This window comes from Phoenix dactylifera, chromosome 1 (assembly GCF_051530095.1).
Source record: "Phoenix dactylifera cultivar Ajwa chromosome 1, Ajwa_hap1_PhDact_Kaust_v1.1, whole genome shotgun sequence".
In the NCBI taxonomy this organism is placed as follows: domain Eukaryota; kingdom Viridiplantae; phylum Streptophyta; class Magnoliopsida; order Arecales; family Arecaceae; genus Phoenix; species Phoenix dactylifera.
Window position 1 is genome coordinate 45331934 of NC_143190.1, and position 140417 is coordinate 45472350.

At 39.6% G+C, this 140417-nt stretch overlaps 14 protein-coding genes and 1 long non-coding RNA gene across 32 annotated transcripts in view; 9 read left to right on the plus strand and 6 right to left on the minus strand.

Moving 5' to 3' along the window:
* Positions 1 to 1450: 1450 nt before the first annotated feature.
* On the plus strand, positions 1451 to 1963 carry LOC120110643 (uncharacterized). The gene has a single exon (XM_039126221.3). The coding sequence runs from the start codon at positions 1451 to 1453 to the stop codon at positions 1961 to 1963; it is 513 nt and encodes a 170-aa protein (XP_038982149.3).
* Positions 1964 to 3892: 1929 nt separating this feature from the next.
* LOC103708156 (Transducin/WD40 repeat-like superfamily protein) lies at positions 3893 to 14061 on the minus strand. 3 transcript variants are annotated; one of them, XM_008792952.6, is made up of 12 exons: positions 13939 to 14061; positions 13760 to 13843; positions 11542 to 11642; positions 10158 to 10264; positions 9989 to 10055; positions 9784 to 9883; positions 9514 to 9630; positions 9300 to 9437; positions 7234 to 7315; positions 5570 to 5619; positions 4848 to 5043; positions 3893 to 4245 (listed from the first exon to the last, which is right to left on the minus strand). In XM_008792952.6, the coding sequence occupies exons 2-11, from the start codon at positions 13829 to 13831 to the stop codon at positions 4882 to 4884; spliced, it is 996 nt and encodes a 331-aa protein (XP_008791174.1). In that variant the 5' UTR covers positions 13832 to 13843; positions 13939 to 14061; the 3' UTR covers positions 3893 to 4245; positions 4848 to 4881. The 3 variants fall into 3 exon arrangements, with proteins under 3 accessions (XP_008791174.1, XP_008791177.1, XP_026660839.1); XM_008792955.6 differs by having other exon boundaries at positions 3893 to 4369; XM_026805038.4 differs by having other exon boundaries at positions 4176 to 4312.
* A 1472-nt stretch (positions 14062 to 15533) lies between these two features.
* On the plus strand, positions 15534 to 18978 carry LOC103708158 (ATP synthase subunit delta, chloroplastic-like). The gene is made up of 2 exons (XM_008792956.6): positions 15534 to 15922; positions 17902 to 18978. The coding sequence occupies exon 2, from the start codon at positions 17902 to 17904 to the stop codon at positions 18652 to 18654; it is 753 nt and encodes a 250-aa protein (XP_008791178.3). The 5' UTR covers positions 15534 to 15922; the 3' UTR covers positions 18655 to 18978.
* Positions 18979 to 19104: 126 nt separating this feature from the next.
* On the minus strand, positions 19105 to 21088 carry LOC149768693 (uncharacterized). The gene is made up of 2 exons (XM_089925284.1): positions 20246 to 21088; positions 19105 to 19137 (listed from the first exon to the last, which is right to left on the minus strand). Exons 1-2 carry the CDS (start codon positions 21086 to 21088, stop codon positions 19105 to 19107), a joined length of 876 nt encoding a protein of 291 aa, XP_089781410.1.
* A 3926-nt stretch (positions 21089 to 25014) lies between these two features.
* On the minus strand, positions 25015 to 25836 carry LOC149768694 (uncharacterized). Its single transcript, XM_089925321.1, has one exon. The coding sequence runs from the start codon at positions 25834 to 25836 to the stop codon at positions 25015 to 25017; it is 822 nt and encodes a 273-aa protein (XP_089781447.1).
* A 1727-nt stretch (positions 25837 to 27563) lies between these two features.
* On the plus strand, positions 27564 to 30554 carry LOC103708159 (BNR/Asp-box repeat family protein). The gene is made up of 9 exons (XM_008792957.6): positions 27564 to 27955; positions 28049 to 28199; positions 28303 to 28389; positions 28488 to 28615; positions 28695 to 28791; positions 28886 to 28963; positions 29037 to 29262; positions 29354 to 29577; positions 30216 to 30554. Exons 1-9 carry the CDS (start codon positions 27732 to 27734, stop codon positions 30288 to 30290), a joined length of 1290 nt encoding a protein of 429 aa, XP_008791179.4. The 5' UTR covers positions 27564 to 27731; the 3' UTR covers positions 30291 to 30554.
* Positions 30216 to 40752, plus strand: LOC103708160 (AP-1 complex subunit mu-2). Of its 2 annotated transcripts, none has more exons than XM_008792958.6 (11): positions 30216 to 32545; positions 32864 to 33010; positions 33166 to 33228; positions 33358 to 33534; positions 33623 to 33726; positions 39234 to 39341; positions 39437 to 39533; positions 39664 to 39761; positions 39842 to 39983; positions 40091 to 40213; positions 40295 to 40752. In XM_008792958.6, exons 1-11 carry the CDS (start codon positions 32417 to 32419, stop codon positions 40391 to 40393), a joined length of 1287 nt encoding a protein of 428 aa, XP_008791180.2. In that variant the 5' UTR covers positions 30216 to 32416; the 3' UTR covers positions 40394 to 40752. The 2 variants fall into 2 exon arrangements, with proteins under 2 accessions (XP_008791180.2, XP_088559362.1); XM_088703236.2 differs by having other exon boundaries at positions 32036 to 32545; positions 32795 to 33010.
* Positions 40753 to 45865: 5113 nt separating this feature from the next.
* Positions 45866 to 61491, plus strand: LOC103708202 (NAD(P)-binding Rossmann-fold superfamily protein). Of its 6 annotated transcripts, none has more exons than XM_089924359.1 (9): positions 45866 to 46200; positions 51511 to 52885; positions 56809 to 57040; positions 57122 to 57201; positions 59579 to 59732; positions 59845 to 59923; positions 60032 to 60119; positions 60972 to 61018; positions 61136 to 61491. In XM_089924359.1, exons 2-9 carry the CDS (start codon positions 52774 to 52776, stop codon positions 61316 to 61318), a joined length of 975 nt encoding a protein of 324 aa, XP_089780485.1. In that variant the 5' UTR covers positions 45866 to 46200; positions 51511 to 52773; the 3' UTR covers positions 61319 to 61491. The 6 variants fall into 6 exon arrangements, 5 of the variants coding, with proteins under 5 accessions (XP_089780485.1, XP_088559376.2, XP_088559377.2 ...); XM_088703250.2 differs by lacking the exon at positions 45866 to 46200 and having other exon boundaries at positions 51515 to 51761; positions 52428 to 52885; XM_088703251.2 differs by lacking the exon at positions 45866 to 46200 and having other exon boundaries at positions 51515 to 51681; positions 52428 to 52885.
* Positions 61492 to 63225: 1734 nt separating this feature from the next.
* Positions 63226 to 73740, plus strand: LOC103708161 (2-oxoglutarate (2OG) and Fe(II)-dependent oxygenase superfamily protein). 2 transcript variants are annotated; one of them, XM_039125730.3, is made up of 11 exons: positions 63226 to 63663; positions 64935 to 65105; positions 69020 to 69182; positions 69372 to 69489; positions 70583 to 70652; positions 70724 to 70804; positions 71724 to 71780; positions 71872 to 71983; positions 72073 to 72773; positions 72865 to 72986; positions 73202 to 73740. In XM_039125730.3, exons 1-9 carry the CDS (start codon positions 63451 to 63453, stop codon positions 72630 to 72632), a joined length of 1545 nt encoding a protein of 514 aa, XP_038981658.1. In that variant the 5' UTR covers positions 63226 to 63450; the 3' UTR covers positions 72633 to 72773; positions 72865 to 72986; positions 73202 to 73740. The 2 variants fall into 2 exon arrangements, with proteins under 2 accessions (XP_038981658.1, XP_008791181.2); XM_008792959.6 differs by lacking the exon at positions 73202 to 73740 and having other exon boundaries at positions 72865 to 73135.
* A 420-nt stretch (positions 73741 to 74160) lies between these two features.
* On the minus strand, positions 74161 to 79479 carry LOC103708162 (NEP-interacting protein, putative (DUF239)). Its single transcript, XM_008792960.6, has 7 exons — positions 78770 to 79479; positions 78579 to 78665; positions 78253 to 78468; positions 77441 to 77605; positions 76725 to 76778; positions 76437 to 76583; positions 74161 to 74806 (listed from the first exon to the last, which is right to left on the minus strand). Exons 1-7 carry the CDS (start codon positions 78968 to 78970, stop codon positions 74429 to 74431), a joined length of 1248 nt encoding a protein of 415 aa, XP_008791182.4. The 5' UTR covers positions 78971 to 79479; the 3' UTR covers positions 74161 to 74428.
* Positions 79480 to 82837: 3358 nt separating this feature from the next.
* LOC103699958 (uncharacterized) lies at positions 82838 to 83929 on the minus strand. Its single transcript, XM_008781944.6, has one exon. It carries the CDS (start codon positions 83814 to 83816, stop codon positions 83247 to 83249), a length of 570 nt encoding a protein of 189 aa, XP_008780166.1. The 5' UTR covers positions 83817 to 83929; the 3' UTR covers positions 82838 to 83246.
* Positions 83930 to 91917: 7988 nt separating this feature from the next.
* Positions 91918 to 94815, plus strand: LOC103708203 (high-affinity nitrate transporter 2.3). Its single transcript, XM_008793026.6, has 2 exons — positions 91918 to 93762; positions 94109 to 94815. The coding sequence occupies exons 1-2, from the start codon at positions 92591 to 92593 to the stop codon at positions 94476 to 94478; spliced, it is 1542 nt and encodes a 513-aa protein (XP_008791248.2). The 5' UTR covers positions 91918 to 92590; the 3' UTR covers positions 94479 to 94815.
* A 4899-nt stretch (positions 94816 to 99714) lies between these two features.
* Positions 99715 to 107000, plus strand: LOC148715331 (uncharacterized). Its single transcript, XR_015968305.2, has 2 exons — positions 99715 to 99856; positions 106765 to 107000. It is a non-coding gene; the product is annotated as an uncharacterized LOC148715331 (long non-coding RNA).
* A 6103-nt stretch (positions 107001 to 113103) lies between these two features.
* On the plus strand, positions 113104 to 123941 carry LOC103708163 (cysteine-rich receptor-like protein kinase 2). The gene is made up of 7 exons (XM_008792961.6): positions 113104 to 115441; positions 117196 to 117324; positions 117424 to 117560; positions 117659 to 117869; positions 119605 to 119839; positions 120107 to 120257; positions 123434 to 123941. The coding sequence occupies exons 1-7, from the start codon at positions 114691 to 114693 to the stop codon at positions 123755 to 123757; spliced, it is 1938 nt and encodes a 645-aa protein (XP_008791183.3). The 5' UTR covers positions 113104 to 114690; the 3' UTR covers positions 123758 to 123941.
* Positions 123942 to 126228: 2287 nt separating this feature from the next.
* LOC103708165 (protein MICRORCHIDIA 6) overlaps positions 126229 to 140417 on the minus strand; it is a 26604-nt gene continuing 12415 nt past the window's right edge. For 5 of the 9 annotated variants that reach the window (XM_017843081.5, XM_026805040.4, XM_088703327.2 and 2 more), the window contains 10 exons: positions 138697 to 138798; positions 138470 to 138616; positions 137203 to 137295; positions 134027 to 134078; positions 133783 to 133894; positions 129927 to 130189; positions 129742 to 129842; positions 127882 to 127958; positions 127472 to 127514; positions 126229 to 126803 (listed from right to left, as the gene is read on the minus strand). In XM_017843081.5, the coding sequence (XP_017698570.4) occupies positions 126705 to 126803; positions 127472 to 127514; positions 127882 to 127958; positions 129742 to 129842; positions 129927 to 130189; positions 133783 to 133894; positions 134027 to 134078; positions 137203 to 137295; positions 138470 to 138616; positions 138697 to 138798 (1089 nt within the window). In that variant the 3' untranslated portion in view covers positions 126229 to 126704. The remainder of the gene's footprint in view (positions 126804 to 127471; positions 127515 to 127881; positions 127959 to 129741; positions 129843 to 129926; positions 130190 to 133782; positions 133895 to 134026; positions 134079 to 137202; positions 137296 to 138469; positions 138617 to 138696; positions 138799 to 140417) is intronic. The other 4 variants (XM_008792962.6, XM_088703310.2, XM_088703332.2 and 1 more) reach the window with 1 other exon arrangement.

The following is a 140417-nucleotide window of genomic DNA, read 5'->3' on the forward strand; positions in this document are numbered from 1 at the left end:
ATCATCTGTCAGGAGCAGGGTGCTTTTGTGAGTGGTAGGAGTATTTTCGATAATATAATGGTGGCCCAAGAGATGATGTGGGATCTTCGACGGGCCTCGAGGCGGCGAAGCCTGATGGCCGTAAAGCTGGATATGGAACGTGCTTACGACAGAATCAGGTGGAGCTTTCTTAGGCTAGCCTTGGAGAGTATGGGGTTCCATGAGACATGGATTGGGTGGGTTCTGGGGTGTATTCGAGGACCGAGGTTCTCTATCTTGGTCAATGGCTCTCCATCCCCGTTTTTCAGGTCTACTATGGGGCTCCGGCAGGGATGCCCTTTATCTCCGTATTTGTTTATCATTTGTTCTGATGTCCTGTCTCGGGCGCTGCGGGCTGCGTGCGCCGCCGGTGAGCTGGGGGCTTATGTCCCAGCTCCAGAGGCCCAGCCGATATCACATTTGCTTTTTGCCGATGACTGCCTCCTCCTGACTCGGGCTCGCGTAGCGGACGCTCAGGCTATCAGAAGGGTTTTGGCCGCCTACTGCACTATATCCGGTCAGAGAGTGAATGGCCAGAAATCCTCTATCTCCTTCAGCCCCAGCACGTCACTTGGGGTTCGACGGGAGATTCGGAGGATTCTGGAGATGCCCGAGCAGGACGGGACCTGGACCTATCTGGGTGTTCCGATCTCGGGTATGAGATTGCGAGTTTCCGAGTGCACCGGGTTGGTGCAGCGGGTTCAGAGCAGACTAGAGGGTTGGCGGGCAGCGTCCCTGTCTATGATAGGCAGAGTCACGCTGATTCGTTCTGTTCTGGGCTCCATGCCCATCTATCTTATGGCAAATACGGTGGTGCCAAAATCTGTCCTACTGAAGATTGAGCGACTTCTTCGGGGCTTCCTATGGGGCTCGCATGGAGGGGGTCGTGGGGTGCACCTGGTGGCATGGGAGCAGATCTGCCTTCCCCTCAGGGAGGGTGGTCTAGGGGTGGTGTCTCTCCTGGAGAGACGAGAGCTGCTCCTTGCCCGACAGGCTTCCCGTTTCATCTTGGAGCCGCAGGGGTTTTGGAGTCGGATTATGACTATCCGGTATGGGGGGGGCAGGCCTAGAGGGTTGGGCCTGAGGAGGGCGGAGATGCTCCTTTTTATGGCATGAGATAGCGAGGTACTTGCCATTGGTGTCGAGTCATACTCGATGGCTGATAGGCGATGGACGTAGCATCGATGTAGCCGGGGACCCATGGGTCGATGGCCTTCCTCTGCGGCTTTGGCCGACTACGGTTAGTGTCGAGGCTGGGGAGGGTCTACATGTCTGTGATCTCATGACCCCCGGGGTGGCTAGCTGGGATGAGGTTCAGTTGGCCCGATTCTTCGGGCAGTATTTGGCGGAGCGGGTCCGCTCACTCCCCTTACCACGGAGTGGCGGACCAGATGTACGTGTGTGGAGTTCCTCTACCAGATCCAGGGTCAGGATGGGCGATCTCTCCCGCATCCTTAGGCGGGAGTACGAGCCTGGCCCGGATTGTGCCTGGATCTGGCGATTGGGGCTACACCCGAGGGTAGCGTTGTTCCTCTGGAAGGTGGTCTGGGACCGCCTTCCTACTAGGGCTGTACTTGGAGGTCGAGGTGTGAGGATCCCATTGGTGTGTGGGGTTTGTGGTGTGGCCGAGACGGTGGATCATGCTCTGTTTCGGTGCACATGGGCTAGGGCCACTTGGCGTCTGGCAGGGGTCCCACAGGTCGTATGGCGAGGTAGGGACCCGTTCTTACAGGCCATGCGCCAGGGCTTGGAGTCCCCGCTGCTTCGCCAGGGGGCTGTTCGAGCGAGCTGCACTGCCTTCCAGATCTGGTTGGCTAGGAATGCTCGTACCTTCGACGAACGTCGTATGTCGCCGCGATTTGTGGTCGAGCGTGCCCGCGTTCAGGCGGCTGAGTTGGGTTACACCATCCCTGTTGGAGGGACTTTGATAGCTCGGGACACCTAGGGTTCCCACTTTGCTTCGGCAGTTTCCCGTACGGTGTTTTTCACCTGGGAGCCCCCACCCCCGAGTTTCCTCAAGGTCAACTTTGATGGGTCTGTTTTGGATGGTGGCATGCGGGGAGGCGCGGGCTTTGTTATTCGGGACCCGTCTGCCAGGGTTGTGGCTGCCGGTGGCAGTCAGTTATTTGACACTTCGATTCCGAGTGCGGAGCTGAGTGCAGCCTGGGCGGGCCTTCGCCATGCACGGTATGTCTTACAGGCTAGGTCCGTCATCCTGGAGGGTGACTCGGCCACCGTCATCAGTTGGATCCAGGGGGGTCCAAGGGGTGGCGGTAATGATCATCCCTTGCTCCGTGACATTTGGGCTACGGCGGGGGATGGATGGGCTTTTCAGGCCAAACATATTTATCGTGAAGGGAATGGTGCCGCGGATTGGGTAGCTGCGTACGTAGCTCGACACTCCGGAGGCACCTTGTGAATTGGTGATGGGGAGTTGCCCTTGGCACTCCGAGGTATCCTATTTTTTGACCTTATTGGGTGTATCCGATCCCGTCAGGTATGATTCACCCGCATTAGCAAAAAAAAAAAAAAAAAAAAAAAAAAAAAAACATGGCATGTGATTGCTTGATTGTTCACCATCAAACGGCCCTAGAAAATATTTCATCCGATTACATAGATGAGATTTCTATCAGGTTGAGCTGATCAGGTATGCAGCAGGTGATAACAACAGTTCACTCCATGAGCATTTCCATGATCCGCTGTCCAAATGTTAGCAAAGCAACTTATGTAGATGCATGAATTGCGATAGAATATTGTTTGTCATTTGCTATGTTGTCAATGTGATTTCTTTTTTTTGTCGAAAGAAAAAAGACTCAAAATATGGCACTAAATATAATACGATAATAAGTGAAAATAATGGACATGAAAAATTTTCTTGCAGTAGTTAATTTTAGCTTCATGATTTTGAGGCTTGCAAAAGATTTAATTGCACAACTAAGCATACTATAAAACCACAAAATGTTATGATTTTCTAGTAATATCTGAATAAGACACCGAAAGTGATTTTATTTCTGTTCTTAATATGTTTTTTTTACCACTTATCCAACTTGATCTAACCATGGATGCAAAGTATAACGTAAATTGCAAGCAAGACATCAGCCTTGCTCTTGGAATGCAAGAGCACTGATTGCACTGGATGCTGCAAGGGGTATTCAGTACATACGTTCATTGCCATATAGAAACTAATAACATCTTGCTGGATAATGGACTGAGAACAAAGGTCAGTCTTCTGAGTTTTTTTAGCTATTCCCTATACTTTTATGTATTTAACAAACTTGAAAAGATTAGCATCATATATTCTCTTTTGGTGCTGCCCGCATAGCACCTTTTGGACTATAGTAAGAATCAAGTACATAAGGTATCTACAACTTACTATTTTGTCATGAGATAATAAGCTCAAGGGCAGTGCTTACTGTTACAAGGTGCAGATTTTGGGGTGGCAAAGTTTGTGGAACGCTGTGGAGAAGAAAACCAAACAGCAACTTGTTTGGTCTCGATTCCTGGCTACCTGACACCAGAGAAAGTACAGATCATGCAATTATTTTTTTGGGGGAATAAGTTGGTTTCTTTCATCGACTCTTTTGGTTGCCTGCGGATGACATTTTATAGCTTTGGACAAGTCGGTCCGCGAGCTCCAGATGACCACAAATAACTATGTTATCTCTTTTGTAGTTCTTGCAGAGCTAATAACAGGTCATCATGCTCTTGTTCAAGATCACAAGGAACCCAACAAGATGAAATCGCTGATCTCGATTGTAAATTGCTTTCTATGATCCAAAATACAGCTGATTTATAGCGCCATTAAAATTCGGAATTTCCTCCAGTTTTCGAGATTATGTAGTAGTCAGAGTAATTGGTCATAACAAAATCAGCATTTCCGAACAAATGGAAGAAGATTATATTAACATCAACAGTTTGTATCTCTATCAAAATATGATCAGAAGAAAGGAAGTTTCCGAGAGGATGATCCAAAGAGTGCTTGGAGGCAGCTACAGATCAGAATCCCGATGACACTTGCCCTATAGAAGTATACAAGGTTAGCCTTCCATGGCCATGTCTTATTCTCATGAGCAATTACATGCAAATAAGCCTACACAAACAAATGAAGCATGCGCTGATCTGCTTGTATTTGCTTCCTCCTCATTGCCGATGAAACCACTGTTATGTCACCCATTTTAGATGGCAGATATCTCCATGTGGTGCTTGAGATATGACCCACTGAACCGTCTGGAAATAAGGAAGATAACAGGAGCTGGGTCAGAACCTCATGGCCTCTATTGAGTGGGTAGCATTACTGGGAGGAAACAGCCAAGTCTTCAGTAGCGTCTTGGAAGATAAGACTATATCTCAACTAGAAACGTAAATGAAATTATTCTCCTTCCCACTACAGAAGCAGGTAATAAAATGACATTGTAATGGAGTACATCAAACAGGCATTCTGGAGACAGATACCATCAATTTTAACCTTACCAGTAGTACAGCTTTTAAAGGATGCAGTATCCCACAAGAGGTAGCAAAATTTAGTGGCTATGACTGTTATATCTTCAGGAGCATGAGATTGATGTAAAGTAAATGTTGAGGGGAATGAAACAGACAATGCACACTCAAAACCAACAAGAAAACCTTTGACTGGAATTTTGAATTGAATGCAAGAGAAGTTGCAGCACAAACGTTAATTCCAATTAACCAATGCAAAAGGAAAAAAAAATCAGACCAAAAAGAATAGAGGAGGAGTTGTTTTTTGTTTCAACAATGGAGTTTACACAAAATTTCGTGAGTTTAACCAGAAGCATCAACAAACAATTGCTTTAAAGTAGGTTAAACAATACCTATTCTTAAGCAGCTTAAAGATGGTGAACTCAATCATTCACCATGTCCCGCTTCAGCTGTGCTGGGCTCTTCATTCGACTTAGATTGGTTGGGTATCCAGAAAGTAAGGACTGTTGACGCAGTTGCAAACATGGCACGACGCGGAGCCCACTTTAAGCAAGTCACAACACCAATGTAACTGTTCCAGCAGGCTACCTGTGAAGGAATCCTTGTTGTCAAGAGGAACTTGCATCCAAATAGAAGGTTTGTTATAAAAAGCAGCAGATAACCACTCATACTTCTGCTGCCAAATTATTATCCGTATAATCATAGCTTCTATTGTTCCCAAGCACTTCTTGAAAGTTGAAACAAAGTAGAATGATTCCCTTGAAAGTTGATCTAGTATCTTTTCCTATTTTTCTGGAATGAGAAAGATGAGCATTTCTAGACAAAGAACCCCACCACCTTAATTTATAAACAACCACAGCCGAAACTATCATTTATGAGATGGCTTTTGCTGTTTTCTGTTATGAAGCAGGTTACGTAATTTGGTCGATGTAGTAAAACTGATCACGAGACACATTTCAAGATATTAGACCATACATAAACTGACATTAAGGACATCAGTGGGAACAGATGAGGGAAGACATCTTGTTAGCTAATTGTTATATCGATGGAATTGCTTCTGGGCCTCTGGCCTTTGACAGACCAAAAAAAACTGAAAATGGAAAAAATGATATACCTCATTTCGCTTGTTGATGTTCCAAGCATGCAAGGTTCCATCTCCAGAGCCTATATGATGTACACTGATGTTAGAGTCAACACTTATGCTTGAAATAATTAAACTTCCCAATAGAAGTAATTTAGATATGGCACTAGTCTAACTATTCAATGACAATATGCTAATCAAATGTTGGAGCAGAACATAGCATTAAGAATTTGTTTCACAACAATGATATTTTTTTAAAAAAAGAAAATCCACATTATATGCAAAGCAGCTTGTCTGCAGATACATGACCAAAACTGAGCTTGCATTTGTGTGTACAGCATTAAACCAAAATGCATTGACGCTGCATACTCCATGGTGTGAGACCTGTACAGCCGCATAGAGACCAAGCATGCAGTAGATGGTAGATGCACTACACTATAAGCACCTGCAGATAAAACTCTGCTACATATGCATATATTGCAGTATAACATGGCACAGGCGATGCAACTGAGGAGATGTAGAGAATGGAGTTTCAGGAATATTCAACTACGAAAATCTAATGCTAAAATACTCTTAAAAAATAGATGGGCTATTTCTATTTCTCTCTCCAACAATGGCAAGCTCACTTCAAATTCACCCATCATTCTTCACATAGATACGTCCAAACATACACATTGATGTTTGTATAAGAGGTCTGCTGACCCCAAACTTCGCTCAGCCCAACCAATTCCCACCCCTATTTACTTAATGTCGGATAGCCTCATGTATAGGTCTAAATATGTATGGTTTATCTATTCATCTTGCCATTTTCTGTCCATTTCCTTGCAAGGGTCATAAGAATGACTCATGGCTTGGATGATAGAACTAATATGCCTTCTTAGGAAAGACACCTTTATAAGACAAAATATGTATGAGACCTATAGCTATATCATAGTATATGCATGTAGAGGCTTGATGCGCTATTAGATAGAGAAAGAATGTCCAAAAGGTTGAAAGAGGCATTTTCTATGATTGAAAAAGGTGAAAAAGAATGATAAGACAGTTAAAGATCGATATGAAGAGTAAACAAGAGAAAATGTAGAGAATGGAACAAATAACGGAAGGGACAAATAATTGAGAAAAAATAGGAGTTTTTATTGATAAAAAAAGAGAATCTCAACAGTTGATTTGTATCAACAAAGGTGAAATATGACTCTCGATTGTTGGAAGCACTGTAGGAACCAAAAAGGAAAGAGAACTAAAACCCACATACTGACAGTCCTCAAATCATCTATATGAAGTTGGTTTTACAAATCTATGTATGATCAATCAATAACCTCACTAGAACCTATATAAATGGAAGGAAGTTGATGTGGCAATTTAAGCGATAAAAAAGGAAAAAGAATAAAGGAGAACATTAAAAAAGATTTTAGTTACCGAGACAGCTGTTAAGGTTTTTATTATTAAATCAGGCCAATATGTATATATTAAACTAAGGTCATTTGTTTGTAGCACATGTTAACAAAAGCTACAAGGTGCCAGAGAAATGGACTCTAGTTGAGGAATTGATGAACAATCTTGCTGTTGGAAACATATTTTAACCATCATGGTGCCTTTAAAGGTGTAGCTACATTTTCATCCACATATATAATAAAAAGCCAAAAAGCATATATCAATTTACATTAAGGTAAACTAAAATGGAATACATATGATTTCACCTGACACTACATATTGCCCATCTGGAGTAAAGGTAGCCTCAGATGTTAAATTAGGTGATGGTTCCAGACTAAATCCACAACGCTGCATAGAAAGATGAAGTGACAATTTCAATTTGTCAATCCTTAGTATTGCCTCAAACATATCATTAAAAAAGAAATAGCAACGATTTATAGCTAATATGTGTGACTGGTTAAACAACTCGTACTTTGATAAACACCTCGTAACTGGGTGGAAGAAGACTACGTCGGTCATAAGCAAAAGAATAGATCCGGTTTTACCCAAGTTGCAAAGTCACAAATGTGAGAATTGAATTTGAATGCCTATACAAAAGTCTAATTTGGCACACAGCGCACGCGTGCGCACACAGAGACATAGGAATAAATTACATTTTCATTAATCTCTTTTTGTAACGTTGAATAAAGAAATAGAAAAAGTTACTTGCTCGGCAAAAATAGTAAAAGCTATTATTTCCTATGGTGTTTCACCTTGTACGTAAAATTAACAAAGTGCATTATTGTTAAGTGCTATACTCAGTGATCAATATATTCATATTTCAAAATGTCACCCTTTATCTCAAATGTTTCAATAAATTGACTTGTTTGATGTGTGCACTAAAGACAACAACACTAGCCAATTGATAATGTTTACATGTATCCAAGAAGCGGTAACAAGTACAAATCATGAAATATAGAATGTTTATTTTCTAATGATATTAGCATTAAGAATGATGAAAAAGACACCAGCAATGTAGGTAGCATGTTATTTTTTAAATGTTTCAAGAAAACCAATAGTTTATTGTTGTCTGGCTTACAAGTCTTCTTATCAAAATACATTCCACATCCAAACTCCAAATTAGCTCAAGGAAACAAGATACATGAAAATTCATAATTCTTTTTTTAACCATCCAGCATTAGTCAGCCTCAAGAACAAGACTAACTCCAGATGTTATTATGGTGGGATAAAAGCCATATTGAACTCATAATTGTAAGAGTCCACCAACAGTTAGAATCTGCTATTAAAGAGTATAATAAATCCATGAAGTGTCTGATATATTTCCAACTCTTAGATATGTCTTGAATTTTTTAAACTAGAAGCAATAAAGATAACAACATATGCACTGTGGAGAATAGATGTTTGTATTCAGTGTGAAGATTCCAGATTAAACGAATAGAATGAGGAAACAAATCTCAACTCTTTAAGCCGAAAGCAACCTTGTTATGTAGATATTGCATCTAATATGAAGATGGCCACGCCCCGTTGAGAATAACAAATAAATTTGGTTTCTAAAGGAGGCTGTCTTTGTCACAAGGAGGGCCATTTTTTTTTCAAAAAAAAAGGATTCAAGTTATAGAAAGGATTAGGAAAGAATGTCTAAACAGAGAATATTGCTCTAAAAGGGAATTAGCAGAGAATTAGGATTCATAAAGCAAACACATAATAGGAGAGGCTGGTGTTTCGGATACTAGTATCAGGCACAAGTGACATTCATTTAACTGAGGCTATAGCATGGCTAAGCAGCATAAGTTTAAGGGTAAAAAGAGTTTTAAGCTTCTTGATACATAGGCTGAGACAAATTGGCTTTCTACTCCGTTAAGGGGAGTGGGTAGAATTCAAGTTTCAAGAGGGTATAAAATGTGATAACAGCACTACAATCTTCCTGAAAAGATAACTTTCATGTAATAAAGGTTATTCACAAAGTTACAAATTTGTAAATGATTTAACGTCATTCAAAATTCAATAAACAAAGGGTTATTTAAAGTTCTTGTAGAGATGCAAAATTTTGCTAACAGAAAATTTAATACAATTGTAAATCAAAGGAAAAAAAGATTTTCATCGACATAAGGCTTTGCGACGTCATTTATACATCCACCCACAAGCCACTTATGACTTTTAAATAGAAACAATTTAAAAGGAAAAATCTCAGGATGAAGAACTGATACTAGTGGATGTGGTAAGCATCAAAATTAGAAGGTTCTATTTCACTTTAAGGATCAAATGTTGTCATGCCAGATTTTAATAATTTTGATTAATGGATAATGTATGAAAATCCCAGTGGTAAACCAACCTTCTCTCCTCCATAGGCATCTAGAACATAGATATTGTTATTTGTTGTTGTCAAGAGCATGGACTTGCCATCATTGCTGAACTTGATATCACAAACCTCTGCAGTATCTCCACCAACCAGAAAGGTGTCAAATGGACCCTGAGATTTGGAGAGAATGTTATACGTAATCATTCCAGATAAATTACACGAACTCATGGTTACTTTGGATAAAGACCTTGTCATAAGAACGGGAATCAAACAACTTAATAGCACCCCCCTCCATTGCAACTGCAAAAACAAGGCCTTGTTGATCATAAGCAACAGTGGGCCTACCACGTAACCGCAGAATCCCCTGAAGGTTAAACAGTAACCATGAATTGCATTCAGACAATCTGAATAGTATGTTTTGACCTAGATTAAGTCTGTTTCAAAGAATCATCTGTTGCTAATCCCTTATGCACTTATTTCAAAACCCTAAGATGCACAGCAAGAAGCACACTTCAACCTGGCAAGCATTTACACGAAGATCCCATAATCTTACGCTATGGTCAAGCGACCCAGACATGAAACTGTCATTGATAGGAGACATGCAGAGTGAAACAACTCTGAAATCAAAATGGAAGAGCTTATTTAGCAATTAGAGAAATAAGGTGGATGATAAGAATCCAAATTTCAACTGCATGATTACCAAATGGCAACAGAATCACCACCTCTCTTTGTGCCCTTTAAAGTAGCGTAGGCAACGATTATCATACATAGAAAGGTACCTCAAAGATTCTGTTTAAGAAAAGAGTATTAGAGGGGAAAAAACCTGCCTGCTCCTATGGGGAGATGTCCAATGGAAATCAAATCATAGTGCAACATAAAGAAAAGCAGCACCTGTAGATTCCAAATCATATCTTGAAGAGCATAAAATGGAACTCGGATGATGTGTAAAGCAAACTCGATCAGCGCCATGCTTCTTATGATATGTTGTCTTCAGCAACCTGAATATAAAAATCAACTCTGACTTATTAATACAAAAATTACAAAGAAAATCACATTATTTTTTCTAGGTTCTGGTTTGACAAAATAAGAATAGCTTTTATATCTCTGGGCTGTGTCTCATCTATTGGTAAAAGAGCAAAGATATAGCTACCATAAAAAAGTCAAAAATGGAACCCTTCCCATGAAGGGATAATAAAATCCACTTATAGAGTAACATAAGAGAAACCCTGCCTGTAAAAGAATGAGACACTTGATTCGTTGTATAAAGTTTCTAGATCTCATACCTGAAGAACAATAAGAAACAAGATGAAAAACACTACACGGAGAGCACGATACTACGAATAACAGAGATACATGACAGATGCTAACAATCAATGAACACTGATCCCTGAACCCTCTCCCCCCAAGCCCCCCATGTGCACATCTGCATAGGGAAAGAGCTAAAGTACAATTTGGCCCGTGTGAGGGTCACCTATTCATAAAATATGACTATCTCATCCAGTGGTTACAAGCAGACATGGACTTTCCTGCATGTGCATTTTTCTAATGTCAATCAGCCTGATCCATGTATGAGATGGTGATGGATGTGAAGAAAGGAGGATAGGTAATCATCTTGCCACCAGAAGTGGACATCTCAGATGTGATAAATAATTCTAAAAGGAGCATTGGATATATATGAAAGTGGAGGCAAAGTCAACTAATCTTGAGATTTGTCCCTTGATCAACTTGTCACACCCTAACATAAATTAGTCAATGTCAAAACTTCACACAAAAAAAACACCGAATAATATGTCATTGTACCCATCAAGAGAATGAGTACACAAATAGTGCCCTCCGCACGTCTAGCTTTCTCGTAGTTTAGACTTCCATATATTTGTATCCTGAATTGGCCCACAAGCAAGGTAATTTCGATTGTACTTATGGATTAGGACCATAAGGTGCCCTGATTTTGGTCAAGTGAAATATGAACTAGCTACTTAAAAATAACGAAAGAAGTTTGACACTATATAGGAGGATTCCGTCCACCTAAAATTGAATGCTCTTATTGGATAATCTACTTATCCTACAAAACCACCCTTGGACCCTCCCACAGAAAGCACAAGCATGAACAAGTTGAAGCATAAACCATAAGAAATTTGGTTGTGATGTATCGGACTTATAATCAACACCAAAATAATGTATTGTACAATAAAGAAAATGCCATGACTACCATATTACCACTATAACAAACTTAATCTCAATATATGCATAAAATCACAGGGTAAAGTATACTCACGTAGCATTTGTGATATTATAAAGGCGTATAGAATCATCCTCACATGAGGTGATAAGCAGATCTTCTGTACGATGAAAATCAAGAGAACTTATTTTCCCTACCTGTAACAAGTTGACATGAGACCAACAAGATATAACACCCAAATCATGTAACTGAACATTATGTAGCGAAAGAAGATAAAAGCCATGCTTCAAGACCATTAACTATACAAATGGGTAACTGAGACTTGGATAAGTGTCATTGCATCCATTACACATTTCAAAAAGAAATTTAGTGCAAGTGTGATCCAAACAAAACCAATTTATATAGTTGATTGGTTTCACACCGGGTTTAGTGTCTCGTATTTGTATTCGCGCCTTGCCCGCGTTCAAGGGCGCCTCTGCTTCAATTTGTGATGAAAGGTCGACTAGTTCTGGATTGGGGAAGGGAAGTCCACACAATGCAAGGCTACTCGTGGATGTGGAAATCACACGTGTGTTAACCTCCTTATGTTCAGGAGGTATCGAGGAAAGACAGAAATATGGGTTAATCAACAGTTCCCAACAGAGATAGATTTTGTGTACTTGTTTTGCCACATTGCTCTTTCTTCCTTTGATTTCTTGAACATCTAAGCCAGCAGCTGGGGCTAGAACAAGGAAGTTTGACAGCTTTGACTCTTGGCAAGCAAGCCAACCAGACCAACTTCTTTTGCAATGGAATAGGAGAAAGGGGAGTGTGGCGGGCGGGCACCTTGCGCACAGGCGTCACAATAGAAATATAGAATGCTATCATTCACTTTCCAACTCCCATCTATGGGGAGAGGATATTCTTCTAATGCAGATAACATGAATGCAGATGGTTCATAGAATAATAAAGATGAGGTATAGGTTTGATGTAAGATGGGATAATACACCTTTGAGATCAAGGTTTTAAAATCCAGCTTTACTTTTGGTTTCAGTCCCTGGGTAGAGTTTCATCAGTTTCAATAGTTTCAGCAGTTTTGCATCAAGTTTCAGAGTTTTGGTCCAAAAAACAAATCCCTAAATGTTAGAAAATTTTATAAAGTAACAATCAAAGTAAGTTATTTCACATCATTCTATTGTCTTTGAGTTATCTAGGATTAGAATTTATATAGCTTGGGCAAGTTTATTGTGCTCAGAGTTCATCTACAAAGGGTACAGTTTTCCAATCAAGGCATGGTCCATAAAATTATGAATATTTCCTAATACTGGCTTGCAATGTTGAGTTAATTCTGACTAGTGTTGTTGAGTTTCTAGGAAAGGCAACTTTAGGAAAGCGCAGGGTGCCCCAACCAAAATGCAAGACTAGTTCAAGAGAGGGAAACCTACCTAATTGGTTGTACAAGTCTATAAGAGAACTTACCGACCTAGAAAGCCTCCTCTATGGTTGGAATCGTCTTAGCATGAAGAAGGGAAGACAAGCACTAATATACTAGACCAAGATTTGCTACCTCGGTACCGAAACTCGTACCGGTGTCATACTAGCACATGTCAGTATAATACGAAATTGTTTTGGTGACCGAGTGCTAGTACACCATCCGAATTGGGTACCGGTACCGAATCGGTATGGTACGGTACGCCCCATACAGACCAGTTCGGACCAATATGGTATACTATGTACCAGGTTGTATCCATCTCTTAGGAAGAAGGTGTAAGCCAATGAACCAAAATAACAGACTCCCCGGTAATAACAATGGCATGTATAAGCCACAACTGATAACTAACTCTAAGCACATCCACCGACCCATTTTCCTTGCAAAGCACCTTAATTCAGAATCAACATAAAGTAAAGAAGAACAAATTTGAAGAGAATTAAACACTAGACATGACACCGTGGTTTTTGTAGCTCAATAGGCCCTATCTTCTTATCAGTGGCCACCACCATCAAACAAAACAACCAGATGGTTCCTTAGCAAGGACCCTTTTCACCTTTCCCCCATATGGACAAGCTCCGACCATGAGGAGCTGAAAAAAGATGAATAAAATATGTCCTTAAACAGATAGCGTCAAGCACATGATAACGTCAAGCCATCGAAGGAACAAATCCCTTCAATCTCATCATACTAGAATTAGGGTAAACAGTGTAACTAATCATATATAAAAGAATGACAATCGTGCAATTTCCTCAGGTACATAAATATCCAAATTAACCTAAAAATTTCATCAAGAAGGAAACAACAATGTATAAACATATGTATTGATCGGAAATCAATACTCACATAGTCATTGAAGATGGCACCGACTGCCATGCTGTGGACGGTCTCATCGTCGAGTTGTGCGATCGCCGACATCACCTTTGCTTTCTGTGCAAGAAAATATGAAGAAAGGGCGAGAGTTCTTGATCAGAAACCATAAAACAAAAGAATATGAACGACTAATTGGAGGTGAACAGGATCACCGGTCTGGTATAGCTGCTGCGACGCTCGGTTTCGGGAGCGAGGGGGAGGTGCGGGGAGGCGAGGAAGAAGGTAGGTGGAGTTTGAGCTGGAGACGCCTCGGAGAACCAGTTGGCCCGACCGATTTGGTTGGGTTTTTGTGCAGACCCTGCATAGAAGCTGCTGGCCCGAGCCCGGTCCGGTTGAGAGAACCCTGGCAGCCCCCGCCCCACCCGAGAAAAAAAACCTAGAACTGTGGAGAGTGCACCCAAGGCGCATCCGCGAAAGATAGATTAGGGCGACTCGGCTGCGATGATCGACTGGATCCGGGATCAGAGGTGTACAGGCGAGGGCAGGCTTCTATTTTTCGATATACGTAGACTACTGGAGGAGTATGGCTCCCAACAGGCCACGCATATCTACAAGAAAGCAAATGATGCAGCATACTGAGTTACTTTCCATGCGGCTCACCATTCTAGAGGGTTTATATGGATGACTCGTGACACTGTGCCGACTCTGTTATCTGATTGTATTGGCTGCATTCACATGCGTAGCGTGTGAGCTGCCGTTGCACCAAAAAAAAAAAAAAGCTAGATCGAGAAGAGGGGTTGGGTAGAGAAAATTGAAGGTTGGTTATAACTAATAAGTAGTATAATAAACAAATATATTCCACATAATGATTAATATTTTGATAATCTTATTTTGGGTCCACTCATTGTATTTAGGATTATATCCTAACCTCGCGTGATAGATCTCATTTAATATTAAGATGATCATAATTTCAACATTGTTATAAGATGAAATATTTTAGAATAGAATTTGCAGGGAGCTAAATTACAAGAAAATGATGCATGAAGAGCATTTCATTAATCGAATGCATATTTGTCGCGGTTGTTTTCTTTTCTCTACAAATTAGTAAATACTATAAAGAGAGTGATGTTGAATATAATATTTGCACAAATATTCGCTATTTCTTGCTCTCACTTTCTTTTTTTTTAAAAAATAATTTTTTATTTCAAAAAACTATGGCAATTTTACAAAAAAAAATGAAAAATAGAAGGGTATTGTCAAATACGCCATTCAGTCTGGCTGGCCCTAATTTTTGTTAGAGACCAAGCTATGATTATTAATAATTACAAAATATACTTTTGGACTAAGTTATATTTTTGAAGGTATAAAACTTGAGTGAAAGTATAAATAGATCTTAATTATTTCAACTCCGACTTCTCAATGATGTCATTCGTGACATATGCCTCTATTGCTTGTGAGAATTCTATATATAATCGGTATCTACAACAATTTGATCAGACATCCATGTCTTTCAACAAATTTGCCTTTGTCTGATTTTTTTGATAACTTCAATCATTACACAAGAAGAATGCAACTTGGATGATCCCCATAGGTTAAGGTCATGACTCACACATATTCCTCTTTCTAAGTTACCTAATTTGAATTTGACTCAAACCTAATTTGAAGCTTGACCAGCCTGACTTCATAAATCTTGATACACGTGTTTCGGAGTTTGGATTAGGTTAGGTGGATCCGACTGGGTCAAACCAGACCATGCTCGGGTTGAATAGATGAGTTCAATAGATAGAAACGGAGTCCATTAACCCAAGCATCCCGTTGCGGGTGCAGCTTGAGTGGTTTCCGAGGCAATCCATACTTTATCCCAGGCTTATCCATGGAATATCGAGAGGATGTGATGTGATGGAGATCGTTCGAGGGGCCGGAGACGAGTGGATCTCATATCAGAGGTGAAGATGGGGATTCTGCGGCTGTCATCGCCTCCTGCTCCTCCACGACGCGAGAGCTCCCTATATATTATGTATCCACGCAATCCTCCATTATCCATTCCCCAATACAAGATAGAACAAAATTTTTATTCCCTCCCCTTCCTTCCACCTTGTTGCTCGTTCAGAGAAACGCTGAGGCCTCTTCTCTCGTCCTTTGTTTCCTCAACTCGACTCAGCTCAAGTGGAGGACGTTTCTTCTTCCGCTTTACAGGTCTCTCTCTTATTCTTCTTCTTACGAACTGATCGTTCTCCTCGTAATTATTCCTGCCCGGGATATTTTGGTAGCTCGTGAAATATGTAGTGAGAGGAAACCATCCCACCTTCCAGAAAGATGGAAAAGATGGGATCTAGAGCGAGTTTGTGAACATCATATTACCGTAATGCTTTTTGTACCAGGTTCTGTCATGATATAATAATTTGTTCCTCCAAGAATAGAAGATGGATTAATGAGTGTTTATTCTCAAAATCATCAGTACCAGTTGCATGGAGAGATATCATAATATCTTGCAAGCTTTTCTTTTTTTCCACAACAGAGGAATGTTTTCGCTCAAAATAGACAACCTCAGGCAATGAATTTCCAAGCCACCAGCATGTTTGTTTGCATGGAGGAAGATCTAGTCGTTCTTTCTTCAGATTCTTAACTCCAGAATCATGCCAACAAGTTTACATGATCTTACCGCGTCTCATAGCAGTAGTTAAAATGCACTACTCCTCTGCCCTGCTTGCCTCTGTGTGCATGAGACATCTCATCGAAACTCCTCGATGTTCCTGTGAAAGCCACCAAATATGGGATTCTTCCATGATTCAATCTGATTGTTTTCCATAGTTATGCCACCAAATAAGTTTGATAAGAAGCTGCGCATTTTCTGCTGTGAGCTATCTCTAATTAACCAACTGTGAGAGATGCTGAATAGAAGTATAAGAAACAGATGGGCCATGATTATAGATTTGCATTTGATGACTTCTATGGCGTTATGGAGTGTTCGTTCTCAAAATGAATACTACCATGGAAGACTAGCACAATAACTTGAAGGAGCTGTTTTCTTAGGAGAGGCACTCAACTTCGCATGCTGATGAAACTTGAATGCTCTGCATTCAAATTAGGCAACCTCAGGCAATGAATTGCCTAGCTAACAGCATATCATTTTATGTAGAGGACGAGCTTTTTCTGGTCCAAATTCTCAGCTCTGTGATCTTGAAACAGATCCAACTAGTTCAACAAGTCCTCCCAAGTTCTAAACCAGTCCAATAAATCAGGATCCGTACATTCTTAAGATGCACGCTTGTCCACCGTGCTTGCGTCTGTGTGGGTTAGCTTGAATTCAATTCCATATCCACACCAAGATCAGGCCCGTTGGCTCCATAGAACCTGAGATTTTTCAGCATTCTTGTTACAAGGAGAAGGCTAATCTGAAAATTTTAGTCAGAATTCTTGGTACTTGCCTTGGAGAAATGCAGGTGTCAGCTCTGCCTTTCAAAGCTCTACACTGTTGTCTTTCTATGTGCCAATTCACACTTTTGGCTCATTGATGATTAAACTTTCATTCTACATGACCTGCAATTTCATGTAAAATTGCATATAGATCGTTGTCTGCATTATCTGAAAAAATCAGAAACGAAATAATCACGCAAAAAAAAAACTATTTGGGGGGTTTTCAATTTTTTTCTGAAATTTAATTTAGTGTAATCATGTCATCGAACATTTAAATTTGTTCAATTTGGACCCTGGCTACAAATTTAAAGAGGAATTCATAGCAATCAGACGGAATTCATAGCCAGAGTCCGAGTTGAACGAATGTAAAAGATTAATGACCTAATTGTACTAAATTAAAATTCAAGAGAAAATTAAAAAAATTCCAAATAATTCATGTTTTTTTGTATGATTCTTCCAAATCAAAAATTAGGCAACAAGGGGAGCTTAATGTCATCAGTTTGCCGAGTCAAATAAATTCATCATTAATTCGGGCTTCAGTCGTGTTGTTTTGTCTTCATATCACTGACCCAAAATTTTCAAACATTAATCCTTTTCAGGTTTAACGAATCATATCTTCATACTTCATCATAGCATTATAAAATCATGGGATGCAAACTTGTATATTTTTCGATAAAATTGCATTGCTCGACTTCGTGTCTCCTTGGATGCCATTTGATACGTTCAATGAGATGATCGACACTTTTAAAATCTTGCAGATGAGCATCTTAAATCAGTCTGCCGGTCCCTGTGGGCAGCCATTGTTCCCTTCCAAAGGTACTGATACCCAAGATGTGTGTCGACATCTTCCAATGGCCATGCCGCTGCATGGAACTCGTTCCTTGAAGGCACCCCAGCTGAGCTCATCGAAGAGAACCTCAATAACCATTGCAAGCAGAGACTCCTCAGTAGGGGAATCTTTTAGTGGAGCAACCAATGCTACTATTGAGAATGAGAGTCAGAATGGCATGCCGGAATGGTTTAGTAATGACCATCAATCGAAGCCCATGGATCATCCTGCGACGATCGAGCGTAACGACGGATGCAGGACAGCAGTACGTGATGTGGAATTCCAGCCCTTCTCTCTGAACTTCTTGCATGCTTTTATGGATAATGAGAAGTTGGATGCGATAAAAGATGTCATGGGAGAGGCTGCAGGCAGCATCTCTTCGCAGCCAAGCGGCGTGCTCGCCATTGTTGTTTCCTCTGCTGTGAAGCTGGACGGCAGACAGATCGATCTCATAGCTAAGAAGATGCAGAGACTGACAGGCTTTCCAAACTTGAGAATGGAGAACATCATCGATCCATCATTAATAGCTGGCTTCGTCATTAGCTATGGTGATGACGACTCCCATGTCATTGACCTCAGCGTTAAAGGTCAGTTGGCTGCGCTTGCGGCGCGCGTCGAATCTTCTGATCAGAGAATTGCCAGCCATGGCCAGAATTGGAGTCTCTTGAAGAGCAAGCGCTGAAGTGCATATCGAGAAGCATGCTGATTCTATACCGGTTAGCTCTGAAATTTTGGCATCAGAGACTGGATGTCATCAGGATATTAACTCACTTCAGTAAGAATAATAGTCTGGCTGTGTTTGTTTGTTGACTATACTTGCTGTTGCTGACAGTAAATAACTTCAGTGCTGGGAGGAAATATCACTGCAAGTCCTCACAAAACATCCTTTCTGTTTTATTTTGCGATGTAACAAATAAATCACTATTGTACTTTTATATGAGCTTTGTAAAAAAAATCTTGGTAAGAGAGCTTGCCCACATTAACGCTTTCTTGAATTGCACCTTTATCATCTCGTCTAACAAGTTGCAAGCAACCTTCTTGGTTTTATCTTTTAACCAGATAGATGGTTGGCACAAGATCTCTAAACCATGTTCATTGAGTGAATTGAAGAAGCAATCACCATAAGACATGGCTAAAGGAATCCATGTTGGCTTTCAATTAGATCCTAAAACATCAGAAAAATCAGCGCTTAATACCACTCACCATTGAAAAAGACAGCTAGGCTCCCACTTTTACTTTGTATAGAAACTGTTTTAAGGAAGAAGAAAAAAAGATCAAAGCATCTGTCTTAGACAATCACAAAGATAAAATATATGAAATTTTTTTATCTTAAATTAATGGCACCGTGTTATGATGGCTACTTACATCAATATAAATATTTGATCCACAAATTATAGTGTACATGAATGGACAAAATGTGTGTGCACTGTCATGGATGGCACAATCTTACAACTTAATAGTAGTTTTTTTTTTTGGTGCTGAAACAGATGATTCATACAGTTTTAGTACGGATATATCCAATAAAGCCAGAAAACAACATATTTCTAGAGGGCTCTAGGCAACTCTCTCTCTTTCCAACCTTCAGGAGCACCCTTGGAGTGAGTAGCCACATACAAGACCACTCAGTCTGCGGCCCATTTTGAAGCGGCATTGTGAACCTTGATAGGCGAAAGCTGAGTGAGATTTCTGAGTGTAGCGTTGCTCAGCATCAGTAGCTCTTTTTTTTTTTTTTTTTGCTAAAGCGGGCGATTCATATATAGCGGGTACGAATACACCCTATAAAGTCAGAATACAAAATGTCCCGAAGAGCTCTGGGCATATCTCTCTCCCCAGCCCATAGGGTACCGCCCGAGTGGCATGCTACATACGATGCCACCCAGTCGGCCGCCCCATTAGCCTCCCGATACACATGCCTAGCCTGTAATATCACCCTCTCCCTCGCCAACATCCAGATGTCACGAAGTAAGGGATGGGCACCACCATGACTACTCGGATCCCTACGGATCCAGCTAACCACCGTAGCAGAGTCACCCTCGAGCAGGATCAGGCTCGCGTGGAGCACCCGCCGCGCGTAGGACAGACCCATCCAGGCCGCGCATAGCTCTGCCCCTGGAACTGAAGTATCAAAAATCTGACAGCCCCCTGCTGCCATCGCATCAGCCCGGGCCCCTGACAGTAAATCCGGCCCCTCCCCTCCTGCCACCGTCCAAGACAAAGCCATCAAAATTGACCTTGAGGAAACTCGGATGTGGGGGCTCCCAGGTAAAAAATACCCTATGCGGAGCTGCCGAAGCAATGTGGGAGCCCCAGGTGTCCCGAGCTATCAAAGGTCTGTGAGCAGACTCTACATGGATCATCTCATCAGCTTGGGCACAAGCCCGCTCCATCACAAAATGCTGGGAAAGCCTCCGCTCCCCAAACACCCGGGCGTTCCTGGCCAGCCATATCTGATATGCTGTACAAGACGCCCTAATGGCTGATCTCCTCATCTGGGGATCACCAGCCCAATGCCGAACTACCTCCAGGAAAATAACCCTCCCACTCCAGGCGTCCCCCTGGATCTCAGTCAAACTCCAGACGCCTCTCGCCCTCGCGCAGTGGAAGAGTACATGATCCACTGACTCGGCCACCCCGCAATCCAGACATAAGGGGGACAGGTTCATACCTCGTCTGCTCAAAACTAAGCATGTCGGCAACCGCTCCCAAGCCACCTTCCAGAGGAAGAGGGCCACCCTCTGGTGTAGTCCGAACCTCCACACCCAACCACAGTCTAGGCCCGACTGTAACCCCAGCTGAAGAACCCGGGAAACCTCGCTGATCCTAGCAGTAGCTCGACAGGTAGTGCTCCAAACTCTGACATCTAGACCTGTAGAACCCGGAAGGAGGATCGCCCGTACCCGCTCCGCAAGATGCTCCCCAAATAACTGTCCCAGCCTATCACCATCCCACTCTGCCTCCCCTGGCCTGAACAAGTCAGAGACCCGTAGTCCTGCCCCTGCCTCCACACTGATCGCTGTCGGCCATAGTCTCAGTGGAAGTGCATCCACCCAAGGGTCCTCCAACACATCGATGCTCCGTCCGTCACCGATCAGCCACCTCGAATGCGCTAGAGCCATAGGCACATACCTCCCGATCTCTCGCCACATGAAAGATCTCCTCCGAGGAGCTATCACCAGCCCCTCGGGTTCCGCTCGGCCATACCTGGCAGTCATAACCTGGCTCCAGTGACCATGCGGCTCCAAAACAAACTGTACCGCCCTCCGTGCCAAAAGAGCCTCGCGCCGCACTGACAGTGATTGCACCCCCAGCCCACCCTCACTCAGTGGCTGACACACTCTCTCCCAGGCAAGCAGGTGTATCCCATGCCCCCCCATAGGAGCCCCAAAGAAAGCTCCGCATAAGCCGCTCTATCCTCTCCAACACGGACTTCGGCACCGCTGTGTGAGCCATCAGATAAATAGGCATGGAGCACAGAACTGACCTGATCAATATCAATCTCCCCATCATAGACAGTGACGATGCTCTCCACCCCTCTAGTCTGCTCCGCACCCTCTCCAATAAGGTAGCGCACTCTGCCACCCGTAGTCTCCTCCCTGTGATGGGGACCCCTAGGTAAACCAGGGTCCCCAACTGCTCCTGCATCCCCAACATCATCCTGATCTCCCGTCGCACCCTCCCCTCAGTACTGGGACTGAATAGGATAGCGGACTTTTGTAGATTGACCCTCTGCCCGGACATGGCACAATACTCTGTCAGCACTCCCTGAAGGGCTCTGGCATCCCTCGCCCCCGCTCTAGCAATTAAGAGGCAGTCGTCTGCAAATAACAAATGAGAAATAGGTCGGGCACCCGGGGCTGGACAATAAGGCACCAGCTCCCGGTTCCCACAAGCAGCATGCAAGGAGCGGGAAAGCACATCAGAACAAATGATAAATAAGAACGGGGACAGAGGACATCCCTGGCGAAGTCCCATAGTAGCACGGAAGAATGGCGATGGCGTGCCATTGATCAAAATGGAGAAGCTCGGCCCCTGCACACAACCTAGGATCCAGTCAATCCAAGTCTGGTGGAACCCAAAGCTCTGTAATGCCCGTCGTAGAAAGTCCCACCGGATCTGATCATAGGCTCGCTCCATATCTATTTTAACTGCCATCAAACTTCGACTCCTTGAGGCTCGCTGCAGATCACCCATCATCTCCTGAGCAAGCAAAATGTTGTCCGAGATACTCCTCCCTCCCACAAAGGCTCCCTGCTTCTGACTGATGATCCTAGGCATCAAATGCTTCATTCTCCCCACCATGATTCTCGCCACCACCTTGTACAGGGTAGTGCACAAACTAATAGGTCTGTAGTGACTCGGCTCCGAGGCGTCCAGACGCTTCGGTATCAATGTAATGAAAGTTGCCTTCCAATCATCTGTCATCCTCGCTCGACCGAAAAACAGCTGTACTGCCTCCACCACTGTCCTCCTAACAACGCACCAATATCTGCGATAGAAGAAGGGTGGAAATCCATCAGGCCCGGGGGCCTTATCCTCTGCAAGACTCCAAACCGCCTCCTGCACCTCCATATCTGACACTGGCCGCACCAAAGCTGTATTCTCCGCCTCTCCTACTATGGTCTCTGGCCGGGGGAGCAAACCCATCTCATATACACCACCATCATCCGTCCACCTGGATCTGAAGAACTCAAACAGAGCATGTCTAACTGCCGAATCCTCCTCCACTCGGTGGCCCTCCCCGACCCTCAAGGATCGGATCGTATTCCTCTGCCTTCTGATTACTGTCGATCGGTGGAAAAATGTAGTATTCCGGTTGCCATCCTTGACCCACTGGATCCTGGACTTTTGTCTCCAAAAAATCTCCTGCTGGTGCAACAAAGAATGGTGGGAGGCTAGTGATCGCCGCAGATCTACCATATCGGCCTCCGTGAGCTCCTCTCCTCGATCCTCCCGCCCCTGGGCGTCCAGTATCACTGCCTCCACCTCCTCTAACCTCCGAAAAATATTGCCGACGACCTCTCGGTTCCATCGACGAAGGCGCCATTTGGTGAGCTCCAACTTCCGTGACACCCTCTGCATAGCATCTCCCCGAACTGACACACTCCACGCCTCCCTGACTACATCCCAAGACTGGGGATAGGACAACCACAGCTTCTCAAAGCGAAAGGGGCTGTGGTGGACAGATCCCGAAACTGTAGCTATCAAAAGAGGGCAGTGATCAGAAGCAATCCGAGCTAGATGACTGACCTGGTAGGCTGGGAATCGCTGGATCCAGTCTGCTGATGCAATGGCTCTATCAATCCGCTCCCACACTCTAGCTTGCCCAAGTTGATTGTTGCACCAAGTGAAACGGGGTCCAGAAAAACCGAGGTCCACCAGCCCATTTCTCCCCAAGAACTCCCAAAACTCCCTCCTATCCACCGAGTGAGAATAGGCTCTGCCTCCTCTTTTCTCATCAGGGCTTAAGATGCAGTTAAAATCACCTACCACCATAGTCGGTACTCCCTGGGTCAGCAAACTAGTCAGCTCCCCCCAAAGTATCCTTCTTGCCCGGTAGTCGGTACTAGCATAAACCCCACATAACACCCACGGGGGTTCATTTGGTTCTGAGATGACCATCACCACCTGCTGAGAGCAATTGCAAAAAACATCCACAGAAGCCATACCTCGCTTCCACAACAACAGGATACCTCCCGATAAACCCCGAGACTCCACTGCAAAAGATTCCCAATCACCTCCCAACCGTCGCTGCACACGACGTAATCCATCTCCGGACACCCGTGTTTCACAAAGAAAGCAAATTTCAGGATTATGAAGCTGAACTAACCTCTTGAACGAGGAGGAAAAGGATGGTTTGGCCGCCCCCCTATAATTCCATGCTAGCACCTTCATTTAAAATTTTCAGATGAGGTTGTGCCCACTCTCCCCGGGCTATTCACTCCTAGTGCCAGATTGATTTCCCCTACTACTGGCGCAATATCACTTCCTTGGATTGAAGCTCTCAACAAATCAACCACCCTCCCATGTTCTAGAATTGGAGATCCCTGTTTTGAGCCCCCTGCCACACCCCTCCTCACCACTTCACCGACTGTCTGGGGGGAGAAAGACGCCGAAGAAGACATGCCCAGCTCCTCCACCGCACCACTCCGCCCAGCTGTTCAAGCTACAGGGGCAGCCGGAGCCGGTGGCCTGCCCGTCGACGCACCATCAGAGTGCCTCGGGATGCCCACCGTCACTATCGAGTCTCCATCCGGTCTCCTTCCCACGGCCGAATTCTGCCCTTCTCCTGCGATCACAGGCACTAGGGCCCTCACCGTCCCACTAGGCCGCATCTCCCGGCTCGCCAAGGCACCACCACCATCCAGGGAGGAGGTAGCAAGCGACACCTGGGCACCAACTCTAGAGTCAGCCGCTGCCGCCACCGCCGACGGGTCCGTTCCGCTCGCCAGGGCACCATCGTCCGCCGGTGAAGACTCCAAACCACCGCCACCTGCATCACCGGCTGATCTCTGTCGAGTAGGGGGCCTCGCCGGCGGTAGGGAGGCGCTTCGGAAGTGCCTCCTCCCTTCCTCCCGCCGGCGTCTCTCCAAGCCATCGAAGGAGGAGGAGATGATGCTCTGGCCAGGTTCTGGGCCGGCCCACGCCCGATTTTCCCCGCCCCCAGCAGCAGGCTTGATTTAGCTGGGCTCCTGGCCCGCTTCATCGGGCTAAGGCCCTGGCCCCGAACCGGCTCAAGGGCCACTTGGTGGACCGGCCTTCCCAGGCCTAGGTTCTGGCCCAACGGCCCGGTTGACTCGGCCACCATGCCGATTTGGATGGGTTCACCGCTCACGGCCACCGAGTCACCGGCCGCCCCCTTCCCCGGCGATCTCCGCCTAGCCAGCTTAGTTGGCTTCTGCCATCCTTCGGTATCCAACGGCGACTCAGGAGAACTCGGCACCACACGGGGAGAACTCGGCCCAGACTCAGAACCCGGGTGAGTCCGTGATGCCTCGCCCTTTGACTCGGTCATCTTCTTCACCGGCTTAACCGTCCTTGGCTGTCAGATTCTGGTAGTCGGCAACCACGGCCCAAAAGGGGGTCGGCTCACCGTCTCAACCCCCTCCATCGACTCCGGTGGCGAGGCATGCTGAGCACTGCGGTCGCCCGGAGCTCTCGATACGCCCGGAGCTCCCGATACCACCGGATCTGGCTGATAGGGGCAGACGTCCACTCCATGACCAAGGCGAGCACATTGGTAGCAGAAGGCCGGTAGATTTTCGTAGCTGAACGTCTGCCAGTGCACATCAGTGCCTAACCGGACGAATGTCCCCGGTCGAATCGGCTCCCTCGCATCCAGCTCCACCTTGACTCGTGCGTACCCTAGCCTCCGGCCAAGATCCGTGGACTTGTCCAAGGTCGGGGGGTGGCCGACCTTTGCTGCAATGCTCAGGATCAAGCTTCGGGTCCCATACTCCATTGGCAGATTGGGAAGCCTGAGCCAGACCACAAGCCGACTGAGCTGCTGTTCTCCCGGAACAAAGTTCGGTCGCCACCATTCCAAAACCAGTAACTGGCCAGCCACCAGCCACGGTCCAGCCTCCATGACGGCTTCCCTTTCACTCTCCTTCCGGAAGCGGAAGGCAAAGGTTTCGTTCGACATTAGGAAAGCCTCAACGTCGTAATCAAGCCTCCCGACCCTCCGCAGCTCCCGGCGAATCCACTCCATTGGCACCCGGTGGCCCGCACTGCGCACGATCACCGCAGTGTCCCTCCACGCCGATCTAGCCAGCTCCCCCTCCTCCGACGGGATCTCCACCACATCTATGAAGCGTTGCTTCAGCGTCTCCAGTTCCACCTCTGAGATCCGATCCTGGGTCCACATCGGCGGCCTCGCCGTTCCTTTCGCCACCGCCGCCCACGTCCGGCCATTGCCAGCCACCTTCGGTTGAGGCCGCGCCGGTAAGTCACCCTGACTTGTAGCCTCCGTCGCCCCCCCCCCCCCCCCCCCCCCGGTGCAACCGATCCCATTGACGCCATCCGTGGAGCCCAGCTCAGGTTCTGGTTGCACAGAGATTGACGAGCGACCCCACTCCCACACCACCCTAGGCCCCCCCAGGTGTTCGGAGAAAGTCCCCACACTACCGCACGAAAAAAATCGCACCTGGGTGCGCATCCCAAGTCACTCACTCTCTCTCCTCACTCTCTCTCTCCCCTTCGTGACTCCCTCTGCTCTCACCAGACTCGATCGGCAATCTTGGTTCCCCATAAGTAGCTCTTCCCCCTTGATGTTTGTTAGTAGAAAGATACGCATTAGATTTTAACCAAAAATAGAAACGTAAGAACTAGTTGTTAATTCTGGCTGACTGATGCTTCTTACTGTCCCAGATGGATGGTCCAGGTTTCATTAACATCTGCAAGCTTTTAGTTCCCTACATTCTTCCATTTTTTCTTCATGAATACATAATCAACCTAGATCAACATCTGGAACTCTTAATAGCATTCTCATCCGGCAAGTTCTATAATCAACTTTTTTTTTAAAAAAATTCCAATTTAACATGAATCATCTCTTAAAGCTGCCGGTTTTTTTTACCATTCATTATAACTCTATGAGATCTACGACAATTAACGAGCAGAGCCACTTTTAGCAATCCGTTATCACTTTTCGAGAAACACTAGACTTTTTTTTTTGTCTTCTGCACCAGTACGATAGAAATGCGAAAAATAGAAACTAAATAGAAAGGTCCAGACAGGTCATGAAAAGCAATGGTTTGTCATAACATTAAGCAGAAATAATTTTTTTTTTTTTTGAGTATCCACCTTCCTGGTGACTCCTTGGTAGCGGATTTGAGTAATAAGGAAGATTTTCGAAGCAAATCTGAATCAAAGCAGGAGTTCCAAAAATAATAAAATTTTCAACATATTATAAGAGAAAAGAAGGCTGGAGCGGCAATGAAACGCCCTCACATAAACTTGTAATTTTATTAGGAGTCAATAATTTCAAAAGTTTGGAGCGGCCTAATTGAAGAAAAAAGCAAAAGAATAGGTGTGGCAACCTAAACTATTTCCATCTCGGAAATTTATCTGCTATCCAACTAAAACTAAATGCAAACAAATAAGCAAAATACAATAATTCGTACTCGTAATATATTTATATTATTTTTTTTTTGCATGAATACCCTTCTAAATATCAAATTTTGTATGAATATTATTTCAAAATTGATATTTGTATATATACTCTCGTAAAATATTTGTTTTGCTATTTTATTTTTTTTATCTTTATTTTTGCATTTGTACTGCTAAAAACTTAACGATTACAAATTAAAATAATTAAAATATTTTTAATGGGTAGATAAATATAGATTTTATTAATAATGTTAGAAGAATCGTTGGGTACAGAAATAAATATAAATTTTAAAAAAATATATATATAAATTTAAATTTTTAGGAAGGCATTCATGAAATATTTTTTTATATTAAAATAAAAATTTATCACAACCATCCATTTTCCTTCTGACCTTAGTCTCATGCCGCGGTTCGCTGTAGCGCAACACGTGACGGGCGGGCCCGGCGGCGCAAACAATTAGTAATAATACTTCGGTCCCCTGCGGTGTAGACTATAATAAGTAAACCCTGCAAGCGCAGCTGCCGCCGCCCGTCACCAGCACCGCTAATTTTTTTTTTCCCACCGCTAGATCTCACCTAATTTAACTTTGCAAGATCAAGATATGATATTGGCTTCTCTTTAGGTCGATAGTAGCACTCGATAGTGAGCGATCGATGTCCGTCGCCGCCCACTCCAACGGACGCAAGCAGGTGGGGAGGGTGGCGGTGGCGGCGTTGGGCATCGCAGGGCTGCTGTCCCTCTTCCTCTCCGCCTCATCCGGCCTGCAGCAGAGGCTGCTGCGCTGCCCCAAGGCCTGCTTCTTCTTCTCTGCGGCCTCCTCTTCCATCCCGACCGCCACCACCGCCGAGGACCCTCAACCTCGTCTCCTATTTCACAGGTACAGCGGAAATGAAATGCCCCCATGTAGTATCTGCTTGTTTCTGCTCGATAAATTGTCTCTGATAAACTGAGGTGGGCTGGGCGTCGACAGCCAAAGAAGAGGGGGACGGCGGATGGGGGAGAACATCGTCGATAACGACACCACCACGACCTCCTCCCGTTGGAAGATAGTGAAGGAGGAGTTCACCTTCCCCGCCGGCACCGCCCCTTTCAATAGTTGCCATGCTTCCACCATAGTCCAGGTTCCTCTCTCTCTCTCTCTCTCTCTCTCTCTCTCCTTTCTCTAGATGTGTGTGTCTGATTTGGTAATTGATCTGTTGGGGATTCTAATCTCTTCTTTGATAGGTCGGCAAGGATAATTTCTTGGCGGCCTACTTTGGGGGCACACGGGAAGGGGCTCCAGATGTCAAGATTTGGCTGCAGAGATACACTGTGAGTGATCCTCTCCACCATTTTTGTTGTCCCTCTTTCTTGCTGCTTGAGATCTCGCATGCTGCTCGTACTGAAGGAGATTAATTTCTACCGTGCAGGATGGATTCTGGCATCCTCCATCAGTTGTGGATGAAGAATCCGAGGTGCCCATGTGGAACCCTGTTCTGTTTCGGCTTCCCTCCAGCGAGCTGCTTCTCTTCTACAAAGTTGGCCAGGACGTTCAAAAGTAAGTATACCGCCATTGGATGCTTGTTTGGTGTGAAATAAGCAAACAAACACGTAAAACTCTTGCTGTCCAACCTTAGATGGAGTGGTTGCATGAAGCGCTCGCTCGATAGCGGCATTACTTGGTCGGACAGAGAACAGCTTCCACCTGGAATTCTTGGCCCGATCAAGAACAAGGCACGTCTACGTCTTATCGCTTCTCATATTTCAGAACAAAATACCACTGGATAAAGGAGCATTTCGTTTGCTGACGGCCAACTTTTGCATGCAGCCTCTCTTGCTGGACGGCGGCCGCCTGCTCTGTGGATCCTCTGTGGAAAGTTGGAACTCTTGGGGAGCTTGGTTGGAGGTGAACTCCCATATCAATGTCCTCTTAGATCTTGTCATTCTGCAGTGTGATTCTGACCTTGAAGTATGTTCAGGTTACGAAGGATGGTGGCCGGTCATGGAAGAAATATGGGCCTATCTACATTGAAGATGAAACCCTCGGTGTGATTCAGCCTGTCCCATACAAGACTGCCAAGGGGACACTGCGCATGCTGCTGCGGTCGTTTGAAACCGTAGGCTGGATTTGTATGTCCGAATCAGTTGATGGGGGCTTGACATGGAGCTATGCAACACCTACACAACTTCCTAATCCAAATTCAGGTCCATCTCTGAACTCTGCTTTGTTCTTCTCGGCCAGCATCATGTTCTCTAGGTTGGCTTGCATTGCATGATGGTTGTGATCGTAATGTAGGCATTGATGGAGTTAAGCTGAAGGATGGGCGGCTCTTACTAGTATATAATACCATTTCAAGAGGGGTGCTGAAGGTTGCCTCCTCCATTAATGATGGTGATACCTGGGATGAAATAATGACACTGGAGGAGAATGCGGAAATGGAATTTTCATATCCAGCAGTGATCCAGAGCACAGATGGCCTCATACATGTCACTTACACCTACAATAGGAAACAGATCAAGGTATCTCGTTTTGGAACCAACATTATTCTGTATCTTTGTCTAGATTTACTTTCATATTTGTTGGAGTATTTCAAAATTCCAAGCCTACATTTCTTTTCTCTTATGTACTTTCTTTTAGTCCCACATTGGAAAGAGATTAAACGCAAATAGTCTTTATATAGTCTTCAACCTTTTTAACTTGGTGAAGCAAAAAAAAAGTAAGTAGCCACGCGCGCACGAGCCCAAAGGAGGCCCAAGGCAATATTGGCATATCCGATTCGGAAACGGGTTAAGTGGGTGCTCTGCGCGGGGAGTTGGAATTGAGCTTGGCTTGTTTTTGCTGTTTGATTTAAATTTTATATAGTTTGTTTTGTTTTTGTCTCTTGGTAAACATCGTGTCCTTTAAAAAAATGCCTCTTCCTTCTCTTTTTAAACCCGCTGTTCACTAGTCACTGCATCTGCGAGTGTATGGTTGGAGTGACCCGGTTGTTGTATCCTGAAGGATAGGCCGCCATTACCTACTACACTGAGATTTATTCTCCAAGGGATGCGATCTATTCTTAAGGACAGCGACAACACGCCTCAATCGATAAGTTTTCTTACCATCTATTCTTTTCATAACAATGTTGACATAAAACCTCTTCTGAATTGGTTTGCAGCATGTCATCCTCCAGCCCAGATATCATGATTGTTCACGGCTACAATCTGAATGCATCTCTCCGTCCGATTCTTGACATTTTCTGAAGAATTAACCACTGACTCGGTCCCAGATTTCAACCAGCATGATATGCTACTAGAACTCAAAATAAATCATCAGATGGGGAGAAAAGGGGTACAGACGAGGCCATACACCATGGACAGCAGAAATTTGTTTAAAATGGAACTGAAGACGCAAGCAAGCGACACATGGTATTGCATGGTAGGGGCTTTGTGCTGTACAATGAACAAAAGTAATGTATTTTGTGAAGACAACCAATTTAAGTCATCTTGGGTTCTCATTCTCAGTTGTTTCTACTCTTCAATTTCTAAAAGAGAAGCATCCTTATGTATCAATAGCTGCTGCAGCATGAAGATGTAATTCTTCAAAAAATTATGAAGCTATTAAGCAGGTACAATATGTTAACTATTCTAAGCTGCAGTTTGTGAAGGGCAAAGAGACAAATGGTGCACCTTGTAATATGTCCTCTCCTGCTGGCCTTGGGATAAATTGTGGCAGGGCTTGTCACTGCAAAAATCCACCCTCCTTGTGGATAGCTATAGTGTTCCTGTCACAGGACCTGGTGAAATGGACAAATGAAAAGCATATACTTTTTTTAATGTTATCCTGGAAGAATACCGAATATTTTGCTGAAAAACATTGTCACATCCTCCTGCAAGCACTTTTATCTTTGTGCAAGCCTAGCCATGGCTGCATCTGTAACACTAGCACCTGTTTAATTTTTATTTTTTTGTTCAAGATATCAACTATTGTTTCATGTTTTGTTTTGTGACTTGCACAAACTCAATTACAGAATCCAAGTAACAGATTTGGTCCTTACAGTCCGATCTGCCGGTGGATCCAGCTTCATCGTTACTCTTTTGATTTTTTTTTTTTTTTTTTGGAGGGGGAAATAAAGCCAAGTGTGCTCAAATAGAAGTGTATCCATATTCCAAGTCTTCCAAGATAATGTCACAATGAATAAATAGAACAAAATTACACTATCAGATGACAGAAACACTACATCAGCAACAAGAAGATTTCATTATGTAAAAGAGAAAATTGATTCTATTTCAGCAATATGTCCCAAGACGCAACCATACCTAGCCATTAATGGTTTATAGGGTATTTTTTTTATTTTCTAACGAAATATATAAAAATATTGACTAAATTTTTGAAACTAATCACAGGAAAGAGCATAAGTGAAAGTAGAAGTGGAAGGTATCTAGATAGAGTATGCGACTTCCGTTTCATTATATGTACATAAACAATTTCTTACCATGTGCAACTTATAAATTTGTTGCCAAACATAATAGATTGGTTTATTATAGGGCTGCCAAAAATAACAATTGCCAAATCCGTAATTGTGGCCCAATGAACTTTTTGTTGGTGCATTTCATAGCATTTTTCATGCAATAACCCTAGAGAATTGCAGACAGATGAAGTACTGTACCCTTCCTTTTCTTAAAACAGAAAAAGAAAAGAAAAACAAAACAATTATTTATAGATTAAAGAACAGGTTTATGATTTCTTTGGCATCATTGTTATTTTTGTGCTGTTACTCCTCTACAAATTATTTGTTGTGCCCGAGCACAACTTGATTTCAATCTCGGATTGTTTATTTTTGGTGAATTAATCTCAGCTTGCTTGTCAACTGAGGAAGCACGAAGGAGCTTGACATCGTGTTGAGCCTTGGTTTCACGTATTTGCCATCATGACGTGGCATCCTTTGATTGGACCGTCCAGATCATAAGTCACCGCGTGCTCCGGTAGATCTCACCAGCTTTGCGATGTTCCATTTGGCGCACCAAGGCCGCGGGGTGCATCGAGCTTCCCCTATTCACTTCTCGCCCCCCTTCGGAAGGGCGAAATCGGTAGGAAAAGGGCTTTCGGACATTCTATCACGCCTTTGATCGGAGCGAGCTCTTAACCTTAACCAAATCTCTCTCGTTCCCCTTCTCCCTAGAGAAGCTCCCTCCCTGCCTCCTTTCCTCCCTTCCTCCTCGATATTTGAAGTAGAAGCAGCCAAAAAGGTGGGCTGGGCGAAGAAGAAGAAGAAGAAGAAGAATTGTTTTGAGGTCTATGGTGGAGAGATCTATGGGCATGGCGAGTGAGGTCCAAGAAGCGAGATCGACCCGGATCTGATCCCCAGAACCCTAATTCATGGCGGGAGCCGTCTCGGCGCTGTTCCTCCTCGACATCAAGGGCCGGGTCCTCGTGTGGCGGGACTACCGCGGGGACGTCTCCGCCCTCCAGGCCGAGCGCTTCTTCACCAAGCTCATCGAGAAAGAGGTAATCTCATCTCAACTCTTCTCTCTCTCTCTCTCTTTCTGGATCCGATCCGATTCCCCGGTGGTGCTTTTACCTTTAAATCTAGATCCGCACTTTTCTTTTCTTTTTTTGTTTGCCTCGTTTTATTTATCGGGTTTTTTTTGTTTTAAAAAAATTCGCCCGTCTATCTGATGAATAGATTCAGATTGGTTTTGCTATTTTTTGGTTTGGTAATGAAATTATAAAATACTGGATTGGTTTCCTATTTAGTCTAGATGGAGTAAGAAATGAAGGGTTTTGAGAAGTAGGATGATTGGGGGTCGGTATTCGTGATGGCAGGGGGATCCAGAGTCCCACTCTCCGGTGGCGTTCGACAAGGGAGTGACGTACATGTTCATACAGCACAACAATGTGTTCCTAATGACAGCGGCGAGGCAGAACTGCAATGCCGCCAGCATTCTTCTGTTTCTGCATCGCGTCGTTGATGTGAGTAGCCTCTGTGATTATTCTGATGCATTAGCTGTTATTTTCTTGAAAATAGAGATGGATGGAAGTAGATGGGGTCTGTTTTGCTTTAAAGTACTCCAATGATTTGTGTGGTTGGAATCTTGGTTTTGAGAAAAGAAGCATTGATTGTGCAGGTTTTTAAACATTACTTCGAAGAGTTGGAGGAGGAATCATTAAGAGATAATTTTGTTGTTGTGGTAAGTAGGCAAATTTTGAATTTCTGGTGCTGGTATCGGACTTAAACCTTAATGTATGAAAATTGCTAAAGAGGGCAATACTTTTTTTAAAAAAAAATAATTCACTGATGCTTTGTATGACTGATGCAGTATGAGTTACTTGATGAAATGATGGACTTTGGGTACCCACAGTACACAGAAGCTAAAATTCTTAGTGAGTTTATAAAGACAGATGCATACAGGATGGAAGTTACACAGAGGCCTCCAATGGCTGTGACAAATGCAGTGTCTTGGCGTAGTGAAGGGATACGGTACAAGAAAAATGAAGTAGGTTGCTTCTTACCAGTTTTTGGGTATGGTGAATTGATGATTAGATGCATGTACATTGTAAAGACATGAATTCTTGTTCTCTCAGGTGTTCTTGGATGTGGTAGAAAGTGTAAATATTCTTGTCAACAGCAATGGACAAATTATCCGCTCAGATGTAGTTGGGGCGTTGAAAATGAGAACATACTTGAGGTGCAATTCTTTTTTTTTTTTGCTTTCCCTCTTCCATATTAATCTACTCACTTACAGGCTCAGGAACTTGCTTTCCTAGTATTATTTTGAATTCTAAGTCTCTACCTTTTCATACCCCATGGTATCCTTCTAGGAATATAGTTGAAAATGCTTATTTATATCGCTGTTAATATCTAGCAGCATGGAACCAACATCCATATTCTTTTATGTTTAGCTCGATGAACTCTTAAAGGAATCGATATTATTTGTCATCAGAACCACTATTATATCCACAAGATATGAGCTGCAGGATTTTATTCTTTCTTTCTTTTTTAAGAAAAAGAGAAATAAGCTGTAGGAAGTTATGAATCTATGGTTTTGATAATCTGTCAATGAAGTATATAATCAAGCATTGAAGAAAAAGGATAAAAAGGGGAATAAAAAGCTAAGGATCTGTTAGAACAGGTGTTTATCAAGAATCATAAATGGACAATATAGAAATCTAGAAAATTGTAAAACCATGTAAAGCTATATGCTGATCGATGGCCATCAACTGTCTGAAGGATGCAGCATTATTTACATGGAGATATCCATCATCGTTTTCATCGTGTATTATCAAATGAAGAAAGAGAGATAGAGGCCTAACTTTGAAGAGGATCTAAAAATGACTCTCTACTTAGAGAAACTAACCTTTTTAGCAATGAATATCTTATTTTTTATGTTTGACAGTAACATATGAAAGAGAAACAAGATGTGTCCAGCATGAAGACGTAATTAAGCTAAGTTGGTTGTACTGAGAAAGCTTAGCTCCATCATGTAAAGCAACTATAACCAAGGAATTAGAGGCCATTAAGAGATTTTAGCTTTATCATTGCCAGAAGTAGGTCCAAGTTGTTTTGTGGTATATTTGTTGTCTTTTGCTGATGTCATGTTCTTATTTGTCATTAAAGCACGTGGCAAAGTTCTAAGTGCTCCTACATGTTTAAGTTTTCAAATATCATTTTAAGGTCTCTTTCATGAATTATGCTATCCAATGAAGCATATCATTTATTGGAAGGATCCAAAGAGGAAAAAAGGTTACATCACGTGAAATTTGGTGTGACTATCTAGCATGGGTGCATGTTTAAGTGCGAGATCCTCTAATTCTTGAGAATATCTTGCAAATTCATTCCCTACTGTCATCCCTGCACTCGTCTGATTGTTGGTTGCAAGTTCTTTGTGGTGTGAGACATAATTAATTTTGTGGCAAAATATTCGTTTTGATTTTTAGGATGTGACTTTCAAGCAAAGTTCAGGAATGCCATGAAAGCATAAAAATAATAAAGTTTCTGCCGTTGACAATTCAAAAATTATGTATGTAATGTAAACGACATCTGAAAAAGCTTCAAAAGAAAAATTGAAGTATCTTACTTTAATTTCTATGATTTATGATTATTAACCAAAAACCCTAAAGTTTGGGGTTTACAAGTTCTACTGTTCCTTTTAAGTACCTGGAACCACCATATGAGATATATTAGAAGTGTACTGAAAAGGAAATGCATATCTGTCATCGGACCCTTATTTCATCTGATTGTGGACATGATCTACTTAGGGTTTACCTGGGGTATTTATTAATATTTAGTTGTGTTAAATTTCTTGCAGTTTTCATTTGATGTTCAGGATGGTTTCAGCTAATCTTTAGATTCTCCTTTCTTTATCTATGTTGTAGTTGTATTTGGATTACTTCTTCAGATCTGAAAATGAAACAAATCTGTAGATAAAACTAATTCGTTGTTTTCATTCCATGTTTTTCTCCTTAGTTTTTTTCCCCATACGCAATGGCCTCATTTCACTTCTTCCCCAAATCTAATTGGAAAGAAAATCCATCATGAGATCTAATAGCCATGTAGTTACTTACCAAGTGGTGTTGAAACAAGTTTCTTAAATATGGCGTGGCTCAGATCTGGAAATGAGTCTTCTTTTACCTCTTCTTCTCTTCCACCCCTGCTTCTGATTTCTTTATTTCCCTTCTTTAACATCAGTTTTGATTTGGAAAAAGAATCTACTAGATTCAATTGCCACAACTCTCATCCTTCTTAAGCAATCAACGGAACAGAATGTATTTTGTATAATCTCCAAAAAGAACATAACAGCCAATTCTATTTGAAGTTGCTACTCGATTTGTAGTTACAGTTTCTTACTTCAGTCCCTGCCCCAACTATATAATTAATTGCAGCTTCAACAAATATTAGGTGATGCTTTTTCGTATGTCTTACAAAAGCCTCCTGAAAACCATATCAAATTTCCTTTTTTATAAATTTCTTTTATTCTTTAAATGTGATCATCACATCACTACATTTTCTACTTGTAGAAATTCATTCATAAACTTCAAGGCCTGTATGTTACAACCTATTCCACTCATCTATCTTTCTCAAAGTATTTTTGAGTGCATCTATCTTCTGCACTCGATATTGTAGTCACTTCAAAATGTGTGTGAAATGATATGTGAACTGTTGAGAGAAAATGAGTGGCAAAGAATGCCTTTAGGCACAAGAACTAGAAGCAATAATGAAAAGCATGCAAATATTTATGAAGTTTAAGCTTTATCCCTACCTTCTCCTAGGCATTAATATAAGGTGTAAGATCTGGAATTTCTTTCAGATTTGTAGACAATTTCTAACAGATCGAATTCTTAATCAGTTAAAGGAGAAATCACAGCCAATGGTGTTTGAAGAGAAAGAGTAGATTTATATTTTCTATCTGAACCATACAGGCCTCTTTGTTAAACCCTAAACAAGCCCCTAGTATTTTCCTAAGAGGGTTGAGTTCGTCTCCAGAACTATCTAGAAGAAAGAAAAGAAGTAACAAAGTCCTCTTTTATGAGACAGAGGGGAAAGGAGAGAATATGACTGCTAATTCTGGCTATAGAAGTTTGTTAACCCCCTCTTTGCTCGTAGATCATGAGCATCGTACAGGGGCCTTACATTTTAACCATCCTGCTAGTCTGTATAACAGCTGTATTGATGTGCATCCAACTGTTACATATCAGTACATATGTTTCATATTGAGCTCTTGCTATACCATTTTTGAAAAACTTTGTTTATATTTAAGCGACTTGAAACTCTTCCCCTATTAATTTACCATTTTAACTTTAAAGGATTTGAAGGACCGAACAACAGTTTGGACAAATGCTATTAAAATTTCTACTCCACATTTGAACGAAGGTTAGAAATTGTAGTTACCCAAGGTATGGTTATTAACATTACTACCAGTATGTGAGTTGCTCACTGATTGTTACCCTTTGGACCAAGGATTTAGGTCCTGATATGTCTCAGCATGTCCTATTGGGACTGTCCCATTTTGATGAGAGAGCAGTACATAGAATGCACCCGGAACATCGATTCTCTCATGGACTAAGATGTCTGAACCATCACGGTTGGCATTGGTCAGGACGGACCATAACTGTTGTGTCCAAACTCCAAACACTTGGCAGTCTGTCTTGGAACACTTTTTGTCTCTTCATTCCTGCTGTTAATGGTTGTTTTGGTCTATCTCGATCCATCCGGATACCATACCAACCTGAGACCTAACCAGGTGTTAGCAGTATCGGGACTAACTTGCTTTGCTTTGTGTCATATTTACAATTAGGTTATTGGTGCATAAATATATATATTCATATCTCGATGTAGTTTACTCATAAATTTTTAAGCTTACTACTGTTTTACAATGTAAACATATTTCCATCAGTATGATATCAGCTGGGTTCAAAAAAAGAATATTTAAATGTCTTTCATGGGCCCTGCTGATGTCAGGTAAAGTAAGATGCATGCTGCATCAGCTATCCCATGGGACTTATCTCACAAAGTGGTCCACCATCCACTAAGCATTTTCCTTGTTTTTATCTCCCTTACTCTAGTGAAATACCATTTTGTCAAAGAAACTAAGCTAAATCAAAAAACAATTTGACCACAGTTACAATATTTCTGTTAATTGAAAAAGGTTAGAATACCCATGTCTGGTGAATTTAATGTCAGATACCAATGCCGATGCTAGTTGGTCCATTTTAAAATTAAATTGAGGCATTATTGTTATAGTTGGAAACCTAGCACTGAAGGTCAGTGCTGATGGCCTTCACATTGTCTCCAATTTCTTCTAAGCTGGATTCTACATGTAAATGAGTGAATTAAGCAAAAATTGGAACTGCCTTTTTGTTGATATTACATCTTGAATGAACTTAGGTGGCAATTTTGACTGGTAAGTGATTGACATGCTTGGCAATTAAAGTTTTCTAATTTACCTATAAACTACCATTTTTTTGGATACTATGGGCAATTATGGACATATTTCCATTTTATCAGTTTTTTCAATACGGAACTTTTACATTCTTCATCTTAAAAATATGAGGGTTCCATGTTACTGTGATGGGTTGAAGGATGAGAAATTATAAGTCTTCACAACTTGTTTATCTGGTGATTGAATTTTCACTGACATTTTTTTTTTCTTCCTGATAGAACCATCTCAGAAAAGATGAAATATAATTATGGGATTCTTCTCAGCATTTGCCAGTCTGTTTCTGATTGAGAGAGGGCTTCATTTTTTGGTTTTTATAGCTGTTTGCCTGCCTGGTAATCAGAAGCAGAAGTTCCAGAAGAAATTATCCAATTGAAAATGTGCATAAATAGATAAAGGAAAGAAGTAAAAAGAATAAAGCATAAAATATTGCTCATTTTTATTTGCCTATCAATTTCTGATTGAGTCACGACGTAGTTTTTTGGTTTTCATATCTGTTTTGCCTGCCTGGTAATAGGAACCAGAAGTTCAAGATGAAGCTATCAAATCGAGAAGATGCAAAATAAATAGATAAAGGAAAGAAATTCAAATAAACCATAAGGTATTTGGAAACGTAAGAAAAAATAACTGCACTAACTTTTTGAGTGTCTCAGATATTCACTGCACTGTGTAAACACTAAACCCTTAACCATAAATGTCACTGGTGCATGTCATGAGTTTCTCAAATTAATGTTTTCTGTGGCCAAATTGGTTTGATCTGGCTGTTACAAGTAGTTCTTTCTTAAATGTTCAAGCTGGTTCCAAGGGTCCAACAAATGGGTTGTGATCCAAACATTCTGGTGAAACTTCTACTGGAGATTTTTTGTACAAAAAAGACACACATGGTAGAAAACTAAAAATATATTAATGCTGTTGGCCGTGAAATTTTTGGACCAACTGAAAGTCAACAATCTAATAATTTAATTAAGAGACCCTGCTAACATCAATCAGGCTTTTGATTCAATAACATGATTTCACTCCTTAAGAAAAATTCACATCCGAGATGTAATGTCTTAAAATTGCTTAAGTTTGTCAACTTCTTTCCTTACTATATTTAGTTTAGAAATTTATGCTCATTCTTGTCAAAGCAAATGAGTGCATCAGCAATCTGATACTTCTCCCATGCTTTTTGGAGTATTTGCTAGTGTAGTCATCATTATACTTTCCAAACATCATATACATCAGATCTCATAATGACTACTCGTGCGTTGCCTATGCAGTGGAATGCCTGAGTGTAAGCTTGGGCTAAACGACAGGGTACTTTTGGAAGCTCAAGGTCGAGCAACAAAGGGGAAAGCCATAGATCTGGATGATATCAAGTTCCATCAGTAAGTGGATATGTGCTCTCTCCGTCTGTGTTGTAACTACCGGACTTACATATCCCACAAATTGCAATGAGTTTAATAATGTACTTTCTTTGAAGGTGTGTTCGTTTGGCTCGATTTGAGAACGACAGAACTATATCCTTCATACCACCTGATGGGTCTTTTGATCTGATGACATACAGACTGAGTACTCAGGTTTGCCTCTTGCTTTTCGCTTTCGTGGGACTTTTGTTTATGAAAGTTAGAGATTTTGTTATTGATCTTTCCCCCTCAAATTATCTTACATTTCCTTTTCTTGCAACACTTGTAACTGCTGGTCCTCTAGGTAAAACCTTTGATTTGGGTAGAAGCTCAAGTTGAGAGGCATTCACGAAGTCGTATAGAGATCATGGTGAAGGCAAGAAGTCAATTCAAGGAACGAAGGTGATCTTTTATTTTTGTAATCATCTGCGAAACCTCTCTGTCCCTAATGCTTAACATCTTCATTTCATTCCCATATACAGCACTGCGACAAATGTGGAAATTGAGCTGCCTGTACCTTCAGATGCTACCAATCCTAATGTGCGGACTTCCATGGGTTCTGCTGCATATGCTCCTGAAAATGATGCACTGGTCTGGAAAATAAAATCTTTTCCTGGTGGCAAGGTATGAGCTAAAACTCTTCAATAAAAATCATCTATTGCAATTTTGAAGGTTGAATCCAGTCTTTATGCTTTTTTTTTATTGAGTTGTTTCTAAAACCACTTGGTCAGGAGTATATGTTGAGGGCAGAATTTAGCCTTCCCAGTATTACTGCAGAAGAGGCCACTCCTGAGAAAAAAGCACCTATACGTGTGAAGTTTGAGATTCCATATTTTACTGTATCTGGAATACAGGTATGCTGATTATTGTAATTCTAAGTTTTAATAGAATTAGGCCTCTGTTATTATACTCAAATAATATTACAAACTTCATAGGTCCGGTACTTGAAGATCATTGAGAAGAGTGGATACCAGGCCCTTCCATGGGTTCGATACATCACAATGGCTGGCGAGTATGAACTGAGACTTATCTAGTTCACTGTTGAGTGCTTCTCTGTTGATTACCAGTATACACGGCTTGAGCATTTCAGAGTACACTTTTAGGAGCTTGCACGGACTTATCAATTCATCCTTAGCATGTGTATTAGAAAGCTCGACCAAATGGCATTTCTCATCTTCGTTATTTTGCGATACATAGACATTTTGTAAGGGCATGATGCTTATCCAAAGAGATATTTTTGTGCAATTTTTCAGATACTCCTGAGTTTGTTAAGTATTTGCGTGATGGGCCCTGTTATCTGATGTCTCTCATGAATTGATGACAGAACTTATGTTGGAATTTTATGTCTGATATTTCGTTGATTAATTAAAGTTATCCTCTGATATATTAAATATGAAGTAATCCATGCTCGACCTTGGTCGCATTTTGGCTGCTGTTATATGGTGATTTTTGCTAGACAATTTGTAGCTTTCTTTTCTCATTGGAGAAAAAAAAATCCCAATTGTTTTTTTTTCTTTTTCCTGTTCACTTTCTGAAATCTAAGACCGCATGGTTAGTGGATCTTTTGCCCCACTCTCCATGGTGCAACTCAGGCTATCTCCCCGTTTTAACATGATGGGGAGAAAGAAGACATCCGCACCTGCTAAAAGTATTTATCAAGTTACATAATAGTATTTGGCGCAAGCAGCGCTTATGGCATTTTGCTTCTTTTTTCGCTTTTTATGAGAGCACCGGTTATGATGGTTTTCGGTTTAAGGAATTGTATATCATACATCGCAGGAGGCTAGATGAAATTGGATGCTGCGTTTTCTTGGCCTTTGTGCATCCACTTCTCTTGGGACATGAACTATCTAACATTGAAAAATGCTGGACACAAAGTTGTAGCGGGTGGTTATGCATGCTGGATTCTGGATTCTGAAACTTTTGGCGTTTTATATAGTGGATAAGAGTAAATATACTCAATGGGATGAGGAATCATGGATGTGCTTAATAAGATGCAATATAATTTCAAATATAATGGTGCTTTATGAAATCCTGAAATTGATGGCTCCAACTTTTGTATGGGTTGAAAAAATGATTTAATTTGGAGTTAAGTGTTCATTCTGGATAACTTATAGGTCATATAAATCAAACATTCGATTACAGAGAAAAACATAATTAAGTTTCAATAATTATTTTAACAAATACATGTATAATAAATTTAAAATAGTATTCTTTTAGCTAAATTATGGGCCATTGGATTATTACGGAGACTGGACTCCTCTCGCAACAACTGGCGCACGTCCCGTTTCTTCGTTTTCGGGCACATCACCTTTGGGGGTGACTCGGCCACGGTGGTGGAGTGGATTCTACTGGAAGGCCGAGGGGGAGCAGAGCATCCGCTTCTTGGCGACCTTCGATGGTTGCCTGGTTGGTGAGGGAGTGTGACACATTTCAGGTCGTGTATGTGTATTGAAAGGCGAACAAGGTGGCTAATTGGGTCGTCTCCTATACCGTCTGGCTACACTCACGCGAGATTAGTGTGAGTTGTCGATGTACCAAAAAAAAAAACTACCTCCCTTCTCTTCTCCCCCTTCCCAGTGCCGGCTCGAGCCTTAGGCGACTAAGGCGGTCGCCTAAGGCCCCCAGCCTAGGGAAGGCCCCCACCCCACGGCTCAGTTTTTTTTTTCTTAATTAATGCACAGCTTTCGGATGTGAAAGCTAGCTCATAGGCTATGGGCAGTGGGCGACGGCTACCGGGCTACGCCGCTATAGTGCGTCCCCTTCGGCGTCTCCCGACCCGACGACAGAGACAGGCTAGCCGCCTAGGCCTTGGGCAACGGCTACAACAACGTCGACAAGCAACGGGCATTTCCTCCCGGCTCCCCCTTGTCTCCCCCCTTCGCTGACGGGCAGCCGGTGCTTTCTTTTTTATTGCTGAACCTTCTTCGATTCTCGGCAGGCTCGGCAGCTCGGCTTCTTCAGTTCTTCAACTTGACAGCTCGGGTTTCAGAGTGCAAAAGAACGATTTGAAGCCCCTGCTCCGGAGTCCAGGTTCCACTGCTCCATCTCTCCTCGCCGTCCTCGGCTCCGACCTCCGGGCTCCGGCCTCCTCGGCTAGTCGCTGTAGTCGGCTCTGCTCTAAATTCCACCGTCCTCAATCCTCCTAGGCTTCTCCTCCGGCTCCAAGAAGGCAAGAACCCGGCGAGTGGCGAGCCACCGGCCAGATCTTCTCTCTAGCTTATGGACCGCCGGCCGGATCTCCTCTGCAGCTCTCCTCACTGATGTCGCCATCCTCGGCTCCTCCGACCTCCGGACTCTGCCGCTTCGTGGCTCCGGCCTCGTCAGCTCCGCTTCAAAGTCCACAAACCACTGTCCTCTATTAGCATCCCAATTCCTACTTTCCCACTTCCCAGGCAGTACCACAGTGGCGACTGGCGAGCCTATCTATTGATTAATCAGTAATCACTAATGACTAATGAGGGAGTTATATGGTATTTGTTATTTTATTATCTCATAGTTATGTGAGCACCGAGTAGTTGTATATGAAGAGAATTTCTTTCATATGCCATCAGTTTTTCTCTGAGTTGCTGTTATTGGCTTATTGCATTTAATATTGTACAATAATAGAAAAAGCCAAGGGAATATGTGGCCAACTGATTAATTTTTTGGTCCAATTAATTTTGATTTAGTCAAGTTAGAGATACTACAATTGATTTTTTTTTTTTTGGTCCAATTGTAGGTTGGTTGTGACTTCGGCTGTTCGGCCTCTTCTCGCCATCGAGTTTGGCACTATTCGGCCTCTTCTCTCTGTCAAGTTCGGCACTACTTGTCGGAACCTGAGTTCATTTTTTTTTGACACAATCAAATTTTATCATTTTTAACTTTTTTATATTTTAATTTGTTTGTAGTGTTTTTTTAATTTCTTTGTTTGATAATATTATTTTTAGATTAAAATGTCTAATAGAAAATATGAATGTGGGTATGAAAAACTCAAAAAGAAAAGAAAAAGCGATAAACTCATTCAATCTCAAAAAGAAGCTCTAGATAGATTTGTTGTCACAAATAAGGAAAAAACCACATCAAGTTCAACTCAAGAATTAGCAACAGAGCATGCATTCGAAATAGAGTTAGAAAATGACATAAAAAGAATGAAACAAAATGAGATTGACAACCAAATTCATAGTAGTATTCAAACATCTACTGAAACAATATCTAGTGAAGAGCACAATGAAGAATCAGATGGAGATAGGATAAACAAGAAAAAAGATTATGAAACTAGTTCTATTCCTATAAATTTATATGATCCTGGTCAATGAAAAAATATTGATACAAAGTTGAGAGATTTAATAGTGGACAAAGGTCCAATTAGAGATTATGATCTTCATTTTTCTAAGGATGAAAACAATAGACATTTCTCTACGATACATTACATTCGTAAGTTACCTAATGGTGAAAAACATGATAGAAGATGGTTAGTGTATTCGAAGGATTTGGATAGGGTATATTATTTTTGTTGTAAATTATTTGATTCAAAACCTAGCACGTGTCAATTAGTCAATGAAGGAACTAGAGATTGGAATAATCTAGGTATCAAGCTCCAAAGTCATAAAATAACTAATTAACATATCACTAGCATGAATAGGTGGATTGATTTAGAAGTGAAATTGCTAAAAAATAAGACAATTGATAAAAGTCTCCAAGAACAAATAAACCAAGAGAAAGATCATTGGAAAAAAGTTCTATTGAGAATTATTGTTGTCGTGAAAAATCCTTCAAAAAATAATTTAGCATTTCGAGGAAAAAAAGAAAAGATCTATCAAAGCAATAATGAAATTTTTTTAAGTCTTATTGAAATGATTGCAGAATTTGATCCAGTAATGCAAGAACATGTTCGACGCATTCAACATGGTGAAATTCACAATCATTATTTAGGTCATAATATTCAAAATGGATTGATTCAAATATTAGCATATGAAATTAAAGCTATAATAATTAAAAGATTAAAAAAGCAAAATACTTTTCTGTAATACTTGATTGCACTCCTGATGCAAGCCATCAGGAACAAATGACCTTAAGTTTAAGATGTGTAGATACTTCAACAAGTCCAGTAAAAGTACAAGAATATTTTTTAGAATTTTTAGAAGTAGATGATATCTCTGAAAAGGCCTTTTTAATGAACTTATAAATATAATAGAAAAACATAAACTTGAAATTAATGATATAAAAGGATAAGGGCATGACAATGAGTCTAATATGAAAGGAAAACATCAAGGTGTACAAAGAAGATTATTAGATATAAATTCTAGAACATTTTACACACCATGCGGATGTCATAACTTGAATTTAGTATTATGTGATACTGCTAACTCATGTTTTAAGGCTATTTTTTTTTTGGAGTGATACAACAAATTTATATCTTATTTTCTTCTTCTACAAAACGATGAAAATATTTTACAAAATAATATATTCACATTGACTCTTAAACCCTTATTACAGATACGTTGGGAAAATCGTATTGAAAGTGTCAAAACAATTAAAAACCAAGCTCCTAAAATAAGAGATGTCTTAGTTCAATTAGCGAAAACTAGTGAAGATCCTAAAATAAAGAGTAAAGCTACATGCTTAGCTACATATGAGATTGAAAATTTTGAATTCTTATTAGGCATGAATATTTGGCATGATATATTGTTTGCTGTTATTTGAGTTTAGTAAGATTTTACACTCTAAAGACATACATATTGATGTTGCTATAGATCAATTAAAAGGTTTTCTTTCTTATTTGAAAAGTTATAGAGAAAATGGATTCATGAATACTTTGAATTCATCTAAAGAAATTGCAAATGAAATAAAAATAGAACCTACATTTCATGAAAAACGTGTGATTCGTAGAAAAAAATATTTTGATGAAAATAGTTTTGATGAGACAGCAAAATCAGCTGAAGAATCTTTTAGAATTGATTACTTTTTATATATAGTAGATCAAGCTATTTCTTCAATTCAAAATAGGTTTGAACAATTTATCATATATGAAAATATTTTTGGTTTTTTGTTTAATTTTAGAAAGTCAAAATCTTCGAATGAAGATGATTTGGAAAAGTATATATTGTCTTAATCTTGAAAACTTTTTAAAGTATGGTGAATATTTTGATATTGATGGTCTTGATTTGTTTTCAAAGTTAAAAATTTTAAAAGAAGTTTTACTAACACAAACTAATATCTCCATTGATATTTTAAGTTTTACAAAAAAAAAAATTCTTTTCCAAATGCATGCATTGCTTACAGAATATTGTTAACAATACCTGTAACAGTTGCTTCTGTTGAAAGAAGTTTTTCAAAATTAAAGTTGATAAAATCTTATTTGCGGTTAACTATGTCACAAGAAATATTAAATGGATTAATTATATTATTGATTGAAAATAGTATTTTAATGGATCTTGAATACAAAAATTTGATTAGTAATTTTACATGGGAGTTATTTTTAAATAAAATTTTAAAGTATTTTACAGTTATTAAAATTTTTTTATCAAGGATCTTTTCTAGTGAGTTCGGCTCCAAATGTTTTTGGCCGCCCAGCCCCTCCCTACAACCCTTCCAACGCCACCTGCTCCGGTCTCAATCATCCTCCGTTCCCAATCCCTCCCTCCACTTCCTCCAATAGACCCAATCCCATCTCACGCTGCCGCCCTCCCCCACAATTACTGCATCCTCGCCCGCATCCTCACTTGTTTCCACTGCTTCTCCCACGCCCTCCAAATCCTCCAAACCCATCCTCATCTCGACGCATTCCAAGTCTCCACTGCCCGCCGTCTACGGCATGCTCGTCAAGGTGAAGGAGTTCTTGGAGCAGACGGAATTGGAAGTTTCTGATACCGCTTGGATCAATTTGCAATCCAATGGAAGTGGGAGAAAAGACAAGATAAATTTCTTGTGCAAGGAGGAAGATAACTTTCATTCAAATACTTGGATGCCTTCTCATTACAATTCATGACTATTTATAGGCAAGTCATGGGTAACATGAAAAGACAAAAGAAAATGAAAGGTCAAAAGTCACCTTAATATGGGTAACTCACACAATAAAAGACATCAAAACCAACTAAATTCTCTTAGGGAATTTAAAAGGTCAAAAGACACCTGCCTCTTGAAATACCTATAACTTTCTAACCATAACTCGGATTTTAATGTTCTTAGACTTGTTGGAAAGAAGAGAAAGAGACCTAAAACTTTTATGTTAATAACTTTTCTAAATTCGGCCATTTAATACTCTGAAAATGGCATGCAAGTTGTCTATCGTTGATGCACCTGCATCATACTCCCCCGGTTGAAGCTCAACTTGTCTTCGAGTTGTCCAATGCCTCTTCTTTATCATGATATGGAATTAGATCAGAAATATTGAAGGTAGCAGAAACTCCATAGTCATCAGGAAGTTCAATTTGATAGGCATTTTCTCCAATACGCTTAAGAACTCGAAATGGTCCATCAGCACGATCTTGTAATTTGCTATATCTTCCATGGGGGAATCGTTCTTTACGAAGATGAATCCATACAAGGTCGCCTTCTTTAAATGATGCCGAGCGTCGATACTTATCAGCTCTCTCCTTAAACTTTTGATTGCTCTTCTCAATCTTGGATCGAACTTGCTCATGCATCTTTTTGATTTCATTAGCTCTTGCTTCTGCATCACCGCTAAATCGAACAACATGAGGAAGGGGAGCTAGATCAAGGGGGCCATTAGGATTGCACCCATAGACGATCTCAAAAGGACTAGCACCGGTAGTAGAACTACTTGAGCGGTTGTATGCAAACTCCGCTTGAGGAAGAATTAAGTCCCATTGCTTCTTGTTATTGCCCAAATAACTTCGAATAAGATTGCCAAGGCTTCGATTCACCACTTCCGTTTGACCATCGGTTTGTGGATGATGAGAAGAACTGAACTGAAGTTTGGTGCCCAATTTCGCCCATAAAGTCCGCCAAAAGTGTCCTACAAATTTTGAATCTCGGTCCGAAGTGAAAGTCTTTGGAATGCCATGAAGTTTGACAATCTCTCGAAAATAAAGATCAGCAATTTTAGATGCATCATAGGTCTTCTCGCAAGGTACAAAATGTGCCATTTTAGAGAATCGATCAACAATCACCATGATCGAATCCTTTCCACGTTGAGTGCGAGGAAGACCAAGAACGAAATCAATACTTACATCCTCCCATGGAGCTTGAGGTATAGGAAGAGGAGTATAAAGGCCGGTGTTTTGAGCTCGGCTTTTGGCAATATGGCATGTTCGACATAAGTTGACATGTCTCTCTACATCCTTTCTCATCTTCGGCCAAAAGAAATTTTCTTTGATAAGGATTAAAGTCTTGTCTCGGCCAAAGTGTCCTCCAAGTCCTCCATTATGGGCTTCTTTGATGATTGCTTGGCGAAGAGAGCAATTAGGAATACATAATTGGTTACCTTTAAATAAGTAACCTTCTTGAATTGAATAATCTTCATGAGGAGCATCACTGCATCGAGCCCAAATATCGCCAAAATAATCATCATTAGAATAGAGATCTTTGATGAAATCAAAACCGATTATCTTAATCTCCAAGGTTGACAACAAAGCATGTCTTCGACTAAGAGCATCCGCAACTTGATTGAGACTTCCGGCTTTATGACGGATGGTGAAGGTAAAAGATTGCAAAAATTCAATCCACTTGGCATGCCTTGCACTAAGCTTGTGTTGAGTATTGAGGAATCGCAAGGCTTCATGATCGGAGTAGAGAACAAATTCCTTAGTCACAAGATAGTGCCGCCAATGACGAAGAGCCTCAACAATAGCATAAAATTCTTTATCATATGTTGAATAGTTCTTTCGCCCATCTCCAAGTTTGGCACTAAAGAAGGCAATAGGGCGTCCTTCTTGACTAAGCACTGCGCCAATGCCCACATTAGAGGCATCACAATCCACCTCGAAAACTTTTTCAAAATCTGGCAAGGCAAGGATAGGGGCCGTTGTCATTAATACCTTAAGCTTCTCAAAACTTTCTTGAGCCTCTATAGTCCATTGATAGGATCCACCTTTCAAACAATTTGTGATGGGGGCCATAATAGAACTAAAATGTCGTATAAACCTTCGATAAAATGTGGCCAACCCATGAAAGCTCCGGATCTCGTGAATGGTACGAGGTACCGGCCAACTAGAGATAGCTTCAATCTTCTTAGGATCAACTTTGATGCCGTTGGCAGTGACCATATAACCCAAAAATATTAGGCTATCAGTCAAGAAGTCGCATTTGCGAAGGTTGACATAGAGCTTCTCCTTTCGCAAGATCATAAAAATTTGTCTAAGATGCTCCAAGTGTTGCTCTTGATCCCTGCTATAGACCAAAATGTCGTCAAAGTAAACAACGACAAATTTACCTATATAAGGCTTGAAGATTTGATTCATGAGGCGCATGAATGTGCTTGGTGCATTAGAGAGCCCAAATGGCATCACAAGCCATTCATATAGTCCATCTCTTGTCTTGAATGCCGTCTTCCATTCGTCACCCGGTCTCATGCAAATTTGATGATAGCCACTTCGAAGATCAAGCTTGGAGAAGATGCAAGCGCCGGCAAGTTGATCTAACATGTCGTCTAGCCGAGGGATAGGAAAACGGTATTTGATGGTGATCTTGTTAACAGCTCGACTATCAATACACATGCGCCATGTTCCATCCTTTTTGGGGACAAGTAAGGCAGGAACCGCACATGGACTCATGCTTTCACGTACCAAGCCTTTGGCCACCAACTCGTTCACTTGTCTTTGTCATTCTTCATGCTCCTTGGGACTCATTCTATATGCCGCCTTATTTGGTAAAGTTGCACCTGGCATAAGATCAATGCAATGTTGAATTTCTCTCATTGGTGGAAGACCAGAAGGAATTTCATCGGGAGTCACATCTCGGAATTCCTGCAAAAAAGAAGTAATCTTGGGTGGCAATAAATTGTCCTCCGGATTAGATTCCACCACTATAAGAGCATATGCTTGGGAGGCTTCTCGAATTTCAACTTCAAACTCTGCCATGGACAAAAAGGTACTTCCCTCTCCCTTAATGGGTTTGGGTGTGTTGTCCATTTTTGAAGGCCCAAGGGTTATTTTGACACCATCATTCAAGAATGCATAAGTATTTTTGTATCCATCATGAACAACCCTTCTATCAAATAACCATGGCCTCCCCAAAAGTAAATGGCAAGCATCCATAGGAACCACGTCACACCATATTTCATCACGGTAATTTTTTTCCAATTGAAAATTGAACAAGGCAACGTTGGGAAATTTTTACCTCATTTCCTTTCTTGAGCCAAGAAAGAGAATATGGGTGGTGGTGAGGTTTTGTCTTGAGTTTCAACTTTTCCACCATCTCCATTGAGACGCAATTCTCGCAACTTCCTCCATCGATAATAACATTGCAAATTTTGCCATGAGCCGTACATCGAGTATGAAAGATGTTGTGCCGGAGCCACATGTGATCATCTTCGCTTCGTATTGAATTCAGGGTTCGACGGACCACAAGAGCTTCACCATGATCACTATATGTGATGTCTCCTTCAATTTCATCATAGATAGAATCTGACTCATTTTCTTCACTATCACCTTCTTCGGCAAGAGAAACCACTCTTCTATTTGGACACTCAGAAGCAATGTGCCCATAGCCAGAACACTTGAAACATTGAGGTCGAGATGATGTTGGCCGAGAAGAAGATGAAGCATCTTTTTTCACCATCGTGGTTGGCTTAGATGTAGAAGATGAATGAGATTGCGATGCACTCCCCCAGTTAGGAATGCCCTCACGCTTGAAATTTCGGCCTCCAGGAGCATTTGTTAAACCCTTTTCTCGCCGTTGTTGAAGTTGGCGTTCTACCTTAGTAGCAAGTTTAATAACATCATTAAGAGAAATAAAAGAATGGAGGTGTACCATATCATGGATGTCACGCCTCAATCCGCTAAGGTAACGAGCTATTGTTTGCTCTTCGGCCTCTGCCACACCACAACGAACCATAAGATTGTCGAACTCTTCAGTGTACTCCTCCACGGTTCGCATCCCTTGAGTGAATTGATACATAGTGAGAAATGCATCTTGAAGGTAATTTTCGGGAAGGTACTTTTTGCGAAGCTCTTTCTTCATTTTCTTCCAAGTACGAATCTTGGTTTTGCCCTCCTTTGCTCTTTGCAACTTGAGGCGCTCCCACCATATTGATGCATGCTTTCGAAGCTTGATGGCTACAATCTTCACTTTAAGCTCATCGGGGACCTCTTTGTAGTCAAAGATCCGCTCAACAGTGTTAAGCCAATCTAGAAAGATGTCGGGTTGCATTTTTCCTTCAAACTCAGGAATGTCTACCCTGATATCTGGAAATCGAAATTGATGACGATGTTGGTGAGATGAAGAAGAGTTGCTCCCCCTACCACGACGTAAACTTTGGTCACGGAAGGTGTTGCGATCTTCTTCAGTGGTGCCGCCCTCCTCTTCACTCGGGTTTTGCTCATAACGAGCCAACCTTTCGGTAAGATTTTGGACTTGCCGCCGCAACTCATCATTCTCTATGTCGCGAAGATCTCGCTCTCTACGAGATTCTTCATCGCTAGAACGACTTTTGTTGCCTCGGCTTGCCATGGTTGGTTGAAGCTTGCGTCAACACCACCACGAGAAATGCGATAGGATTCCTCTCGAAACGTCAAGAGATGATAACCCGGGCTCTGATACCACTTGATACCGCTTGGATCAATTTGCAATCCAATGGAAGTGGGAGAAAAGACAAGATAAATTTCTTGTGCAAGGAGGAAGATAACTTTCATTCAAATACTTGGATGCCTTCTCATTACAATTCATGACTATTTATAGGCAAGTCATGGGTAACATGAAAAGACAAAAGAAAATGAAAGGTCAAAAGTCACCTTAATATGGGTAACTCACACAATAAAAGACATCAAAACCAACTAAATTCTCTTAGGAAATTTAAAAGGTCAAAAGACACCTGCCTCTTGAAATACCTATAACTTTCTAACCATAACTCGGATTTTAATGTTCTTAGGCTTGTTGGAAAGAAGAGAAAGAGACCTAAAACTTTTATGTTAATAACTTTTCTAAATTCGGCCATTTAATACTCTGAAAATGGCATGCAAGTTGTCTGTCGTTCATGCACCTGCATCAGTTTCGATCCTGATATCGGATCGACCGAAACTGCGGGAGATGCAGATTGGATGACGCCCTCTAGCTGTATAGAATCAGCTATTGGTCTCCTACGCGGTCCTGAAGAATGGGCTCTGCAGAGATGGGAAGGTGGCGCAGGCACACCAGCTGTTCGACAAAGTGCTTCAGAGAGGTTCGAACCACCGAGGAGATTTTGGATACTTATACATAACTAAGGAACTCAAAAAATATGTTTCGATTAGCCTTTTTTAGGTGAGGTTCTGACAAATAGTATCACAGAGAGTCTAACCCATCGTAGACCACGGGCCGATCTTGGTGCTTGTGATTAGATTTAAATGAATTGCCGATCATGGTGCTTGTGATTAGATTTAAATGAGTTTAGAGTAGACCACGAGCCAATCGTGGTGCTTGTGATTAGATTTAAATGGATTGTTGATCGTGGTGCTTGTGATTAGATTTAAATAGGTTTGAACTCTTGACCTGACGAGGACGTTAGAGCTTAAATAAAGAGAGTATGTGAGGACATGTGCACACAGACGTGCGTTTAGTCTCATATCAATTATTCACTGGAGAGATTTTGGATACTTATATAGGACTAAGGAACCCAAAAATACCTTTCGCCTAGCTTTTTTAGGTGAGGTCCTGAGTTATGATAGTAAGGAGATTGCTTCCTTCTTTGAACTTGATTGCACAGCTTCGGAAGCTTGAGGTTGTCTCATTTGACGTGTAAAGGTGCTTCTCCATGCGTTGTGCATGGAGAAGAGGCCAAATTCAGCGTGGAATCTGTTGATATGTATTCCATTTGCAACTGCAATGGTATATCAGAGTGTTTATATTTAAAGAATGATATGGCTGGCAGAGATATCAAGCCTGATTTGGACATGTATCAGATCCTTATAAGCTGCCTTTGTTGATTAGGTGAAACTTTGGATGGGAGAGTGCTTGATGGCAGAGATGATTGAGCTTGATCTCAGGCCAGATTCTGCTATATGTGCTGGCTTGGTTTGCGGGTTCTGCACGGAGAGAGATCTCATTAAAGCAGAATCACTTGTGAAGTACTTGGCAGAAAGGTTTTCAGATCTATGACAGCAAAATTTACAATGCTCTAATCAGGGGACGCTGCAGGAGATAATAGTTTGATAAGTTGCACAGCTAGAATTTCTTCTTGATCAAATCACATACCTGAAGAAAGAAAATTTCAGATGCCTGTAGAAGAGCCTGTATATCAGAATTATCTGAAAATATTCATTTCTCATCGGCTGGGATGGATAGCTTAGGGGGCTACACGTCTGAATTTTTGCTGACAAAAAAACAGGGTAACTCGTTCCATCTATTGCAAAAGGAGGATTTTTGTTCTTCAATAATTCATCTGACAGGTACTTAATTCTTAGAGTTTAGACTGTAATTGATTTATAATATTTTTTATGTCGAAACTATGTTAACATGCTTATGATGCTCCTGGCCTTACTTGCACTGTGTATTAGTTGCGAAATTATTATTTTAGTTGTCCATCTAAATTTGACCTTCATGAATTTTAAGTTGTACATGAGAATATACCTTGAGTTTGTTCATTTGATGGAAGTGCTGCAACTGCAAGTAATAGATTGCTAAGTGGCCTATTTGGAATTTCAACAAATAGGCTGAAACTTTGGGAGAAGATGCTGGGAGAAGACCACCACAGAATAGAAAACAAGAACCATATCCCTGTGACGCAGGGGAGGTTAAAAAAGGAGGGATTTAAGTAAGGATCAAGGAGGAAGAGGAGACTGGGAAAGCGAGGCCTAGCCTGGTTCTTTTAGGGCCTCCCGGTGGCCCGGCTCGTCAAGCCTGCAGTGTGCCTAAGCTTGCTTAAATCAGGCATTCAAGGTCGGGCCAAGCAGGCTGGGTATTTTTGATCCTACATAAGTTTTTATGTTACTCTTCTTTTAGGACTCGTTTTGTCACTTTTCTTTTGCGACTCCTTGGTTCTCAAAATAGGAAGAGGAGGGAAAAGTATGGTCAGCAGAAAACCAAAAAAAAACTTCTTATTTGGTTAGAATTTTCAAAGGAGAGAAATGAAAAAGCAGTATTTTTATAGGAATAAGATTCTCATGAAAAAGAAAAATTCATAAGGAACAAAGAAAAGGTACTTTTCCAACGGTTTGAAATTGGATTATTTTTCTCCAAAACTACTCTTAAGCCATCAAAATCGATTTTTCTATTTAATAAAGATATAATAGATATTTCATACAATTTTTCTAAGAAAGTGATGCTCAACCAAATATAACCCACTCTGAAATATACTATTCTTTTTTACCAACCAATTATGTCAAAACTATTTTTTTCAAGCACTAGGAATCAACTTTCAGAAGAAAAAAAAAATTCGGTGAGAAATTTTTTCTACAAACCAAGCGGGCGAACTGAACGTGTGATTTTAGAGCGGGAGGAGTAGTTTCTTTCCGTTTCTGTTTTTGAAACGGAAGAAGAAGAGCCAATACTTAAATGGTGCAACTAAATTAATATGGACCCAGTCATTACTTCAAGAATTTGGGCTTATTGCTGTCATCCAGCCATCCTACAGCGTGACAAAAATGGAACAACATATCTTTAGAACAGACGAAATCAAGCTTGTAATTTGCTGATTAGTACACCAAATTATGTTATATTATATTTATTAGTTATATAGATTTAATACGTCCCAAAGAATTTCATGCATTTTTTTTATCGTGATATTTAGATGGACATGAAATCAAGCTTATGATCTGCTCTACTTATAATTTACATTTTATTTTCTCTTATTACCCTCGAAGCAGCAATTAGAATGGCTTCTTCTTTCTGTTGAATTGGATTTACCTATTTCATTCTCGAGACTAACTGGTTCAAATCTCGATCCTATTTCATTACCCCATCTCACGGCTTCGTTTTTTCCTCTTTTTTTCCCTCTCTCTTTCCCTTCGATGCATAGCAATAGACTATATATTGGATATGGTCCTCTCCTCATATCTCTGAACCTCCAAATCTCGGTGAAGGTATGATTCTATCCCAAATCATCTGGTATTGCCTATCAAAAACTTCTACTAACTTGGTTCCTGATTTTTTTTTTCTTCTCTTGCTTCTCTCTTTGTATCTTCTTTTTCGTTAGTAACAAAGAGAAATGATTACCAAGGATGGGATGGGATTGTAGTTCTCAGGCTGCCCAGCTAGCTGTTTCCGGTTTGTTTGTTTAATGAAACGTTGGAGAGCAACAGTCTCATCCCTCCTCTGCAAGATAGATTGATTTGAAGGTCTCTATTTTTAGGAAGGGAAAGTAGAACATTCTTCGTGAAGAGAGAGAGAGAGAGAGAGAGAGAGAGAGAGAGAGAGAGACGAGGCTCGGGCTCACAGGCATGAGTGCGCAGTTTTGAGATTGTATCATTCATTCATGTCGGAAACTGCGGATTTCTTTTCCTTGAGATGTAATTCAGCTGGATAATGATGCAGCATTCAGAAAAAAAATAAAAAATCAAAATTTGGATAACAAAGAATAAAAAAAAATTTAGAAAATTTGGACTTCAAAATAAATTTATTTACTTAAAGCTAAATATAGGAGAGATAAAATGAACAAACAAGAGCAAAATATCACCTTTTGCAAAGATATATGTTATCATGAATTTATTAGAGAAAAAAACTCTTAAGTTAATCATTTTCATGAGTAAATCATGAAATTCATATATTTAAGAATAATTGAATATCTGGATCGATTCGATTTGTTTTGGAGAGTAATTCAAAAAAAAATTGGGTCGGGAGAAAAGCTGATAATAATAAGAGTTTTTAGTAAGGTTAGAGTTCATTTTGTTCGCTCTCTCTCTCTCTCTCTCTTTTTCAGGCATATATAGGCTAGGCATGGTAGCATGGAAAGCCCTAAGGCTTTGGCTCCTTAATATTTCTATAAATATTTGATCCCAGAGATTTCTTCAAATCATTCTCTGTTTCTTTCCCCATTTAGTCGAATATGTGTTTGCTTGATGGATATGTTTAACATAATTAATATATTATTCATTAATTAGCCTACACATCAACAGGCATTAGGAAGATAATTAAGGTATTTCTTACTACCAATCTACTCAAAAAAAAAAAGAAGAAGATCAAAGCCTGCATCTTTTGGCATATCAACCAAGATGTTAGAATATATGCTGATGCTGAAGACAATATTTTGATATTCCTTGTGAGTTTAAGAATCAAACTTTGCAGGCTCCATTACACAGTGAAAGATTGGCTTTTTGGGGTGGACGATCCACAATGCAATAACGCATGGTTGCTTTTTGGCTATCTTTCTTGACTCGCTACTCCCATTAGAAACGACATGGGTGCTGTCTTGGCTATCAGAGTTAGGTAGTGATGAGAGCCTTTGCCCTCCCGTTGGAGAGCAGCGGGACCCTTGGTGTTGGAATTTTGCGGCTTCCCCAATGACCCGTCCGTATCAATGCTTCCCTTCCTTTTCCAACCAACCCAACACAACCCATCATGATGCCTCCCCTAGCCCATGCCTCAGGAATAAGATGGCTTCAGAAATCTACATTCCCATGGGCTCAGCTCCTCATCCAATCACGGACCACCTTTCTACGCTGTACAGTGTTCCATCCGATCATCTAGGTTGTGTGGTGGCTGACTACTATCTTCCCATGTCTTTTTGCTATATAAGAGGAGAAAGAGGTCAAGTTTTTCACCTGAACTTATTGGAGTAGGTCTTTCTACTTCATCTTGGTATTTGCTGTCTGAGTTGCACTCCATGAAAGAGACGCTGAGGTATCTGATAGGTGTGGCAGGACCAAGTGGCTTCGGGTCCTGCTCTACTGGAGAGCAAGTGACTCGAGATGTTTCATGTTCAATTCCTCCTAATCTAACTGCAATAATCACTGGTCACTCTCTCTCTTTCTCTCTATCTATCTAATTCATGCATGGAGTTCAATTCTTTACCTCGAGCTTCATCGTTCTTATGTGTATTCACGTATGATCATTTTCTTTTCTTGAGAGGACGTGTAAGAAATATTTTAAATTATAATTCTTTGGTAAAATATTTCGAACCGACACTCGTATTTGTGTTTTATTCAACAAAATAATATTAAGGTTCATGTTCTGCTGTATATTGTTTTCATGAATTCTCGTAATTAATAATAACTAACCACAAATTGCAGATTTTTTTCTCCATGTTTTTAAGCTCAATTGTTCTAGATCTTGCTACTAGAGAAGAAGAAAAAAGAAAAAAAAAAGATTTGAGTTTATAATTCAACTAACTAGTACTTATTTTTTTCATCACTGGTTTTATGATGATGATATATAGGTGGAACGTCAGGTATCGGAGCAGAGACAGCAAGAGTGTTGGCCAAAAGAGGGGTGAGGCTGGTGATGCCTGCAAGGAACCTAAAGAGAGCTGCTGAAGTTAGAGAGGGGATTCGGCGAGAGAGCCCAGAGGCTGAGATCATCGTAATGGAGATGGATCTGAGCTCATTTGCTTCCATTCAGAGATTTTGCTCGGAGTTTCTCTCTCTCGGACTACCACTCAACATTCTCATGTGAGCTCCAAACTGACGCTTTATTTCAATTCTCGGCATTCTTGATTTCCTCTTTCAAATCTTATATATTTAAATTCGCAGCAACAACGCTGGGAAGTTCTCAAAGAAGTTGGAGCTCACTGGAGACAAATTGGAGATGACTTTCGCTACGAATTACTTGGGTAATATTTCATGCATGTCGCTCTACACTATGCATGCATGCCATCCTTAATTTTGCTTTCAAGCCATCCATCCACATCTGACCTTTATAGAAATGTACGACGTCTCTCTTTTCTTAGCTGCCGCTGGAAAGCGTGCATTTGGTTGTAGACTTCCGGTGCAGGCAAGCTTCACGTGTCACGTATCTTGACCATGACATGCACATGGATTGCCGACATATATCATTAGCGGCAGCATGATGCTGCTACGCCCATTGCACCTAAGCCTCTAACTTGCTCTCTTTCTATGGTGCCATGCCTGGCCTGATGACTGCATGCAAAAGCGAACCGCATATGGGACATCACGTAATTATGTGAGAATTTTTTTTTTGGTTCTAAACACTCTTACCATACTTTTGGCTTTAGCTGTGGTTTCCCGAGCAAGGCAGTTGGACTTGATCTAGGTCTCTAGGGACCCATGCGGGCATGCGTTTAGTTCTACATCGATCATTCGCTAGGTAAATTTTAAGTATTTATACAGAAGAAAAGAACCCAAATAATACTTTCTAACTAGCATTTTTGGGTGAAGTAGTAGGTTGTTACAATTGGTATCAGAGAAGATCTGACTCATAACCTATGTGGACTAGGAGACACTGCAACACGAATCCATTGAGACTGACCACCGGTCAATTGTAATGCCTGTGATTAGATTTGAATGGATTTGAACTTTTAGCCTGATGAGCACGTCGGAGCTTAAATGGGGGAGCTATGTGGGGACCTGTGCTGGGGCGTGTATTTAGTCCTACATTGGTTATTCGTTAGGTAGATCTTGAGTTCTTAAACAGAAGCAAGAAACTTGGGTCTAAAACTTAGACCTTGATCAATCATTTATTTTGGCAGGTTTATTCCAGGAGGTACTACTTTCTTCGATTGGCCGTTTTTAAGTTTGAAGTTTAAAAAGGCCAGGCCAGTATTTGGAAGTAACTTCTATATCTGACTAAGTTCTAGAGTTCCGATTTCAATTTGACGGCAATTCCTGAAAGTGGGATCACTGTGCGTGTAGTTAATTGGGTCGGTCGATGGGTGGGAGTGGGACGGACCCAATGACCAGATCTCAAAAAGATGGACCAAGGATTGGGGTATAGGCCTGACCCAAATGCTTTGACACCCCTTAAATCGGCTTGGGGGTATACCCTGCCCTGGTGCAATTAACCCAAGGTTGAGGTTTCGAACTTTTTATTCTTTTCCTTGTTCACCTAAGATAATCAGTTTGGGATTCTTTTTTCTTTTTTTTTTCTTTCTTCTTCAAAGTAAAGGAAGAATATTTTCCTAATAAAAGTAAGAGAGAAAAAGGTTAGAATTATGAACCCTAAAAAAAATGGATTTTTCTTAAAAATTATCAACAATCCATCCATTACAGGAAGTGAAATGACAAAACTCTCATGTTCATTTGGCATTTAATAAATCTAATATCTGCATACCACTTTGAGCTTTCGTTTCGAGTTTCAACTTTCTACTCCAAGTTCTCAACTATTGCAATTTGCTTGTCCCATTAAATTTTATAAATACCTATAAATGAAAAAGAGAGAGAAAAATTGACGCGACTCTGAAATGTTAATTCCAAGCATTTTCATGCATTTTCTGCATCCAATGATGCTTGCTAGTCTTGCAACAAAAAATCTCTTTCATTACCACATTTTTTTAACTAATTCATTACGTAATAAGCTCGTGAGATAGTAACTGAAGGCCGCACATTTGGTGCAACCCAAAAGGGTCTAGATAGGTCTTGTTTCGGAGAATTTTGTTGCCAGGACAAGAGATTTGATGGTGGCTTTATCGTTAAATAAAGATTATACATTTTTTTTCTAAATTTTATGGAAAGAAAAGATTAAATGAATTCATACTTGACAAAAGCAAAGGAATGAGAAAGATAATAAAAAAAGTACACATTCTGAATTTAGATGCAACAATAATTATAGGATGATAGTCCTAGCTTTGTATCAAGATTATACATGATAATCTAATTATGATAAATTATAACATAATATAAACAGAGTATATTGAGGGAAGCATGTCAAATCATCACCACTAGAGCTCGCAAGAGTATGCTATAAGGTCACAAGAAATTTTAACTTTCAAAAGGATTGTGAGATATTATTTCCAACATTCTAATTTATCACTATCTTACTAAAGAAAGTTTTTTTTTTTTTTTTGTATCTGTATTAAAAGTGCCATATAGTAGCTAAGACAATGCACTGAAAAATCTGTAAATGTGACTAACTCCAACATATACTTGTGTAGGTGTTGAATATTTTGTACTCAATTGAAATACCAGGAAATAATTGTTAAAGACTGAGGATGCAAAGCTAGTGATTGAAGTACTTTTTTTATTGATTTGCAGGTCATTATTTGCTAACCAAAAATTTACTAGAGAAAATGGTTGAGACAGCAGCTAGGACAGGGATTGAGGGAAGGATTATCAATGTATCCTCGGTGGTTCACAGATGGGTGAAGAGAGAAGGATTCAGATTTTCGGACATGCTCAACCCTAAATAGTATGAGACTTTGTTCATCCTAACATCATTTACTAACTGTTACAAGAATTTCTCTAGGAAGAATATTGACTAAGAAATCACTATGCATTATTTAATTATTTAAATTATACAGTTACAATGGTACACATGCTTATGCAAGGTCAAAATTGGCTAATATAATGCATGCCAAGGAGATTGCAAGGCAATTAAAGGTATTTACATAAAAATATAGTTAATGTCATTGGCAAATACATTTAAAATAACACATATTTCTACTTGGTAAGTTTTATTGAATGATACACATCGATCGATTTTTGCAGGCAAGAAGAGCAAAAGTAACCATCAATGCTGTTCACCCAGGAATCGTAAAGACTGGAATAGTCAAGGATTATAAGGGCTTGATTACAGGCATGAACTAATTAATCCTAGCTATTTATATTTTGAAGAATGATGTGGTGTTAAAAACTAGTAACATAAGATAATAGATCAATTTATAGCTTCATAAAAATACTAAAGTTTTGTCTAGCTTGTGGAACTTGGACAAGGATATGTAATGCCATTTTTTAAGCTAACGATGTTTATTTTTCCTTGTACTTAGAGCTAATGCCAATGTCGTATGAGAAGAGGGAAAAAGAAACTCAGAAACACTTCAGATGGAAGCATCATTGAGTATAAAATACTTAAATAGATCAAGCATGAAAAGAGACAACTTTAGCAAATGTAAGAGCTACAACTGAGAACAATTAGAAGTAAAGGGACGAGTACATTTCTGAATTAACAGCATATGAATTTTGTTTTGGCATGGAATAATGGTCTACGAAAAAGGTAAAGGAAATCCATGTTATAAATTTCAAAACTAGTTGAGTCTTTTTTTTTTTTGTGACTCTTTTGTTTACCTTGACAATTAATAATAATGGAAGAAAATACGTACAATTTCCTACAATGATAGGAAACACAAGCTGCTATAATTGCACTATATTGAATGATAAGAGTTTTGACAGTGTAGAGAGAACTATATTGAAATTACTAAACCATGGATAAATATCAAACTATACATATATAAAACACAAATGTACAAACGCATACAAATGCGTGCACACATGAACATATATGGACATATTTTAGGTAACAAAGTTGAAACTTGGTAGTTTGCGAAGTAATCTAATTTTAATAGAATCTTTTAATTACTCTTGCACAACCAATGTAAGAGCAGTTACTAAGATATATTAAAGAATAAGTTTTGTTGTCATTGTGAAACAGATTTGCTGTTTTTCCTTGCATCAAGGCTGCTTAAATCAGCATCCCAGGTTAGTTGTTAATGTAAGGAAATATTAGTTATACTGTTAGCATCTCCTTTTCTTTTACTATTGAACTTGCATTGCATGAAGATATCTAATTACGATTCTGACTTTTTTCCTCTGTAGGGAGCATCAACAGCATGCTATGTTGCATTGAGTCCGCATATAGTTGGCATCTCTGGAGAATATTTTGTTGACTGTAATGAAAGTCATTGCTCAAGTTTAGCAAATGATGCGAATGAAGCACAAATACTCTGGCAAAAAACAGATGCGTTGCTTCACAAAAGATTGCATCAAGCATACAAATAAATCAAAAACAATTTTCTAATTTTATCGATACATACGCTTATGAAGATTATTTGGATATATGAAAATATCAAAAATTTGTACAAATACACAGTCGTCCATGACTTGGACAACAATGTAGAGATGATTAATGCAAACATGAGACATACATGCTTCACATGGCTATTCTTAAGGCACATATATAAAATCCATGAATGTGAATACTTGTGAAGTGGTATTGGTGGCACTTACCATTGCATTGAGCTGATGGAGCAAAACTAGATTAGACTATATGGTCAAACAGGATCTTTTGTGTTTTAATAAAGTACTAAAAAATCTTAGTTTTGCTTGAAAAAGATATACCAATACCTATACGAGAGATGTTAGTAAACTAATGGAGAGAGTTGCCATATCGAAACATGAATGCCATGGTTTCCAAATCCATGTATTCTTTTGTGCTCCTTGGTATGTAAGATTCGATGATTAAAAATCTTATCAAGGCTAGAGTTAGATATGGAGATGATGTTCGAGCAAGTGAGAAGGTTGAGGTCAACATTGAGGACACTCAGGAAGGAGATGCAAGTGTTAAGAAAGCAAGCTCATCTAGCAAATAAAAATGTCACTAAACAGCAATTGAATGAGAAGGGGCGGATGGTAATGGGGAGGAGGATTAGATAAGTGGATAGGTATCACGGTGGTGAGTTAGGAGAAGCCAAGAGGAGATAGAAACTAGCCGGTGATTAAAAGAGATGGAGTTTAATTAAAATAAAATTTGACATATGCATTGCAAGCATAGGGGGAATGATAGGTACTTGAGATCCTTCCATTGGTTACATGTTAAAGAAGAGAGTTAATTTGAAGGTCCATTTTTTTGGATTAGAATTTAGTATTAATTTTTAAAAAAGTACTCAAGGTTTTATTAGGTAAAAATTAGCGTAGGAAAAGATGATTTCAAGATGATATTTTTTTTGATCTATACGGTTTTTAATTTTAGAAAAAAAGTATTTTATTTAAGATTTTTTTGCTAGAAACAAAATAATTATCATACAGAACCTAGATATGATATGACGCATTGAACATTGGGTTCTCATGGTACTTATCATGGTAGCTTTAGGATACTGTGCAGTACATGTTTTGCGCTGGAAAGGACCGTCTATTTTCAATATGCGCCATTTGTCCCTATGCAATATAAAATACAAGAAATCATTAGATGGATTAAGTGCACCGTAGATTACTAAATTCATCTTGGGATGAATTTATTAGATGATCCATTTGATTTTAGGTGCATCATGGATCGGTTGATCCAGCTAATAGTTTTAGGTTCGAGTGGATCTGGCTCACCATACCCCCATAACCGATGGGACAAAAAGGTTAAGGTGCCAGTGACATCACCGATAAATTGGATTAGGTGAACCGGGTTCGAGCTGACAAACTGGTCCGGGTCAGTTTTGCCCTATATTAGGATTTAGGGCTCCCCACAACCGCAGCCCGTGACAAATGCCACAAGAAAGAAGACTAGAGCGAGATGTCTTGGATGGAGGTATGTGGGGCGGTGCAAATTTTGTTATTCCGGACTCGTTTGCCAAGGTTGTGGCTGCAGGGGGCAGTCAACTCTTCGACACATCAGTTTTGGGTGCGGAGCTACGGGCTGCTTGGGCAGGCCTTCGTCACGCTCGATGTGCCTTACGGGCTAGTTCCATTGTTTTGGAGGGGACTCGGCCACTATCATCAGTTGGATCAGAGAGGGGCCTTAGGGGCAACGGTTGTGTCCATCCTTTACTGTGAGACATCTGGGATATGGTGAGGGATGGCGGGGCCTTCTAGATCAAGCATGTGCTCCGTGAAACTAATGGGGCTGCAGATTGGATGGTTGTTTATGTAGCCAGCCATTCCGGTAGTACCATTTGGGCTGATGATGAGGAGTTGCCCTTGGCACCTCAAAGTATTCTCTTTTTCGACTTTTTTTTTTTTTTGGATGCATCCGTAAGAAAGAAAGTAAAAGAGGGTTAGAGCGAGAAGCGAAGAATCGCGCGTACGGGTGGGCTTCAAATTGGAGAGAGGGTGGAATTTTAGGGCTCCCCACGACCGAAGCCCGTGAGGGGTGCCCGCGGAAACGAAGGTCAAGGTGAGAGCTGAAGAAAGAAGAGCTCCGAGATATGGCCGGGCTCCAAATCGGAGAGAAAGTGGAGAGGGTGGACGGGCGGAAGCTGAGATACGAGGAGTTCGTGGAGAGGTACCTCAAAGGGAACCGCCCCGTGGTTCTGACGGGCCTGATGGACGGCTGGAGGGCCTGCTCCGATTGGGTCAACCCCAATGGCCGCCCCAACCTCCCCTTCTTCGCCCGCCGTTTTGGCAAATCCCTCGTTCAGGTCTATCACCATCATCATCATGATCACCATCTCACATCCTTGTTTTCCTGATTTATTTCTTCTCTTGTTCTTTCTCAAAAATAAAAAAACAATCTTTATTCAATCTTGATACCTGATACGAATCACCTTCAAGATTTGAAGTAGATGACGACAACGACCTACGACAAGAAAATGGAAAAGAAGCTATGGATAAGAAAGAAGCACTATAGGCTTCTTTGTGAAGGAAAACACAACTTAGGTGCTAGGACAAAGCGTCCTCAATTTCATATACAATCGTCACCAGGTTCCTGCACTGATTTTTGGGGCCATAGTGTGATTGGATTTGCCACAAAGTTAGTTGAATTGAAAGGGCATCCTTTGAATAAAGGCGAGCACGAAATCCATGTTCACTTCTGCCGAGTTAATAAACCCTAAATTTGCTAGTACTGTGGATGAGTGTTAAGGAATGTGTTCTTGACAATGCATTTTGGGATAGACTGCAGGAAGTAGCGAGTGCTGATGTTTGTGAATGCTGATACTTGATAAGCATCCCTAAATGGGTCATGTCTACAATGGAGTGCAGAGTGCAAATATTGGAATAAAAGATTCTTGGTCTCTGAAGTTATAAGATATTGGTTGGTGATAGGTGGGACATGGGTTGTATTTTTACAATTTGATTTTTAACATTGAAATAATATCCAACCTATTACGAATGCAATTTTCGTACAGCCGTATCTAAACTGAACCTAGCAATACAAATATGACTTTACCACCAAAAGACAATATCTTTTGGCTATGTTCTTTTACTATTGTTATTAGCTGTGATCTTGGATTCTTTTAAAGCACTGCCTATATTTGCAATAAAACATGTGGATGGTGGGTCGCTTAAACACCTATGCAACATTGTCAGTCAAACAACAGTTCTTAGTTGACGCTATTTTAACAGTGTCTTAGTCTATTTTTATTTTTTAATATGGATAAGTTTTAACTAATCTAGATAGAGGGTATATTGATTTAGTTTTGATTCACTTGATGAAATGAATGCTGCTTTAGATCTCATTATCTGGAAAGGAATATTCCCTTTGGCTTAGACTTTCTATTTTATTTACTGACAACCTTTTTTTTGTGTTTCTTCTAATATTTTTGACTGACCAATGCTTTCATACCGCAGCATCATTTTGTATACACAGGATAAACAGTCCGCAGGAATAAAAAAATGTGCTGCTCTGAAGTGATTGTTTTCGACACTTATTTCGAGCTCTTGTGCTATATAAATCATTTTGTGGTTGCAGGTTGCCGACTGTTGTACAAGAGACTTTACAGATCAAAAGAGACTTGAGATGTCTGTTGCAGATTTCATAAGCCACTGGCTTGGTCTTTCTGCGGAGAAGTGCGCTGATGACTTAAATGGCAGTGAGCAAATGGGTTCCTTGCTGTATCTTAAAGACTGGCATTTTGTCAAGGTGGGATAGAAGTATTGTTGCTTGCTTCTATGCTAGTGTTTCTTCTATTACATGAACAAACAGAAGGCACATAATACAAACTCGAAAATGATTCAGTTGCATGATCTATTTTTTCAAGACTTGTTTAATTATGTGCCTTGCTTACAGAAAGGCTAACTCATGATGATGCACATAAAAGGTTAGCTTAATAAACCTGATAGTGCCTCGGCCACAACCTTAGGCCAGAGTTCATATCCCATCAGATACACAAGTGATGGACGTGGAAAATCTATTGATGATTTTGGGAGAAGAAAGATGAAAAATTGAAGAGAGAGAGAGAGAGAGAGGAAGGAAGGAGAAAAAAAAGGGGTGCTGGTTCTTTATTCAAGTGGATCAGCCATGGTGTCAAGGTTCTATTCGAAATAGGAATTCTTAACAAAGGAGGTGGGAATAACCAAGATATTTTTGGAAGGATGATATTGGGGACTTGCAGCCATCCAGGATAACTATACAAGGAAAGAGGGGATAAAATCAAAGAATTGGGAGGCTATAAGAGGCATAATGATGTGAGATCATTGGCAATGCTAATTTGTGTAATCATGTCAGTGATGAAGTTCCTACATGTCAAGAGAAGTTACCAAGTGAAACCTCTTAATGATTTTATATCTTTAGCTGAGTTATTAAGTGAAGGTGTAATGGGTTATAGAATAAGAAGTCTGAGATATATTAGTTTATTAATCGGAGGAATCATTTAAAGCAGTATTCTATGAGTCAAAATTTTTTCTTGTTTTCTTCTATAAATGTGCTGCCATTCTTCTCTTTGACTGCTCCGCCCCCTTTCTTCTCTGTCTTTATGTACCTCCTTCCTCTTGATATGGGAATTTGGAATCTATTTCTCACCAATCATCTCTACAAGTTTTGTTGGTGAATACAGAGGTGTGAATTGCTTAACTATTCTCATTTCTCAGTCTCAGCGAACATGGTCTTAGGTCCTTGGTTTACTTTTGGTCGCAAATTTCCGAAAAACAATATTAGATCCTGAAAGCATGCTTTACTATTTTGGGCAAATAACTGAGTTAACAGAATTCCTCCTCTGGATGATTTTTCTAGCAGATTATTTGATATAGTTTTGAATTTGTTGAATTGTCCATGTAATGTTTATTTATAATATACGCATTTAGTGGTACGAAAGAAACCAATCAAAGCCATATAATTCCTATATTTTTCATTCATGAATCAAATATTTTAATGGCCATGGATTATTCGTGTTTCTCCTTTGTATGTGCATACATTTTCTCGTCGCATCATGTCACATCAATTGGTCATCACAGCGTCAATTTCCTAGGGAAAGTTATTGGTTTATATGCTGCATTTGGTGGTCATTCATGATCACATTTTGCTGCTCCTAGTATGTGGCATAATATTTTATGTGTTTGTAATTGATTAAATTTTTTTTGCTTGACTTGTTGGTGCACACTTTTATTTATGAATATGTCTAGAGTTTTGAAAGTGTTAAGTCTGGAGTCAACTTTTAGTTGCTGTTCATAGATCCAAAAAATATAACAAATTCAGACATCTGCCTTGAGGGTAAAATGTAACTTAATATGCAGTGTGCAGACAGAGGAGATGAGCTCCTTATCGTTAAGTTTTTGGTGTCTGTAATTGGACTATGGCCTGATGATTTGTGGGAGTTAGCATACCATAATCAATAGGTTATGCAGTGTGTTCATCTGAGATAAGAAGCAATTTTCTTTATACAAATATAGATCACTAAAGTTCACTGTGTTGCTGCAAAAATTTGCTGCCTGATATGTTGGATGGGGTATTCAACAAACTCCACAGTAAACCCTTTTACATGAGTTATGCCACATGGGATTCCTTTGGTGGTGTCCCCAGAAGCATGAGAGTGATTGTTTTGTGAGTGATCTAGATGAATTAGTTTCTCCTAAGAGACATCATGAGGGAAGGAAAGTTGGTTGAGGCTGGGAAAGAGGTATCAAATAAACATTGGGGCTTTTGAAGTTTGGCAGCTTGACGAGTTCTGGTTTGGCGTGATTTTATTGCAAATGCTAATTTGTGTTATATGTTTAAGTGAAAAAATTTATATGTCAATAGAAGCTACAACATGCAGTGTCTTAGGCCCCATTTGGCAGAGCTGCTGGCAATAGAGCTTTCGGAAGTAGAGCTTTTTGAAGTAGAGCTTTTATAAAAAGCTATTTGCTGTTTGGTAACTACTTTTCTAAAGTGTTGTGGAACTTTAATGTGTTTGGTAAACAAATTGAGAAAGTACTTTTGGTATGACAAAATAACCATAAGAACATTGCATAGTATTATACAACAGAGCATAAAAAATATAATATGTATTAATACATAAATATATGATATAGTATAATATTGCTATATGTAATATAATATTATTATAATATAGTAATATAATATTGTATACTATAGCATAATAACATAACATAATTTGATATTATATAACATAACATATCATTGTATTATGATATAATGTAATATAATATTATATTTATAGTATAATACAATAATAAAGGTATAAAATATTATAATTATTATCATTATATATTAATATTTTATTGATATAATATTTTTAGAAATTAATTTTTGGGTTTCTTGTTTTCTTTGTTGGGACATTTTCTGTAATTATAATATTTTATCATAGGTATTTTGTTCCAAAAAGAAAAATTTTTATAAATCAAAACAGCTTCTTAACACATGCTAAACGTGCTTTTCTGAAGAAACTTCATTTTGTAGCTTCTCTCAAGAAGCTGATTTAGTTTTCTGGCAAAGCTAAAACAACTTTCTGATTTTTTTACCAAATACTTCTATTCCATCCAAAAATACTTTTGGAGGGCTAGAAAGTAGTTTCTGGCCCACCAAAAGCTTTGCTAAATGGAGCCTTAATTATTTTTAATAGTGACTAGTCTTGAAGGGAATCCCTAGGTGTAGTTGTAGTGGCTCATCGAATGGGAAGTTCAAGAGCTATAAGTTTAGGTCAAAAGTCAGGCCATAAAAAATTAAAGTACTAGTTGGAGAGTCATAATTTTTTTCGTTTTCTTTCATAATCATGTAAGCCATGGAGGTGGACGATGAATGGTATTTTGAAATTATGAGTTGTTTGTTACTTTCTCTCTCTTCCTCTGTCTCAATATCTTACCACCCTTCTCTTCTTTCCCTAATCTTGTTTCTCTTGTTTTTTCCAATCTTATCCTATCCTCTACCATTCTCCTCTTTCTCCACTCTCTCTCTGTCTTTGTACCTATATGTGCATGTGCATGCGCATAGGTATTCTTGTGTGTATGCATCTACGAGCATGTGTATATGCATACATGCAGCATGTGTATCTCTCTATGGGCATGTGTTATTTATGATATGCTTCGTGGCCCATTTAATTTATAAAATGAGGTAATAAGTCGCAAATAAGTGAAAAAAAACTTGTGGCTAGTACTAACTTATTTAAATCTTATATATTTTAAATGAGGAACAATTTGTCACAGCTGTTATACATCAATCTGAACATCAAAGAGGCTAGTGGATATTTGTTTTATTTTACTCTCTTAGGCTGCATTTGGAAGCGGACTAAGAGGGAGTAAAAGGTACTTAACCTAGTTGTTTCACCCTTTTCCAACCAAACACTCATCGAAACATCTGGGTTAAATCACTTTTCAGAAGGGCAGATGGGTATTTTTGAAAGGTTGGTAAACAATTTTTTGCCTTCCAAACCCATTTACTTCACTTGACCCAGAAATTAATTACTCCATCAGGTAGGGTGGAATAATTTATTCCAGAGTAAAGAGAAGTAGGAGTAAGTTAACCCATTTACTCCAGGTTAACTTATTCCACTTCAAAATGAAGCCTAAGCCTTATGTCTCTTTTTAATTCTTGTTATCTCATCATTTTGTGTTAAATTTCAGGAGTACCCTGATTATGTTGCCTACACAACTCCACCCTTCTTCAATGATGATTGGCTCAATCTGTATCTTGACAGTCATTATATGCATCGCGATTCTGATATTCATCGTGATAAAAATGAAATTAACTGTGCTGATTACCGCTTTGTTTACATGGGAGCAAAAGGTATACATGATGTTGCTAATTTTTTCTTTTCTCTTTCTTTCTTTATTTATTTTTTAAAATAATCATGTGATGCAGTTTATGCATGATTTGATCCACATACATATCTCCTTGAGATTTAAGCTTAGCTCGACCCTTGTGAGATCAATAGAATCTTTTATTTATAACTATGACACTACAGTCTTTCTTTAGGTACGTGGACTCCTCTTCATGCTGATGTTTTCAGATCATACAGCTGGTCTGCAAATGTTTGTGGGAAAAAACAATGGCTCTTTCTACCACCTTCACAATGTCACCTTGTCTTTGATAGGTACTCTTGGATTCTCTAAATGACTATTCAAGATTATTGAATTTCATTTGAGATAAGCTTTATGTTTCAAAACTGGCTAATTATTTGAGAGTGAGAGCTATGAGCAGTCGGAATATAACTTTACCAACGATATGTAAATTGGCCACTTCGTCGAGACTCCATTTTTTTTTCCTGGTTAATGTGGATAAAATTGAAGCGTAACAATACACTGTTTTAGAATTGAAAAACAAAAGCTGAGCCTTGTAACTTGATTCTCATTTGTGAAGAAGCTAGGCTTTGTTGAGTGTTTCGGAAGATTACTTGGAAGAAATATAATCTGTACTTTATGCAGACCTTTAAATTGGTCAACAAATCATACTGGTCAAATCACTCAAGAGTGTGCTTGAGTTGGATATAGTTTCTAGTCCAGTTAATATACATAGGTTGATGCTATTTGAGAGAAGTGGTGCATTGCTGATGCCCAATTCACTGGCCATTGTTGTTTTTTCTTTTACTTTTGAGTGATAAAAAAAAGAATCAGGTATTGAAATACTTGGGGGCTGAAAAATGTTGGAAGCCTCAAAATGTCTAATACTTAATATTCTTCAGCTGTTCATGGTTCTTTCAATAATTTATGCTTTGTGGATGAAGCTATGGTTCTTTCAAGAAGCTGGAGTTAACACTAGTGGCGTAACTACATTGCTTTCAAGTTTCAATAACATGCGGTGCATACTGAGTAGCTAGGATGATGCTTTTACAATATCTTTTTTGTTTTCATTCTTTTGAGTAATGTTGATGTGACAAAGCACATCATTCTTTACCTTTTGAGCTCGATGACCTTAGGCAACATCGCTAAACATATCAGAGGTGTTCATTAGGCTTTGGAGGTTTGCGATTTCTGTATCTAAGGGATATTTTGTAGTATGTGTCTTCAATGTGTACTACGTTTATGGGCTTATTGTTTAGTTTCTATGAAATCTTTTGAACCCAAATCAGCTTGCAGTTCTCTCCAATTGATCTATTAAGAAGTTCCACAGCATTTGCTAGCTAAGCATGTTAGTACATTATCCACTAAGATTGGTTTTAGGTGACGTTGTTTTCATAATTCATGTAGGCACCTGAAGAACTCGGTGTATAATGTTTATGATGATGTTTCTGAAACACAGTTTCCTGGTTTTAAGAAGGTAATATATCCTTATCTTTTGCTTGCCTAATTTCTATTTACCAAAACATTGATTGTGAATCTTATATGCAGTCTATTTGGTGGGAGTGTGTTCAAGAACAAAATGAAATTATTTTTGTACCTAGTGGATGGTATCATCAAGTTCATAATTTGGTAAGTTTAACATAGATTTATTTTATCTCTTGCTTGAATGAGGTACCTGTATAGCATGAAATTCTAAATCTTAGGTATCTATGTAACATGATATTCTAAATCTTACATTTTAAAGTTGTTTATTTTTTCTCATTTCTGACTTACATCCATTCCTCTGTGGCGATAAAAAAACCTTTGATCCATAGTTCTTTCAGACATAACCATATCTATAATCATAGTTGAAGCACAACCATCAAGTATTCTCTCATAATATATTATTCCTATAAATGGTTAATTTTCTTAGAAGGCATACTGAAATTAATTACCTATTGCTAATGAATGATGACCATAATGTAATTGTTGCGATGTTGAAGCAAAGGGAGACTATAGTCAATTTTATCTGCATTCTGTAATTATCAATTGGATGAAGTGGAGATGCTTTTGGGGTACTTTGTGGTCAACAACACATTTTGGTAACTTAAGAAAAAAATAATAAAATTTTGGTCAATAAAGATGGTCCAGGAAAATAAGTTGACAGTAGCAAAAATGAGAATATTGAGATGATGTGGGGTAAAACTAGGAAGGATAGGGTGAAAAATGAGTACAATAGATTAGCTGTTGGAGTTGCACAAAATTAAGGATGAAGTGTTGGAGAATCAATTTAAATAGTATGGGCATGCAAAATGGTTTGAGGGGGCTCTGTTATGGAGAGTGAGTTTAATTTCTGTTGAGGATGAAAGAAAAAGACGGAAAGACATAAAGTAATGTGGGTAAATGTTTTAACATTTCTTATGCCTATATCTTCTGTCATAGAAATACAGAAGTTTCCAGATACATTTCATTTTCAACTTTCATATTTTGAATCTTATTTAGTAATTTTTCTTACTCCTATTCTCCCTGGCCTCCTAACAGCAGTATTTATTTTGATCTGGTATCACAGGAAGACGCTATATCTATAAACCATAATTGGTTCAATGCTTATAACCTTTCTTGGGTGGTGAGACAAACATTTATTCATCAATATTGGACAAATTTCTTGAAAGATTTGGAACATGCCTTCTGCCTCACTAATTCTATTTCATATTTAGTGGAATTTGCTTGTTGAAGACTACAATGTGGCCAAGGAGTATATAGAAGACATCAGAGATATCTGTGATGATTTTGAAAGTATCTGTCAGCGTAATCTTGAAGCTAACACAGGTACAGCATAAAAATGTAGATTACATATGAAAAGTAAGGGATGTTGAAGCATATTAATTATTTTCCTGCTCTGCACTTTCTTTTGTTAGGCATGAATTTCTATGGCTTTTTTATCTTAATTACACGATTCGCGCTGGCCAACATGATCCAACTGTACCATCTTAGAAATGAGGAAGATGCTGTCTCCAACTCATCAATCAAAGCTCAATATTTTATAAGCAACCTTGTGTCTATACGTGCAGTAGCTTCCAAAATGAAATCATTTGAGGCATTTGCTGGTGAAAATTTAAATAGCTGCTCCATGGAAAATCGTAGTGCCTTCTCCGATGTCAAGAAAATTTTGGAGGAGAAAGACTTCCATGAGCTCTGCATGGCACTGGTAAGGGCATATGAAACTACAGATGGGCGATGGGAACAAAATTTTGAAATAGGAAAGGGACCGCTATGTCCAAAGGGCAGCTTGTTGCTGAATTGCTTGAGAGCAGATTGTGGGGTCCAAAATTTTGTTACAGCTTCCAGTTCTCCGATATGCGGTCCTGAAGATTTGATTAGATTGATTGAACATGCTATCATAAATAGCAGCAGCACTTCTGGTGATTTTGTCATGCTGTCTGAATTATGTGATGGTGCAAACAATGAAGTCAGGTAGAAGTTTAAACTTGCCTGCAGCATGCATCTTTACCCGGGGAGCTAGCTTCCATCCCCTCCAGGGAGTCGGAGGTTATTTTAACAAAGATGAGATCTTTAACATGTTCTTTAGTTTTGTACAACAGCCAACTCCAAGACCAAGGTTTGTGTCTTTGCTGATCATAATTATTTCTGTGATTTGCCTGTTGGAGAGCCATGCAATTTATTGAAGTTGTTTCTTGGTTCTCTTTCAGCGGTTAGCAGGGTCTCTAAAGGTTTGGCATCTTTATCTCAGTGCGAATGTTTTTTTAAAGGATTCTGCAGCAGCAAGCCTGGAGAAAGCTCGAAGTTGGTTAAAAATGGCACCGAGGGCCCGGTACCATAGTGAACCTTTATCGCATAATGAACTCGTTAAGCCTGCATGCATGATATAATTTCTGTCACCTGGCCGAGCGAAGTCCTGTTTGTGTAACATACAATTTTCCTTCGTATCTTAAGAGGCTCAATCTGCTCTTCTTTTGCCAATCTTGGTCTCATTTTTCGCATCTTCCCCATACAAACTTGTTTATGTTGGACTCATTTGCATTGCAGATTGCAGTTATTTGCTTTTGATCAAAAAAATGAAAAGTTGAAGAACAGGGTTCTGGAACATGTTGCTCAGAGCTTTCAGCTTGATTATGAAATATTTATCTGGGTTTGATGTATTTGTCTTGAGAATAAATAATTCTGAAGAACTTATATAACTCATTGATCGCGACCAGCCTACCAGAACCTGATGATGGTTTCATTACTGGATCTGTAAAAGATGCAGCATTCGAAGAAGTTGTTGCTGTCCTAAATTCACCCGCAGAGAATAGAGGACGACTTGAGAATCGGCGATCAAGAACCAAACGAACCTCTTCTCTTGTGTAAAGTCTTTAAAGCAGTAAAACACTTCTGCTTCTCCACAAAATGCTTTCATCGCCATTTTCGTTTTGCAGATACTTTCGTCTCCATTTATTGACGAGCAGCTCATAGCCTCGTACCTCTATTTGTTAACGCAACCAACATTCTTATGTTCTGGCGGGAGATGTTGGAGCCAATAGACACATTTGTGGGGAATTTAATGGATTAGAAAATATTTGATATCATTTTAATTTGACAATCATTAAAAATAATTGAGCAACTATTAATTTAGAGTCTTGAATCTAAAGTTTTTAATGAGAATTTTACTTTAGAGGTACGTACAGTAAAAATCAGAGTTCTTGTAAATTGTGAGGTCTTGAATCTAATGTGTTTCAAAGTGAAGTTGCATGAGCCTTAAATTTCTTATTATTGTAATTCCTAGTCGTCCAGAAAGTTTGGTTGAACCCAATAATGCGGCTTTTAGGTTTTTGGAGAGAGAGAGCTAATGTGGCTTACCTCAAGACTCACTCTGATGACAGATCTATACATATATAATTACAATCCCAAGCAAAGTTTTAGTTTCTAAATGACTGGATGTTGTTCCTCGTAGTAAAGGTGTGAGAAGGATGAGGAAAAGAGAGGAAAAAAGAGAGAAGAAAACACAGTAAAACCACGAGCTGCAACTCTGCATATCCACTGTATTCGAGTCCAAGGAAAGAGAAATAGCAAAGGTGACAAAAAACCACAATCTGCAGTGTGTATAGAACCACCGTATCTTTCCCAAAATTTACAGAGGGTGTACAATAACCAATCAAAAATTAACATTTTTGTTAGAAAACCTAAAGAGTATAAGAGCAATTAAGCAACCTTCCCTCCTCTGGGATAATAATAATAATAATAATGAAAAAAGAGAGAACAAACTCTTTCATTTGTTCATGAGCATCTGTCATTTCTTCCTGGGCCTCCATAATAAAAATAATTTCCCCACACACTGTTGATCCCTCCTTGTATATCGTAGCAATCCGGATGATCTGCGAGGACCCGAAGGTTTTGCACAGGTACCAGGCTGTTGTCCCAATCAACAGCTTGTAAATTCCGGAAGTAGGATGCCTTGCCGAACCCTTCGTGGGCAAAATGGCCGCTACCCATTTGGGTTGTTGTGTGGGATCCTGACGCCCGGGTGTTGACGATCTCTCCCCCAAATTGCACCATGCTTGCATGTTCTGCCAGGTGGCTGAACAAAAATGATGGCCAGTAGCCAACAAGTAGACCTGATCCAAATTCAAGCCACCAATTACCATGGTTTGGATCCTGCAAACAACAATTTAAAAAGAATATCACTTCTTATTCATCGATCACAATATCGATGAAACTTTGCAGCACTTCTCATTAATTTCTCGCAAAATATTGATTGCTACGGTAGGTAGACCACTCAACATGTTATTTCCAGAATCCTGAATTAGTCCAAATATTGTAAGAAATTTGATAGATCGCTGAATTCATGAAATATTTCTGAATTGATGTGCTAGCGATGATAATATACTATCATTCTATTATCACTTCTCAGAAGATGATGATGCTCCTAATTACCTTGTCCTCTTAATTAACCTTGTATAAAAATATGTCGTTTATTCGATATCAATGTCCACCTTTGAGAATATTTGTATTGCTGAATGTTACCCATACTCTCAGGATTTTGGTGAATCTTCACAATTTTCTTGAATCCAATTATTTCGTACTGAATATTTCTGAAAATTCTAAACTCCGTGCATTATGATAATAGCACTTTTTATTACATATATATATATATATATATTTGTATAATATCCTTTATATAGAGAAGTTATCACTTATCAAGAGCATCATATTACCTCTTTATTCATTTCTTTTTGGAGGCAGTATTAGAAATAGCAATACCAGAGTATGAGAACCATTAAAAAAATTCTAGAAAATGTTAATACTATATAAGATTCGCCTACAAAAAAAAAAAGAAGAACATTTCTTGAAATGTCCACGCGCGTCCTGGATTATTAATATTAAATGTTTTATCTCTGAGTAATGCCCAGCTTGTTAAGGTGCCACAAAAAGCCATGAAAGTTTTATACAGACAAGCCCAACAGAAAAATGGTAGCTTGGAGGCATGAACTCCATATCCATGGGAGACGTCCGGATGTAATCCTAGCTTGAGCCATCCCAGGATCCACCATCACCATCATGCGAGCAGTCGAAGGTGGGCCAACACATTTCAAAAGCTGAATCCATTATTATTCACTTCGTTCAACTTCACTTATCATTATAATTAGTATTGATCAGCACACGCCATGCACGTCTGGTATGCCACTGATGGAGTAGAACTCGGTGGATATCTATCCTTGGGGGTTCCCATAGTATAACAGCATATATAAAAGTCATAAGATAAAAAGAAACGAGGAACTATCCCTGAGAACACAAGTATTTGTGTTCTCTCTAAGAAGACGTAGTCGTTTTATGCATGCAGCACACCTAGCTACTAGCTTTTGAGGTGTTTGCGCAGGAGATAAATGATGAAGAATGGGCAAAGCTAGTGGACTTGGAATTTATTAGTAACAATGGCTTAATTTTTTGATACGAACAGCACGATGCATTTGTCCGAGAAAGAGGTGGCTTAATTCCATGAATTTATTGCAGCTGCTTCCTAATATGATATCAACAAATGGATTCTAAGGCAAATTTCCTTTTACAATGGATTTCGTTATTTTTGTGAGAAAGATGGATTTTTTTATTTTTGAATAGTCTGAATCTTAGTGGTTGTAACATTATTTCTAAAACAATAATCGAGGAAAAAATTTACAGTTTGAATTGGGTGTTTTTCTTTTTTTAATGCTAAAATTATAACGTACATGTTTATTTTTATTACTTGTGTATTGAAAGGAATGTATTTGGTTAATTTAATTTAATTTACCTTCCAGACCAGCAGACTGATATCGAACTGCCCACCATTATACGTTGATGTTGGGGAGATTGCTGCTCCGATAGCGATCCTGTTGTTTGTTTGGATGAAACCCGAGCACAAGAGGTTGTAGCATCCAGTAGTTTGGTATGCATCCGTCTACACCATTAAAGTGATCAGAGTTAACTGTTATGTCTACTTGATTGGATTTTTGTTATCAAGATTTTTATCTGTACTTGGATATATAATTAGTAACATACGAAGAGATTTTACTGGTTCAAGGACAGGAAGTGGCCTTACAGTCCAATAAGTGAAGAACCTTGGAGCATTGTCTCCATACAGCTGTGGACTGACCTGAGGAAGAAGAGAAAAGAAAAAAAAACACATCAGATGGCAATGGTTAGTCCTAGGGGATGGGAAAGTTACAAATGAAGTTAGAGGAATCTCGGTAAGCAAAGCTTCAGTGGAAGAGAAGGAAAGGGAAATGGATTTCCTTTTCTAATGGCAGCTAAAACTTGCATGCATGAAGCTACATTAAGCGAAGCTATATTAAGCTATCAAGGAGAAAGAACAAAGGACTACTTTTTCCTTTTTGAAAAAAAAAATGAGAATCAGTGGTTTCAATATGTGGCCTGGAACTTGTCCTGGGGGTCGCATCTATTTATTTTAGCATCCAAAAAATCTGGCTTTGGCTCTCGGGATGACTTGTCCTCAAAACTCTGGACCTGTGGTTGGGCTCTATAAAGAGTAATTACGAGAAGTTAATGTTATCATGGCAGCTCAGTAGTAGGTAACGATCCAAAAGATTTTATGTTCGATCCTTTTTCCTCTTTTTCATCAACTCGATGAATTGGGTGAGTTCCTCACTAGATTTTTATCAAGGAAAAGGAAAAAGAAAACTCATAATAATTTAAAACATTGCTGCCTCTTCGCGTGGATGAATACTTGAAAGAAAAAAAAAAGAATGTTAAGGAGAGTCATTATACAGAAATTAAGCTAGATCTATATTTTTGCACCTGCCATCCGGCTTCAATGGTGTTGAGATCATGGCCAAAGGATCCAGAGATGACCCATATCTGTGATAAGCTGAACTCAGTTGGGCTGGTTACCCTGGGTGCCCACACATTCAGGCTTGCTTTTGCTCCATAATATTGATCTCCTACTACATACCCAACTGCATGCTGTAAACAATTGTAAATTTATAAATAGCATGCAATCATGCAAGGGGGAAGAAAAAGTAGACTTGAAATACCCATCTGAAATTTCTGGAATTGGTCAATGTGGAACTTAAACTATTTTCTGAAAAAGAAAAATTACAGCCATAAGCTAGTCTCAGCTCAAAGAGGACAACTGAGAGCTGCAATGATGACAAGTCAAATGAATCATCTGTCTCTTCTTTTTTTTTTTTTCCCTGAATCTTTTCTAAATGCAAATTAGGGTATTTCTCTTTACCCTTTCTTGCATAGTGTGGATTAACCTGACGACTTTCCAAAAATAACTGCCAAAAATTGATTTCTCCTGTGTTTATCTTTCCTTCTATATGTGAAAAATTGTGTTTGACTGGGAGACAAATGGAAACAAATGGAGTGGCTTGTTTTGTTTGAACATTCTCTTCACATTAGACTGCCGCTGGTGCAGTTCTTTAGTCAGGAAAATTTACCACGAAAATCTGCTTAAAAATGCACACTTGGCCTTCTGTTTATAGGACACAAAAAATCTAACTTTTTCCTATCGGTCGACTGATTAAATTCTATCTAAAATCATTTTAATGGCTCGAGCAGAATTAACTGACAACAGCATAGCCGTCAACCCATTTACGTAGACTAACCTCATGGCTGCTACTCTCAGAATCTCGCCGTAGTCTTGCTGCCAGCTTCCTACCGAACCTTTTTACCGAACTGGCTCGCAGAACATCTTCTTCCCTTGTTCTCCTCACTGGCACGGTTCCATCTGGACATGATTCGCCCGAAGTTCTCCACAACTGAATGCTTTCATCAACCACCGGATCGGTATATCTATGGCCTTTGGGTCTCTCTGGTGGATCCTGCATACATTGGAGGCAAGCAGAATATTTCACACTTACTCTTAGAGCTCACGTATAGAGAGCTTCAGAGTCCGATTCTACAGAGACACAGTAGATAAAATTTGGTGTACCATAGGTTTCAGTCCTTTAAGTCTAGGATGATCAAATGCTGGCTGAAGATGAGATGGAACGCAATCTATAATATCACCATCAGGACTCTGTCCAATGAATAAAATCCGAGTTTAATAATGTACTCAAATGAAAAAATAATAATAATAAGAGAGAGAGAATGAAAAGAGGATTTGGATGTTGGAGAGGATGCCTGAATGGTTTTCATAGAAGGCTTGTTAAGCCTTTTGAGAAGAGCTCTCATCCTCCTAGACTTCAGTAGCTCTTTGCGGGGTCGGAATGTGTTGTTTGCGATCGATTCTGAGAGGGCAGGACTTATAGAAGCAAGAAGAAGAAGAACAAGCCCGAGTGAGATGGCAACGACCGGAACAGGAGTGTAGCAGCTAGAAGCCATTGCTGGGGAATTTTTGGAGCTGCGGTCCTCGTACTAGAACTGTCCGAATCTTAGCACAGTTGTGTGATTGTTTTCTTCTTGGGTGATCACTCGGCTCTCCTTGCTGTCATTAAGAATCTCTCTTGTTTTTGTCCGAAGGAACAGTACTTCCATCTCGAAACAAAGTCTCGATCGCTTCAGATAGATTAACTAACTATTCATGGAATTCAATTTGGCCTAGCTCTCGCCATTACCAAAGTTAAAGAGGGAACCTCAAAATGACAAAAGACCCATTTATCCTCTTTGTATTGCGTTCTCTCTCTCTCTCTCTCTCTCTCTCTCTCTCTCTCTCTCCCCGGTCAGCTTCAAAAGAGCATGGTCATAGGTTCTGACAGTCTTAACTCTCAAGGATGAGGTAATAGAAAAAATTTTGGGTTGGAACTCCAGGATGGAATTCTCTCCATGTGGCCGGCCATGGAAGTGGAGTAATGAATACGGTGCGCCTTGGAGAGACGCTTTCCTATCTTTCCGTTTATTTACTTCACAAATCATTAATTTTATAGGTAGTTGGAAAAAAAATAAAAATAAAAATAAAGATGCTCAGGCATTCAATACAACTTACAAGGCCCACACCTTTAGCTTTTCTCTTCTTTTCATCTCTTTTACATAGGGTTTTGTATGCCCATGCCGTTGGGTCTCTCTTCTTATTCCTTCCTTGGCCTTAAAAGGGGTCAATAGACTTGATTCTGTGTCTCCCCTAGATACTTTTCTTATGCTACCTTTCTCCATTCCCTAGATGTTCTGTATCAGTTACTGTCGTTTAGTAATTTTTTAATAACAAAATAAAGGTAATTCACTTTTGATTTTCTTAAATGAATGACTAGTGTTCTTTAATGCTCTTAAAATCACAATGAACCATTAAACTTATTTCGGTAGGTTATTTATAATTAGTAGCTTACTTGCTGCAGTTTTAGAACAGTGGATTTGGGTGAGTTCCTCAATCACCTATCTTCACAATGTTGCCTATATTTTCCAGTCAAATATTTGAAAAAAAAAACATTCTTCTAGCTATATGACTCATAAAAAAAAACATTTTTTGTGAACTAATCACCCTTTTCAGCGCGCCTTCTATTATAAACCGAATTTATATATAGCCTTATGTTTTCTTGTCGCGAGCTTATAAGTGTTGAGCTTGTTTATTTAATACATTTGAAAGGATTAAGTGTAAGAGTTGTGGCCTGTGAAGCAGTGAAGGTGGGCTTCTTTTCTCTGGGGTCCTGGCAATGATGCTCATCACTTGCGCTACACTCCTTTACTTTGCTTTTTCTTCTTTTTTCCCTTTTAGACACAACAAAGGGATCGACATATCTCAGTCCGACTCAATGCTTCCCCATGGTGGTTTCAGGATAGATTCTAAACCCAATTACTTATTCTTTACTTCCTCTTGGAGAGCTAAATAAGGCCTATGAAGTATGAATGCTCTTCCTTTGGTTGTGGTTGGACCCAGAGCTAGCTATATAGCTGATAGTTCCTTTTTAGCATGCCCTGGTTCTTTTGGATGAGAGTCCTTGATATCAAATTTCTCGCCAGGAGGTGTTGGAATGCTGCTAGGTTTGCTCTTCAAGGGGGGGACAAAATGTGAAGAAGTAAAAAGAGATGATAGGAACGAGGCAAAGTAATTGATGAGGGATAATTAGATGAGGCCACGCGTGATTTTACTGAACACACGTCTCTGTCGAGGACAGACACATGTGCTTGTATAAGTATGTCCCATGTAGAGCTGATCATGGGCCGAGCTTTGGGCCTAGACTTTATATGTAATTAATCGGGCTTTGGGTTGGACCTATGTAAAATTTGATATTTTATGTGCCCAAGCTTGGCCCATCATCAGCTTCAGTCTCATGGAATATGGATATGCGATTAAAGCATATCATAAGGATGTGCGGATCATCTCCACCAAAATTTGCGAGGCGGGCATAAGTATGCGCCAAAAAGAATTTAATTACGATGAGAAAACTTAGGAGTCATTTAGGCTAAATCACAAACAGATCTAAAGTTAAGTAGAAAGGAAAAAGTTAATTTTTAAAATCTTATTTTATTGCATTAGTATTATTTTATACTTCAGTATAAATGTACTTTATTCTGACCTAAATTAAATCCAATCAAGTTGGGTATGCGTTTGCATTATGGGCCAAATCTCGATTTGATTTATGTTGAGCAAATCCTAAGCTAGATTTAATCTGATGTGGCCGCCCAAAATTTCATCTCTGAGAAATTGTTGTGTTATAAATTAAATCATATTAACTGCATGAGGTTGCAAATATTTGCTTAGCTGATACATCATAATCATTTATTGAACGTTCACTTTTTATTTTTTTTAATTTCAGAAAACTCTAGCAGCAGATGATTCCAAAGGTCGACAAGACCTAGTCTTGTGTTTAGATTTAAGATTTGTACATATGGATAATGTTACAGAAGGATTTGAAAAAGAGTTGAAAATGTAACATTTCTTGATATATTTTTCACAGGTAACACATATATTTTTAAATATATCCAATTAATTGTTTCTATAACTCTATCTAGTTTAGATCCAAAGAACTTTATATTATTAGTACCTAGATCTAAATCTGTATCTCAGTTGATAGACATACATATGTCTGTATTTAGTACCAAAATGGAAGAAGAACCGCACAATATTTTTTTCCTGTGCACAGAAGCACATAATCGAAATGTCCTATTTTTAGCCCAAAGCTGATTTAATGAAACAATGGTGATTATGTTGTTCATTAACCCTTATGATAAATGATCTATCTAATTTAGCATATCCTTCGTATGTGATTTATGGCCAATAATGCTACTCCATCAACTGAGAATTAATATGCTCCATCAAACATATTAAACATTAAAATTTAATGAATTGTGCTCAAAACATCTGCTTTATTTGCTTGTACATAAGATATGGTGTTTTTTATATGGACTTGGTGTAGGACTCAAATATTCTATCATAAATTACCTAGTTCAATCTACTAAAAAAACTTGATTTAAAATTTTAATGTTAAACACATTATCTTACAGATTATTCACAAGATTTCATCCACTTTTTTTTTTTAAATCGAGTAGGTCGGACTCTTTGAGTTCTATGCGTTCGACTAAACTAGTAGAAATTTAATTTTAATATGGTATATTGGATGTCAACCTATTTCATATTTGCATCTAGTTGCATCAAACTATATACGAGGTGGTTGAAATATGGATTTGTTCATGCATGCATATCAAACCATGAGTCCTTTAATTTCTTACATATGAGTTAGCTTCAATCCTCTTGCAAACTAGTCATCTCTCCCATTTACTACAAATTAATTATATACATTGCATGGATTATTTGCTTGTTATTTATCTAATCATACAATAAAAATAATTATGCAAAACACATACATCTAACAAATTATGACAAGCATCACCGCAAAGAACAATAGGTAAACATGCATGCTAAACCATAACCTATGACTTTTGCTTAAATAAGTTTCAAACAAATGGAATTTAATAAGTTGATCATTGAGCATTTCTCAATCTAACTTGTTTATGTCAGGATGTATGGACAAACATTCAGACATGAAAAGGCTTTAGATCTCAATTTGAAAGTACTAGTGCAATCAAGGACAAAAGCTTGTCCTTTTAAGAGCTATGATAATTTACATGCCGGACCAATTATGTGTACCAGAAGATAAACAGGGCAGCTAACTAGATCACTTCTTATGTAGCTCAGTACTCTAGAGGTTGCTTGTAGGGCACCTACAAGGCTACTCCTCTTCCTTCCATCATATTTTATTTTTTAATTTTTTTTAGATGTATTCACACTAAAATTGTATGATCTACTTTTCTTAACAAAAAAAAAAAAAAAAAAACCCGAGAATGAACAGAAAAAGAAGCATGAGCTCCTCCCTGTCCAGTTTCAGTTAGTCAAAATCAAGCAACGCTCTACGCATCTAATATTACCAAAACAGCAGCTCTTCAGACCACTCGCAAGAAAGAACCAATTTAAGCTCAAACACATAAGACTTTAATATGCGGAGGACCAAGAGACACGGCCAATATATCTAGCTGCCAGCCAGCCATTAGAAACAACAATTCTTATACAGTGGGAAGAGAAGTGTATCAGTGGTTACCATAAGCAATGCCGAAAGGAATCAAACCTCAGAAGTCCTGAGGCTTTTACATTGATTTATTTCAAAGTTTTCGACATCATCTTCTTCTTCTTCTTCCTCCATCTTCTCCTCGCTAATAATATTTATAATAATCAGTTCAAGTGACCAGCCAAGGAAAGGCTGTTCAATGCTAGCTTCCTGAGATTAGAAGTGAGATGAGAAACGGGCGACTTCAGCCCGGGGGCCTCGTTAAAGCTATCGTCGCACGAGTCGATGTCGGCGAGCGCCGCTGAGAGGTTGCTCATGAGGTTGTTGTGGCTTCCGGCCCCCTTGAGGTTCTCCAGCCCCTTCTGGAGATCAAGGAGCAGCATCTCAAAGTTCTGCCGGCACACGTCGAGGCCGCCCTTCACCTCGTTGTCGGTGGTCGGGGAATCCATAAGCTTATCCGCCAGAACCTTGGCATCCTTAGCGCCGGACACAGCCGCCCGGACCGTGGTCTCGATCACGGATTCGGCGGTCGCGGTGCGCAGCTTCGGGACGAAGGCCTCGCAGAGCCGGGGAAATTCCGCGCGCTTGCAAACGTTGGATACGGCGGGGACGGGGTGGCGGCGGCGGTGGTGGTCGAGGCGGTGGAGGTGGCGAGACTCGGCCGTCGGGGAGGCGGAGGCGAGGAGGAGGGCAGCTAGCAGCGCCAACGGAAGAGAGATTTGGGATCCTTCCATCTCGACGGGCCTCGCGTTCTCTCCCTGTTCTCGCGGTCGTTGGAGCGAGAGCGGGAGGGAAGGGGACGAGTGGATGAAAGGAAGAGGGGAAAATATTATATACGAAGAGGGATGGCCGAGCGTGGGTCCAAATGGCCGTAGAAACCGTCGAGTAGGGCCTGCGGTCTACCTTAAATGCAGCTCGCTCGGTCATTTTGTTCAACGGACTCCCGAACTGGACCTACCAGAAATGGAAAGCGCAACGTTTCGCCGAGACTGGAAGCTGGCTTCATCAATTGGGCCGGACGAGCGGGTGGCCCATAGATGCCCTCTCAAGTCTCATCCCGTTGGTCCAGGCCTCGTTTCTTGCGCGCGAAATAGGTTTCCAGGCTCCACAAAATATACAAAACAAAGTTAGGCCCAAGACTGAACCGAGCGCGGGCCAATGCCCATCTGGCGGCTTCTTTTCAACCGTTGCCCGGTCCAAGTAGCCAGGAACTAAATTATTCTATATAGAGGTTGTTTGAAGATTGAATATAAGTTCAAATTTTTGTGCTATCCAATTAGTTGGATCATCCAACCGTAGCACAAAAAATAAAGTATGAAAAGTTGTTATATCATGCGCAAAATGGTAGTCTCGTGGATTCTTTCATAGCCTATCATCCTCAAAAATAAATGTGTAGAAAAGATTTCAGATATCAAACAATTAGATCTTACTCTACAATATTATATAAAATCTCATTTGGATAGTATAAAAAATTATAAAATATATAAATAAATCTACCTCATTCTATCAGCTTAAGCCTTTAGGACAAGTGGTGATTTCAACATGGTATCAGAGCAGAGGTCTTGAATTCGAACCGTCTCCGCACTCTTTAATCCTATTATTAAAAATTTCACATATTGAGCTTACCCATTAAAGAAATGTCCGGCCCACCTATAAGGGAGAGTATAATAAAATATAAAATATATAAATAAATTTACCTCATCCTATCAGCTTAAGCTTTTAGGACAAGTGGTGATTCCAACAGATGGTGTATCCATCCTTGATGAGTACCTAACGATTCAACATGCGATGCATTTGCACTAGAAAACAGAACAAATAATATTCAAAACATATACTCTGATTCGGTATTAAGTACACAGGCATAACCCATTTCATGGAAAAAGGAAAAGAGTATACGGGCATAGCCGGCATCAAACAGATGAACAGTGTGATCAAAATTTGGCTCCAACTCCTAGATGGCCGAACCCATTGGAAAGAAATAGGTTAGTTTTCCTTACCACACTGCCTATAGTTCCGAACTCCCAACATGGCGTCGTTGTATCAGTATCCTTGGTTTCCAATTTGTAATCTCAAATGAAATTAGAGTAGTTATTTGATTTAGCAGATCTACCTATCGAATCTTTCTATCTTCAAAAATGCATATACTTCGCTTTTGCTAAATAGATCTTATGACAATTATTTGGTTCATACAAAGTTTAATAGTGATTTTTAAGTGTGCTCCGAGCTAAAACTTTAAAGCATCATGATGTATGGATGCCTGGTTTACTTTGTAAAGCAACCAAAGAGTCGTAATTGAAATTTTGTGGATAGAAATCTAGTATTTTGCAATGAAAACAACATAAGAAACTCTGAAATTTTTTTGAACGGGGACGAGCATTTTAACACTATAGATACATATAAATTCATTAAATGCAAACTATTTCTTTGGCCATGTTCACTTAATCAGTCAATCATTAGATTAAAATTTCATCCAAGTTTGTTATTTACAACAGACTCCATACCGAGCATGGTTGTCTTCTTCTTATTCGTTCAGTTAATGGGTTAATCATGGAAGGTGCTTGTGAGTGTTCTAAGTGCTTGATCGATAGCAAGGTAAGAAATTCATTTTTTCAGTCCGTATGAATGTTCTAAAAAGGTCATTGATCGTTTGTGAGTACATCTACATCTTTATTCGCCGTGCTTTCATTCATCCATCAATCTATAAGTCATATGCGGAAGAGTGTAGCCTAGTCCACTTACATGCAAGTGCTCCTCTCCAACAGCAGGCTTGCGAATCCAAAGATTTCAACCATAGAACAATTTTTGACCTATACATTTCACCATCAAACATTTTTTCTTTTAATTTAAACCCTCGAAGGGTCATCTAGCAGCATAACGACGACAAATTGGACCCAAAATAAAGATGTCATTTAAGCACGTAGTAATCTCTCTTTGGATCATCGTCCTCAGTCGTGGACGGACCACAAAGCATTCCTCCCCACTGCAGGAAGTATATTAAGGTGAGTGGAAGAGTGCACAAGAGGATCATGATGCCCATGAGAGAGAAGCTTGTTTCCACACGAGGATCTCGAGAAGAATGTAATGGATCCTGCTATTTGGTAGCTATCGACCGCGTGGTCGACACGTCGAACGCAACGCGGGGTTCGCAGAAGGAAGAATCGTTCCGGTGATGGTTCCGTTGCGAAGACAAGGGAAGCAAAGCACGTTCGAGACTGAGAGCGGATGCCATCACTCAACTCCCACGCAAGGACGTGGGGAATGAGTTGAGCGAATGCCATGCACCTAGATCCCTTGCGAAGATGTGGGAAACGAGTTGATGAAGTAACGACCCAGCCTTTCACAAGTCATCTTTCACAAGTCAGTTATCAAGGAGCTATGGTGGGAGGATAAATGGGAGGTTCGGTGAGTGAACATGGAGGGGAGTTATTTTCTTTATATTTATTTTCAATGTACAGTGGATGTGAGGGGGTTTTTCTTTACGTGGGTTTGTGAGTATGTGGACGGATTCCTCTCACCCGAAGTAGAGGACACATGTGAGGGTTTTCCTCTCACCCGAAGAGAGACTTTGAAACAACTATCTCCATTCTAACTTCTTCTTCTCCTTCCCACAGGCTAGGACCTATCAACTAGTATCAGAGCCAGGCTATGTCGAACAAGAAAAGAATACAGCACCTTGAAGCTGAAGTGTGCATGATGCAAGAGGAGCTGCGCAACTAGGAGGCTCGAGTAGAGGGGCGCTTCACGGAGGTCTTGAGCAGGCCGCATCACTTCCACCATCGCCTCGAGAAGGAGGCTTCGAGCGAAGGGAGGAAATCGTAGAGGTCCAACGCCGTCCAAGAATAGACTTCCCACGGCTCACCAGGGATGACCCCATTATATGGCTCGATCGAGCTGAACAATACTTCGATGTCCAGAGCATCCCAGCCAACAGACGAGTGTCTACGGCTTCATACTACCTAGACGAGGAGACTAATCACTGGTGGCAGTGGTTGTGTCGAACATATCAGGATGAGGGAGCCGTGATCACCTGGAGGGCGTTCGAGCATGAATTGTTGGCTCGGTTTGGGCCCAATGAGTTTAACGAGAAGCTACTGCGCATCCAGCAGCACGAAACAATGAGAGAATACTAGCAAGAGTTTGAGAAATTGGCTAACCGCATCAGAGGATGGCCACCAGATGCGCTCATTGGCACTTTTGTCGGAGGACTCAAGGAGGAGATTGCGAAGGAGGTACTCATGAGACGACCTCATTCCCTGTGAGAAGCAATTACGATTGCACGAATGCGGGAGGAGAGGCTGTAGCAAAAGCAAAAAGCAGCCCATAGCGGTGGACTTCTGAACCCGTCTATCCCTGCATCGCGATTTCCTGCTCTAGCACCGATCTGACACATATCATGGGAGAAGATGCAGCAACGGCGGAAAAGAGGATTCTGCTTCAAATGCAACGAGAAGTTCACTCCGAGGCATCGGTGCAAGACTCCACATGCCTATCTGATAGAAGCAGATTGCGTGGAGGATGTGGAAGGACCCAGCAGGGGTGAAGTCGACTATCACGGCGATGGAGTCAGCAGCCATCAAAGATTATTATTGGAAAGCAAACCTTGTGGATAAGGTTCTGGCCGAAGGGGGGAGGGATGATGGATTCCGCTATTTGGTAACCATCAACCACGTGGTCGACACGTGGAACGCAGCACCGGGTTCGCAGAAGGAAGAATCGTTCCGGTGATGGTTTCGTTGCGGAGATAAGGGAAGCGGAGCATGTTTGGGACTGGGAGTGGACGCCATGCACTTAGCTCCCACGCAAGGACGTGGGGAATGAGTTGAGTGGACACCATGCACCTAGATCCCATGCAAAGACGAGGGAAACGAGTTGATGAAGTGACAGCCCAGCCTTTCACAAGTCACCTTTAACAAGTCAGTTATCAAGGAGTTATGGTGGGAGGATAAATGGGAGGTTGGGTGAGTGAATGTGGAGGAGAGTTATTTTCTTTATATTTATTTCTAATGCACAGTGGATGTGAGAGGCTTCAAAGCCTCTTTTTGGGTGAGAGGAAAACCCTCACATGTGTCCTCTACTTCAGGTGAGAGGCCCCACCAGCACCCAACAACTCCTTTCAGCCCAGTCTAGTGTGGGCGGTGCCGGGCGCTGGGTCTTTGGTCATAGTTGGCCTAGGGGGGCCATTTGCGGCGGCCCAGGAAGCATCCTAATCGAAACCCCTCGATCCAGAAAAAAAGAGTCGCCTAGAGCTTGTTTCCATAGGCCAATCAGTGTGTCCCAAGTACCAAGTGGAACCCAAAATGGTAACATTCGTTGGACCCTCCGTCACTATCAAACAATACGAAGTCGCCGCTTTTTACTTGAGCCTCTAAAATTGGATCCATGGAAACTTAAGGGCATTCGTTTTTCTTTTGTCACAATTTTCAATCCAAACCCAATCTATTGATTGATCTGATTAGGTCACATTGGATTCATGGAAAACTATATTAGATCCACTAGGCCATTCGAACTGGGTCTAGCTAAGTACAATCTAAACCAACCTAAGATAATCTTCAGCTCAAAAATGGGCTGGCACATAATTGAAGTCCAATTCAAGACTTTGAACAACAAAAGAAAAAACCACTGCTTGTTATTTATTCATAGAAGAATTAATAATGCTATGAATAACCAATGAAAAGAGTTTAAATTTTGACTCATTTTTAGATCCACATAGCACATAGATGGCAGCAGGTCCAGATCGGATAAGAAAACATACCGCTTAGACTTAGATCAGCCAGATTGGCCCGACTCATTTGCAGTCCTATATAACATTATTTTCTTTGAATAGAGTGAAAAGGTGCTAGTCTCCTAGGTCGGGTAAGAAAATATACCACTTAGACTTAATCAAATGACTTTTGATTAAGGCAGCTCTCGACCTTCACCATCTAGTCAGCCCTCTCCCTTCCTCTCTTTTTTTTTATTTTTTTTGCCATGCATTGACCTTAGCCCTTTTAATTCTACCTTTCGTCAAATGTGCTCTAATCTTCCAATCGAATGCTGTAGATAAACTTATTGTGCTTTTCCTTTAGCACTTGGACTCAAACTCACCATGCTCCATCCTGCACCCTGATCTCCATTCTCCCATCCTTCCTTATTCGCTTGACCTCCATCACCCTTTCTAATCCTCAGCAGCGCCTCCCATCAATCATGTCCTCGTCTCCACCCTCATCCCATTTTATCCTGTCATCAATCCACCTCCTTCGCTCTTTGCCTCACCAAGGTCATGTTAGACCTTGGTCATGTTAGACCCATTTAAACATCCGATTAAGTTTGGGCTTGGGCCGGGCTCCAGTCTTGCTTTAAGACTAAGATTACGTATACTTTAGTTTTTCCAAAAGCTTTTGTCTTGGCTACATTATAGTCTTTCATGCTGCAGCTTGTGTATATGTATTTATCATGCCAAAAAAAAACACTTTTTTTAATCCATCCTACTCACGTTGAAAGGAACCATTCTACTGTAGTTTGTCTACAATGTTCTAAAAAAAAAAAAAAAGGCAAAAGCCACCATCTTCTTCTATTTCTCCTTATTTTCTTCTAGAAGAATATTAATGACAACTTATGCGTCGTCATCGGCATGCATAAACTGGCGGCACCTTTGTGAGCCTCCATGCAGACAACCACTATCGGACTATACTTCTATGAGGCCTTTTGTGCTAAGTTTGGATGTTTTCCGGTTTGTTTGTACCTAAACGGAAGAAGACATGCCGTCGGATGGTATTAATCTACAGCGTTCCTCCTGTCAGCACTATTGTGACAATCACTCAGTGGTTCACCATATCAGGCTAAGGCATTTGGCCCCACTAGAGATATCACCAAAATCTCCTTGCCTAGTGATTATATATATAGGGAGAGAGAAGAGAGAATTATGTACTTCAAGATCTTTTGCCCATTCATTGGATCGTTGAAAAATAAACAGTTTTTATGGCATAATATTATATCTTTATTTGATCTGTAGCTTAGAAGCATCCAAATCAATTTAAATTTGATTAATATGAGTTTTAAAATATTTTGATCAAGATTAGTGGTTTATATTAGCAAATTATATGGTGTGTAATAAAATTTAACTCTCTAGTGATATTGCTATCGTTTATTTTTACTCGCTCAGTATATAGGCAGGAGACTTCTAAAATAAATAATTTTTAAGTCTCGAGATCTTTTATATGCCATAAATCATGATCTATGCCGATTTTTATTTTGAGAGACGCATCATTAATTTCCACTGAGAAGCATTAAGAGCTAAATCTATTCGAGTCCATCATCCTAGCCTGAATCTCTCTCTATATAAAGATATCTTTATGTCTACTACGGAATTATATGTTCTAAATTGTTGCATATATCTATAGACAATTAGACATCCTATTGCCATATGAGAAGTCTAACCAATTACCTTTTATATAAGGTGTTTAAAATAATATATAGAATTTGAATTACCTATCTAATTCATAAGATTACGGCTTCATCCAGACTTTCCTCTATGCTTTGGGAACTGATCAAAGAGTTGGGAACAGAGAATGACATAATGCATTGGATCCAAAATCCAAACGGAAGGGCGCTCCAACCGAGCCGCCGCGTTCCAATAGAGGAGTTGGAAGGGGCTTCTAATCGAATCCCCGCGTTGCTTTCACCTTGAAGGGTCGTCCGAATCTCGGCTTGGAAGGCCAACCCCGGAATTCAACGCCCTTTTGCGCATTTGGCGTAACCACGACATGACATCTGGTCGACGATGAGGCCGAAGGGCACGGAGCTTAGCGACAGATTCCTGCGTGACTTTGTACTATTAAAAATAGATTCTTGTGGGGCCCAATTCGAGACGGTTCTCCGCGGGCATTCTTTCAAGCTAACCCTTTTGTTATGGAGTTGACTTATGGTGGATTACCAGCAAATCTCCGGGCCGGCCTTCAGGGTATGTGAATTGGCCAAGTAAGCCAGAACTAATATCACATGGACCACCAAGGCTCTGAAAACTCTAATTACCACCCATAGTTTAGGTAGTGCTCCTCGAAATCCAATGTTCGCTCTTCAAACAATATGGCATTTACGGCGTTAGTGATTCAAAAATTACATGAATTGATGAAAAAAATACTTGACAATATGATGTGGTTCAATATCAGATTGCATAAGCTGAAGAAGAAACTATGACCACACCATACATGATTCAAGACCTGTATGACCATCAACGGTGGTTCTGACCAACATCCCAAATATAAGTTGCCAACATCTAAAACCAATACTCTAGACCGATCAAAGCTCGCTCATTTGATCGGCATAATGTGAATTAGCTACATGTCACATGAATTAATGAAGAAACCTTGCCCATCTCACATGAATGATGAATCAACACCAAGCTGCCTATCATGCGCAGGTTTCATAGCCACCCATGATGTAATTACTGCACATCAAAATCAATGTCCACGAGCCATTCTCAAATGCCGGATCGCTCAAGCCTTACATGGAACAAGGAAGGGCAGTTTAGTCGCAAGGAAACATCTCTTTCGTACAACTACAGTACACATTAAATAACCAGGTTCAATAAGTTCAATATACGTCTTTGCTGGCTGTCATTCATTCGGCAAAAGGGAGAAGGGGATATTCTATTTTCTTGGTCAAACGCTAAGACAAGCCAATTGATAAGCAACCCCACCTCTTTTCCAAACTGCTGATACACTTTTCAGAAAACTTTTTTTTTTTTTTTTTGAGAATACTTCTCAGAAAACCGACTGCTTTTTGTTTGGTATTCTTTCATGGCTTAAAGTCTATCCTAACCAATTTTATTTGGTTATCACTATAGAATTTTCTTACACAAGAATTTAGTGGAATTCATATTGTTATTGTATTGTGGTGTACGGTAACTCCTCCATATCCCCATAATATCTGGTCTTTTATCTTAAGCCACGGTCCTCACCCAATCTTTTATTTCCTTGCCCGTTCCCCTTGCCCTGGAGCTGCTGAGGATTCCAAGGCCAGAGACTCTCGCTCCCTCTCTGTATTTAATGATACCTGATACGATCGCCTTCGCTTCCTCCATGGCCTTTCACGAGGGCCAGGAGAGATCCAAAAGGTCAATACCCCCTCTCTGTCTCTCTGCTCACAGCATCGGAGGAAAAAAGAAAAAAACTCTTCCTTCGCTGCTCAACTTGGTCTTTGTTTTCTACCTTCCTCTCATCACGCACAAGGAATTCTCTAATGGACGCGACACTTCATAATTCTCCCAACAACTCCCCTCTAAAACCCTCATCCTATGCAGCAATATATAAAGATGGTAGAGGAGAGGGGCTCCCACTCATATCTTCCTTTCTATCTTTCCAAAAGATCCTCTTCCATTGAACTTGTACTCTCTTAATTTCTCAGGTTTCTTCCCTTCTTTTCACTACCTGACTCAAATTCGCTCGACTTCATTTCTTAATCTTTGCCTGCTCTGTCTCTCTCGCCACTGTAAACAAAACTGGAGAATTAGAAGGAAAGGAAAGAAGACATGGAGGAACAAAAGAAACCATCATCCCTTCAAATCGAATCGGTGGCGGCTTCCGACACCAAGCGCTTTAAGGTGCCGGTCGACTCGGAGCACAAGGCCACGGTATTCTGGATATTCTCCTTTGCAGCCCCACATATGCGTGCCTTCCACCTCTCTTGGTTCTCCTTCTTCTGCTGCTTTGTGTCGACGTTCGCGGCGCCGCCGCTCCTTCCGGTGATCCGCGACAACCTCGGCCTCACCCGGAACGACATCGGCAATGCCGGAATCGCCTCCGTGTCCGGCGCCGTCTTCGCTCGGCTCGCCATGGGCACCGCCTGCGACCTCGTCGGTCCCCGTCTCGCCTCCGCCTCCCTCATCCTCGTCACCACCCCCGCCGTCTATTGCACCTCCATAATCAACTCTGCCTCCATGTTCTTGCTTGCTCGCTTCTTTACAGGCTTCTCCCTCGCCTCCTTCGTCTCCTGCCAATTCTGGATGAGCTCTATGTTCTCAGCTCCCAAGGTCGGAAGTGCCAACGGCGTCGCCGCCGGCTGGGGGAACCTCGGCGGAGGTGCCACCCAGCTTATCATGCCCCTCGTCTACGAGCTCATCCATATTGCAATTGGCAGCACCAAGTTCACCGCGTGGCGCATCGCCTTCTTCATCCCGGGGGTCATGCAGACTGCCGCCGGGATCGCGGTCGTGGCCTTGGGCCAGGACTTGCCCGACGGCAATTACCAGAAGCTCCAAAAAGCCGGGGACAAGCACAAGGACAGCTTCTCCAAGGTTTTCCACCATGCGGTCACCAATTACAGGGCGTGGATCCTGGCACTGACATATGGGTATTGCTTCGGGGTGGAATTGACCATCGACAACATCATTGCCGAGTACTTCTACGACAGGTTCGATGTCAATCTCCGCAGCGCAGGCATGATCGCCGCGAGCTTCGGGCTGGCGAACATTTTTTCGAGGCCGGGCGGGGGATGGTTCTCCGACCTCCTGTCCGAGAGGTTTGGAATGAGAGGGAGGCTGTGGGGCCTGTGGGCGGTGCAGAGCTTTGGGGGAGTTCTCTGCATCATACTGGGGCTCATGGACAACCTTGCTGCAGCCATCGCCGTCATGCTCCTCTTCTCGGTGTTCGTCCAGGCTGCGTGCGGACTCAGCTTCGGCATCGTCCCTTTCGTCTCCCGAAGGTATGCCACACCTTTCCCATCTCGATCTTCCGGTCTCGAACTACTTCTCTGTTCATCACCTCGCGTGAGCTGTTCCCTATGAGAACTGGAGGACATGCATCAAACTTCAACTAGATTTCTTAAACACGGACTTCTTATAGATCGATACTCTAGAATTTAAGCAAAACGAAGCACATAAAATCGCTTGCAAGTATTAGATATTGATGGAATTCTCTGATCAAAAGATTACTCTGAATATTGTCCCCTTGGAGAAGAAACACTTCACGGGGCTGCTCAAAATTCTGCTCATATGATCATTCTCTGAAGCGGCGACCCTTATCTCACCAGATTCCTACTTGTTTTGCAGGTCATTGGGATTGATTTCCGGGATGACAGGAGGTGGTGGAAATGTTGGTGCTGTCTTAACTCAGCTTATATTCTTCACAGGCTCCAGATACTCGACACAAAAAGGGATCGCTCTCATGGGTGTCATGATCCTGGCCTGCACCCTTCCGACCATGCTCATCTATTTCCCACAGTGGGGTGGAATGCTCCTTGGCCCGAGACCAGATGCCACAGAGGAAGATTACTACACAGCTGAATGGAGTCAAAAAGAGAGAGACAGCAGCTACCACTCAGCAAGCTTGAAATTCGCAGAGAACAGCGTGAGCGAAAGAGGAAAAGGAAGGGACTCCTCAACTACAGTCCCTGTGGATACAACACCTTCCCATGTTTGAACTCTTCCTCCTGGCTCGGGAAATCTCTGGAGTTTGACATTGGTAGCCATCTCAATAGCCATAAAAAAGACCTGTTGCGTGAGCTCCTATCCCTGTTATGCTGTCCATATTTTAAATTTCAGTTAGTAGGTCTGAATTAGTCGAGATAGTCAGTTGTATCAAGAGAAGTACCTGTTCCTAAGAAGCATTTAATAGCCCATAGTCGCTGCTTTAGCATGCTTCACGTATTTGCCCAGGCAATACCATGCTTTCTCCTTCCGTGCTTGTGCTTTTGTAAGTTCCTTAAGTTGGTGCAAAATAGAAAGCAGAATATATTTGAGGCCTACTGTTTCTTTCATCTCTTACCATGATCCTGTTTCTCGAGCTTTCTGGTCTTGATGAGTTTTCTGCATCACATGAGGATAGATAAGCACCTGGATGACCTCCTTAGAAGATTAAACAGCACATTGAAAGTGACATACATTCAGCTGTATCGATTACAAGGAAGACTATAACAAACCTACTGAAGTATAACTTTGATCAGCAAACAGTTCAGGAAGCATCGTGATTAAGTCAGAGATGATGAAGCCCTTCCTACGGGAAAATAACAGTGCAAAGGTAATAACCATACAGCAACAATTATGGCCAAGTTCTCCTTTTGCATTTCCGATCAACATTTGATTTAACAGATTGAGAAAAAAAAAGTTTATAAAACAGATGCTTTGTGGTCATTTCTGGCTGAAAATTGATGTTTCCAATGTTTCGATAAACAAAAGGTAACATTCTATAAATTACAATGGCATGATTTAATGCACAAATAATAAATTCACAATCTTTTCAATCTTTTTGACAACATCAATGTTTTCCGCTTCTACTTTTAGGTTTTTATGTGGTTCAATTTATATACATAGTAGCAGTAGAATGGAGAGAAAATGGCCCTCAAATTCAGTTTCTAGACTGAAAAAGGAGAAAATGATGATTTTTCTAAATGAAGCAAATTTAATTTCCTTTGCTTGAAAATTAAAATAAAAATCCATTAAAATTTCTCACAGAGAGAGTGTGTCAGATTACATCCAGACTAACTTACATGTTTTATTCACCAGAACTGAATGATGTAACTTCAAGTGTAAACAGATTTATAATTCAGAACAGCCTATGAAGAGTTAAAGCAGAACATGAAACATAGCAATGGATGATGTAAACATTCAGCTGCAGCATCTAGATATTTTAAGGACTGCATCTTTTCTGAATCACTATGAACATGATAATGTCCACAGGAACCAGACAGGTAAAGTTAGATCTTCCAAAACTTTAGGTAGGTTCAAAAGTATCGCATCGACTATAGAGCTCTATAAAAAAATTAGAAGATTTAGAAGGATGTTACATATTATTTGAAGAAGAGAAAAACATCAAAATATGAACATTTTGGTCTTCTCTTTGCTCCAAGATATACTTAACAGAGTGCATTCATAATCGTATTTATCTTGACCTCACATATTATTCCTGCTTTCTAGTCCTTAGAAGCTCATAGTCTTCTTAATAATGCAATTAAAATTTTACTGCTTACGAAGATCCGATTGAAATCTTTGAGAAGATCATATTTCTTCTAGCCACTTGGAGTATCCCCAACCAGCAAAGTTATACCGACCAACATAGGGATCATGTTTCTCAATAGTCAATTGTTGATGGAGTGATTGGAGAGCATGGATAAACCATGAATTATGATAGTTTTAGAGGGAAAATCCTAATATCTGAATCTTTCAAGATACCAAATCCTGTGAAACTATGCAAGAGGATCACATAACTAATTGAGAGAATTCAAGACACCTAACCATGTTGAAGATTTACAAGATAGAATAAGCCTTCTTGATGATTGTGTTCTAAAGCATAATTGTGTTTTGGTGATCTTTTGGAGGGAAGCAAGCTTACAAAGTTTATTGTAGTGCCAACTAGCCTAAAGAGACAAAATGACCACTGAAAGATATGACTTTACCATTTGACATAGTCCTACGATATTTATAGTCCACTCTTGGTGTGGAGAAGCTGTGACTAATGGAGATTCCATATATAGATAATAGCACTTATAGTTCCATTATGGATCAAACACTTGGCTCTTGAATACTATTGGAATATTTTCAAGATGGATTTCCAGTTTATTCAAGCTAGCAATGGATTGAGTTATTTGATATGTTCTAGCAAAACTTGATCAATGAACTGATGGTATGTCCAACTAGAACTTTCCCATGCTCCAAATCTTAACAAAACTACAAAACTAGTACTTCAAAAGGCAAAAGGATTTGGTATTTTTTTTTAAAAATGTTGATACAACAAGAAATAGTCCTAGTATCCTCTCATAGCCACCTTGGCATTAATATTAGAGTTGCCCTATAGAGATTCTTTCTCCTACTTAACTATGAGCATTTCTTTATTTCTTAAGGCTTGCTTGGAAATGAACCTTATGCTGTCTACCATTTTGGACATTCTCAGGGAGGAAATATACAGTAGTTCTACCTAACATTTACTGCACTGACCTATACTACGCGGTACCGGGTGTATCGTACCATACTAGTAAGTATTAGTACAGTACTGAGGCTTGATATGGTACTGCATCGACACATGATACAGTTGCTTTCTCACCTCCTGCAGCGTACCATGTGTCACTATGGGAGTGTACCATACGAATAAGGTGCCAGTATGGTGCTGGATACCGCTACCATTTGAATGGATCATTCTCTTTTCCTTTTTCTTTCTAAGAGAACGATGTGGAATCTCAGATCATGAAACGAACGGTGCAGCTACCAATTTAAGCATCAAAAGAAAATTTTTAGAAAAGTTGCTGCTCACCATGCAATCCCTTTGGTGACGCAGAGGCACAAAGATGATAATTGTTTTCTTTTGTACTTTAGTCTTAAGCAGGGGAGGAGCAGGATCCACTGAAAGTCAACAACTTTTTATGAAATTTGCTGTTCATCCAACTCTCAGATTAGCTAAAATAGTTATTACTGCTTTTTTACCTCTCAAAAAGAAATGCCATGGGCAATAGCTGATGGAATTCATGATACATTAAACAGAATCTTGCTTTGGCATTATGCTATGGATCTAAGCCTATAACAGCAACAAGAAATCCCAAGGTTTGGTGGGGACCTGATGGCACAAACATGAAAGAGGAAAATAGAAGCAAGAAAAATAAGTATTAGAAAAAAAGGGAAGAAGTGAAGGAAATAGTAGAGAAAAACAAAGAGCAAAGAAAGACACACATTAGTGTACAAGGTTGTGCAAACCCTTTCCCTCACTGCAACATTAGGGTCTCCACATTAAGCGTAAAAAATGGCAAAATGCCCACAAGGAAGAGGGCAGCCATTTATATGGCTGTTACAACTATATCGACTCTAGAATTGGCTCAAAAGAATAAAATTGAAAAGATAAGCCCAATAATTTGTTAACTCAGAGTTACATGTTTTTTCTTATTAGTTCTTCAACACTGTTAAAAAACAGGTTTGCATGTAAGTTGAAATAGAAAAGAGAGAATCTATTGATAAGTAGACTTGGATTTCATATTGCACTTCACATATCTTCTGTTCTTTCATCTGCGGAGTACTTATGGAGAATATTTGTAATACTAAGCTGAAGCACAAAAATGAGAAATAGAAGCAACGGAGGCGAAGTAGGTACACGAAGATGCAGCATCAGAAACAATGTGCAAGTTCAAATAAACCTAACTAAAGAATTTTGGTTTGGTCATTAATTTGTCTCTCTTGAGTCTATTAATAAGGTTCATAATCAAGCTAAGATTACACAAATCAAGATTTGTGATATTCCCGTGAGAAACAAAGTGCCCCCAGTGCAATTCAAATAGCAGTGGCAGACTGCTAGAGTAGACGGAGCTTTGAGGAGATTCTAAGAATAGTATTGATTGGCAGGGAGGATGATGGACCATGTAGGAATATAGAGCAATCAAAGCTATTCACGGTTAAGTCTCTCTATAGATTCCTCAATCATGGTGAAGTGCCCATATTACAATACCCTGTGGAAGGCAACTATTCCAGGAGAAGTATAAAATTTTCTTATGGTTGGCCATTAGAAACAAGACTCAAATAAAGGAGGTACTGGCAAAGAAAGGCCGGATGGTGTCTTTTTTTTTTTTTTTTGATGAGAAGGGTTCAAGTGGTTCTTTTGTGCAATCATCATGAAGAAACTGGGGACTATCTTCTGCTGAACTGTAGCTAGTTTTGTGAAGAAAGTATGGCAAAGATTCGAAGCAAAGTTGGGTTTAAAAAGGTCGGCTGGCATCTTTGCTATCCCTGTGGACTGAATGGAGTAGCAGAAGAATACCAAGAGAACTCAGAGAGCGATAGGAAAGAAAACCTCATTTTTCTTAAGATGGCGGCTTAGTACACTTTTGTTAAAGACTAAGCATTTCATGATATGTGATTTAATCAATAAATAAGAAATAATTTCATAATGTAAAAACTATCATTGGAGTAAATTAATCCTGGTAAGATTATTTTTGTAATGCTGTTCCTTATTGGATATCTGCAACTCTAAAGAAAACAAATTTAATGAATGCTACAAATCAAAAGAACCATAGAAGGAAAAAGTTGCTGGAAATCTTTAGAAAAAAACTGCATCAAACAGAATAAGGAATAAATCCTAAGAGAATAAATAAAATGTCTGCAGCCACACTTAGTTCGGTTTTCTTGTTGTGAACCATGAGAATCGGCCTGCCCATCCAGAATCCACTCCAGGCAAATAGAGAGTTCCATATAGAAATATCCATCCATTTAGTATATATAGTCTAATGTGGCATGGGAGGGTTAAATTGTATTACTAGATTTAGACTTAGGCACACAAAAATTCTCCCTCAATTTGTGCTGCAGTAAAATTAAGCAATTGCAAGAGCTATCTCAAGAGTTTTTTCAAGTTATTTTTGTGTGGCAGTAAATGGCTTTTTGCAATTAGAGCATGCTTACAAAGAGTACATAGATAAATTAAGTCCAGGGGAAGCATCAAAATCCATTGTAACGGCTTTTATGACGTCACACCAGTTGTTAATTACTTAATTACTATTTCTATTATTTTAATCAAATTTATTTTTACAGTGCGTCGATGGTATCGTTGCCTATATATAGCGCCCCAACGCTCTCACTATCGGCCCCTTCGTTTTTTCGTCCTCGCTCCCACTCTCGACCCCTTCTCTCCCGGCGATCAATCTGAATCCGGCGATCGAGCCGAGCACACGGTGTTTTTCGTCCTCCCTCCCACTCTCAACCCCTTCTCTCCTGACGATCAATCAGAATCCGGCGATCGAGCCGAGCGCCAGAGGACAAGAACGACCCCAAGGGGCAAGCAAACTGCCATCGACCTCCGCCACCGGCGGAAGACGAGAACGACAGTAAGAGGCAAGCAACCCGTTCCACCTTTCGAATCCTTTTCTGTCGATTCTTGATATGGTTCTTTCCTGTTTTCTTGCTTTTCCTTTGAATTTTGGTCACGCTTCTTGATTTCTAGTTTTGTCTTGTTGTTATTTGGACTCTAGAGATGGTTCTTGTTTTCTAATTGGTTTTGATTTTTGTCTGGATTCTTGATATGGATTATTCATTTCTTAGTTTCTTGCCTTTTCCTTGGATTCTACCGGCGGTTCTTGATTTAGACTGAGATGGTTCTTAATTTCTTGTTTGATTTCGGTCTCTCTAGAGATGGTTCTTGATTGCTAGTTCGCTTTCGGTTGGTTCTTATCTGTAGTTTGGTTTTTGGGTTGTTTAGTTTATTAAAAATTTTCAAGATTTTGGTCATTTATTTTCGTTTTTTGAAACCATAATATGTTGACTTCAGCAGACGTAGGTAAACATGGTTTTTGATTCCTGCTCCCATGGCAATAATATCTAAAGTTGACAGGGATAACCGTTCATAGAATTTTTATTACATTTATTTGGTTTATTTTGATTCTACATGTCAATTGGTGACTGAGATCTTACAGAGATTGTAACTTCTCAGCTGGTAGTGAACTGCCTTGCAAGGATTAGAGTTGGAAAGAGATTGTAACTTCTCTGCTGGTAGTGAACTGTCTTGCAAGGATTAGAGTATTGGAAGAATAAATTGAATGTATTCTCTCTATATTGAAAATGTTTACAGCAGTCCCTGATATTTATATTAGATTTGTACAGTGTGAATGATAGTAACAAGAATGTAACAATAACACCAGAAGAATAGGGTCATGCGATTCTACAATCATGGAGGGAGGTTTAACTTGTTTGAGATTCTATTCATGTGGGATTCCCTTTGGTAGAACCGGTCAAGGATGTTTGAGCCATCACTTGACCGGTGTGTTTCGGTGACCCTTCAATACGCCCCCGCAAACTCAACGGGACCTTGTCGATGTGAGTTTGAGCCGTAATTGATTGAAGCGAGCCATCGAGAGTGGTTTGCTAAGAGCATCCGCAATTTGATCACGAGTAAAGATGAGGTGAACTCGTAATAGGTTTTTGTTGACTCGCTCCCTAACAAAATGATAATCAATCTCTACGTGCTTGGTGCAGGCGTGAAACACCGGGTTGGAGGAGAGATACGTGGCTCCAATATTGTCACACCATAGCAAAGGAGTAGGCAACTGAACGAAGCCCAGTTCGGCCATGAGAGAGCAGAGCTAGTGAACTTCGGCTGCCCCATTTGCTAATGACTTGTGCTCGGCCTCAGTTGAGCTGCGTGCAACTGTGGGTTGCTTTTTGCAATTCCAGAAGATAAGTGTATTACCAAGATAAATGCAATAAGCACTCACAGATCGCCGGTCATCAAGGTCCCCGGCCCAATCGGCATCGGTGAATATCTGTAAATATAGAGAGGGTGATCTGCGGATAACAAGACCGAAAGAAAGACACCTTTGAGATATCGCAGTATCCTCTTAACAGCTTGCCAATAGGATTGAAGCGGGCAGTGCATGTCGCGGCACACCAAATTGACGGAGAAGGCGATGTCGGGCCGAGTAAAAGACAAGTACTTTAGGCCGCCAACGATGTTGCGGTACAAAGAGGGGTCTAAAAATAAATCGCTGCCGTGGGCAGACAAAGAACATGAAGTCGCCATAGGAGAAGAACATGGCTTGGCTCCGTCCATCTTGCATCGACGAAGCAAATCTCCGATGTACTTCCGTTGGGATAGGTACATGCCAGTTGGGAGTCGTAACACCTCAATGCCCAAGAAGAAACTCAAGTCCCCAAGGTCTTTGACAGCAAAGACACGTTGTAAAGAAGAGATAAGGGAAGTAATCATGGACGAACGTGAACCAGTAATAATAATGTCATCCACGTAAATAAGAACATAAAGAACTCCACACTTTCTTTTGAGAATGAATAGAGAAGTGTCGGCTTTAGAACCGCGAAAGCCAAGCCGAAGTAAATAATCACTTAGGCGAGAGAACCATGCTCGCGGTGCTTGTTTGAGCCCATAAAGCGACTTATGTGGCCGGCAAATGTGATTTGGGAATTGAGGATGGTGGAATTCCGGAGGTTGTTGCATGTAGACTTCCTCCGATAGATGACCATGTAAAAAAGCATTTTGAATGTCAATTTGGCGAATATGCCAATTAAGGGATACGGCAAGAGATAGAACCATCCGTATAGTGGCCGGCTTGATGACTGGACTAAAAGTTTCTGAAAAATCCACACTCTCTTGTTGATGAAATTCCTTAGCAACAAGGCGCGCTTTGTAACAATCGATGAACCCATCGGCCTTGCGCTTGATTTTGAATACCCATTTGCAACCAACTACATTGCGGGAGGCATTAGACGGAACCAAAGACCAAGTTCCATTTTTCAACAGAGCATTAAATTTAGAGTTCATGGCAGCCCTCCAATTAGGATCTTTGACAGCCTCAGTATAGCATGTAGGTTCAGAATAATCCGCGGAGGTAGAGGCAAGTAAAGCCCGCGGAAGGGGGTACCGAATGGTACCATCAGTAGGCACCTTAGGCTTGTGGATGTCTTTTTTGGCCCTTGTGATCATAGGACGATAAGAAAATGCTACTAGATTGGAGGGAGCTGGCGGTGCAGTAGAGACAGCAGCATCAGTAGTAGGTGGGCTAGGTACATGCGACATGTTGGGCTCGGCTGAATGGAGGCCCATGTCGGTTGCTGCAGTAGTGACAGGTGGGCTCGACATGCTATGCTCGGTTGTATTAGTAGCTGGAACAAAAGCTGAAACACTTGGAGGTAGAGTATTAGTTGAATCATAGCCATGTGTTGGTATAGAAGAGGGTTACACATTTGAATCAGCATGAGGTGTAGGTTGTGGTGACAAAGACAGAGAGGGTAGAATAGTAGAACAAAGATTTGTGTGTGTACACGAGGAAGGATTCCGAGTACACTAAGGAAATAAATGTTCATTGAATATTATTACATGCCGTGAAATGTACATACGACTGGATTGGAGATCAAGGCATTTGTAACCATGATGTTGGGTGTTGTATCCAAGAAATAAACAGGTTTTAGATTGACATTCAAGTTTATGTTTATTATAGGGATGACGATACGGCCAACATGCACACCCAAAAACACGTAAAAAGGAATAATTCGGTCGTTTATGAAAAAGAAGTTCGTAGGGAGATTTGTGATTTAAAATAGGAGTCGGTAGATGATTGATAACATAGATGACAGTTAAGAAGGCGTCCTCTCAGTATTTCAGGGGCAGGAAAGCCTGGGCTAGGAAAGCAAGGCCCATCTCGACTATGTGACGGTGTCTGCGTTCGACAGATCCCATTTGTTGATGGGTATGCGGACAAGCAAGGCGGTGATTGATACCGCACGACTTAAAATATGTATTTAGGCGACGATATTCACCACCCAAGTCAGATTGTATAGCTTAAATTTTTGTAGAGAATTGACGTTCAACAAAATTCTAAAAGTTATAAAAAATAGATTCAACATCATATTTCAATTTTAAAGGAAAGAACCAAATAAACTTAGAATAATCATCAACAAATCTGACATAATATCTAGAGCCATATACAGAGAGTTCTGAGGAGGGTCCCTAAACATCAGTGTATATTAGATCTAATGGAGCAACAGAATTATTATGAGAACTTAAAAGGGAAAGACAATGACTCTTCGCTAGTTGACAACCTGAGCAGACGAGAGGTCGCTTATTGTTAGAGACGGGAAGGCCGGAGGTAGAGAGAAGACGACTGACCACAAGAAAAGAAGCGTGCCCAAGGCAACGATGCTAATCAGATAGGCTGACACGGATGCCGACACAAGCCCATGCATTAGAGGACCTTGGCGGAAGAGGCATAGAGTAGAGACCGTCACGCAGAGGGCCACGGTGCAGGATATTCCCCAAGTAGTCCTTTATGACAAAGTAAGAGCCATGAAATTCAAAAAAGCGATTATTGTCAGTGGCAAAACGTTGGACAGATAATAAATTCTTTCAAATTTCAGGGACAAGAAGGACATTATTAAGGCGAAATAAATTTTTTGAATTTGAAACAGTGGAATTGCCGACTTGAGAATTACGCAAACCTGTTCCGTTGCCCACTTGGATTTGATCTGATCCGGAGTACTCATCGCCCCTAATGTTTAGATTGTTCATGTCAGCAATAAGATAGTGGGTAGCACCAGTGTCGGGATGCCAGTCGCCATCAAAAGATTGTGGTTGTGCAGCTAGAAAAGCCTGTCAATTGGGATGATATGCAACAGTTTGTGGTACATTGTTGGAGTCCTGTAGGGATGGATCAAACCTTCTATAGCAGATCGGTGCACTATGTCCAGATTTGTTGCAAATCTGACATGTGGCCCGAGGAGTTTGTTGCTGGTAACGTCCCCCATTAGAGCGACGTAAGCCTCTACCACGTCCACGGTTTTGGAACGAGTTCCCTCGAGTGCCATCGTTTCGTCCCGGGGACTGTTGATTGTTGTGAGTCGCAATATTTGCCGATGCCAGAAAAATAGTAGATGCCGCAGTAGGGGAGTTATTTGCGGCTCATCTAGATTCATGGGTCAGAAGATGACGATATATTTCTTCAAGAGACAAAGGGTCCAGATGAGTAGTGATCGATGTAACAAACGGATCATAATTGGATCTGAGTCCCGCCAATAAATAACTTTGGATATCATCATCCGTCATAGAATGCCCGACAGAGGCGAGTTCATCAGTCAGTTTCTTAAGAGATTAAAAATATTCGGTAACAGTGGTGTTACCTTTCTTGAGACTCGCCAATTGCGTACGAAGTTGTACGACTCGTGCGCGGGAGTGAGCAGCGAAGCTCCGCTCGAGAGCGCTCCAAACAGCATGTGAAGTGCCATAGCCTACCACTTGGGCAAAGACACCTTCGGAAAGTGTCGCCATCAGCGTACTAAGGATCATTTGATCTTGCTTACGCCATTGATGGTATGCTGGATTAGGAATGGTAGCGCTTTCATTTGATGGAGGAGTGCCCGGTAGGTATGGTGGTGGGGCAACGATTGTGCCATCGAGAAAGCCAAAAACATCTTGTCCATAGAAGTAAGGGACAAGCTGCGCTTTCCATAGGAGGTAGTTCTCACAGGTTAGCTTGACCGTGATAAGGTGCGGCATGGCGGATGAGGGGACAGAGAAGGATGCGGTTGAGGTCATGAAGGTGGCAGCGATAGTAGATGGGTTAGCCTCAGTAGTCGATGCACTGGTGGACATTTTGATGTGAGTCACTTTAGTGCTCTGATACTATATTGGAAGAATAAATTGAATGTATTCTCTCTATATTGGAAATGTTTATAGCAGTCCCTGATATTTATATCAGATTTGTACAGTGTGAATGATAGTAACAAGAATGTAACAATAACACCAGAAGAATAGGGTCATGTGGTTCTACAATCATGGAGGGAGGTTTAACTTGTTTGAGATCCTATTCATGTGGGATTCCCTTCAGTAGAACCGGTCAAGGATGTTTGAGCCATCACTTGACCGGTGTGTTTCGGTGACCCTTGAATATAGAGTTGGAAATGTGTGTAGTCTCTTTCAGATATTCTTTTGGGGATTAAGGTGGGCTTATTTTCTTCATTGATCTGCCTATTGTATTATTTGTTTTGATGTTCTTGAAAAGATGTTTGTTTCTTGTAAGACTTTTGGGTTTTGATCATCTTTTCTTCCCTATTCATTGATGATTGGGATGAGTTTTGAACATGACTCTGTTTGTTATTTCAGTTTGAGTCGGATTTAGAGTTCAAAATGTGTTTCTGGATTAGGTTATTTATTTGCTGTGTTGTTCTGCAATGACATAGGTGTAAGTAATGTTGTGGACGGTAGAGCTATTATTTGTTACTATTACTGTGTAAACATTTTGAATATTTTGTTGTTTTCTTTGTGTTGTTTGCTGATACTTATTTGAAGTATTTATTTGTTTGAGTTTGATTTCATATTTCTGGTGGTAATTGAAGTAATGATTTGTGATTCACATTCAAATGGCTATCTCCTTATAATTATTGTTGTCTAGTTATGTTGCAATCCCTCCACAAACCTCACTATGCCTGTATGTGAATAAAGTTATTTATTGCGATTTCTTTTGTCTTTATTTGTTGTCTGATGTACACATTAGTCTTTTAGGATCATGGTCTGCCGAACCGGCTGGTTACCGGTCCAAACCGGCCGGTTCAGCCTGAAACCAGTACCCGGACAGTATGGATACCGGTTCCAGCTGTCCGGATACCGGTTCCAGCTATTTTCGGGCTAGTACCGATTGGTACACATGCGTATCGGCTGCGTACCGATTTTGTATCGGCCCGTACTAGTGCGAACCAGCCGGTTCGCACATGGCCCGAAACCTTTCGGGCCATGCGCTCCCTCAGGCAGAGCGCGCGGGAGCGGGGCCGTGCACCCATGCGCTCCGCACATTTCTGCACGCGGTTTTCCCCAGCACGCTGCACGGGAGCGATTCTCGGCACTGGGAATCGCCTGTTGCTGCCCCACACGGGTCTGCATTTAAGCTCTGGCGCGGAAGCGAAGCAAAAAAAAAAAAAAATCCATACGCGTCCGCGAACCAAAAAAAAAAAAAGACCGGTTCGTACCGGACCAGTTCCGGTACGAACCGGTTCGGTAGGCGACTGGTACACCTACTGGTACCGGTTCAGCGTACCTTGTTTAAGATAGTTTGAATTTTGAAACTTTGAATGTGGTTTTGTCAAATTACTAGACTGTGGATGAGCAGTGTTCTTATTGGGTCGGGTGCTTTATTATATTCTGGTTATTTTTCTCTAAGAAGCTGGTAGTCCATGTTTAAATATATATTATTTGATTTATCCATGATTTTTTAATGCTTGTCTTTGATATGCATATCTCGCTGCAGATGGCAAGTCAGGGCTTCAGTAGAGAATTTTGATGATTTGCTGCTATAGGAATCTCTTATTGCCTTTCTCTTGTATTAGTAACAGTTTGATTTAATGAAACTGAAGGATGTAAAACTGCCTTTTCATTTGCTCCAATAGATCTCGATGTTGCAGAATCTATGTACATCTTTGTCGCATATTGTAAGTGTGCTTCTAATATCTTATACATTGATTGATTATGAGGTTGTCCATCATACTTTTGGTACCTATGAGTATCTATGTGCTTTACGTTATTATAAATGCTGTCTTGATATGTAATATTTTGATTGAGGATGTCTAGTGCACTATATTTTTTTAATGTCGAAAAGGAGAAAGATATTATAAATCTTGAAAGGAAATATATATTTTTTTCCTAAAAGCAACCTTACGTTTTAGTAAGGAGACTTTATCTAAAAACTATTCCAGCAAGGTTAATTTTTACATGAACGCAGTTTATGATTCATGTGATTGATTAAGAAGAAATGGTGTGGTTAATGGATGTTATCTCATAATCTTATGGCATGTTACCCAGCTCATGGAATCCACATAATTTGTGTAAGGAGTAACTCCTTGGGTTTGTTGATGAATCTTTTATAGCTCTCTACACTTTAAAAAAAGGGTAAACAGGAGCATTTTAATAGGCACTCTTCTACCAACTACCTGACTCAGAATCAAGATCTCCCATTTATTTTGTTTAATACATTCATTGATGCTTGATTACCATTTTGTATTTTTGTTTCATCTCGATTTATGTCTTGGGTTTTGTTTTTTTCCCTAAATATGTCTTATGGTTTCTTCTTCTTATCATTTATTTTGTAGGTTTTTGTTGCTCCTTTGTAAATTCACCTTTACATATTTGGTTTTCTTTTTTCTTCTGCTTTTTATTTTTTAATTTTAGTAACTGTTAGTCATCTGTTTGTCCATTATCCAATTTTCAGTTTATTTTATTTTGGTTTTGATATCTCATATACTTTGGTTTTAGATATATGTTTGAAATTTCATTTTATTTTTCTGTTACAGATCATTGGTGTATCAAGTTTGTGATTATATATTTCTTGCTTTGCTTATACTGAATCCATCTTTCGAGCATTTCATAGTCATGCTATTCTGTCTCTTGCTTTCCTGACACTTTGCTATTTTATGGTATATCAAGTTTGTGATTATATATTTCTTGCTTTGCTTGTACTGAATCCATCTTGCACAATCGAGCATTTCATAGTCATGCTATTCTGTCTCTTGCTTTCCTGGCACTTTGCTATTTTGCGGTATATCAAGTTTGTGATTATATATATCTTGCTTTGCTTATACTGAATCTTCTTCTTGAACATTACATAGTCATGCTATTCTGCTTTCTTCTTCTTCTTCTTTCGGTTGGTGGGGAGGGGAGGGGGGGTTGTGTAGAAAAATTGAGGTTCAATGTTTTGGTAAAGTTTTCTGATATCTGAACTTTTTAATAGTTAATTATGATCGTATCATAGATGTTTTATTTTTTTAAAAAAGATGACTTTTTACCTCTAAAGTGCACTTTCCACTTGCTAGTTTACCAGTAAAATGGATAAAGCAATCATTATATCATGGAGGTTTACATTGTTGTGGTGTTATTGTACTATTTGTTGCTCATTAATTGTTTGATTATTTTATGCCACATCAAAGATGAACACCGAAACTGAATGCTAGATTGATGGCACTAACCACAACGATATTTGTTTTTATTTGAATTCATTACCTGTTATGTAGTGTTGACTCGTCTTATATGGATTTCTCTGATGGATGGAAAGAACCTAATCTATGATTCAAAATTGCCTTGTTCGTTTCCTTTTTATTAATTTCTGTCTGTCTGTCTGATCTCCTCCTGTAGAAATTTCTGACGTGGACCAAGTTTGGATCTACTGTAAGTAAAATCATCTGGATTTTCTCTAGTCCATTATATTGATTACGTTACTTGATATTAGATTCAGCCTGCACACCCCCTCCTGGGGTTTTGAGATGGATGGTAGGGATCAACATTCATATATGCAAGAGTTCTACCATAATGATTCCTCAAGATGGATTGTAAGTGCAGGTCATCCTGGTCCTTCTCTATTAAATTTATATGGTGTGTGGGCCTTTCTGCATGGATGTTTCGTATTGAACTTTGTGCTTATTTTTTACTGGAAAGTTTGCGTACCATTATCTCCACTGAGCCTTCTGACATTTCCTTTTTTTCTGCCGGGAAAAAAGGTCTTCTTGGATTGAATTGGAATTTCTATTATACTATTTTTACGCTTTGCATGTACCAAGGTGCTGGCCACCCATAACAAATTTAGTTAGTCCCTTCCAATCTAATTCCAAAACAAGCTTACCAATCTCTTGCTTTTCATCTTTAAACAATTAGATTCCATGACACGTACGGGCCATGCAATAAGAAATTAATCATCCCACATTATGTGAATGGTTAACATATAAATAATTGTAAGAGGTTATCATCATGTCAATTTTAAGAATCATATCATGCAAATACATTTATTAAAGAAAAATAGTTTTTTTTTCATTGAAAAAACCTTCTAGCTGATGGGGAAAAAGAAATTATCCTTAAAAATAGCAATTTATGATAATCAAGTCCCTTCACAATATATTAAAATCAATAAATGATATCAGACTAAAACCTATCTAATAAATCCTACACCTAATATAATTTGCTTAAAGTCATATATGTTACAATGCAATTAATTCAAAATAACATAATATATCATTTGATATATTAAGCAGAGTGTTAAAATTAGCCATGACATGGTAAGCCATGTACGGATGGTTGGCCATGTTAGTTTGACACCCCTACTAATCATTGGTTTCCACAACTGTGGTGTGAACTAAGTGGTGATGAGTAAATGGGTGATTTTTAGCATTTTTTATTAAATATAATCTCGACAAATTTATATGTAATTTTAAACACATGTAACTTTCACTGAAAAACAATTTATCATATTTAAATCTCATGAAAAATAGTAAACTAATAAAAAATTATGTTAAATGCATCCAATAAATTAATATCTCATTTGTAATCTGCTTTTAGATGTGTGCTTGGAATTTTGTTACAATAAGTATATTTTTTATTGATATGCTTTAATATTTTTATTTTCTATTTACTTTCCTTGTTGAATTTAGTTTTGTAATTTTTATGTTTATATTATCTCTTTCTATTATCTATTCTATTCTCTTTTTTTACTTTTTCATCCTTCAATTTATTTTGGTTCATATTTAATATTTATTTTGTTTGAGTTTACTCTATTTGTTTGGACTTTTTGTTTATTTTATCTTTTCAAAATGATATTTTATTTTTTAATTCTTTTTTATTAATTTGCTATTTTATTTAGCACAAATCACAATAAGAGAACTTATTGGGGATATAGCAACATTCAGATTAGCCTAAGAATCAAGAATTTTCTGCTTTCCATATTAATAAAAATTTCTTTAATTGGGAAAACCAAATCAAGCTTTCCATCGTAACATCTTTTAAATTAAAGGTAGTGTGTCTATCCGGCTTCCAAATAACTCAAAAGTACTGCATTTGTCGCGGGACTCTGATCCATGCCTACAAAAATTCTGAGGATTTACTAAATTATTTGTAACTAAAATACTACTCCATACTAGATAATGAAAAGATGCAGAAATTTCAAAATTTGCAATAGAACCCGAATAAAGTTTTGGATCTCCTTGTTGTTCATTTGCCTCGAGCATATCATATCATAATTAACCCTAAAGTTGTTGCCATATTCAAAACCATTATATGATCTAGTTACCATACTCTAGATCATTCTAAATTGAGTAAATCCTGGACTCCATTGCCAATTCAAGTAGACAGCTCCAAATCCATTTATTTTTTGAAAAATTAACTTTATGCTCCAATAAATTAAAAGGATCCCAAATCAACTTGCCTCTGATTATCTTCTTCGAAGTAGAAGTCTTCTCCTTACTCTGTTAAACTCATGTAAGCCACTCAAATCAATCTCTACTCGGTATCAGATTTCACTGGTGGTTTCATTAATGATAGAAAGAGATCCTTAATCGACTCATAGACCTAAAGTTTGGTTTTTAATTTGACATACCCATCAGTCTTCAATAACATAAGAGGTATCCAAAAATCCGACTCAAAATATGGTTGCTTAAATTTATTAGAAGCTTTAGTATGTTGCATGATTTGCATACTCACAATATAGTCATCTCCACCAACTGGGAAAATACCTGTATCTACAGTGTTCCAAATTCTTTTCTTTTTCTTAAAATTCTTCTTCGAAAGGTTTATCTACTTATAAATTCACTAAATAATTAGGAAATAAAAAGATCAGTCTACTTCTACGTAGAAGATCCAGAATCATCAATCAAGAAGTTTTTTTCCTTATTTAGAAATCTTCGAGTGAAACATCTCAACTCTTCCAACTCATCCAAATTTCAAATCTAATTCATCATTTTTTATTGGATTTTCTGGTGCTATGGAACTCGTTCTTAGTCCCCAGCTTAAAAATTTTCTTCTTAATGAACATGAATTTGCAATAGTCTACACCGATTATCATGTCTAGGTGTCAAATTACTCGAAAAACTAATGGATACATAAATATTGCATAATATAATTTACTTATTAACACAACATGCATTCTCATATATATTAATTATGTAACTCTGATAAGACTCAGCCTAAGGCTAGACTTCGTTATCCTAATCAAAAAGTTTAATATTGTATAAGCCTTATAAACACATCCTAAGTCAACCCCTAGGAATTATAAACTTAATAAACTTAAGCTCGCTATAACTTATTAGGTTATGCTCACTTTACTCTTGACATATACTAAAATATCATCAATGATCACCACCACAATTTGATTAAAAGGTTGGAACACCCTATTCATCGGATCCATAAAAGTTGCTGGTATATACCCAAATGGTATCATCAACAATTGATAAGGCCCGTAACGCATTCAAAACGTAATCTTAGGTATGTCCTCTACTGTAAATATTCAAATTGTGATTATAGGATCGAAGATCAATCTTAGAGAAGACTAGTGCTCTTTGCAGCTGATCAAATAAACCATCTATTCGAGGTAAAAAATGCTGGTCTATCCTAAAGTACTTAATGTCCGTCCCATCTACGCTCATCCTATATTGAGCTCAATACATTAAAATCTTTGCTTTGATACCACTTTATGTCATGCCCCAAGTCTAGAGCAAAACACATCCATGCTAGAGCTTCTAAATCTTTAAAATACAAATGTCCTCATTCCAAAATCTCAAAATCTATAAATCATCAACTACAAGTCTAAAATATTTTAATCAATTAATTATTATAAATCTACTACTAAAAGTCTCCAAGCTTGATAACACGGGCCCCCAAGATTGGATCATTCCCTACTTCTAGCTTCCTTACTTGTCTAAAAGAAAAAAAAAGAAGAGTGAGCTACACAGCTCAGTAAGCAAGCATCACTACCTTACAGGATCAAGCAAAAATCATTTTAAAGATAATTTCATTGAAAATAAAATATTTCATAGTAATAATATAATAAACCAAGTCATAAAACAATCATGTTTTTACATAAGTATAAATCATGTGAAGTTTATAAATATGGTTCCAAGTTTAAAATACAATTAAAGTCCTAAAACAATTGCCATTCAGCCAAACATAGTATAAATTAATGATCTTGAAATTAATGCTTTACTTTATACCTATAACAAATTCATAATTGACTAATATCACAAATCGTAGTTTGTAATTTGTATGCTAGATTATACTCGTTGGCAGGATCATATGTCAGCTTTATACCATTAGCAGGGCCATATATCAACTTTTATACCTATTGGCAGAGCTATATGTCAACTTATACCTACTAGCGAGTTGATATGTCAACTTTATACCCATTGGTGGGTCATACAGAAACTAGCTCTAGGTATCGATCTACATCTTTTTTTAGGAGTCGTATATATCTATTTAAGAGCCTTTGAAATAGTCATATATTCTTAAAATATACACAAACTAATAGGTTGAAAAATACTAAATGTCACTATAAAGTTCATAATTCATAAACAATTTTGGAACCATTCTGTTTTCACAAAACATAATTTTCATAATATCATATGCTCGATCCATAATTTTAATAAAAATATATAATCATCAATGTCAGACATTATTTATAAATTTTTTAAGATCGTAAGCATTGAAAATGACCAATAATTCAAAAGCTAGTAAGGAATGTAAGATTTTACCTCTTTTCATCATGAAATCTCAAAAAATTGAACTAAGCAAGCTAACCAAATATATTCAAAGTCATTCAAAGCCCAATGTATCCATATTCAACAAATTTGAAATCCAAATACATAATAGGAATCCAAAAAAAAATAAAAAAAAAAGGGTCAAAATTGGGCAAAAGACACAATTTGGTATGTTGCAGCAGAGTGGTGTCATGCTCGGACTGGAGCAGCAAAAGGTCAAGCTAGCTAGTTAGCAACACCAGGCGGCATGGTTCATTCCCATCACAGTAATCTAACTGGTCAAATTATGAAACAAAAGTCAGATTATGGTACATATAGTTTAATAGAAATTGATGATGGTGGAGTCCATCGGTGCACTGTAAGGGTCGGGTGGGTGCCGACACATAGGCAATTGTCAAGTGAAGATAGATCAACCCAAAGGATCCAAAGAGGAAGAGAGAGAAAGGCAAGAACCTTTAACTGGGCCCACCGATACACAAGGGAGAGAGAAAGGCAGGGAACGACGATCGACGTCCGCTTAAATCACATGAAGAGAGAGAAATAGAGAAAAAGAAGAGAGGGAAATGAGGGAAAATAGGGCCGGTGATGAACTAGTCCCTTATCGGGAGCAAAGGAGCTACTGTCAGCTCTGGCAAGCATCTATGGTGTGGCGAGGAGCCGACGATCGTCGATGGCAGTAGATGACGGCAAACGACCAGCAATATAAGTAAAACATGAGAAAAGAAAAACAAGGTAGGGCTTAACGTCAAATCGAGCATCATTTTACTTATTGTCAGCTGGAGCTTCAGCGTCAGCTAGAGGCCATTGAGAAGGGATGGCCGGAGAAGACAACGACGCTAATTGACTTCAAAACAAGGGAGAAAAGGCTAGTGGGAACCAAAACAAGGGAGGTGGAGTCCTGGTAACATCCCGACAATTCTCAAAGAAATCTAGCTGGCAGCAACTTCATATGGAAGGGGGTTAAGCTAGATGACCGATTTGGCTTACCGGTCATTCTGAGCCCCTCGCCCCTCGCCCCAACATCAGGCTCAGCCAAATAGGTCGATTTGGCTTGGTAGGCTAGTTGATGGATCCGGCTAGGCCACGTCCAACATATTAGGGCTCAACTGCCACTCGCCGCTTTCGAGCGATCATAATGTCGTGGCTCGGAGAAAAGTCGCCGGGAGGACCGGTGAGGAAGAAACCGAAGAAAAAGAGGGAAATAGAACCAGGAAAATGCAGAGTCCCTGCAAGGAGTCGGGCGCCTTCCTCTCACCACAATTCTCCAGAGTTTCCTCTGTCATCCCATCAGAAGAAAAAGCAGCAGATACATCTCCTGTCTCAACCTCTGGACTCCGTATAGATCTCTGCCATCAAGAGAGCGTCGTTATAACTTGTTCTCGATCTATATCTCCGCTTGACGTAATTCCCAAGAGTTGGTTTAGCTGACGGGGGCTCTCTGCGCTCCACATATATTTTTCTCAATGGGTTTTCTTGTGAGTTTCGTGGAATATTTTTCATTCAAGTATCAACTCCCCTCTCTTGTGCTGCCTGCTTAGATCAGTGTCGGGAAAGATGCTGTGATCGTTTCACTTTTGTTCCCCAGAGCAGCAGGATCGGATCAGGTCTTGATCCTCAAAACTTTTGGTTTCCTGGGAGCTGCTGTTCATGAATGAAATATACGAAGAGAAATGGATTCTTCATGCTCCCTGGGGACGCTTATCGCCGTGCTGATACCTATAATTATCTGGAAGGCTTCGCTGGCTGATCCTCGGACGACGGTTGCGGGTCAATTTTGCACCAACATTTCTTCTGTTTCTGGTCCTGCTCTCGCTGACAACTTTGTTCCTGCGATGGATAACTTGAGCAGCCTGGTTGATCGGAATGGATTTGGTACGACAGTCGCGGGGACGGGCCCGAATTCTGTTTACGCACTCGGCCAGTGCTTTGGAGACCTTGGTTCAGTCGATTGTCGGTTGTGCTTCTCCGAGATTAGATCTCTGCTTCCGAAATGCTATCCGGAGCCCGGCGGCAGGATCTTTCTTGATGGCTGCTTTGGGAGGTACGAGAATTACTCATTCTTTAATGAGGTCGTCGATTCCAACGACACACATGTGTGTTCTTACAGTAAAAATAGTTCGAATCCGAGAAGTTTTAGCAAAGTCGTCCAAGTGGTTGTCAGTAACGTGACTTCGGAAGCTCTAAAGAAGCAGGGGTTTGCTGTTGGATCCGCTTCAGATTCCAATTCACAAGTTTATGCTCTTGCTCAGTGTTGGGAGAACTTGGACGAAACGCTTTGTGGCTCTTGTCTGGATGCTGCAGCGTCTTCGATCGTTTTATGCTCACCAGCAACCGAAGGTCGCGCACTGTATGCTGGTTGTTACCTGAGATATTCTGCCGTACTTTTCTGGAATTTAAACCAGACAGCTTCAAATTCTTCAGGTATGCTTCAGACTCTTGATGCCAGTTATCTGTTAAGTTGAATTACCCTTTAATTCCTATTTGTTCTATGAAAACTTTCCGGCCACCACTTTGTGAACAATATCACACTTTTGCTGGCTTCACTTTTTGTTCTCTTTCATTCTCTTATTTGATGAGAGCTTGGTGATTGGTATGACCCCTTCAATCATGTCGTAATATAACTTCCATCGAAGAAGACATAACTTTCCAAATCCGAGGCTGACAGCAACACCTTTATTGGCTTCACCAGCATCCTTGACAAGGGTGCTTGATTCTAATGGTGGAGAACTGGAGATGTTTGATAAGAAGCTGGCAAGGTTGGACTACCTTGCTAAAAGTTGCATTGACCAAAAAGATCATTTATCATGATGTCTTTGAAGCCCCTTTCTCTTATTTTGGCTTAGCTTGAGCAAATTTAGTGCATCTTTCTATGTAGACAAGAGATAATATCAAAGTTTGCCGTCTCGGTACTAGATTCCGTGCCGGCGCTACACTAGCACTATATCGGTATGGTACGGTACGAAATCTTTTTGACGTATCAAATGTCGGTACACCATCCGTACCGGATACCAGTACCGAACTGGTATGGTACGGTACGTCCTATACCGTCTGATTTGGGCTTCATTTGAGTATTGGGGCATGGTGTTTTCATTTCCAAGAATTAGGAGAATTCAAATTCCAAAATTAGTGCCTTCTGTTGAGACAATTATGAAGTCAGGAATCAGAAGATAGGATTTTAAGTGCAGATTTTGTAAAGGAAGGCTAATGATAGTAGACAGTAAGTTGGCCTATATAATGGGGAAACATATTGGCAGTGTCAAACCACTTCAAGGTAGCACTGAAGTCCAGTACAGGAAGGACAGAGAATCAGAATTAGCTAGGAAGGTGGTTTTGAGCGCTATCTTTTTCACGGTCACTGTTATTTCTGATTTTGTCACATATTACAATCCTTCAATATGGGACAGGAGCTATTGATGTGAGGTGAGGGGTGTTAGGCTGTTGTAAAATAGAGCTTGGCGAAATGGAGACAGCTTGTTTTTAACATATTAGTACAGGAGTTCTTCATCTAAATTCTATTTCATTCTATTTGATTTTTATAAATTGTAATATTTTTTATTTGTTATGTCTAAATTTCATTAGAAAATAAATATCACTTCTTTCTATTGCTTGAGTTAATCCTATCGAATGCCAAACAGGCTTTTAGCTTCTATATATTGATTTTCCTTTTTTCTTTATAAACTTTTAAACATTTTTGACCAAAACTGCTGTAAGTTGTCAAAACTGCTGAAATCAAAACCAATGCAGCTTCTGAAATTGAAACCAAGACAGTGTTTTCAAACACTGCCTGCACCCTGTGCCTCTTTATAGCTCCTTGATGGTGTAAGCATGGGTAGCTACAGTGCTATTAAGGCTGCAAACAAATTGTAGTCAAGGAGATTAGTTCTGAGGTGGCCATGCTTTGTTGAGCACAAGATTTGACACCCATCCTCCACCCTTCTTGTTTCCCTGCATACAAATAGATATAACATAAAGATGTCATCGCCTATCAAATTTTGCTCATGTTATGTTTGACTAATTCACAGGTAAAAGAATATTGGTATGTCATACCCTTTCGTAAGCTCGTGTATTTGTCATCTACTTTCCTTCTGTCATAATCTGTTGAATCTTCAAGATCTTATAGTCACTTATTAATTGTGGTTCCACTTACCGGTGAGTTCTTTTATTTGAAATATTAGGAAATCATACAAATAAGGTTATATGGATCATCCTGGGCGTTTTGCTTGGTGGTTTTCTCTTTATAGTCGGGATTGTTGCCTGGAGAAAGAGAGGCTACTGGAGCAAATCAAATGTAATCTCTATGAGAGGTAAGCAGCAATAAAATTAAGCAATGAAGGAAAACCTCACTAAAACCTAAGACATTTTCAATGCTGATGGTCTTTTAATCTTCTTTCAAACTATTGCAGATATGTATAAGCCAGAACTCTCTGCAGCTTTTTCTCAATCAAATATGAATTTCAGATACGAAGACTTGAGAAAAGCTACTAATAATTTTAATTTATCAAACAAACTTGGTCAAGGCAGTTATGGGACTGTGTATAAGGTAGAAAAATGGCATAGAAAATAGATTTTGGAAAATAACATAGAAGATAGATTTTGTGTTGCTCATGGTGTTAAAAACTGCACTGTCTTAATTTGCAGGCTGTTCTTTCCGATGGAAAAGGAGTTGCTGTCAAGAGATTGTTTATGAACACAAGACAGTGGGTTGATCAGTTTTTCAATGAAGTAGAGCTGATAAACCGAGTTCGGCACAAAAATTTGGTGAAGTTGCTGGGTTGTAGTGTAGATGGCCCTGAAAGCTTACTTGTGTATGAGTATTACTCCAACAGGAGCCTGGATCTGTTCATATTTGGTATTTCCTCATTTGCTATTGCATCCATTAGTTCATATATTTATAATCAATCATTTTCTTTCATCAGATTAGTCAATTCATTGCTTCAATGGAATAGTAGGACAGAGTTTAATTACCATATTTTTTAAAGAGAACAATTTTTTCGGCCCTTCAAGTGCACCTAAGCATCACTTGATCCCTAGCCAAACATCTGTTAAGCCTTTAATTATGCTGCACAAATCTGCTTCTTCGGTTCATCTTTTCACACATCTTCAACAATTGGTCCTAAAACCTTGGGCTACATATTGTACAACAAAGTCCTATGTCTACAGGCATTTCAGCTTGTCAGTTCATTTGTTATGAAAAAGTAGGCTTGAACCTGAATGGAAATCTACTCCTCAGGACCTATACACCCTTTCATTCCCTGACCAATTTTTTTTGAATATTACTTAGGTTAAACCTCACTTCCATTATCTGTGTTGTATTAGAATTCCAAACCCGCAACCTGTAAGCCTGAGTCTGTCCTAAACCTGGCTAAGGCCCATTCATAAAGCAGGTCTTTCATTCTGTGATGAACCTTAATTGTTCATTTACAACTTTTTGGGCTTTGGGGTTGTCCTCTTGAGGTTGCTTGTTATAGTTGAAGTGTATATCCATGTGCAGCAAGTAGCAAAATAATTTTCTTGATGTATTCTTACACCGTATTACATTGGTGGTACTTGATTTAAATCCTTGTGTTGCTTCTTGACGCGACATGTTATTGCTGACTTGTAAGTGATCTATATTATATGGCAACTGCTAGACATTGGAGTTGTTTTGTGTATGAACTATTTTGTTAATTTAACTTGTCAGTTCCACCATGCAGTCATCATGTGCATTTGTTGATTCCTTCATGCAACCATGACTTGCTTACAGTTATTTTCTGCTTCTACACCAGTTTAAAATTTTTCTATAATGTTAGTTGTATCAAAAATTTTCTGGGTCAACATTCTATGACTAGTCTTTTCTGTGCTTATGATATCCCTTCATTTATTGGAAGTCGAAAAAAAATCAGGACATCAATTCTCTCTCCAGTACAATGACCGAGTATCATACTGCAATTGTGGTCATATTGGCCTCACCATCTTTTCTCCAGATACCACATTCACAAGCTACTTTTGATTGGTGTACTATTCAGATAGCAAAAAAGAAGTTTCTTAGCAAGAGAAAACCATATCCAGATTGATTGCCACTTAATTCAGCACTATATATAACTGCTCTGATGCTTTTCGTAACAAATACACCTTGCAACTCATGGAGGGTTCATCAAAAGTTGTGATTGACATATTACTTACATGTGGCATACCTACTGTCCTACATATTACAGCAATAGCTTATTCTGACTGATTCTGCCATTAGTGCATTCAATGGATAATAGCTACACATCTGGCCTTTTTGAACTTTCAGATGAGCAAACATGGGGCTTGATGAAATGAAGGTAGGATCTACAAGTTGTAAGGAACTAGATTTTTTATATCAAGCTTTAGCTCCTAGGGATTAGTCAATATTTTGTTTAATCATGTTCTTTTCTGTTTTCTCTTTTGCTAGCATGATACTGTTCTCAAGACCCAAATGGCATGATTTGATAGCAATATAGTAGTATTTTTCCTTTTTAACCCTTTTGTCATCTGTGTGCTATGCCTTTTGACTGGAAAATGGAACCTTTATGAAGAATACCATCAACAAGGAGATTAATTCCCTTGCAATATTGTCACAGATGAAAACCATGATAAGCATCTAGTTTGGCAACAAAGGTTGGATATCATTCAAGGAGTTGCAGAAGGGCTTTCTTATCTCCATGAGGAATCAGAAACTCGAATAATCCACCGCGACATTAAGGCGAGTAATATTCTCTTGGATGAGAAGTTCATGCCCAAGATAACGGATTTTGGCCTGGCAAGATCATTTGCAGCGGACAAAACACATCTTAGCACTGGAATAGCTGGAACTCTGTAAGAACTCTATTCCTATATTAGTTCAAACAAGATGAAGGCTAAATGTTGGATGGAATTAATCTAGTTATCAAGCCAACCTTTTTTTCCTTTTCTCTTTCAAAACTCACATTAATGCTGCAGAGTTCAGTCTCACCATCTCCTTTTATTTGATGAAAATTTGATTATGTAATTTCACTTAAGCTCAAATAGTTATGTGAAAACTATCTTCCAATCCTGATATCAGTTCTTAAAGTTTTGATATGCTGAATATGCATATGGATGCAGTGGTTATATGGCTCCTGAATATGTTGTGTATGGGCATCTTACTGAGAAGGCAGATGTTTACAGCTATGGTGTACTGATTCTTGAAATTGTGACTGGAAAACGATGCAGCAGTGGAATTGGAACTCATGGAGGGAATTTACCCTTAGCGAAGGTAATATTTTTTATCATGTCTACTATATGAATGTTATGTTGGTTCTTTTGTTTTGATGAACAGCCAAAAAATGATGGTATTTGCATGGATTAGTGAGAGTTGGATGGACTTTTCTGAACTTACCAAAATGTTGTAAAAGATGTAGGACTTTGGGCTTAGGCACATAGCTAGAGTAATTTAAATGAATACCTGTATGTTTGGAATAATGCAATTAAAACATATGCTTAATTGACAGATGATTAAACATTTCAGTGAAAGATAAAAAAATTTGTTAACGTTAGAAGTTTCATATGTGCTATATTCACACTTAGTCCAATATTTTGTGACATAGCCATTTTTGAATTTTTACGAATTTACTCTTTTTTGGGGTTTAGATTTTCAGGGTTCAACCCAAACCCTTTCAACTTTAGTCATGCTCTAATGCTTGAATTTGATGATTGAACAATATCTAATGATCATTTGCCAATTTTCTCATGATTTTTTAATTAAAGACAAAAATCCACTCAGATTATTGGAAAATAAGGAAAAAGAGGGATCGGACGGAAAGATATATCTAGTCAAACAAATTTCTAGCTCTAAAAATTGAAAACCAAGCTTTGATCCTGCAAGCAAACTTCTTAGGCAGTCTTCCATTATCCCTCACAACATTCCCTCCTTCAAATGGTGTAAATGATTGCAAAGGCGCTATTCTAATTATCCGGAATGCTCGCTTGGGGACAAATCGACCTCAATCCACTCTGAACCACTTGATCTAGGGTCACTAAAGCTGTTCAAGTGCTATTTGGCCAAACAGATGCACCTTATGCCAACAAGGGGTTAGCATGATACGTATTGATTTGTCTGTCTTGTAACCGACCGATATTTTCAAACATTTGATGAAAATTACCTAGCTCTGGCTGACTTGCAGCATGCAGTTAGGCAAGCAAAGTCAAAGTGTTTGTTGCAATTTGTTGGTATATGTTGAAGAATAGTAACTGCTTCCTGTCAGCTTCCTGAAACCTGACTTAGGCTTCCCTTGGCCAAAGTAGAAGAGGTGCTTTTGTGGAAGCTTCAACTTAAGTTTTGGAATTTTCGAAAAATCTGAAAAAAATTGCTAGAACTTTAGAAAGAATCCAGATAACAAATATTTTGGAAATTGATCAAAAATAAAGAATGCATTTTCTTGATTATTTATAAATTTATTCATTTTCTAGTATGAGAGAGGCAAGACTGACGTAAATATGAAAAACACTGCTACCACCAACAACAAGGAACGTCATGAATTTATAATGTGAAACTGTTTCTTGGATAATTTGTGAACATACAGTATAATTAATGAATATATGGGAAAATTCTTGATTAATCTGATGAGAATAATTTGGAGAGCTATTTCATCCAGGAAAAGATGGAAACTAGAATTTGACAACTTCCGGAGGTGGAGGGTGACTACATCTTAACTCCAACTATCTTTAGGAAGTGACAGAAAGAGTTGATTGTGAACTTATGATGGGATATCCAGTACCATAAGCACGAGTCTGTGCTGGTTGTGAGGAACATTTTATGCATATATGGATATGATTCATATTAGATTAATGTCTGCATTAATCTAGAACAAATATAGATACAATTTGTATATCCATTTAGCATCTATTCATCTGATCTATTTTCTTCCCTAATCATCATCTATATATTAACAAAATTTCATGAATTATGTGCATTCACTGATTCCTTTTTAAGGTCTGAAAATTGCCAAAGTGAGCTCCCATAGACTTTTCTTACAACATCCAAAATATCTTTCATATTAACATCTCCTTTGCAGACCCTTTGAACCAAATTGATATTGCCCTAAATAGTGGAAGCTTTTGACTTTTACAACTATAAGTTTCATTCTATAAGTTTGACTTTTACAACTTTCAACTAGGATATGTTTCAGGAAATGATGGTAATTTTATATTTGGCAGTAAAGGCGGGAGCATTTTTTTCTTTATTGATAAAGATTGAGATGAATACTCCAAAATTTTGTGGGATCTGCTTTTCCATATCACAAAATTCACATATGCCATGTATGTTGCAAATCTGATCAAACTTCCTAATGTGACCTATGGCAAGATGTTCGGGAACATCAGTTAGAACAACACATTGATTGGATATTTGAGATAGGGAGTGTGTACAAGCAATAAATTTCAAAGATGTTCAAATCTGTCACTGCAATACATCATATTTTTCTGTTGTTTTCAAAGGTTTCCTCCTTAATGAGCTAGGAAATTTGCAAGATTTGTCACAAACCAGTTGTGCAGGTAGTAAACCTGCGTGTAAGTTATTTGGAAAGCTTGGTCAGAGAAGATAGGCATCCAAACATAACCATTTGGTCAGTTGAGTTTTTTAGTGGGTGTCATTATAGTATCTGAAACATTAGTACTGGAGTAGTTACATATTATGTCAAGCAAGAAATCGATTCCTTTTTCAGACAGCATTGAAGAAAGTGAATGCTCTGGCTTTAAGAGAAGAAATAGTTCCTGCACAGAATGATAACTCTTGTAAAAGGAGATAACTTAAATCATTGAGCACATGGTGAATATATACATCGTTGACTTTTGCCTGGAACATTTGAAATTTAGGATGTCAAATCTCACCTTTGATCATTTTGGTAATCATACCTACACTTCTAATGTCGAAGACTTGTGAAGGATCATTTGTTGCATTATTTACCTTTGAGTTGAATCTCATAACTTCATTTTTAGATAGAAGTATTTTATATTGCTTGTTTTGGAATTAGGCTCTTGACTCAGCTGTCAAAAGAGAATATTTTTCTTTTTCTAAAAAAGTAAAAAGGTTACCCCCTTCCCTTTTGTTTTCTTGATTCTAATATTTAGCACTATCCATTATGAGGATAGTAACGATGAAGCAAATAGTTCAGCTTTCAAGGAAAAAAATTAATTCTCTTTAGGATGGTCCCACAATTATCTGTTTGGAGGTGGCACCTTCAGGCGGGCAAGGACTAACTGTTTATGCAGTTCAGGGTGTTGTAAAGAGTATCTATTGGAAGCTATCAATGCCTGAGTCTTTGAAATGGGGAAAAGTCCAGGTCTTAAAGTGCAAAGAACTTTATCCTAATGCATCTTACAGCATGAAGTATGAATTAGTTATTTGTTCAATTACTCTGTTTTTTAGGCATCTTATTTTATTTCTGTTTGCAGATTTGGGACCATTATAAGACTGGTACAGCAGAAAAACTCATAGAGGAATGCATTTACAAGGAGAGTGTGAAGGCTGATATTCTGCACATTGTGTGGATTGGACTGTTTTGTGTTCAAGCCAATCCACACTCCAGGCCAACAATGGCAAAGGTGCTGGAGTTGCTCAGGAGCAGCAGGAATGAAGAGGAGGTTGTCTTGACTGATCCTCCATTTTCAGATGTTGCTATGGAGGACATTGAAGAAGGTGAAACTTCATTCTTGCTACCCAGCATCTCTGCCCCGGCTCTGTCAACATCATCTGAATGTCAGATAAATGCAAGATGAATTTCAGCTCAGATTCAAATAAGTCACTTGTGTGTCGAACACGGCAACGGCACGCTTGACATATTAACTGGCATGTTTGCTATGTCCATTGGTAGGCATGCCTTTATTTGATATACAAGCAGGTGATATTTGAATTTTCTTCTACTTATAACTGCAATAAAAGTTTGGCATTTTTGGACTCGTATTTCATGAGAAAATTATAGAAGGAAAGCAGAAATCATACAGCAGGTAGGTGCACCTTCGCCGATGGAGAAACTCCAAAGGTATAGCCTAAAGAGTATATGATGGTGGATGGATTTAAACCAAATATAGCCCTGAACTTTGAAAGGTCTAAAAGAATTGGAAAGTGAAACTGGTTTCATAAATTTCTCGAAATAGATGGAAATGTGGTCAAGTTTTTCAGTCATAATAATGGAACTGAGAACTGCTGAGAACTACCAAGGGTTCCAATATGTGGTGCACTCTGAGTGGGCGGCGAAGAAGTATCATGGATGATGGGGTTACATAGCATAGTCCTGCTACAATGTCCATAATGGAGCGAGAATGTTGCGGAATGCAAGGTGAACTCTTCTTTGCCGATCCCATGAAGAGGGTTGTTGTGGACGAAGTTGGCCAGGATTATCAATGTCAAAACTCGATGGGCATCCATGCAAAGCAAAATCGTTTCTAGCGAGCTAGATATGCATGCATGACAGAAATGGATAAACAAGTGAAAAGCCAGCTTTTTTATGGACTAGTTGAAAACAAGTAATTCTTTGAAGCACAAGTTGATATAAAAATTTTATTCAGGAAAAGCAAAATTACATTCGTGCAAAACTATTTCGAGGTTATTCCGGGTCTTTGGAAGATATTCCAAAGGATTGTCAACATAGATAAGTTGTTCTTCCTCCGAAAATTTAGGCAACGGTTTCTTTTATAATCAAAGGATTCTCAACATAGAGCAATGATTTATGCTCGCAGATATTTCCACTCGAAGAGTAAGCTCTCAAGTATAAAAATTCTAAAATAAGAGCGAGCAAAGGGTCTTGAAGCCAAAATCCAGAGATCCAAAGCGTGCTGTGCTCCTTGACATCAATATTTGAGATTAAGGAGGAAGAAAAAGATGATTGAAAGTGGTCCAGATTTACCACTGAGGTGGTAGCCTAATGGGAACATGGCTTTACTTCCAACCAAGTGGTTCCGAGTTCGAAACGCACAGACGTCGATTAAATTGTGAAGACCGGATGCTTCCTGCTCGGACAGAGGGTATGAAAAGACGTATCACTCTGCTGGTAGCCTCGGTGGTGCCAGGTATGACGCACTCACACCTGGTATTCGTGCCGGAGCCCAGAGGAGTAACCGAGCCGAACCCACGGATGGAGAGGGTATGAGTAAAACCGGTCGGGGTGCCCAACACACGGTCATTTCTACTTGCATCGAACATTCTCCTGGCGGAATGGAAGCTCAGTGGGGACTGCTACGCGGGGGTGGGCTTGTCCCTTCTTCCCCCCTTCCCCTATTTGTCTAGCAAAAACAAAAACAAAAAAAAGATGGTCCAAATTTTTCTAGAGATTTTCCTTTGATGGTTCTCATAATTTCTGAGCACTCGTTTGATTCGCGGGAAAAAAAGGAGGAAAAATATGATCAATGAAAAAATAATGAGATGCCTCTTGTTTGATTGAAATTTTTAAAGGAAAGAGACGAAAAAGTTATATTCTCATTCCATACAGCAAGGCAGCATTTGAAAAATGACCAAGACTCGATCTGAATCTCGTCCTAAATCCAACTTGAACCGCCCCCAATCCGAACAATCCAATTCCAGACCCCAAAAAAAATTTAAAATTGGCTTCATTTTGACAAAATTCTTACACGGGGAAAGAATTCCATCATTCATGCTTCCAAACAAGCTTCTTAAGCAAATTTTGTAAAATCAATATAACAGAAGGTTTTAAACCTCTATTTTGAGAACACTATTTTTATTTACAATGAAAAACACTAAATCTTGTACAAACAAATATTAAAACCAGCACAATATATATAATCAAACAAATAAGGATTAGCCATCAGTGGTAATACATCTTCACCTAGTAATGCAATATACAGTTTATCATTTGTACTGGAAGCTCCAACAGAGGATGCTCGTCCAAAATACTCTGCATATAATCCAGCCTGTAAACTAGATAGGTCTCTTTTCAGCAAAAAAAAAAAAAACTAGATAGGTCTCATACTTCTGCAACATTGAAATGCATATAGAATGTTCCACTCAATCTCTGCTAACAAACATCGACAAAAGTTGATCCTCCTGCTCCGTGAGTACCAAAACTAACATATGGAAACAATACGAACATTATATTTGCACCTTTAAAAATTAAAATAAGGCTAACAATAAATCTGCGGACAAAAATGATGTCCAAGTACGAAAAACTAAACAAGTCATAAAGGCTATCATAAATATTCAGGGCATGGCGTGAAGCTTATGAATGACTATGTTGTTGCTACAAGGAAAGATGTCATTTGGATTCACTTAGAACGTAGCATCCTGGCAGAAAAGTTCATTTACTGTTTAGTAGTTACAGGAACAAATGAAATGAACTGACTCTTTATATCACACTACTTTGTTACATGCATCCATACAACAATGCCACATTGATGACCTCTCCAATATCCCCAATCACCAACATCTAACAGAAATGAGTCCCAATAGATCATGTTGCTTTCATCTCACCATCCAATGGAATATCTTCTCTACACCTAACCCAAGCCCAGGGTAAACTTCATCTTCACAAATAAACATCATCTCAAAATGCCAGGTCAATATACAAAATGCCCTTTCAGAAGGATGACCGATTCATCTCCTTCTCACCTTGCTGATACATGGCTTCGATCAAGAGTGTCGATATTTGGCAAAGCTCCAGGTGCTGCATGAAAGTGGATACATATCTGAAACAAAGGTCAGTCCTCTGGATTACTATTTCTCCACCTTGACTTCATCTAATGATCTGAGTTGCACCAAGAGTTTCTTGTATAATTCTTGAACCTCTTGAAGCTCACTTCTGAACTTTTGTTCCTGCCATCATTATGATCAAATCTTCAACAATTGTATACAAAAGAAAATTATCATGTGGTAGGCCATGACTAGCAGCAGGCATGTCTGAGGATGGATGAACGTGGTTTTCCTGTCGGATTACAAATATGTCTATTATTTAACTTGATAGATAACTTAGTTACAAAAAGCTGCAGCAGGTGCACGAGCGGTTTTGGGCAGAGCTACAGGTTTGTGGTTCTTTCAGAAAAATTTATAAAAAGGAAACGCTTATGATCTGGGACAAGTTTCTGGCTAGATTCCAAAGCAGGTACAGCATTGTAAGTAGAAGTTTCTTGCTGCTGATATCAATACACACAGACTTTTGGAAGGTATACCTCTTCCTTGGAATATATTGAACCAAATTTTTAAGGATGGGACTAGCTATAAAGGTGAGGAGGGTGGTGGAGATATGTGCTCAGTCCCTCAGATTTATGGGGAAAAAAGAACAGGATGCTACACAAAGCCAGAGCTAGAGGCCTTTGTACTGTCCTTTTTTTCTTTTCTTTTTCTTCATGTGCATTTTATAGTCTTCTTTAACAAGGAAACTTGTGAAGCTTGCAAGTAACAAATTTATGCACATAAATGATTCACAAGTGCTCAAATGTCATAGCTTAGGCAATGAAGTTAACATGGATCTGTGAAGATATTACCTTGAGCTTAAGCTGTTTCTCCATCAGCTCGTATTCCAAGCATCTAAACAAACAAACGAACAAAGCAATGAACACATGCAAAATCTAGAAAAGTTTTATATGGTTAAGCATAGGCAACCATCAGACACAACTATAACTTGTCAATAGTATTTCACAGTTTGAATATTTTGTACTTGCGAATATATGACAAATGATTAAAAAGAGATTCTAATGACTTTTACAAGTAAACACTACAGCAACTCTTCATGCCATAAGTGATAGCTAGTAAACTGGCACCAAAATCAGTCCAGGCTGTTCACTCCCAGATAAACCAAGTTATGAGAAGATTTTTCTGAGAAACCTTCTAAAAGGGAATTATGAGTTGCATGATGATGAGATAAATGAAAAGATATAACTTCTAATTTACTCACTGCTTGCGTAGCTTCTTATTTTCCAGTATCATGGTCTTGATCTCGTGCATTCGCTTCTGTCCGATTCCACGGTCATGCTGCATAAATGACAAACATGTTAGGAAGAAAGTGCTACAAGTTTCTTTACAACTCCTACCTCCATGCATAGTGTCTATACCTCAACAGTATATCTCATTGTCCCCAAAAGCATATTATTGAATCTCCATTTTACATCTACCTCACTGATGCATTTATCTTGCCCCCACATAGGGCACATAAGGTGTGCATCTATGTTGTGTGTCTGCTTTCAACATGCACATTGTACATGTGATTTTGTGTGACAAGCATGTCCAAGCACACATGCATGCATTTGTGTTGCATATATTTATGCTTTAGTAACTAGGGTCGGAGGAACTGGTACCGGATACCATACCGGTTTTCCGGCGGAATGAGTCAGCACGGGCCGTGCCGGGCCTGTACCAAGAGAGAAAACCTGCCAGAGCCAGAGAAGAAAAGAAAGAGAGAGGGAGCGGAGGGGGGAGGGAGGGAGGAGCAGCGGCGGACGCCGGCGGAGGGCCGCAGGGAGCCGGTACAGGCCTCGAGGGGGCGGCCTCGGCCTTCGCCCCCCCCCCCCCCCGGCCCTCCGCCGGTGTTTGCCGCCCCTCCTCCCTCCGTCCCATGCTCGCTCTCTTTTTCTCTTCTTTTCCGGATCGAGCAGCGAGCCATTTTTAACGCCAGAACCGTACTGATGCTCACTGGTACAGCTCGAAACAGGCAGAACCATCCCGAACGGTTCAGGACGGTTCTGCATTCCATGTTGTCCCAATAATTATACGAACAAATGCATACATGTTTATCCATGCATGGGGAGGATGCTTTGTTCGTATTAAGTTTGCAATTTTACGTGCATGTTCCTTCAATAATAACCAAGTAGCATCCTTTTTTTTGGAAAGGTGCTTACATGGCATTGCTCCCCAGGGCTTCAAGTCAGATTGACAACAACTTCACTAATATGGCAACTCTATGTTACCTTTCTATATGAATAGAAGCATAACCTACTTTTTTAAATCCCTGTTATATATTCTCAATTACTTGGCCAGGTAAAGGATATTCAGCAGTTCAGTGTTTTAAATCAAGACCCAAGCAGGTCACACCATCACTAATTCAAAATGCAGGTTCCATTGGAAAAGAAAGAGTGGCTTAGGAAACATCTAAGAAAATTTAAGTTACTTTGTTCCTATTTGGTTCTTTGGCTTATCTTCTTCCCCCAAAATATAAGAAGATCGCTAAATACCATCTTTCCTCTTTGTGTGGACTGTTTGAAAGTCTAGGGGCAGCTCAATATTTGTTGTTTGTTACACAGATAGCTTAATTGTGTCATCAATGAAGATGATCACTCAACTCAACAGTCAGGCCTTCTGGGTTTCATGGCTGGTCCTTATCCAGAACAAGCTATTGATTTCAATTGGAATTTGATGCCAACTGAAGGTAGAAATCAAGTTGACAACCAAATGTAGAATACTTTGAAATTTTGACAGATCATACCCTGCTCCATAAGTTGATATCATACAGATGCAGCAAGGCCCACATTACTCGGACTCTTCAACTTAGCCCTAAAGTAACAGCATGTAGCATTTAAACTTGGACATTGAGATGACACTAGGACACAGATCCATTAAAAAGTTTTAAATACTGAAAGGATCTGAAACTTAGACACACCCGTACCCAAGCACAAACCAGAATCCATGTAACGTAGGGGTAAGAGAAATGCAGATAACCTTCATCTGTTGTTAGTCTAAATAATTGGCATTGTACCAGCAACATGATCCATAATAATTAAAATCTTTCTGCTTAAAGTGCAACAAGGTTTCAAACCTGTACCTTTTGAGTACTTCCAAGCCCAGCTGCATTAGACTTGGCTTGCCTTTTTGATGCATCTGCTGCAGCATTATGGCTTTCATGTTTTCTTTTTAGTGGTAACCCTGTTTTATGCATTATAGCAGGTAACAGGTCAGCATAGATAATCAATGGCTTTCACTATTTCATTAGGTGATTTCATAACCTACAGGTTTGTGCACCTGCATCACAGTTGGAGAATTGTCCTGCTGTTGACTTCATTTGGACTGTCAAAGCAGTTACTACTCTGTTGCTTGCTGAAACATTAGGATTGGGCAACAGTTGAGAGGAAGCTAGTGCACCAGAGTTCATCTTGACCTGTTGTAGGCTGCTAGATGTTCTCAACTGATGCATGTGGTGACCAGGAGCAGCTGGACCTGATGTCGTAGGTTTTTTCTTGTTATCATATCCGACCAAATGACAATGAAGGTCCCTGACAAAAATTAGAAGCACCAGCATTGATTTAACAGTCATCAATCTCTGCTGAAGATGAATAAACAAAAACTCTTACACTAGTCAATCTTCATGAGCAAAGAGTAATGATATGCGCATATGAATGTACACAGAATGAAGACAGTTTGATATATAGTAAGTGTATCCAGAGTCTTGTAGGACATTGAAAGAATAAGTAACAAGGAAGCACAAAAATTAATGCAGTTTGCAAATTCAACTTTCCAAAAATTGTGCTTGATTTGATTGATGGTATTTTTGGGAAATGCAATTTCTTGAAAAACATTGTCTTATGTGTGTTAAGAATCACCTATTCTTGTTATCGTCTGTAGGAATGAAAGTTAAAATTGTCCTTTGTCCTATGGTATATATGGATTCAAGGATGGCTTCACTAATTATTAGATAAAATTTCAAGGATGGCCTCACCAATTATTAGATAGAACTGTCTGCTAGAAAACACTCAATGTCTATGATTATTTAGGTTTTAAAGCCTATGTCTGAAGACTTCAGGGAAGGAAAAATAGAGCACCATCACATCCAGTTGTAGATAAAAGGACTTGTGGAGGCGTGTGTGAGCTTAAGCATGCACGTGTGTGTATCAGCAGCTTTCAAGCAGGTCCGAGTCAGTTTTTCATGTCATAATATATCATTAACTCATATTTATTAAACATAATATCAAAATATGGAGTCACAAAGATGATAAATAGAATGGCTCGAAACAATGCTAGTAATATATGAAATTACTATATGTCCTTGTATATGTATCGATGATGTTAATATCAAATGTGAAAGCCTAGATAGACTAGTGACTGCATTGTCCATATTGCATATGAACTAATGGATGATGCTCAGGCTCATGCATCTGACGGTACACGTCAGAACCAAAGTAGCAGGTTGCTGAATTCTGCAACCAGCAAGCCTGAAAAATACATAAATTGAAGCAGTCATCTAAAAGCACACAAAGTGGGAAAAGAAAATCTCCTCTTTCAATTGTGAAAATGAAAACTTAAAGACCACTTTTGAGTTTTCTGTGATACGAATATTCACAAGCAGAAGTTTAATCGCACATCTGTTGCTAACATTAAGAAATGAAAGACAAGAACAAAGAACAATTTGACTAACAGGTAGGTAATTGTGCCAGACCACAACTGATGCTTATTGACATAAGAGAAGATGATATCTGAAGGAAAAAAAAAATTGAACTACACAAATTCATAAAGTAATTTCTCTCCAGAATGTTCATACCCAAGGTCTATCGTCTCAGTACCGGACCCTGTACTAATGCCACACTAGCACAGTGTCGGTACGGTACGAAATTTTTTTGGCATACCGAGTGTCGGTATGCCACCTGTACCAAATACCGGTATGGTACGGTATGCCATGTTCCGTCCGATTCAGGCCGATACGGCATATCTTGTTCATACCTGTGCGATCAATATACAATTTCATCTTGAATCTTGGTAATCTTACTATTGTTCGTTAATTCAATGATTTCTAGTAATTTAATTGCATTTCAATTGTTAAATTTGACACATATGTTCTCAATATATTTCTACATAAGTAAGTTATATTATGTTATATAATAAACAAGCAATGCCAAAACTTCAGTTCACATAGAAACAAGACCAGGATAGTTAAAGCTCATATTCCTGCAATTTTTCTTAAAAAACACATTGCATAAAACAATAAAATATAAGGAAAATGGGGAAAAACAATTTTGGAGGCCAAAATAAGTCATACAAGGGGCATACCAATCATGTCAAAGCATGTCAATCAATTACGTTTGTCAATACGCCAATACGGCATGCAATCCATCATGTACCATACCCACACGGTCAATATGGGTTCGATACAGTATTTCAAACCTTTATGAAAAATTAATTGGTCATGCATGATCCGAATGTTTTAAAAGACTGTAGGTTTCATTGCCCTAGCCACTAGGTGGGCATGACGAGGTCAAAGTAGACCGAAAATAATATTACGGACGCTAAAAACAAGAATCCAAAGAAAGAAGTTTGGAATCCAAAAATGAAACATATTAATTAACTAGGTTCTAAATACTGTGGGACGGAGGCATCCCTAATTTTTTAATGGAATAGGACAACCCGCATACCGACACTTGGGATGGTGGGACGCCCCATTGTCCCACCGGTGTTTAAAAGTTTTGTCAAGTAACATGCAATAGCCAATAAGTAACATGCAATAGACAATAGGAAACACCAATATAACAACATTCAGTACTAGCGCATAAATCAATCTCACCATACTCAAACATGCATTAACACTGGCCTTGAAAAAATTCATGATCTGAAAAAAATATAGCTTTCTATATTTTTTTCTTATTCTATAATTTTCTGCGAATCAGTCAAAAATTTTAATATAGGAAAAATTGTCGCGCTCCAACTGCCTCATCAACTGAAAAGGCATGCAAGAGACTCACAGCAGATGTATCCTAAGTTGTTTTACATTTAACAGATTCCAAAACATTATTATGCTTGGATGCAAATGAAAAATATCCATTCATGGACAAATTAGCCACCTGGCTTCCAAAGTCCACAGAATTTAATCTACAATATTTGTTAACATCACAGGTTATTGAGGAGAGCTCAAGAAGATAATTATTATAGTCTTAGCTTATTTCAAGTTTCAACTATGACAAGTTCCAAGGCATGGATTTGTCTAGCCAAAAATTGGAAATGTTCGACATCTTGCATCTAGTTTAAGGAACCAGTTTAGGTCGCAGCATGTTACAACCGCAATCTTCTTCTCGATGTTAAACACATGGATAAGAGGGAAATCCAATGTCTGAAAGAATTATAACTCTAGTATGCCTAAAGGATTAGTGCTAAACAAGGGGTAGTTGTGATTGAGAGAGTCTTAGAATTTTAATTCACATCTTCATCTCACCATCTGCCATATATTGTGATTGCAATATAAGGCGACCTAAATCGTTTCCCTAGTTTAATTACAAAGTGTTGAGTCAAAGGAAGTGAGAACTAATTCAAGATTCATTATCGTCTTGATTTTTAAATTAATTGATGATGATCTCTTCATTGTTGTTGCTCTCTCATTTGCTTTAATTGCTAACTCCTGCTCTGTCCTTGACATCTTCAGTGATCTTCATTGGCAATTCTCTAACAAGATATGCAACCCCACATATCTAAACAAAGCAAATGAAAGAAAAAAATCTCTTCTCTTAACCTCTTTGTTCTAGTACACACTAATCTTCAAGAATCTCAGCCACTACTTTCCATGTAAGCCAAGCTCATTTTAACCTGTACATTCAAACAGCACCCATAATTTCAATCCTTGAATTTAACAAATGATATACTTCCAGGCAGAGGTCTTAATGAAAACAATGCACCTAACCTTGCCAATTCATCTACATAACCTCGTCAATTTTTACACAGGGGCATGATGTATATATCAGCTAATTTCTGGCACTGGTTAATTCAATTATGGGATGGTATGTCAAGGAAATAAAAGAATAGACCATCCGATGTTTTCTCAGAATAATTACAGTTAATGAATTAAACATAACTGAAGTTTTCCCAGTTTCATAAGACCAGAACTTACCAATACTCATATGTCATCTCTTTCAAGCGGGTCTCAAGTTTCTGATAAAGGTTTGATTTCTCAAAATCCTGCTTATCATGTGTCGGTTTAATAAAATTTGCCTCCAGCACACCTGAAAAATGAGTGGGTGTGGGACCATGAGAAACAATTTAACTGTTTAAACAAGCATGTTAAATTTAACTCTAATACAAAGAACGGACAAAAATACACTTTGATGGAAGAAAAGTGGCTAGTAGCATCTTACCAACAACACCTCTGCCTTTTCCATATGAATTATTAGCAACTCCCTTGAAGGGCTGCAGAAAATTTGGAAGTTATTACTCCTAGTATTGCATGAAAATGACCTCAAAGAAAATCAAAGAACATGGGTTTAAAACAACAAATAGGAATATGCAATGATATGTGATGCATAAAGCAAGCTTTTAGAGTAAATAGCCCGATCATTTATGCCTTGTGAAGATTAAGTGGTCAATAACAAACACTTCTTTCCATCACAAACAGAACACAAAAGCGTAGCCATCTCTAGCACAGATCAGCATATATACACAGATATATGTCTTGTGAAGATGCCTAAAGAGATATTTCATCTCAAGTCCTTCGGTCAAACAATTATGAAAGGCAAGTAGAGAAGATAACATCTTAATACAGAAAGGAAATAAAACATCTTGAGAAATAACTCTAACAACAAATATCAAGATCATGAGCAAACAAGAATGTGGTGGAATCTGCAGCAACAGCTAGATCTAGTACTATGGTTAGGGTTATGGTGGAGCTTATATGGAAAAAGAGACGAAGACAAAGACAGATAATAGGAGATCAATATCAAGGACAAGGAAGAGAGCGATGATCACGAATCTTCTTCCAGTTAACTACCTCAATGCAGTATCAGAGCAGGAGGCCAAGTAGTTGTATCAAGTTCCATTTGAATAAGCTTTAGGGCTCCCTATAGTTAGAAAAATCTTTGTAGGTTAAAAACATTGAAATGATGGGTTCCCCAAAGAACCAAAACCAACCAATTTACACAAAACACCATTTTGTACCTTAAAATAGTTTTATGTAAATTTTCTATCGCAGAGGGTGAGCTTTGGCACAATAGTAAGGTTGCTCCATTATGACCTAGGTGACACAAGTTCGAAACATAGAAATAGCCTATCCGTATATAGGATTAGGGCTGCGTACATCTGACCCTCCCTAGACCCTGCAATGGTAAGAGCCTCATGCACTGGGCCACCCTATATATATTTCCTACGGTAATCTACTTGTTCAGGTTAGGTATAAACCGGAATACCACCTTTTCCCATAACATAACCATGACACCTTAAGAACAAGGAAATGAAAAAAAAAAAACTGCCAGATATTAAGGCAATATTAATTCAGTTGATTCTTGAAGGTTCTTGACAGGTTGACAAGCAGTCACAGAAATCTACTCAATCCTTCAATGGAGCCTTTTAAACATTAAGTTCTGCTCCATGACCAACCCAAATATAATGAAAAGTTTGGAGGATGATAATGATGACGATTTATCACATGGAACAAGATAACGGCACACTATCATTATAAAATAATAATGCTATTCCTATACACTAAACAAAAATAACTCATTTTAGTTGAACAAATGAATTTTTAACAAAATAAAGAAATGCAGACCAAATACTTGTACAAAAGCAGAATTACAGCTGAGAATTAAAGAATTGGCTGAATCATATCATTGAATGTCATCTTTAATTGGATTTAACTTTTCAACGTCAACGAAGGGATGAGAAAGTATAAATAGCTAGCAAATACAATAAAAGTGTGGAAAATTATTGGCAGCAATGTGAAATCCTGTGAGTATCATTTTAAGCAATCTTACCAGCCAAGAATCACTTTATAACTGTGTCAAAAATAATTACCTGATAGCAGTAATATCTCTAAATGCATGTCAGAATCCTTAACTCTAGCCCATCAAATAATGCTGTGAAGGTCAACTATCATTAACAGCAAAATTATGGAGAAACTAGTTTGAAGAAAGTCAAGAGTACCAATGCTCCACCTACTTCAGAGCTCTCACTAGAATTTTGCAGGATAATTACGATCAATATAACTATAAAGTAAGTGCAACATCAACAAGATAGTATGAGCACAATATACACACAGGCATAAAATAATAAAAATAAGCAGGAAAGACATTCGGATGCTACTCAATTGGTTGACCTCAGAAAGCAATAAGCATTATACCTAAAAAAGCAATTTGTGTAGCAACCAGCTAAAAATAGTGTGAAGAAAGTTGCTTCATATATATGTGCATCTGGTCTCATTTCTACAGAAACCATTTTAATGAAACATCAAACCAGTGTACAATTAGATATTGGTCTCAGGAAAGTTGCCATGTACAGTTTGTGTATTAGAGTTATTTCTAGAAACAAAATTATAGCCTGTTTAAACCAAATGGCATGAAAACACTCCATAAAACTAATGCATTAAAACATAACTTCTTGTTCAAATGACATAGTGCAATCCAAACATTAAAAAAAAACGTCAAGTTGCACACCAAAGCCCAACCATTTTTTTGAATTAGACTTGAGCAAAACTGGCCCAAACCATCCTGCCTGAATTTGCGCAGGCTCAGGTGGAGCAGTCCAGCCTTACAGGGTGGGCTGGGTCGAGATTTTTAGGCCCAACAAGAAGTCGAGACAGGCTCAGGCTAGCAAAAATTTTAGCTTGCCCTGGACCAACCCAAACTGAAATTTGTATAAAATATTTGTACCTTCTGTATATTATGATATAGTTATCCTACATCCACCAAGTAATTAAGGGTCTTTGTTCCCCTGTTCTTCCCTCCAATCATTCCCTTTCTCCTTCAACTCTCTCTCCACCCCTCCCTTCCTCTAATCCCCCATCCTTTCTTTTGAAAGCCATCAGATTCTGGCCAACCATTACTGCGTATACACCCAACCCTCTCTCATTCCCTCTTGCTATGGTGGCATTATCACCCACCACAGTCCAGAAACCAATTCCTCCGCAACACAACCATCAAATCCCTTAATACCACAGCCCAAGCATCTCTCCTCTCTCTCCCATTCTCTTTGATTCTACTTCTACCCTTCCATCTCTGTTGCATAGTTGCAGCTGCAGCAGCAGCAGCAGCCGCCGCCAAGGAACCAAATGGAGATCAAGATCCCCCACATGACTAAGAAAAAACAGGCTGGTCTGCATTCGGGCTAAGAAAATTAGACCTGAGGTCAAGCCAGGCTAAGCTGGGTCCAACAAATGGGCTCTTAATCCTATGCTACAACTCAACCAAACTAATGCTCGGAATTATTTTAGAAGTGTTGATATCACAAAGATTGCTGATCACATAGTGGATATCCAATAGAAAAAGGCAACAGTTTCAACATTTCATTATTTATAAGGTTAAGAAATGTAATGTCTCACTCTCACCAATATTAGACGATTCTTGTGGTAGATATTGAATCCATGAACATTGATATCTGGAGCACCTTCCAAAAATCCAATCGTGGTGATCACAGCAGCCTGAATTGAGAAACAAATCCATTGTCAACTATCTAAATGATGGCCAAAAAAATCAAATAATACTACTATAAGATCATGAGGGGGACATTGGAACAACTAATTGTACCATCAAATAAAGCCTGATATGATATCAAATTTGAGTTAATTATAATGGTTTGATACAAATTGTTTTAAGGAAAAATTTCTGAAATTTGAGCAGAAAGATGATGCTTGGACTCAGACTTCTCATTCTATGTTTCCGTTTATGTTCATCAGCACATCAATAGTTCAGTATACAACAAAAAATAAAGGAGTATAATCAAGGATGCCGGTATATATGTTGAAACCTTTACTCTTAATCCCATTATAATTTCTCGATATCTTAAACAAAAATAAAAAGTTCCATATACTTGGGCCCATTTCCCCTCCCCTAAAACTCAACACTATTAGAAAGGAAGGCCAGTAGTAATTACATCATAGACCAGAAATACACACACATATGCACTTGAAGCATCTGATGATCTCTTATTGAAATGCTAATTGAATATGCTTATCAAAATACATTTCATCTTATTGTTCCATAATTTTGTTTCACATTTAACACTTAATACATGTTTTATCTGTTTATGTCCTTTTATTGTTTTGAAATACAAAGTAATAGTCTAAACCTTGTCACTTTCAATCATCATCCAACTCTTTTCAAGTCTAGATTTCATGGTATATTACACTCGCCCTCACATGGCCTTGGTTAGGAATTTGGTACCTACATTCAAAGAAGCGACATCAAGTGACCGGTCATACTGTATGCTCAATTCCTCAATAGGGCATTTAAAGTTTAATGCAACAGTACACAACTAACCCATACACATTTTGAAAAAGCTAGAATTATAATGTGAAACATGGGTCATCCAGACAGTGGAAGAAATGAAGAATGAGAAAGCAAGTCACTTGAGGATTACTCAATTAGAGTTAATCATGTTAAAGAAAGAGAAAATCAGGAACAACAAAACTATTATAGCCAAGACCGCCTATTCAGATTAGAGATCTAGATAATATCAATATTTTTATTCAATACCTTTTTGGAACTTCAATATATCCAACAAAGATAAGATTTTATTGAACATGCTATACATTTAAGCAAAGATCACACCAATAAGAGATCAGCATATTTGCATGCAATAAGTTCAAAACAAACCTCCATGACTCCTCCAACTTGTGGTTTATACAAGACGCATTCACGATATATCAAATCATTAGCAATATGGTGAGGCTCAACCACTTGCCCACGCAAGATTATTCTGAAGTGTTCCGGTGAATGTAGATACAAGATGGATATGTATGCCTGTACAGTTTACAAAGGGAACATTAATATAAAAGAACATTGTTTTAAAGCGTATTACAGCTCAATTAATCAAAACTTACTCGAAGAGAATAATGAAGCCGATTTGCAATATATTTTTGTGTAAGTACACTTCCTTTGCCATTTTTTTGCACTGATCGGTGTGCTCCACAGATAGTAATATCCTGCAAAAGCGGACATCAAATATTCCCTTAACACAGCTCCAACAGACTTAGTAGGACAGAACCAGCTTACTCATCCAAACATATCACTGAAAAAACTGACAATGCAAAGTTCTACATGAAACTTATTGATGAGCATGATATAACGATTAGAAACTATGATGATAGAAAATTATTACCAAGGCAAAAAGTTTGGAAATAAGCAAGTCTTTAGCGAACAATGCTGATTTTAAAAAAAAAACTAGGAATTGAAATGAATTGTTTACAAAGAAAAAGAAATATTTGCAGTCAGACTTCTTTAATAAGTTGCAAGAAGATGAAAGAATTCCAAATAGATATTGATGGGGGGCAAAATGGATCGTCCTACTCAGGGCATGGGAACGTTCCATCCCGGCCGGGCAGACCACAACACCAACCAGGCAGGACCTCGGTCCTGCTCAGAACCAGCCTAATCTCGGACTCCACCGAAGGCCCAGTCGACCTCGGCCGGATCTCTCCGCTGCTACGACCTACAGCAATCTCTTCCGATGCTTATAATGACATCCCGAGCCTGAGCTCGGAACGCCCTGCTATGTTAGTTGCGAGCCAAAAAACTTCTTCAACCACAGGACTATGCGACGACGCGCCCCGACCGAGGTCGAGGCGTCCTTATATTCGCCGACGCACCCCGACCAAGCTCAGGGCGCCTTTTATATTCGACGACACGCCCGGCCAAGTTCGAGGTGCCCCATCCAACAACACGCCCCAACCCTTGAGCTCGGAGCGCCCTACCGAGCAAACCTCGAAATCAGAAAAGTTAGGCCGACCTCAGCACCCACCAAGCTGACCTCAAAATCAGTATGTGCGTGCCTATGCCCGCCTACATGGCCGTACATTACAACTTCACTGCGCCATGCTTTGCTTGCTGGCCAACGACAACCAAGGACAATGCCATGCTGCTCCAGCCATACTCTGTTACGCCTATCAACAGCTTACTGTTCGTAGGAATGGCTCACGCCATGCGCCCCAAGCAAGCACTAGTCATGCGCCTTCTGTCTAAAACTCATCTCTTTTCATGATGAGGACGGATCATACCTCCGCCACCTAGGCACCTCTACGGGAACTACAAATAGCCCCATCATGTAACATTATAGGGAGGAACTTTTGGATCAAGTAAGATCCACTCTAACTGGAGCATCGGACTCCCTCAACTCTCCCGGTGTGGTTACCCTCGGGCCGAATTTCAACCACAACATTTGGCGCTAGAGAAAAGGGCCTGAGTCGTTATCATGAGGTTAAGGAGTCACGGAGCTCCAAATGCATCGAGCAGCCGGGTACCAACATCCGGCAACTCGTTTCAAAGTCCACCCCCTGCAGCACCTATGCCGGCGGACCAAACCCTTCAGGTCCAGCCAGAGCAGTTTTACCTGCTCGCCCAACAAGTCTTAATACTTACCGCGGCTGTTCAAAGCCTCCAGCAAGTCGAAACTTCATCCGTCACCGAGCTCAAGTCCAGACACTCTAGGATCAAGTCGTAGAACGCTATAAGGAGCGCAGTCGATCAAAGAGCAAATCCCCCCGGTGCAAGAGAGATCCTCCTCGACCTGGGAGCACGGTTCGTCTGATGTCTCCCCTCCAGAAGC

What these genes read in the sequence shown, in the direction of transcription:
- LOC120110643 (XM_039126221.3), top strand. Translation starts at nt 1,451, where the DNA reads ATGGGCGATCTCTCCCGCATCCTTAGGCGGGAGTACGAGCCTGGCCCG.
- LOC103708156 (XM_008792952.6), bottom strand. Translation starts at nt 13,831, where the DNA reads ATGTCGGCGATCGCACAACTCGACGATGAGACCGTCCACAGCATGGCA. An exon ending in ATGCCTATGGAGGAGAGAAG is followed by an intron (nt 7,316 to 9,299) that starts GTTGGTTTACCA and finishes CTTTCTATGCAG; the next exon opens with CGTTGTGGATTTAGTCTGGA. An exon ending in TGGGCAATATGTAGTGTCAG is followed by an intron (nt 5,620 to 7,233) that starts GTGAAATCATAT and finishes TACATCATATAG; the next exon opens with GCTCTGGAGATGGAACCTTG.
- LOC103708158 (XM_008792956.6), top strand. Translation starts at nt 17,902, where the DNA reads ATGAGCATCTTAAATCAGTCTGCCGGTCCCTGTGGGCAGCCATTGTTC.
- LOC149768693 (XM_089925284.1), bottom strand. Translation starts at nt 21,088, where the DNA reads ATGGCTCTAGCGCATTCGAGGTGGCTGATCGGTGACGGACGGAGCATC. An exon ending in CTTCGGCAGCTCCGCATAGG is followed by an intron (nt 19,138 to 20,245) that starts GTATTTTTTACC and finishes CTGATGTTTTAG; the next exon opens with GATCTAATTGAAAGCCAACA.
- LOC149768694 (XM_089925321.1), bottom strand. Translation starts at nt 25,836, where the DNA reads ATGTGGACCCAGGATCGGATCTCAGAGGTGGAACTGGAGACGCTGAAG.
- LOC103708159 (XM_008792957.6), top strand. Translation starts at nt 27,732, where the DNA reads ATGTCCGTCGCCGCCCACTCCAACGGACGCAAGCAGGTGGGGAGGGTG. An exon ending in ATGCTTCCACCATAGTCCAG is followed by an intron (nt 28,200 to 28,302) that starts GTTCCTCTCTCT and finishes CTTCTTTGATAG; the next exon opens with GTCGGCAAGGATAATTTCTT. An exon ending in ACTTCCTAATCCAAATTCAG is followed by an intron (nt 29,263 to 29,353) that starts GTCCATCTCTGA and finishes ATCGTAATGTAG; the next exon opens with GCATTGATGGAGTTAAGCTG.
- LOC103708160 (XM_008792958.6), top strand. Translation starts at nt 32,417, where the DNA reads ATGGCGGGAGCCGTCTCGGCGCTGTTCCTCCTCGACATCAAGGGCCGG. An exon ending in AAAATGAGAACATACTTGAG is followed by an intron (nt 33,727 to 39,233) that starts GTGCAATTCTTT and finishes TTGCCTATGCAG; the next exon opens with TGGAATGCCTGAGTGTAAGC. An exon ending in GATGATATCAAGTTCCATCA is followed by an intron (nt 39,342 to 39,436) that starts GTAAGTGGATAT and finishes CTTTCTTTGAAG; the next exon opens with GTGTGTTCGTTTGGCTCGAT.
- LOC103708202 (XM_088703244.2), top strand. Translation starts at nt 56,257, where the DNA reads ATGAAAGAGACGCTGAGGTATCTGATAGGTGTGGCAGGACCAAGTGGC. An exon ending in TTTCGCTACGAATTACTTGG is followed by an intron (nt 57,202 to 59,578) that starts GTAATATTTCAT and finishes ATTGATTTGCAG; the next exon opens with GTCATTATTTGCTAACCAAA. An exon ending in TGCTTAAATCAGCATCCCAG is followed by an intron (nt 61,019 to 61,135) that starts GTTAGTTGTTAA and finishes TTTCCTCTGTAG; the next exon opens with GGAGCATCAACAGCATGCTA.
- LOC103708161 (XM_039125730.3), top strand. Translation starts at nt 63,451, where the DNA reads ATGGCCGGGCTCCAAATCGGAGAGAAAGTGGAGAGGGTGGACGGGCGG. An exon ending in TTGGCAAATCCCTCGTTCAG is followed by an intron (nt 63,664 to 64,934) that starts GTCTATCACCAT and finishes TTGTGGTTGCAG; the next exon opens with GTTGCCGACTGTTGTACAAG. An exon ending in AAGACTGGCATTTTGTCAAG is followed by an intron (nt 65,106 to 69,019) that starts GTGGGATAGAAG and finishes GTTAAATTTCAG; the next exon opens with GAGTACCCTGATTATGTTGC.
- LOC103708162 (XM_008792960.6), bottom strand. Translation starts at nt 78,970, where the DNA reads ATGGCTTCTAGCTGCTACACTCCTGTTCCGGTCGTTGCCATCTCACTC. An exon ending in TTAAAGGACTGAAACCTATG is followed by an intron (nt 78,469 to 78,578) that starts GTACACCAAATT and finishes CAATGTATGCAG; the next exon opens with GATCCACCAGAGAGACCCAA. An exon ending in GGTTCTTCACTTATTGGACT is followed by an intron (nt 76,584 to 76,724) that starts GTAAGGCCACTT and finishes TTAATGGTGTAG; the next exon opens with ACGGATGCATACCAAACTAC.
- LOC103699958 (XM_008781944.6), bottom strand. Translation starts at nt 83,816, where the DNA reads ATGGAAGGATCCCAAATCTCTCTTCCGTTGGCGCTGCTAGCTGCCCTC.
- LOC103708203 (XM_008793026.6), top strand. Translation starts at nt 92,591, where the DNA reads ATGGAGGAACAAAAGAAACCATCATCCCTTCAAATCGAATCGGTGGCG. An exon ending in GTCCCTTTCGTCTCCCGAAG is followed by an intron (nt 93,763 to 94,108) that starts GTATGCCACACC and finishes CTTGTTTTGCAG; the next exon opens with GTCATTGGGATTGATTTCCG.
- LOC103708163 (XM_008792961.6), top strand. Translation starts at nt 114,691, where the DNA reads ATGGATTCTTCATGCTCCCTGGGGACGCTTATCGCCGTGCTGATACCT. An exon ending in GACAGCTTCAAATTCTTCAG is followed by an intron (nt 115,442 to 117,195) that starts GTATGCTTCAGA and finishes TTGAAATATTAG; the next exon opens with GAAATCATACAAATAAGGTT. An exon ending in ACTGGAATAGCTGGAACTCT is followed by an intron (nt 119,840 to 120,106) that starts GTAAGAACTCTA and finishes ATATGGATGCAG; the next exon opens with TGGTTATATGGCTCCTGAAT.